The sequence below is a fragment of the Protomyctophum parallelum genome, assembly GCF_964188405.1.
Source record: "Protomyctophum parallelum genome assembly, chromosome: 18".
NCBI lineage: Eukaryota > Metazoa > Chordata > Actinopteri > Myctophiformes > Myctophidae > Protomyctophum > Protomyctophum parallelum.
Genome location: NC_139716.1, coordinates 27,086,738 through 27,227,858, shown reverse-complemented (window position 1 = coordinate 27,227,858; position 141,121 = coordinate 27,086,738). Strand labels below are relative to the sequence as shown.

Here is a 141,121-nt window from a genome sequence, read left to right as displayed (position 1 = left end):
CAAAAAAGGGAGTAAATAAGAACCCGGCAACTACCGCCCTATTTCTATTCTAAGCTCCATCTCGAAAGTGATGGAAAAAATAGTCTATGAACAGGTTGAAAAGTATCTTGCCTCTAATAAATTGCTGTACGAGTTCCAATCTGGTTTCAGAACATCCCACTCCACTGACACATGCCTCCTCTATTTGAGCGATCACATCAAACACTAGGTGGATGCTGGAAAATACTGCGGCATGGTCATGCTGGACCTCCAAAAGGCTTTTGACACTGTGAACCACTCCATACTGGTTAACAAGCTTAAAGCTATTGGTTTTGATAGCACATCAGTGAGCTGGATGCAATCCTACCTGGAGGGGAGAGAACAGATGGTGGAGGTGAACGGAACACTGTCCCCTCCCCTCCCAGTGAGCTGTGGCGTCCCACAAGGAAGCATACTAGGGCCTTTACTGTTCCTAATTTATGTTAACGACATGACTTCAGCTTGTGACTGCAACTTGTTCCTGTTCGCAGATGACTCAGCACTGCTGGTCTCGGACAGGAACAAACTGCAGGTTGAAAAGACCCTCAGCTCTGAACTCGGTAGAATCTGCACCTGGCTCGCTGATAACAAACTATCCTTACACCTGGGAAAAACTGAATCCATCCTCTTCGGATCAAATAGTAAACTCAGCAAGGCAGATGGCTTCTTGGTTAGAGTGGGTGACAATATTATCACACGAAAAGATGAAATTACCTACCTAGGTTCCATCCTGGAGGCCAATCTTTCCGGTGATAAAATGGCCACCAACGTAATCAAAAAAGTCAATCAAAGAACAAGATTCCTTTACAGGATCTCCTCACTGGTCAGCAAAAACACCTTGAAGACCTTAACAGGAGCCCTCGTACAAGGTTTCTTTGACTATGCATCCACCTCTTGGTACCACAGCACCTCAAAGGCCCTTAAAACAAGGCTCCAGACCTCCCAAAACAAACTGGTCAGGCTCCTACTTGGCCTCACCCCCCGAACCCACCTCACCCCTGCCCACTTTGACAGGCTGGGATGGCTTAGGGTCGACGACAGAGTACAGCATCTTGCAATGGGTCTGGTCCACAAGATTCGATACACCACCAAGATACCCATGTACCTGTCTAAATACCTTAATGTAAACGAAGTCCACACCCACAACACCAGAGGGAGTGCAACAAACCATGTACAACCCAGATTCGGCACAAACAAGGGACTAAATTCTTTTCGCTCCTATGCCACCAAAATGTGGAACGCCCTACCAACAGTCATTAAGACATGTGAATCCCTTGACTCCTTCAAAACCGCTCTCAAAGGGCACCTACGGATGGCTGCAATTCGAAACTGGCCTCTGTAAAATCTGAATCCCCCCCACCCCCACCCCCCCCCATTTTCCCTCACTGTATATTGTATCTTTTCCCTTTTTTGCTTCCCATATGATGAATTCCTGTTCTGTACTTTAGCTACATAGAAATGTCTATTTGTATTTATCTAAATGTCTGTATGTCTTTAAATGTTTTGATGAATTGAACAATGTGGACCCTGTTGTAAACAAGTGTAATGCTTAATTGGGTCGTCCACTCACAGTTGACAGTCTTTGTATTGAGTTTGTGCTTAAAATGTACTGTAAATTCTACAAACTGTTAATAAATATTTCAATCAATCAATCAAAGCCATAAAGCTGTCGCGACGAGTTTGCTTGCAGTTGTTGTTCTACCGCTAACAGCTAGGCTAACTGCAGAGAGGGGTGTCCGGGGGTGTGTCACGTGTGTGTGTGTGTGTGTGCGAGAGAGCCATATATTCTAAATTGTCAGAACAGAAGCACAGTATTATGAGGCTAATGCTACTGGAGATTAGTAGAGTATATTGTTTTATACACGGACAGCAGTGTGCACTAGACTTTTTTTTTCAGGGCAAGGCATTAGGCATATCATTACTAGAAATGTGCTGTACACAATACTACACATTGGAATAATTAAATTCAACTAGCACAATGGTTAACTGATTTGTATTTGCACATTTCTTGATATTGACATTACAACTGGACTGGATGTTATGGCACAATCTGCTCAAGAGGCACTATAATTGCAACCCACACTCATGTTGAATGCTATATTCAAAAGGTGGGTTATCATTTAGCATCATATGAGCTATACGAGGATGCCCCCCCAACTGGTCTTATGCATTTAAAACGGGTGTTTTACTGTTTTCCCACTCCCCACATGGAAAGGGACAAATATAGCCTATATAGCGGCAAATATAGCCTATATGCAGAATGTATGCTGCATCCATGTTCATACACTACAGTACACTACACTACATGTGCATATACAGTATATGCATTATGTATAGGAAATATATGTGACAGCTGTGGCATGTGGCAGCCACAGCTGTGGCATATGTGACATGTGGCATATAAAAATATGTTCATATTATTGGTTTAGAAAAGTACAATAAAGCAAATAAATTTGAAAATAGACAATCTACAAGCTCACATGTGTCTCATCGAGCTTGTAGATTGTCTATTTTCAAATGGCCGGAATGTATTTAAGTACAATACATACATAGGTACTTTCCACCACTGTTGAATAATAACCAGTCATTATTTAAACATGAATATCTCTGTATTCCGGGACGCCCCCGGCCGTGCCAAGAGGGGTCCCTGCCGGCCGAGCTACTCAGCAGTGGGGGAATAGGGGGGGGGGGGGGGGCAGACTTAACAGGTTCTTGAAGGTTCTGGTTATATGGAAACAGAATCAGAACTTGGTTCTGGAACTTCACAGGTTCCTGGTAGTTCTGGGATCTGGAAAGTTCTAGTTCTGTTTCTTGTTCCACCCCATAGTGGAAAAGAGGCCCAAGATTGTATATAAAGTAATAAAGGGGCGCTCGGGTGGCGCAGTGGTAAAGTGCCTGCCCACCACCGCAGAGTCTGGGGCTTTGAATCAACTGCGGTGCATCTGGCTTTGAGGGAAGCCAAGCTGGGAGGATGATATTTGTCACCGTACTCCGTACTGGGGCTGTACCTGTACCTGTACCTGTACCTGTACCTGTACCTGTACCTGGGGCTGTACCTGTACCTGTACCTGTACCTGTACCTGTACCTGTACCTGTACCTGTGAGCAGGGAGTGTTGGGTGGGAGGAGCCGGACGAAGGATACAGCAGTGACAATGTGTGTGGGGAGAAATGTATTGACTAAAACTATGTATTACTTTACTGCTAAAATTGGGGAGAACAGGGAGTAAAAGGCAAAAATATATAATATTACTCAAGTAATAAAGTGTAAACTAGTAAAAACCTAATAATTTTGGTGAGTAACCAATACCATAGACTAATAGGATATTATTATAATAGGATCATTATTTTTTTTGCATAGCATGCACCACAGTGCTATAGCAGTGAGTCATGCCAGGCGATTTGCTTTGCCCATCCAGACAAATATAAAGAACATAACAAAAAAAGTTACTTACCTGATGAAAGCTAATGAGATGACATAGTCAGAGTGGACAGCAATGAGCCAGTCACAATCTTTGTTGTGCGGGTAGGGATGGGGGTAGTTTGGAGAAAGAATTAACCCAGAAGATCCTGTCACATTCCCTCCACATGGAGCTTGAAAGTAGATGAAGTAATGAAGTAGATTTGAACAAAATTACATAATTATACATAATTTCCAGTAGTAATTATTGAGGGGAAAAACTGCAGTTTCCAGCCCATGTGGTTAAGCTAATGTGTCTTCTAATGTAATGATAGGGTAAGAGCAATTTTTTATAACAGCTTTTGAAAAGATAAGTAGCTAGTTATAAATACATATTTGACTACTTAATGTAGTTTTCTACAGCTTGAATCAATTTTCTTCCCACTGCCTGGTGTTGGGGAAATGGAAATATATTTTAAGATGAAAAGAAAATCCTCAATGCAATTCAAAAGCACTGACAAGATTAGGAATTTTAAACTATCTTCCCTAATAGAAAGTTATAATATTCATTACACATTAATAATAAAAAGCTTGCCAATCTCCCAAACTATTGTTTTTATCCACATCCATTAAACAGACTGGAACTCAACACCAATGATCCCATCAATAAGTAAGCTAATATAAGATAAACATGTATATAAAATAATGTACCATGCCCAGTGCTCAGTTCTTCTCTGGACAGAATTAATTACATTGATAATTGTTAAATTAATTAACTAACAGTTAAGCTGTGATGAAACAACATATTGGCTGACCTCAGCCCTTGATTAGCCACAGTGAGGATAACACTTGGCAACAGCTCAAGATGTGTCTCGACTCTCGAGTGCTTTCTGTTATCCTACATATATACCTGTATATCTTTTACGGGTTTGATAAGAAATACATTCTCTGATGTTATCATAAGTTATAGAAAGTACTCTCCGTCTCTCACATGTATCATTTATTTTACTCCTAATCCCTATACACTGCTCCTTCACTTGTTCATTTCTGCCCCCATGTACTTTCCCACATCTCCCTCTCCACCGCTCCCTCTCTCTTTCCATCTCCTCCCCCTCTCTCTCGTCATTATTCTTCTTTCTCCCTCTCCCTCTCACCGATGCAGCTTGGTGGACTGGGTTGCCAGTAGGAACTATTTTCCAAGTGGATGCAGGTGATTCTGCTCTCCCCCTGTAATTCGTATCCTGGATCACAGGAGAAGGTCACTGAATTGCCAGGCTCCCGCCCTTCTCCATTGCGACTGCCATTCATTGGCACACCTGGGTCGCTGCAGGCTGTCGCGAGCGAGCCTGAAGGATGGACATGCACACACACACACACACACACACACACACACACACACACACACACACACAGTCACTCACAGAAAGGTAGGCAAGCTTACAGTGTATGGTATAATATACACAACACCCACAGATGCAAGAGCCTACACACTAAAACACACATGGTGCACATACAAACGTACAAAAGGGATTAATACATACAATGCAGCAGACAGCTGTCAAGCTCTAACTCTTGCTCAAACACAGTTAGAGAAAACAGCATAGTGTTGACTGATCTCTGCAAGTGAATGCCTGTGATGCTCTCAAAGTTGTGCAGCAGCCCAATGAAACAAATTCAAATGAGTAGTACAAATCATATCAATTCCTAGGTCATCCCTGTGGGTGCAGGTTTAGACTAGTTGAATGGTATACTCGGCTAAACTGTCAGGTGAAAAGAAGTGGCTTGACTCCTCATGGATTGAAGGACGCATGAGGTCAGTCCGTTGCTCTCCCCAGGTTGGCAGAGGGAGTGTAGTGGCCGTATCGTCAAGGATTACATTAGACAATTAAAACTGGCTGAAAAAAATGGCTTAAAAAATCCTGTGATAAAATAATAGGTAAAATAGTTCTAGGCAATATTCAGTAATTTGTTCAGTACATGCGTTTACCAATCTCTCCAGTTCTTTAGTAAACAGAATACATTTTCAGGTTGTGAGTTAGACAGTTTTATTCAAACGGGAGAGAAGGATGATCATGCTGATCAACAACTGGAACACTGTGCTTATACACAGGAATCATATTAAATGTACTATTAATGTATAAAATGTACTACTATATACAGTAGTACTACTTCTATGTCCGTGTGAAGGTAGTAAGGTAGGAAAGTGAAGATTTGTATTTAGCAGGGCCCTCTTTTTCTAAATTGATTCACTGTGCTTTAAAGTGCACATGAATGAATGAATGGTATATTTCGATCTATTCAGTTTAGACAATTACAAAACATTGTTTTTTTTCTTTTTTTTAAACACGATCGAAAAGGAATAGGCAGAAGCTTAAAGCTTATGTATGCACATCCCACCAATAGTGGAGGGATGTAGCAGAATAATTATCTTGCTTCACTTAGGCTATATAAAAATATGTACCCCAAAAAAAAAAGGAAAAATCAATTGTAGCATAATGCAAACTAAACAATAAACTGATCTTTTCTCACCTTTGAACTGTAGGATGAGTATCAGAGATATCCCGTACAGCAGTTTGTGGAGGGCCATTTTCTCTCGGATTCACTTATCTGATCACATCAGCATCGTTAAATAGCTTATGATATGTCTTCAACTCCTCCCATAAAGTACGTGGCACCTGACATTTTTAACATGCCACTGGTTTCATCATTCCTTTTCTATAATATCATTGGCCTTTCTTCTTAGCCTATAATGACATGCCCAAAATTGGGATGTCAGGGTTAAAGTAGTTGGCTATATAGTTACCCAACTTACCCAGCAAGACTGGGAAGTTATCCACTGTATACTGGCAGGTGGCCGTCCTGAGACAGGCATTATATGTGGCATAATGCATGGTCCAAGTATATTCCATGTTTGGGATTTCAATAAATGGGTCTTATACAGTAAGTACAGTTTCAGTCCGAGGACAATTTCTGAGGACAACATGCCATAATGTGTTGTGAGCTTGTAGATCAGCTTTTCCCCAAAAATAAGTTTTAATAAGTGACTTATTTGAAAATGTGTAGCGCAATGGAATGGAATGGAGTAGACACTATGACACTCACACGTCCACGTCGTCCAGAGTCAATTAGTACTGTAGGCTATACATTTGTGTTCTGGAAATATCATTGATCAATGATCACTTGTTTTGCATGTCCGTGGCAAAAATAAAACATTAATGGAAATGTCCATCACATTCACAAGCTGGCATAGTGAATAGTGATGCCCCTGGGTGCAGAAAGCTATTATTCTTTCTGGAAAAGCATACTGTAAGCAAGCACTACTGTGTGTGTGTGTGTGTGTGTGTGTGTGTGTGTGTGTGTGTGTGTGTGTGTGTGTGTGTGTGTGTGTGTGTGTGTGTGTGTGTGTGTGTGTGTGTGTGTCCTAAACACATTAAAGTTCATAGACTTGTCTGGCAAACCTTTTACGTCACAGGTGCTCTAAACTAAAAATATATATACTTTTATCAATTACCTGCACCCGCCCATGAAGCCGTGAATTCACTGGGGTTTTTTGTTTGTTTGTTTCTTGTCAAATTCCTGAGCCAAAAATTAGCTCAAGTCATTTTTGGCGTGAACTACTTCTTTAAGACTCCCCAAATCTTTACCCCAACCGTAATTAATTGTATATTAATTGCCTAATCCATGGGTTTTCAACAGGTGGTCCGTGGACCACTGGTGGTCCGTGAAGGTATTGCATGTGGTCCCTGACCATGCATTTAGTAATGTAGGAAAGTGAAGATTTGTATTTTAATTAATTGTATTGACCACAAGTTGAGAAACAATGCAGTAAATGACGTGGTGATACAGTATATGATGACGTGTCGATGTTATCAGTTACTGGGAAGTCAGACGTCAAGCGTGTCCCTTTTGACATGCTATGATGCATCGCACACCCACATACAGGTACGCCTATATTTCTATTGAAGGCAATGACAAAAGAAATAATTACAACAATGTGATCAAAGGAATTCAAGATGTACTGTAGGTGTCAATGAAGCGTGAACACAGAATTGTTCTGCCTCACTCCCCATAGCCTCCGCATCCCTGTGCTGTGGCCTGTGGCAATAGAGCGTCGCAGTCCCGCCCCCTTTCAGAACGACGAGTGGCCCAGGAAATTATTCTCCATTCATTTTCTCTATAGGCTTTTCAAAAAGTATATATATAAAGATGGTTACGCCGCAGACACAAATCATGACAATTTTGGGGCCGATCAAATAATTAGTAAGAAGAAAAATAAAACAAATAGTGTTGTATACTGCCTTTATTTTCTTCTTTCAAATTATTTGATCGATTATTTGTTGTCATGATTTGTCACGATCCGAGTTGGCTTTGTCTGCGGCGTAACCGTCTTTATATAAATACTTTTCGAAAAGCCTAAGGAGAAAATGAATGGAGAATAATTTCCTGGGCCACTCATCGTTCCGAAAGGGGGCGGGACTGCGACGCTCTATAGACTGTAAAAAGAGCCACTAGAGTGCTCTAAAGCACATTCCCAGCCAGCACACACGTCTCCCTTTCCCAATCTCCGCACCTGGTCTGGCCTGCGTGCATGCAGCTTGGCAGATCTTCGCCAGTCTGACGTGCAGAATAGATCGCCCTTTCATGGGCCCATTTTCTACATCAATATTGATTGATTGATTGATTGATTGATTGATTGATTGATTGATTGATTGTATTTGATATGTATTTATTAACAGTTTGCAGAATTACAGTAAATTTCAAGCACAACGCAATACAAACTGTGAGTGGACGACCCAATAAAGCACTACACTTGTTTACAAGAGGGTCCACCTTCATTGTTCAATTCATCATAACATTTAGAGACGTACAAATATACACTTCTGTATAGCCAAAAAACAGGAAATCATCATAAAGGAGGTAAAAAGGGAAAAGATTCAGATTTTACGGGGGCCAGTTTCGAATTGCAGCCGTCCGTAGGTGCCCTTTCAGAGCAGTTTTGAAGGAGTCAATGGATTTGCATGTCTTAATGACTGTTGGTAGGGCGTTCCACATTTTGGTGGCATAGGAGCGAAATAAATTTTGTTATGGCTCACCTTCACATGCAAGCACTGCTTAGCCACTCCCCCCTCACTGACTACTCCATCCCCCTTTCTGAAACCAGCTCCTCGCCACTCGCCCTACACACTTGCCCTCGATATGCGCATTCACGCGAGGCTGCGCCATATTAAGTGTCGTCCGAAACCAAGCAGCCTTGAGTGGAAGTGGCTTATAAAGCCCTCAAGAGCGAGTCTGTGCCGATCTAGGGCCCAATCCCAATTGCCTCCCTCAAGCCCTGAGCCCTGGACCCTCATTGACTTTAGCGACGTCAGCTGTAAGTGCTTGAGGGTGAGAGGCTGCAAGGGTTCCAAATTGTTGTGAAAGAAATGGGACAGCACTTTGAAGATGAGTCCGCCATTCATGCCACTTTGCATCACTTTATAAAAACTGTCCTTATTCACAGCCAGTGCCTACCTACATGCTTGGCCTATTTATACATGTCTATCACGTCTATTTTAGTATTTAAGCTGATCGTTTTATTATTAGTTAAATAAATACACTTTCCTGTGTGATAGGGGTTGTAATATTCATAGATAATAATATTCATTATAAATTGCATTTCCATATTATTTTACTTTGCTCATTAGTGATTTCTCATCATGTTTCCCTTATAATTATTATTATAGCGACAGCACTACCAACTGTGCCACCGTGCCCCTATAATTATTATTGTTATTAAATATATAGCCTATCCTTCCATTCCGTCTCCCTTTGAGAACATTGAGAAAGCACTATTGTGTTTGTTGACATTCATGAACTGTGGGTAATTTCTTTGCCAAAGTCAGCATCGATGCTGACTTTGGCAAAGGGCACATCAAGGGGCGGGGCTGAGCCCTCACTGACTTACCGATTTCAAATGGGACATCCCTCAAGCCCTCACAGATTTCACATGAACACGCAGCTAAATCAGTGAGGGCTCATTGAGTCAGCAAGGGAGTGGATTGGGCCTATAGACTCGATTGCCTTGTGCAGCCCTGCTCTCTGTCCGCATGGAAACCGCAACCTACAAAAGTACCACCACAAATAAATGATAGATAAACTGCTCCTAAACAATCTTCATCTGATGCAGAATACACAACGCTCCAACTGATGTTCACAAGGGCTATATTTACCCTACCGTGAAAAACTATAAATGAAACCACACAAACAAAACACCTTTTAACACAATGATTTATAAACACCATGGATGTATATGACATGGATTTTGACAGTCATGCTGTATTTCCTTTTAAATGTCCATATTAATGAAATCCACATGTCACACAAACATACACGATGCAATGCAATTGCAATATAACTGTACAAACAAAATAACAGGTAACACAATTGCATGATGGTAACCATGGCAACGGATTGTGTCTGTTTATGCACAAGGAGGGCGAGTGTATTTTTTATACCCAGCACCCTAATCAAGGGAACTTGATTCAGCTGGAGGGGCACTTCCTGACGAGGGAACCTTCCGAGAGCACTTCAAGTCAAGGGACTGGTTTCAAAAAGGGCCCAGGCTCTACTCTGTACACCTGCTCTCCTTCACCAATTCTCTGCACCTGTCTTCCATCCTAAAATCAAGCACTGCCTCCACAAAAGCCCAGTCTGCCCTTCATTCCACGCCAGAGCTTCACCTGTCAAAACGTAGGCCTATGGTAATTAAAGGTATATTCAGTGATTTGACTTAATTCAAATATCACAATTTTTTTGTTTTGTTGTGATAATCCTCCCTACTATAGAGTGTGCTGGCCATATAAGGAGTTCCTCCCTGTCCCCAGTTAACCCCTGGGGTCAAAAAACCTTAGGTTTCGTTTTTGACTCTCTATCCTGATTGGACGAAAGGCTGGGTCCCACAGCCAAAAACGAAACCTAAGGTTTTTTGAGTGAAATCACTGAATATACCTTTAAGTACAGGCCAAGTCTCGTATTGTTAAACTCAGTTTCAGTGCTAGTTACATTTAGCTTTACACAGCTACACGTATTACCAAGCTGTTCAACTCTACACAGTTGCAGCTCCTGCCTTTGTTTTTGTTTTCCTGTGGTGGTTATTTTTCTCTGAAGAATGACTCTGCCTCTTCTTCTCCTCTCCAGTGTGTCAACCTGGAGAGCCCCCCCCCCCCCCCCCACCAACCCCATAATGTTCACTAAATACTTTGTGAATACATTTTCCCTCAGGCTTCACCTGAACAACGCCTCACTTCTTGCTGTGCACTTGGGTCACACTAAATATAACATAATTGAATCCCTTGTTTGTGCCAAATCTGGGTGGCACATGGTTTGTTGAGCTCCCTCTGGTGTTGTGGGTGTGGACTTCGTTGACATTAAGGAAGTATTTAAACAGGCACATGGGTATCTTGGTGGTGTATTGAATCTTGTGGACCAGACCCATTGCAAAATGCTGTACTCTGTTGTCAACCCTAAGCCATTCCAGCCTGTCAAAATGGGCAGGGGTCTGCAGCCTTGTTTTAAGGGCCTTTGAGGTGCAGCGGTACCAAGGTGCCAATTAGGTGCATGCATAGTCGAAGAAACCTTGTACTAGGGCTCCTGTTAGGGTCTTCAAGGTGTTTTTGTTGACCATTGAGGAGATCCTGCAGGAATCTTGCTCCTTCGTTGACTTTTTTGATTACGTTGGTAGACATTTTATCACCGGAAAGATTTGCCTCCAGGATGGAACCTAGGTAGGTAATTTCATCTTTTCGTGTGATAATACTGTCACCCACTCTGGGTGACATGATTGAAAATATTGATGAGACCACCTGGGCCTATTTCATTTTGCATACTGCCAATTAGCTTGAGGAATAAAATGAACCAATAGCCAACTAACAGGCCTATGTATAATGTATCTGCTTTGTAATTTTAGTGTCAAATATGTGAGTTCTTCCTGGGGTAATTTCCACAAACTTTAAGACAATACTAATAGTAAATTTAAGTTCTACATCAAACCAGTAAAAATCTGCCGGGGAGACTGGGTGTACTGAGCTGTTGTATTAAACTTATATACAGTGAAATATTGGCCCATATCCTACCACATACATTTTGAATATAGTAGCCTTCTTTTATTATAAATTTGTTCACTCTTTTGAAACTTCCCCAGAAAACACTGATATAATTTTGCGGCCTTCATGGCTTTTACAATTGTTTTTTTTAACATAATTATCATAAAGTAAAACCGCTGCTAAAACTTATAGGTTTTTCGGCACTGACGGTGATTGTGTACGTTTTTCACACTGTATCAAGACGGCATCAGATCAGATATGACGATGTTGTTCTTTCAGAACAAAAGAGGGCAACTGTTGTGATTTGTACTGTAGATTATGTACTGTACATCTAATGATCTCTGTGTACTGAACTCTCACTGATCCGCTGAAACAAATGAATGCCGTAACAGTAACACCCTTCTGTCATTCAACCGTCTGAGGCTCATTGTACTCTGAAGGTGGGTGGACTTTTTGCATGACTTGATTTTGTATCATGTACAGTCATACAGTATAATTCACAACTGGTTTGTCAGCATTTATCTCAAAGTAGCTTTCACAGAGATCCATGCGGCCTACAGGGGCGTCATGGTAAATGGTAAAAGTCATTCAACTTACATTTCAGCAGGGACACTATGGGTGCGTTCAGAAATGCGCACCGGGAGCGCACTCGCCTATTAGTTTGCATTGCACAGTGCGCTCAGTGCGCTATTAACGAACGGGCCCAATATCACTGCAGGGTACGTACAGGCTTTAGTTCCGACACTATTATTGGTCCGACAGTCATTAGACCGACAACCTATACCTCAAAGCCTAACCTAACCATAACCGCAAGCACGGGAGCAGCGCATGTCCTTGAGGGAGTTCCCGGGGGTCCCCAGCTATATGATATGCAGGAACCAAATGGACCCGTTGGGGTCCATTTGGTTCCATTTGTACACTCTCAGAGTTAAATTAACTTTGATTTTACAACAAGTCTTCTCTTATGGGGCATACATTTTCAACTGGGGGGTCCGCAGGCTAATGGGTATAATTTTGGGGGTCCTTGACGTGTAAAGGTTTGGGAAGCACTGAATTGAATGGCTATAGCTTTTGTACTTCTCCTCAACTCGTCTTTTACAGTGGCGGTGTGGCGCCTAGCTGTCATCAAGCCGTTTGGATATGCCACTGGTTTCAACATTGCAATAAGTCCACTGTCCACCATACTGTAGGTGCTGCCTTTCTGTCACTATCTATGACTCAACAATCTGAAGGTCATGGCACTCGAGAGACGATCACAAACAAGTCTCCACACCTGTATCATATTAGTCATAACAAACTAATCAAAGTCATATACCTCAAAGTAGCTTTCACAGAGAACCCTGGCCTAAATGGAAGGTTTTCTCATCTTTTCTTATCACACCTATAATAACCAGTGGTGTAAAGTAACTAAGTACATGAGAAACTACTGGGCTACAAGTGCTTTAGCAAAGTCGTATAACTGACAAGAATCCCTCCAAAGTTGAATATACAGTAGGCCTATGTGTCAAATGTGCCAGCATTTTACATATGCATAGCGGCGCGCGCACCACACACACACACACACACACACACACACACACACACATACTGTCCCTCAGAATTGTGGGTTGCCTGACGTAATGTATTGTCAGCGGCAACGTGCATGGCGTGTCACTTGCTTGAAGAACATAGTACAGTATGTGCAGTAAACATTAACCCGTCCCAGGTAGGGACTGGCATTGTGCTTTAAAATACAAAATGACTATACTTTTTCTGCACCGGTACCATATATGATTGATAGATTTTTTTATTTCATAGTATGTAATACAAAAACTATTACTTGAGGATAGAACCAGAAAAAGCACAAAGACTTGTTTACAGGGTCCTCCATTTTCAATTCATCATTCTGAACATTGATTTAATGACGTACAAATGTACACTTCTATGAAAAGAAAGGATGGTTAAAAAAGGGGGTGGTTAATGCATGTTCGCCAACCTTAATGCATGGTCGAACTAACGGGAGGTCGAACCACAGAGCAGCCCCCATCAAGCCTGACGGCCGTAGGTGCTCTTTGAGAGCGGCTTTGAAGGAGTCTAGGGATTCACATTTCTTAATGGCTGTTAGTAGGGTATTCCATTAATTTAATTAATTTAAACCCTTGTTGGAGCCAAATCTGGGTTGCACGTGGTTTGTTGAACTCCCTCTGGTGTTGTGATTGTGTACTTCGTTGACATTAAGGAAGTATTTTGACAGGTACATCAAATCAAATCAAATTTTATTTCTAGAGCACATTTACAAAGACCAGAAGGTCAACCGAAGTGCTGTACAGTGTACACGATCATGAAACAAGCATACAATCAACACAAACAGTATAGTAAAACAACATCAAAGCAACACAAATATTGGTATCTTAACTCCTATAGAGCGTCGCAGTCCCACCCCCTTTCATGACGACGCCAGGCCTAGGAAATTAATGCATTTTTCCCCATAGACATTTCTAAAAGTATTTATTTAAAGATCTTTAAGCGTCGTACGAAGCCAACTCGAGTCGTAACAAATCATGACAAGAAACACAATATTTTGGACCAAACAAATAATTGCAAAGAAGAAAAACAACAAAAAAAGTGTTGTAACCTGCTGTTTTTTTCTACTTTCTAATTCATTGTTTGGCCCAAGAAATTCAGTAAATAACCCTGTTCCACAAATACAATGATACAGATTATATTTCAGTAAATCATAACCCAGTTCCACCGAACAACACAATGATACAGAATGAATACACTGTGTTTTGAGGCAAATTTGTTGGTATTCTATGTGTGTGCATGTGTGCGTGGCATCTGTTTTTTTCTGCAACATTTTAGCACTATATAAATGGAAGTATTTGAAGATTGTGTAAAACGGTTTCTTAAATTCTTAACCACGTGTGCTCTATACTCCATACAACAAATGGCAAGCTCACATCGTGATGTGAGCTTTCTTTCTTCTGCTCTGAATCTCAGTTTTCTATCCTTTTCTCCTCGGCTCTTCTAGTTAAAGTTCACAATCCTCCCTTCTCTGCTGATGAACTTAAATCATCCTCAACATATTTATGATTGTACAATATCGCAGCATCACAACCTCTGAATATGTTACTGTGAGGGCTTTATAATGTAACGTAACCTTGATAATCTGAAAAGAGGTGAATAATGGCACCATTATGGCTACAAAGATAAACCTGATTATTTTGCTTAATATTAATATTATGATTATTGATAATGAGTCCTGGGAGCCTGATGGCCAGCCAGATGGTTTGTACAATGATAACATGGGAAAAAATCACTTCTTCTGGTCATTACACACCTGAAGAAGATCCCTATGGAGCAGCAGTTCCCAAACAATTTTGGCTGACGCACCCCCCGCCCCACATGGAAATAAAAAATGCATAAGCAAGAGACATATATTCCCTATATATCCACATTGGCATAATATGTTATAACATATTTAAAATAAAACCATAGCACCACCATTTCACCTTTTCATGTCGCGCACCCCCTAGAAGGCGCTCGCGCAACACACGCACGCACCACAGTTTGGGAACCAATAAAGTGATGTAGCTGGAGTGCAGGCTCTACTTTTCTCATTGATAGCCTTTTTTTATATATATATATATATATATATATATATATATATATATATATATATATATATATATATTGATAGTAGGTTTCAACAATGTAGTACAGTTTGAACATACCATTTTTTCTTTTTTCTCCTTCACCCCATCCCTCCCCCCACAGTTATCGTCATCATTAAACAATATAAAAAATAACAATAACAATTGAGTACAGACATACAAAAACAACCATGTATATTTGACATATAATATGAACAGTAGAAAACAAAAATAATAATTTAAGCACAGATAACAAAAACAATATAAATAACAAAAATAAAACAAAATAAATACAATTATGAGTTGGGTTATTCGAGTTCAAAAGAGTTACAAGTTATGTTGGAAAATATTGTGTTGAATCGGAACGTTGTCATACAGCACCCTCTATACACAGTTCTATCGTTATGAGGAAGCAAAAAACACACATAGTATTGATTCAATTAGTCTGTCGGAAGTAGTCTCAGATTCTCAAAGTAGGTAATGAATGGTTGCCAGCTAGAAAAGAACCTTGCTGTTGAACCTCTAATTGTAAACTTTATTTTTTCCAATTTTAAAAATCCCATAGTATCCTTAAGCCACATAGCTATTAGAAGGGGGAGTTGGGGATTTCCACCCCAACAATATTCTACGTCTTGCTATCAGTGAGGCAAATGCTACCATATTAGACGGTTTCTGGGTTAGAAGTTCAAAATCTGATGGTACCCCAAAAATAGCGATCTGGGGTGACGGCTCCAAACGAACTTCAAATATATCAGACAAGATCTCAAATATTTTAGTCCAATAATGTACCAACTTGGGGCAAGACCAGAACATGAGAGATAGGTGAGAGAGCACATCTATCACATTTATCATCAATTCCAGGATATATTGTAGCAAGTTTAGATTTGCAGTAATGAAGTCTATGAAAGACTTTGAATTGAATAAGGCCTAGTCTAGCACATGATGTTGATTTGTTGACTCGATCAATAGCCACATCCCACCATTCATCAAGAAATGTTTCACCCAACTCGGTCTCCCACCTATTCCTATTTTTGTCCATAGGGAGGATGTTTAATCTCATAAGAGATTGGTAAATCACTGAAATATGGCCCCTTTGCCCAGGATACAGTTTTAGGAGGTTGTCCCATGGTTTATTTGCTGGTTTCTCAGGGTAGGAGGGAAATTCATTTTTAACAAAGTCTCTAACTTGAAAGTATCGGAAATTGATAGCCTTTTTGGAATTGGCCCAACACTCATGTGTGTATATTTTTGCTTTTAAACCTTAATATGTAACCGTGAAGAGAAGAAAGCAAGCAAACGCATACTAGCTAGATCTTTCTGATTATTTATGTAGCCCTAAGCCATATGGTGTAGAGCAGGGTTCCCCAATTAATTTTCCTCAAGGGCCATATTTTGACTATAGGGTACCAGGCTGGGGGCCGAGTCCACACGCGCGAAAAATTGGGTTTTATTTTATTTTTTCATTAATTCATAGATGTAGAACAGTGGTTCTCAACCAGTGGTCCGGGGACCACCAGTGGTTCTTGAGGGGGTTCCAGGTGATCCCCAGCTAAATGATGGAGAGTTGGTAACCAAATGGACCCTCATAGATCTTTAACTCTTGAGGTTGTAAAATGTAATCGATTTTCAGGGCAAGACCCCATTTGAAAAGATATTACAGGACTTTGCGCCAAAAACCGCCAACCCGCCACTTTTGATGCGTATGCAAATAAAACAGCAAATTGTGCCTGATTTGCTGGGACCAGATTACATACATGACCATATTTCTTACATCATCATTGAGAGCTATAGTCATACATATACTATATATATAATTTGTAAGTTGATTAGTGGTATACTGTGGTTACTTTGCGCCAAAAACCGTCCCAGCCAACCCGCCACTTTTGATGCGTATGCAAATAAAACAGCAAATTTGTGCCTGATTTGCTGGGACCAGATTACATACAGTACATGACCATATTTCTTACACCATCATTGAGAGCTAGTCATACATATACACACCATGTACTCTGGTCAAAGCAAATCAGGCACAATTTGCTATTTTATTTGACAGATTATATATATAGTACTATAATGTATGACTAGCTCTCAATGATGACGTAAGAAATATGGTCATGTATGTAATCTGGTCCCAGCAAATCAGGCAAAAATTTGCTGTTTTATTTGCATAAGCATCAAAAGTGGCGGGTTGGCTGGGACGGTGCATACGGACCGGGCGAAAATATTACTTGCGTGCTCTGCTTGAGCAAGTAATAACAGACTGGCAGGTGGCAGCCAAGTAGCCTAGCATCCTACTAGCCTACATGTAGGCAGAAAGATGGTGCCCAAATAAGCCAAAATCCTCTTTCGTTTGAAATGTACCCATTCTGCAAACAGTCAATCAATCAATCAATCAATCAAACTTTTTCCACCACCGACTTTCCTTAATAGTGATATATTTTCTGCTGATACTCATATTGAGCTATAGCCAGGTTGTCCACATGATGGTGCCATTTGACCAGCTATTTTCAAAGTGAGTTTGAAACTATGACCAATGACAAAAAAGACTCTCATACCTATTGGTAGAAATACAACAATACTTTATGGTTTAAACTACCATGGTAGTCACATTATAATTAATAATTATATTTATTATAGTCATTATATTTATGTATTTATGTATTTATTTATAATTAATTATTAAGTAAGAAATCTCTCTCTCCATCCCTCCCTCTCTCCTTCTTTCTTTTTGATCGATTTAAATATGTATTAACAGTTTGCAGAATTACAGTACATTTCAAGCACAACTCAATACAAAGACTGTTAACTGTGAGTGGATGACCCAATAAAGCATTACACTTGTTTACAAGAGGGTCCACTTGTCAATTAATTACAACATTTAGAGACGTACAAATAAATAAATATGAAATAAATGCTTAAACACTAGGTGTAATGTTAGACCACAGAAGTGAACCTTTCAAGCCTGTTTTCTCAACTCGCTGTTTTCTGCAAGACATTACTCTATAAGCCATATCTCCAAAACTGGTGGGTCAAACTGAACAACCAATATGTCCATTTGAGTTATGATTCCCTGATTTCATATGACAAAAAAAATTAATAAAAAATCCAATGGCCTTTCCTTCTGTGCAATTGCAGAGATTCATATGAGACAGACAAAGTTTGCAAATGGATATTGGAATAAAAGTAAAACTTTAATAGTTTAGCTGCAAATCATTCAACATATCTTCATAAGATACAAAATTAAGATTGCATTTTTACTTTTTTATTGCAATTAGAATCTAAGCAACATACTTTTGACCCCCAGGGCTAGAGTGAACATTCCCTTTTATGTTAAAGCCACATTGTGCAATATTTAATAGACACATTGGATTTTCACAGTGCTTGTCTTTATGTTGAGTTTGAGACCGTTTTGAGCCTGTGGTAGGTTTTATGTTACATGGTGGACCACAATGGAAACAAGCTTTTGCTTTTTTTGTGTATAGTCCATGTTGATGTTTTCTAGATTCTTTTTTTTTAAACTGCCAATCCAATAAATCTTATCTATCTATCTATCTATCTATCTATCTATCTATCTATCTATCTATCTATCTATCTATCTATCTATCTATCTATCTATCTATCTATCTATCTATCTATCTATCTATCTATCTATCTATCTATCTATCTATCTATCTATCGCACAATGGGGCTTTAAACAACCAAATCCACACAATAAAATAAACAATGTAAAGAGAGGTTCCCCTATGGCCAACGTAACTTAACGCAACTTGGTGCCTTGAAAAGCCCTTATGCAAAACTAGCCACGCTGTAGAGCATCAGTGCGAGAGTAGCCATGGTTCATGACTCTCGTATTCATACGAGAGTCATGAAGAAACTTCACCCTGTTTTTTGCGCTCGCTGCATTTACAAGATTTCCGTATATATAAAAATTCAGATTTCAAATATAAAGTACTCACAATTTGTCCCACGGGTGTTAGTTAGTTGCAGCTCCAGCGATTAGAATTTCTGCATCCCACGTTGTTTAATAAAAAGCATTTTTATCCGAGGTGTTATTTTGCCATTGGCTTTCAACTACGCACCCCTATCGGTCGGGAGGAGGGTGGCACTCGGTGTGTTCGATATAGGTACGCTGACCGCCCTGCCAATACTGACTAATAGGCGAGTGCGCTCCCGGTGTGCAACTGTGGATTTCCCAAACGAACCCCGTTTGAAAAAAGTAGCCGGGGAGCTCGGACAAAAATGCTTTTTATTAAACAACACGGGACGCAGCAATTCTAATCGCTGGCGCTGCTACTAACTAACACCCGTGGGACACTTTGTGAGTACTTTATATTTGAAATCTGAATGTTTATATATACGGAAATCTTGTAAATGCAGCGAGCGCAAAAAACAGGGCAAAGTTTCTGCATGACTGTCATGATAATCATCATGGCAGTCATGTTCCAGGGCTAGTGCGAGAGTTAAGACATACGTGAAATACGTGAAATGGACGGTGTTCGGGCCGCCACAAAAGAGACTTAATGGGTTTAATGGGTGGTGGTGGGCGCGTGGTCCACCCCGGCCATAGGTGGTCATGGGTGGCCACGGTGGGTATGTGGTGGCTGGTCACGGGGATGGTTCAGGGTCATGGGTGGTCATGGGTGGCCACGGTGGGTATGTGGTGGCTGGCCCCGGGGAAGGTTCATGATCATGGGTGGTCATGGGTGGTTGTGTAGGACACTGGAAACTCACGTCGGTGTTCATGCCGTCGGACATGAACCTAACGAAGCCTGGCTGGTCAGAGGTGACGTGCATGCTGATCCAGTCCTGGTAGCGCGACACGCGGGCGTAGACTCCCGGGATGTTGGGCAGGGCGCAGCCCCGGCCGAAGCTCACCACCCCGGACTGGACCCAGCGGGCTGGCGTGCCGTTGCTCATCATGCGGCTCACCATCGGCCCGCCAGAGTCTCCCTGAGGAAATGAGAGATTCATGATATTGTTTATAATAAGTCCCCAGCAAAAAAACGTTGAGAACCCCTGTCCGAGAACACTAAACATCCTTTTTGTCATACCATCACTAAACACATGTACACCAAATACATGGCAACTTGAGGTCATATAATATTTCATCTAGAGCTGGGACTCGATTAAAAAAAATAATCTAATTAATCAGAGGCTTTGCGATTAATTAATCTAGATTAATCGCATTTTAATCGCATATCAATATTCAACCCGAGAACAGCGAGAAACCTTTTTTTTAAATGTTTTTTGGTATTTTACTGTCATTAATATACCTGTTGTGGAAATAATAATAAAAAGTACATCTCAGTGACATCACAAAGCTGTACTTACTTCATATTGTTACTGTCTTTTGTCAGACCTCCAGTTCTAGGCAACACAAAATGGGGTGACTTTTTATTATTTCCAGTTTTCAGTACTATAGAAAAGCACCCAGTGAGAAACGTTCCGCGGTGAAAAAAAAGGTGCGATTAATTTATCTGTAGTTAATCGCGATAAATTTTTCTGTAGTTAATTAATCTAAATTAATCGCAATTAGTCCCGGCCCTAATTTCATCATGACTTTTCAAAAAAAAAACAAAAAAAACATCATACGTACCCCCCACTTCTCTCACGCCTAAAGCATGGTAAACCCGGTTTCTAAACAGGCTATAGACATCTGCATGTTTTATAGTGAGTGTCTGCGTGTGTTGTGCACGCAAATGCGCGTGCATGTGTGTGCGCACGTGTCTTATGGGGCGTTATGATTAAATGAAACATCTTTGCAGATACAATGGGGTGCCACGTCCCCCCACTTCTAAAATAAAACACTGGATAGAAGGATATGATGGACAGAGAAAAAGTATGATCTGTCACCTGACAGGAGTCCTTTCCTCCTTCATTGAGGCCAGCACAAAGCATGTTGTTTGTGAGGTCATAGTAGCTGCATGTACACTGCTGGTTCCCCAAGACCGGCACATCGACTTCCTGAAGGTTCTGGGGAGAGGCCAGTGGAACTATAATGGAAGAGAGGAAAAGGGACTAATTTGTCTTAGGCCCGACTCACACCTTTCGATCTAGCATACAACATTGATGCATACACCCATGCTAGATGTATACAAAGGGTGTGATACATCTTGCCCCAATGCATTTCCAATGGAAGTCACATGGTTTGACACAACATTTGTGTTGTACGGCTTTCGGCTGTGTTTCGACTGCCCCTCATACAACACAAATGTTGTGTCAAACCATGTGACTCCCATTGGAAATGCATTGTGAGCTTGTGTGGCAGGATGGACGTGCAATGACACGGCCCATCTCCCATCCTTGTTGGTGGATGGATCAGAGTCACAGCCATCCTCCGCCCACTTATTAGTGGGCTGATTGGTAACGTTATAAAGGCAGTGCGGTTCCTTTGCTAGTCAGCTGGTTGTCTCTGCTGCTGGTTTGTGGCTGCCACACCTTGCTGGTTGAGCTGGTGTGTCCACACAGTTGGCGCCTAACTTGCTGGCCTGTCGTGCTACAGCGTGGGGTTGTGCATATTGGTGCAGGTATGTTTATCTTATTGTTTAACCGATATCTGGCATTTGATAGTTTGACCATGAACTTGACTATGACCGCTTGTCTCTTTAGCTTTGGGCTACGCTCTGCAGGCACTCACTCCTGTTGGAGTCTTGTGCTGGGTGTGTGGTGTAGCTTCACCACGCCACCCAGGTATGTGGTTTATCCTCCTCTGCAGTATTTAATTTGGTGTCTTTGACGCCACGGGAATGTAAACATTGGCTGTTGTTGTTGTTATTCCAGTGGTTTCCCTACCGGCTTCCGCTGCGTGAGGCACTACGTCGGTGCGCATTGTCCCTCATTAACGTGTTAGGTTCCATTGAGCTCTCACTGTTCTTGCCTCTGTGAATTGTAGTTTTAAGTGTTAGTTTAACATGGCCGTTTGTGCTTTTAGGGCCAGCACCACACCTGCTGCTTTGCTGGGGATTATTTATGGGGAATATCCACAAGCTTCCCTGTTCCACACAGTCCCTCCCCACTCCTTCCACAACGGCCCGGTCGGGAATCGACCACACAGCCACTGGCTGGATAGGCCACCAGGGGGTCGCCAGTATTGCTTGATTTATTATATTATTATTATTATTATTATTATTATTATTATTTCATACAACAAGCATACATCAATCAATCAAATAGAGGAGGCATGTATCAGTGGAGTGGGATGTTCTGAAGCCAGATTGGAACTTGTACATTCATTTATTTGTGGCTAGATACTTTTCAGCCTGTTCATAGACTATTTTTTCCATCACTTTCGAGATGGAGCTTAGAATAGAAATGGGGCGGTAGTCTAATTTACTCCCTTTCTTGTGCAAGGGGGTTACTTTGGCCAGTTTGAAATCTTGGGGGACCTGTCCCTGTTTGACGGAGAGGTTTACTATGTGGGTGATGATTGGAGCTATAGAGATGGCCGAGTCTCTGAGAAATTTGGAGGGAATATTGTCAAGGCCAGTGGCCTTGTGGGGTTGGAGGGCACTCAATTTCTTAAGTACCTCATCAGTTGTTACCATAACTAGTTTAAAATCGTCTTTACAAACACCTGGTTTCTGTAGAAGGTTTTAATGTGCACTACACCAAAGAGCCCAGAGTGGGAGGGCAGTTTGTTAACCAGCGTTGTTGCTATGTTTGTAAAGAAGATGTTCAAGTAGTTGGCCACATCAAGCTTGTCAGTGATGAGAGTGTCGTTCGATTTGATGTTTATGTTTGAAAACCTGGTTTTCATCAGGCATATAAGCCGACACCCTAGTATCACTACCGGGGAGTGATATGATTTTAATATATTCCACTATGAAGTGTGGAATGGAATACAAGCATTACATCTGAACCTCATTGTTGTCTTAATCCTACCTTTTATCCATTCTAAATATTATTGCTGAAATGTGTAATGAATGAATTGCTAATTAAACCATTTTTGTACCTTTGTAACCACGTTTCTGCCTGCCCTTTATCCATTGTATAACGAATCTGTGTTGGGGAGTCATTCAGTGCTCCGGATGTTCAGTATTATATTCTAGTAAATATCTCCTGGGGCGCAACTCCCCAGGTGGCGTAGTTGGCTATAGGTTAATTCAGACCATCCTGTCACACTTGCATCAGTCAATAAGTCTCATACAACAAGCATACATCAATCAATCAAATAGAGGAGGCATGTATCAGTGGAGTGGGATGTTCTGAAGCCAGATTGGAACTTGTACATTCATTTATTTGTGGCTAGATACTTTTCAGCCTGTTCATAGACTATTTTTTCCATCACTTTCGAGATGGAGCTTAGAATAGAAATGGGGCGTTAGTCTAATGTACTCCCTTTCTTGTGCAAGGGGGTTACTTTGGCCAGTTTGAAATCTTGGGGGACCTGTCCCTGTTTGACGGAGAGGTTTACTATGTGGGTGATGATTGGAGCTATAGAGATAGCCGAGTCTCTGAGAAATTTGGAGGGAATATTGTCAAGGCCAGTGGCCTTGTGGGGTTGGAGGGCACTCAATTTCTTAAGTACCTCATCAGTTGTTACCATAACTAGTTTAAAATCGTCTTTACAAACACCTGGTTTCTGTAGAAGGTTTTAATGTGCACTACACCAAAGAGCCCAGAGTGGGAGGGCAGTTTGTTAACCAGCGTTGTTGCTATGTTTGTAAAGAAGATGTTCAAGTAGTTGGCCACATCAAGCTTGTCAGTGATGAGAGTGTTGTTCGATTTGATGTTTATGTTTGAAAACCTGGTTTTCAGTTTCTGACCGCAGCCTAGTTGGTTGTTGAGTAGCTTCCAGAGCTCCCGAGGATTGTTTTCGTTTTCCTCAGCTTTATCATTGATAAAGTTTATTTTAGCTGATTTGGTGTTACGTGCCACGTAGGTATGGTTGTCTGTAGGGTCTGTATTCCTTCCCTGTCTCTCCTTCCCTCTCCCCTCTTTGCATTCTCTACAGGTCTGAAGTCCATAACCACCAGTGTGACTCCAGCTGCCCTCATTGGCCAGCCGTTGATTCCCTGGCTCCGCCTTCAACCAATCACATACACCTATGCCCTATAAAAGGGCTGTGTTGGGCTCATTGCAGGCTCTCTCCTCACCAGCAGCAGTTTGTTTGGTTAACAGATTGTTTGTTAAACAAGGAAACCTTGCTCTTATTGTTCTGCTACCAATGTCTAGTGCATATGCCCTGCCTTGGGATAGGTAAGATGGGGGCCTCTTTACATAGACCACATGTAGGCAGAATCTATGTTAAACCACACTAGGTAAGGGATGGTTGCCACTTTTGTATTTATCCTCATTGGACAGTGTAGCTAGGCAGTCAGGCTTTTGTTTTCATATCAGTCAGTTAGACAGCATTGTGTTCACCTTAGCTGCTTAGTTTATTATTTTGGCAACATCCGTGTCCCCTGGCAGTGGCATACTTTTGTTTTGAACATTCTGACATATTAGTAAACTTTGTAAATATTCACCTGCTTTAAAAACCACTAAAATACCATAATGTAATTTTGCCTCGAAACCTGTGTTGTCTCCATTTGTTTGCACCTTTTTATGCTTGGTATCCCATTATCATTTATGTTGTTACTCTAGCATCTAAACTTTGCCAATATAAGGTTTTCGTAACATTTGGTCATGGCAGTAACAATATTTCTTAGCTTGTTTCGTTGGGTTTTTATGTTGTATGCATATTATGCTTTGCTGGTTAAGACTCACCCGTTGCTCCCGAGTCCTGCCATGGAGCTGCCGGTTAAAACTCACCCATGACTTTCCTGTGAGGTTAGGATTAGGTTTCGGCTTTTGGGTAGGGTGTCTGTCGGACTAATGTGTTTGGGACTAATGCCTGTCGGACTGTTAGTGCATTGGACCAAACACATGCATGCACCCGCCTTATTACTCACCACCACTACCTTCCGTCCCCCAGCCAGTCACCCAGCTCATAGTTCCACTGTAGAAGGTGCTGTTCGTCGCCGCCAGACAGACCGGGCGGATGTACGGCGTGAAGGTGACGGGGTGGGAGAGCCTCAGCAGAGCCATGTCGTTGTCATTGGACATCTGGCCGTCGTACTGAGGATGGTTGATCTGCACCACCGTGCGGTTCACCTCATTGGGGTTCATCAATTCTTGGGACTGGCGGCCCAAGAAGATGATATAGTTGTTATTGGGATCAGGGCTGCAAGAGTGTGGAGGATGGGGTAACAATGAATTACCTGAGGTATGCACATACATAAAGTGAGTGGTAAATTGAGTGGTAAATTGAGTTTATAGGCGTAGATGCCACTATAGACGCCTTAACAGACGACGTCACACTGATAAGCAACAGCATGCGCGCGCATCACGGCAGCAGAAGAACACCACCTCTCATAAGATGCAATGGAAAAGTTCTAACTGCACTAACTGGATTTTTATTGTGATCTCTCGCCCTTGAAATATACAATCCCTGGTTTCTGTTGTGTTGAACAATAATAGCAATTCAAAACAGTTGTCCTCAAAACCACACCAACAGTCGCTGTCATAAGAACGGGAGGTGCGCTCATGATCACGGCAGCAGAGACTATTTGTGTCGCATCTGCATTTCTAGCATAAAGTATGTGGAAGTAGTAGGGTGCCAAAAAAAAGGGCGAATTTGAAAATCCAAGGGTAACAATAGTGTGCTCGCTGAGGCGAGCCCACAATAACTCATAAACTACAAAACATAAAAATAAAAATAAAGTTCCAGCATGTGTCTCCACAGTAAGCTGAATAATAAAAAGTGAGAATCGAGTTTCTAGGTGAAAGTGACTTTTGACGTGCCTATAGAGCTGCCATTGAGCCCAATGTTAAATGTCTCAAATTTGAAAGCACTATATTTCTAAAACTATGAAACATTTCAAAGATTCCTTTTCAGGCAAACATGTCCACCGTAAGATGAACCTAAGTAGGCTAGAATGGGGTTGCTAGGTGTAAGTATGTAGGACTAGTAGCATGCCAAAGTTTGTGCTATTGCCATAGAGAATGCATTGGGCGTTTAAGTTAAATAACTCATAAACTACAAAACATAAAAAAAAAAAAAAGTTCCAGCATGTGTCTCCACAGTAAGCTGAATAATAAAAAGTGTGAATCGAGATTCTAGGTTAAAGTGACTTTTGACGTGCCTATAGAGCTGCCATTGAGCCCAATGTTAAATGTCTCAAATTTGAAAGCACTATATTTCTAAAACTATGAAACATTTCAAAGATTCCTTTTCAGGCAAACATGTCCACCGTAAGATGAACCTAAGTAGGCTAGAATGGGGTTGCTAGGTGTAAGTATGTAGGACTAGTAGCATGCCAAAGTTTGTGCTATTGCCATAGAGAATGCATTGGGCGTTTAAGTTAAATAACTCATAAACTACAAAACATAAAAATAAAAAAAAGTTCCAGCATGTGTCTCCACAGTAAGCTGAATAATAAAAAGTGTGAATCGAGTTTCTAGGTGAAAGTGACTTTTGACGTGCCTATAGAGCTGCCATTGAGCCCAATGTTAAATGTCTCAAATTTGAAAGCACTATATATCTAAAACTATGAAACATTTCAAAGATTCCTTTTCAGGCAAACATGTCCACCGTAAGATGAACCTAAGTAGGCTAGAATGGGGTTGCTAGGTGTAAGTATGTAGGACTAGTAGCATGCCAAAGTTTGTGCTATTGCCATAGAGAATGCATTGGGCGTTTAAGTTAAACTAGAAAGCAGTTCCCTGCAGAAACTGCGTGGGCTCGCCAAAAGACGCAATGTATATAATGTACAGTAGAAAATGTATTAAAGCTGAAGGAATAGTTAAAAAAAGAATGTATAAAAATCTGTAAAAAGAATAAGCATAAATAACTGCATAAAGCGGAATAAAGTATGTGGAAGTAGTACGATGCCCAAAAAGTGGCAGAATAAAGTAAGTAAAGTATTACTGTCTACTAATGATTTGTAATATATGAATAATACTTTACAATGTATTATTGATGAATTAAGAAAAGGTAAAAAAGAAAAAGAAAAAAAGAGTCAATCCAATGGAGTATACATATAAAAGCATTCATGAGCTTAACAGAAATTGTATTGAATAGCATACTTTTACATGTGAAAAGAAGGTTCAAATAGCATATAGGCCTATCTTTAAAAGCATGCTAATGCTAACATGCTAACATGCCAATGCTAACATGCTAATGCTAAAATGCTAATGCTATCATGCTAACATGCTAATGCTAACATGCTAACATGTTAATGCTAACATGCTAATGCTAACATGCTAACATGCTAATGCTAACATGCTAACATGCTAATGTTAACATGCTAATGCTAACATGCTAATGCTAACATGCTAACATGCTAACATGCTAATGCTAACATGCTAACATGCTAATGCTATCATGCTAACATGCTAATGTTAACATGCTAATGCTATCATGCTAATGCTAACATGCTAATGCTAACATGCTAATGCTAACATGCTAACATGCTAATGCTAACATGCTAATGCTATCATGCTAATGCTAACATGCTAACATGCTAATGCTAACATGCTAACATGCTAATGCTAACATGCTAACATGCTAACATGCTAATGCTATCATGCTAACATGCTAATGCTAACATGCTAATGCTAACATGCTAATGCTAACATGCTAATGCTATCATGCTAACATGCTAATGCTAACATGCTAACATGCTAATGATAACATGCTAATGATAACATGCTAATGCTATCATGCTAACATGCTAATGCTAACATGCTAACATGCTAATGCTAACATGCTAACATGCTAATGCTAACATGCTAACATGCTAATGCTAATGCTAACATGCTAACATGCTAATGTTAACATGCTAATGCTAACATGCTAATGCTAACATGCTAACATGCTAATGCTAACATGCTAACATGCTAATGCTAACATGCTAACATGCTAATGCTAATGCTAACATGCTAATGTTAACATGCTAATGCTAACATGCTAATGCTAACATGCTAACATGCTAATGCTAACATGCTAATGCTAACATGCTAACATGCTAATGCTATCATGCTAACATGCTAACATGCTAATGTCAACATGCTAATGCTAACATGCTAACATGCTAATGCTATCATGCTAATGCTATCATGCTAATGCTAACATGCTAACATGCTAACATGCTAATGCTAACATGCTAATTTTTAAGTTTTCATTTTTTTCAATTTTTTCATTTTTTTTAATTTTTTTAATTTTTTTAATTTTTTTTAATTTTTTTTAAATTTTTTTTAATTTTTTTTCATTTTTTCATTTTTTTTTAAGTTTTTTTAATTTTTTAATTTATTTTTTATTTTTTTGAAAATACTTTTTTTATAAACGTGTGTGTGTGTGTGTGCGTGCGTGCGTGCGTGCGTGCACTTGCGAGAGCTGTGTAAAGGCCAGCCAATAGGAAGACAGGGTGTGTGTGTGCGTGCGTGCATGCGTGCGTGCGTGCTCTTGCGAGAGCTGTGTAAAGGCCATCCAATTGCACAAATAGCAGACCTACAAGCCCACAAGGTATCGCAGAGCAACTCATTGAGATCTTGTAACTTTAATTTCAGCCCTGTAATTAAGCTCTTATATGTCTCAGCTGTGGAAGTGTAAAAGACAAACAAGTGGCGCGCAACTTGAAGGTCTTGATCTTGAATGGTCTTGAATGGGGGGAAACTATGCCCGAACAAATTGCTCTATCGCAAAAAGTAAAAGTCGAATGCAAATAATTTCTTCGCTGTGAGTGGCCTGAGATATTGAGGTACACCATGTGCGATTGTGGTGTTGGTACGATCGAAAATGTGGTTATAAGAGCGAGTTAAGAATTGTCATCGCGATAATTTCCTCGTAAGATTTCTACAATGGATGTCAATGAGCAGCTTGACTGTATTTGTGTCACTTAAAAGGCCGTAGTTCACATTCTGTATGTCTCTGTGTTTTGGTGGTCACATTGTGTGAAAGAGGACATGTGTGGCTACAAAATGACCAAAGGACATGCGTGTAAAGTGAATATTTTGGCCGGGACGGCAATTTGTTTGGTAAATTTTCAAGGAAAGATTTTCTGTTTGTACACTCTAGTGAAAGAAGCCCTGCACTCTAACTTGGCACTAATTAGGCGAAACGGCCTGCGATTGAACTGCGATTTCGGAAAAACCGTTTAACGTATTCGAATACGGTTTGAACCACGAAAAAGTCCAGAGTCGTGTGAGCTTTCTAAAGTTTAAATCACGTTTCTACGACAAAGTATGCCAGAGTAATGAGGCTGCAAAAGTGAGGTTGATTTAGAGATAAATCCCATACATTGTCAATGGGAGGAAAAAACTATAAATAAAGTTAAATATTTTAAAAAGTATAAACTTTTTCAAAACAACTTTTTCACCAATGAAAGTTCAAAGATAGATGAACATTATAAAGTTTGAATGAAGTTTCAAAGTGAAAGTATGACGGAGTAATAAGAGCTCAAAAAAGTTAACTGTGAAAAATGGGACATTTCTTCCATCGACTCTCACTATAAAGAATGTAAAAAAAAGTTAAAAAGTTAAAAAGTATAAAAAGTATAAAACTTTGTAAAAATTCTAATTGGAGCAATAATAACTGCAAAGAGCTGAACAGTTTGAAGTTTGAACTAAATTTCTAGCATAAAGTATGTGGAAGTAGTAGGAAACCGAAAAAAAAAGGCGGAAATTGGAATAATAATAACTAGAAAGCAGTTCCTGTAGAAACTGCGTGGGCTCGCATAAAATGCTTTGTATAAAGTTATTGCCGTGTCAAGTTTGAAACTCGGGGACCGGAGTAATGGTGTTACCATTGGTGGTCTAAGTCCATAATCAAAATTTCTGGACTGTAACATATTGTAAAGAAAAGTAGAAAATGTATTAAAGCTGAAGTAAAAGTTAAAAAAGTATGAACATTTGTAAAAACTATAGTTTAAGCATAAATAACTGCATAAAGCGGAAATAAAGTATGTGGAAGTAGTATGATGCCCAAAAAGGGGCAGAATAAAGTAAGTAAAGTATTACTGTCTACTAATGATTTGTAATGTATGAATAATGCTTTACAATGTATTCTTGATGAATCAAGAAAAGGTAAAAAAGAAAAAAAATAGTCAATCCAATGGAGTATACATATAAAAGCATTCATGAGCTTAACAGAAATAGCATACTTTTACATGTAAAAAGAAGGTTCAAATAGCATATAGGCCTATCTTTAAAAGCATAAACACAATGATTATTGATAATGGTCTAAGATATTTCTTAAAAAAAATATTAAGATAAAAAATATTAAGTTCTTTATTATTATTTTTTTCCTTTTAAGTTTAAAAAAAAGTTAAAGTTAATTTTTTTTAATGTTTTTAATTTTTTTCAATTTTTTAATTTTTTAATCATGCTAATGCTAACATGCTAATGCTAACATGCTAACATGCTAATGCTAACATGCTAATGCTATCATGCTAACATGCTAATGTTAACATGCTAATGCTATCATGCTAACATGCTAATGCTAACATGCTAATGCTAACATGCTAATATGCTAACATGCTAATATGCTAACATGTTAATGCTAACATGCTAATGCTAACATGCTAATGCTAACATGCTAATGTTAACATGCTAACATGCTAATGCTAACATGCTAATGCTATCATGCTAACATGCTAATGCTAACATGCTAACATGCTAATGCTAACATGCTAACATGCTAACATGCTAATGTTAACATGCTAATGCTAACATGCTAATGCTAACATGCTAATGCTATCATGCTAACATGCTAACATGCTAACATGCTAATGTTAACATGCTAATGCTAACATGCTAATGCTATCATGCTAATGCTAACATGCTAATGCTAACATGCTAATGCTATCATGCTAACATGCTAACATGCTAATGCTAACATGCTAATGCTAACATGCTAATGCTATCATGCTAACATGCTAACATGCATGCTAACATGCTAATGTTAACATGCTAATGCTAACATGCTAATGCTATCATGCTAACATGCTAATGCTAACATGCTAACATGCTAATGCTAACATGCTAACATGCTAACATGCTAATGCTATCATGCTAACATGCTAATGCTAACATGCTAACATGCTAACATGCTAATGCTATCATGCTAACATGCTAATGCTAACATGCTAACATGCTAATGCTAACATGCTAACATGCTAACATGCTAACATGCTAATGTTAACATGCTAATGCTAACATGCTAATGCTAACATGCTAACATGCTAACATGCTAATGCTATCATGCTAACATGCTAATGCTAACATGCTAACATGCTAATGCTAACATGCTAACATGCTAACATGCTAACATGCTAACATGCTAATGTTAACATGCTAATGCTAACATGCTAATGCTAACATGCTAACATGCTAATGCTAACATGCTAATGCTATCATGCTAACATGCTAATGCTAACATGTTAACATGCTAATGCTAACATGCTAATGCTAACATGCTAACATGCTAATGCTATCATGCTAACATGCTAATGTTAACATGCTAATGCTAACATGCTAACATGCTAATGCTATCATGCTAACATGCTAATGCTATCATGCTAATGCTAACATGCTAACATGCTAATGCTAACATGCTAATTTTTATTTTTAAGTTTTCATTTTTTTAATTTTTTTCATTTTTTTTCATTTTTTTTATTTTTTGTAATTTTTTTAATTTTTTTTAAGTTTTTTTAATTTTTTTATTTTTTTTTATTTTTTTTAAGTTTTTTTAATTTTTTTAATTTTTTTTAATTTTTTTATTTTTTTTTAATTTTTTTGAAAATATTTTTTTATAAACGTGTGTGTGTGTGTGTGTGTGCGTGCGTGCGTGCGTGCGTGCGTGCACTTGCGAGAGCTGTGTAAAGGCCAGCCAATAGGAAGACAGGGTGTGTGTGTGCGTGCGTGCATGCGTGCGTGCGTGCTCTTGCAAGAGCTGTGTAAAGGCCATCCAATTGCACAAATAGCAGACCTACAAGCCCACAAGGTATCGCAGAGCAACTCATTGAGATCTTGTAACTTTAATTTCAGCCCTGTAATTAAGCTCTTATATGTCTCAGCTGTGGAAGTGTAAAAGACAAACAAGTGGCGCGCAACTTGATCTCTTATTTTACAATGGTTCTGAATGGGGGGAAACTATGCCCGAACAAATTGCTCTATCGCAAAAAGTAAAAGTCGAATGCAAATAATTCTTTCGCTGTGAGTGGCCTGAGATATTGAGGTACACCATGTGCGATTGTGGTGTTGGTACGATCGAAAATGTGGTTATAAGAGCGAGTTAAGAATTGTCATCGCAATAATTTCCTCGTAAGATTTCTACAATGGATGTCAATGAGCAGATTGACTGTATTTGTGTCACTTAAAAGGCCGTAGTTCACATTCTGTATGTCTCTGTGTTTTGGTGGTCACATTGTGTGAAAGAGGACATGTGTGGCTACAAAATGACCAAAGGACATGCGTGTAAAGTGAATATTTTGGCCGGGACGGCAATTTGTTTGGTAAATTTTCAAGGAAAGATTTTCTGTTCTACGCACTCTAGTGAAAAAAGCCCGCACTCTAAGTTGGCACTAATTAGGCGAAACGGCCTGCGATTGAACTGCGATTTCGGAAAAACCGTTTAACGTATTCGAATACGGTTTGAACCACGAAAAAGTCCAGAGTCGTGTGAGCTTTCTAAAGTTTAAATCACGTTTCTACGACAAAGTATGCCAGAGTAATGAGGCTGCAAAAGTGAGGTTGATTTAGAGATAAATCCCATACATTGTCAATGGGAGGAAAAAACTATAAATAAAGTTAAATATTTTAAAAAGTATAAACTTTTTCAAAACAACTTTTTCACCAATGAAAGTTCAAAGATAGATGAACATTATAAAGTTTGAATGAAGTTTCAAAGTGAAAGTATGACGGAGTAATAAGAGCTCAAAAAAGTTAACTGTGAAAAATGGGACCTTTCTTCCATCGACTCTCACTATAAAGAATGTAAAAAAAAGTTAAAAAGTTAAAAAGTATAAAAAGTATAAAACTTTGTAAAAATTCTAATTGGAGCATAAATAACTGCAAAGAGCTGAACAGTTTGAAGTTTGAACTAAATTTCTAGCATAAAGTATGTGGAAGTAGTTAGGTGCCAAAAAAACGGCGGAATAAAGAATAAGCGGAAGAATAATAAATATAGGCTGCCAATATCTAGTGTGTGCTCGCTGTGGCGAGCCCACAACTAGAAAGCAGTTCCTCTAGAAACTGCGTGGGCTCGCGTAAAATGCTTTGTATAAAGTTATTGCCGTGTCAAGTTTGAAACTCGGGGACCGGAGTAATGGTGTTACCATTGGTGGTCTAAGTCCATAATCAAAATTTCTGGACTGTAACATATTGTAAAGAAAAGTAGAAAATGTATTAAAGCTGAAGTAAAAGTTAAAAAAGTATGAACATTTGTAAAAACTATAGTTTAAGCATAAATAACTGCATAAAGCGGAAATAAAGTATGTGGAAGTAGTATGATGCCCAAAAAGGGGCAGAATAAAGTAAGTAAAGTATTACTGTCTACTAATGATTTGTAATGTATGAATAATGCTTTACAATGTATTCTTGATGAATCAAGAAAAGGTAAAAAAGAAAAAAAATAGTCAATCCAATGGAGTATACATATAAAAGCATTCATGAGCTTAACAGAAATAGCATACTTTTACATGTAAAAAGAAGGTTCAAATAGCATATAGGCCTATCTTTAAAAGCATAAACACAATGATTATTGATAATGGTCTAAGATATTTCTTAAAAAAAATATTAAGATAAAAAATATTAAGTTCTTTATTATTATTTTTTTCCTTTTAAGTTTAAAAAAAAGTTAAAGTTTTAATTTTTTAATGTTTTTCATTTTTTTTAATTTTTTAATTTTTTAATCATGCTAATGCTAACATGCTAATGCTAACATGCTAACATGCTAATGCTAACATGCTAACATGCTAATGCTATCATGCTAACATGCTAATGTTAACATGCTAATGCTATCATGCTAATGCTAACATGCTAATGCTAACATGCTAATGCTAACATGCTAATGCTAACATGCTAACATGCTAATGCTAACATGCTAATGCTATCATGCTAACATGCTAATGCTAACATGCTAATGCTAACATGCTAACATGCTAATGCTAACATGCTAACATGCTAACATGCTAATGCTATCATGCTAACATGTTAATGCTAACATGCTAATGCTAACATACTAACATGCTAATGCTAACATGCTAATGCTATCATGCTAACATGCTAATGCTAACATGCTAACATGCTAATGCTAACATGCTAATGCTAACATGCTAACATGCTAATGATAACATGCTAATGCTAACATGCTAACATGCTAATGCTAACATGCTAACATGCTAACATGCTAATGCTAACATGCTAACATGCTAATGCTAACATGCTAATGCTAACATGCTAACATGCTAATGCTATCATGCTAACATGCTAACATGCTAATGTCAACATGCTAATGCTATCATGCTAACATGCTAATGCTATCATGCTAATGCTAACATGCTAATGCTAACATGCTAATTTTTAAGTTTTCATGTTTTTCATTTTTTTCAATTTTTTTCAATTTTTCAATTTTTTTTAATTTTTTTTATTTTTTTTTAATTTTTTTAATTTTTTTAATTTTTTTTAATTTTTTTTAATTTTTTTTAATTTTTTTTAATTTTTTTAATTTTTTTTTATTTTTTTTATTTTTTTTATTTTTTTTAAAGTTTTTTTATTTTTTTTTAATTTTTTTGAAAATATTTTTTTATAAACGTGTGTGTGTGTGCGTGCGTGCGTGCGTGCGTGCGTGCGTGCGTGCGTGCACTTGCGAGAGCTGTGTAAAGGCCAGCCAATAGGAAGACAGGGTGTGTGTGTGCGTGCATGCGTGCGTGCGTGCTCTTGCGAGAGCTGTGTAAAGGCCATCCAATTGCACAAATAGCAGACCTACAAGCCCACAAGGTATCGCAGAGCAACTCATTGAGATCTTGTAACTTTAATTTCAGCCCTGTAATTAAGCTCTTATATGTCTCAGCTGTGGAAGTGTAAAAGACAAACAAGTGGCGCGCAACTTGAAGGTCTGCTATTTTACAATGATCCTGAATGGGGGGAAACAATGCCCGAACAAATTGCTCTATCGCAAAAAGTAAAAGTCGAATGCAAATAATTCTTTCGCTGTGAGTGGCCTGAGATATTGAGGTACACCATGTGCGATTGTGGTTTTGGTACGATCGAAAATGTGGTTATAAGAGCGAGTTAAGAATTGTCATCGCGATAATTTCCTCGTAAGATTTCTACAATGGATGTCAATGAGCAGCTTGACTGTATTTGTGTCACTTAAAAGGCCGTAGTTCACATTCTGTATGTCTCTGTGTTTTGGTGGTCACATTGTGTGAAAGAGGACATGTGTGGCTACAAAATGACCAAAGGACATGCGTGTAAAGTGAATATTTTGGCCGGGACGGCAATTTGTTTGGTAAATTTTCAAGGAAAGATTTTCTGTTTGTACACTCTAGTGAAAGAAGCCCTGCACTCTAAGTTGGCACTAATTAGGCGAAACGGCCTGCGATTGAACTGCGATTTCGGGAAAACCGTTTAACGTATTCGAATACGGTTTGAACCACGAAAAAGTCCAGAGTCGTGTGAGCTTTCTAAAGTTTAAATCACGTTTCTACGACAAAGTATGCCAGAGTAATGAAGCTGCAAAAGTGAGGTTGATTTAGAGATAAATCCCATACATTGTCAATGGGAGGAAAAAACTATAAATAAAGTTAAATATTTTAAAAAGTATAAACTTTTTCAAAACAACTTTTTCACCAATGAAAGTTCAAAGATAGATGAACATTATAAAGTTTGAATGAAGTTTCAAAGTGAAAGTATGACGGAGTAATAAGAGCTCAAAAAAGTTAACTGTGAAAAATGGGACCTTTCTTCCATCGACTCTCACTATAAAGAATGTAAAAAAAAGTTAAAAAGTTAAAAAGTATAAAAAGTATAAAACTTTGTAAAAATTCTAATTGGAGCATAAATAACTGCAAAGAGCTGAACAGTTTGAAGTTTGAACTAAATTTCTAGCATAAAGTATGTGGAAGTAGTTAGGTGCCAAAAAAACGGCGGAATAAAGAATAAGCGGAATAATAATAACTAGAAAGCAGTTCCTGTAGAAACTGCGTGGGCTCGCGTAAAATGCTTTGTATAAAGTTATTGCCGTGTCAAGTTTGAAACTCGGGGACCGGAGTAATGGTGTTACCATTGGTGTTCTAAATCTATAATCAAAATTTCGGGACTGTAGCATATTGTAAAGAAAAGTAGAAAATGCATTAAAGCTGAAGTAAAAGTTAAAAAAAGTATGAAAATGTGTAAAAACTATAGTTTAAGCAGAATAAAGTATGTGGAAGTTGTAGAAGTGTTTTTAAAGTTTTTCTTTAAATGTAAAAAAAAAAAAAAAATCTAAAAAATTGAAGTTTTTTCTTTTTAAGTAAAAAAGAAAAAAAAATATTTTTAAGTTTTCATTTTTTTCATTTTTTTCATTTTTTTCAATTTTTTTCATTTTTTTTCAATTTTTTCATTTTTTTTAATTTTTTTAATTTTTTTAATTTTTTTTAATTTTTTTTAATTTTTTTTATTTTTTTTATTTTTTTTAAGTTTTTTTATTTTTTTTAAAAATATTTTTTTATAAACGTGTGTGTGTGTGTGTGTGCGTGCGTGCGTGCGTGCGTGCACTTGCGAGAGCTGTGTAAAGGCCAGCCAATAGGAAGACAGGGTGTGTGTGTGCGTGCGTGCATGTGTAAAGCTGTGTAAAGGCCATCCAATTGCACAAATAGCAGACCTACAAGCCCACAAGGTATCGCAGAGCAACTCATTGAGATCTTGTAACTTTAATTTCAGCCCTGTAATTAAGCCCTTATATGTCTCAGCTGTGGAAGTGTAAAAGACAAACAAGTGGCGCGCAACTTGATCTCTTATTTTACAATGGTTCTGAATGGGGGGAAACTATGCCCGAACAAATTGCTCTATCGCAAAAAGTAAAAGTCGAATGCAAATAACTTTTTCGCTGTGAGTGGCCTGAGATATTGAGGTACACCATGTGCGATTGTGGTGTTGGTACGATCGAAAATGTGGTTATAAGAGCGAGTTAAGAATTGTCATCGCGATAATTTCCTCGTAAGGATTTTACAATTGAGGTCAATGAGCAGATTGACTGTATTTGTGTCACTTAAAAGGCCGTAGTTCACATTCTGTATGTCTCTGTGTTTTGGTGGTCACATTGTGTGAAAGAGGACATGTGTGGCTACAAAATGACCAAAGGACATGCGTGTAAAGTGAATATTTTGGCCGGGACGGCAATTTGTTTGGTAAATTTTCAAGGAAAGATTTTCTGTTCTACGCACTCTAGTGAAAAAAGCCCGCACTCTAAGTTGGCACTAATTAGGCGAAACGGCCTGCGATTGAACTGCGATTTCGGAAAAACCGTTTAACGTATTCGAATACGGTTTGAACCACGAAAAAGTCCAGAGTCGTGTGAGCTTTCTAAAGTTTAAATCACGTTTCTACGACAAAGTATGCCAGAGTAATGAGGCTGCAAAAGTGAGGTTGATTTAGAGATAAATCCCATACATTGTCAATGGGAGGAAAAAACTATAAATAAAGTTAAATATTTTAAAAAGTATAAACTTTTTCAAAACAACTTTTTCACCAATGAAAGTTCAAAGATAGATGAACATTATAAAGTTTGAATGAAGTTTCAAAGTGAAAGTATGACGGAGTAATAAGAGCTCAAAAAAGTTAACTGTGAAAAATGGGACATTTCTTCCATCGACTCTCACTATAAAGAATGTAAAAAAAAGTTAAAAAGTTAAAAAGTATAAAAAGTATAAAACTTTGTAAAAATTCTAATTGGAGCAATAATAACTGCAAAGAGCTGAACAGTTTGAAGTTTGAACTAAATTTCTAGCATAAAGTATGTGGAAGTAGTAGGAAACCGAAAAAAAAAGGCGGAAATTGGAATAATAATAACTAGAAAGCAGTTCCTCTAGAAACTGCGTGGGCTCGCGTAAAATGCTTTGTATAAAGTTATTGCCGTGTCAAGTTTGAAACTCGGGGACCGGAGTAATGGTGTTACCATTGGTGGTCTAAGTCCATAATCAAAATTTCTGGACTGTAACATATTGTAAAGAAAAGTAGAAAATGTATTAAAGCTGAAGTAAAAGTTAAAAAAGTATGAACATTTGTAAAAACTATAGTTTAAGCATAAATAACTGCATAAAGCGGAAATAAAGTATGTGGAAGTAGTATGATGCCCAAAAAGGGGCAGAATAAAGTAAGTAAAGTATTACTGTCTACTAATGATTTGTAATGTATGAATAATGCTTTACAATGTATTCTTGATGAATCAAGAAAAGGTAAAAAAGAAAAAAAATAGTCAATCCAATGGAGTATACATATAAAAGCATTCATGAGCTTAACAGAAATAGCATACTTTTACATGTAAAAAGAAGGTTCAAATAGCATATAGGCCTATCTTTAAAAGCATAAACACAATGATTATTGATAATGGTCTAAGATATTTCTTAAAAAAAATATTAAGATAAAAAATATTAAGTTCTTTATTATTATTTTTTTCCTTTTAAGTTTAAAAAAAAGTTAAAGTTTTAATTTTTTAATGTTTTTCATTTTTTTTAATTTTTTAATTTTTTAATCATGCTAATGCTAACATGCTAATGCTAACATGCTAACATGCTAATGCTAACATGCTAACATGCTAATGCTATCATGCTAACATGCTAATGTTAACATGCTAATGCTATCATGCTAATGCTAACATGCTAATGCTAACATGCTAATGCTAACATGCTAATGCTAACATGCTAACATGCTAATGCTAACATGCTAATGCTATCATGCTAACATGCTAATGCTAACATGCTAATGCTAACATGCTAACATGCTAATGCTAACATGCTAACATGCTAACATGCTAATGCTATCATGCTAACATGTTAATGCTAACATGCTAATGCTAACATACTAACATGCTAATGCTAACATGCTAATGCTATCATGCTAACATGCTAATGCTAACATGCTAACATGCTAATGCTAACATGCTAATGCTAACATGCTAACATGCTAATGATAACATGCTAATGCTAACATGCTAACATGCTAATGCTAACATGCTAACATGCTAACATGCTAATGCTAACATGCTAACATGCTAATGCTAACATGCTAATGCTAACATGCTAACATGCTAATGCTATCATGCTAACATGCTAACATGCTAATGTCAACATGCTAATGCTATCATGCTAACATGCTAATGCTATCATGCTAATGCTAACATGCTAATGCTAACATGCTAATTTTTAAGTTTTCATGTTTTTCATTTTTTTCAATTTTTTTCAATTTTTCAATTTTTTTTAATTTTTTTTATTTTTTTTTAATTTTTTTAATTTTTTTAATTTTTTTTAATTTTTTTTAATTTTTTTTAATTTTTTTTAATTTTTTTAATTTTTTTTTATTTTTTTTATTTTTTTTATTTTTTTTAAAGTTTTTTTATTTTTTTTTAATTTTTTTGAAAATATTTTTTTATAAACGTGTGTGTGTGTGCGTGCGTGCGTGCGTGCGTGCGTGCGTGCGTGCGTGCACTTGCGAGAGCTGTGTAAAGGCCAGCCAATAGGAAGACAGGGTGTGTGTGTGCGTGCATGCGTGCGTGCGTGCTCTTGCGAGAGCTGTGTAAAGGCCATCCAATTGCACAAATAGCAGACCTACAAGCCCACAAGGTATCGCAGAGCAACTCATTGAGATCTTGTAACTTTAATTTCAGCCCTGTAATTAAGCTCTTATATGTCTCAGCTGTGGAAGTGTAAAAGACAAACAAGTGGCGCGCAACTTGAAGGTCTGCTATTTTACAATGATCCTGAATGGGGGGAAACAATGCCCGAACAAATTGCTCTATCGCAAAAAGTAAAAGTCGAATGCAAATAATTCTTTCGCTGTGAGTGGCCTGAGATATTGAGGTACACCATGTGCGATTGTGGTTTTGGTACGATCGAAAATGTGGTTATAAGAGCGAGTTAAGAATTGTCATCGCGATAATTTCCTCGTAAGATTTCTACAATGGATGTCAATGAGCAGCTTGACTGTATTTGTGTCACTTAAAAGGCCGTAGTTCACATTCTGTATGTCTCTGTGTTTTGGTGGTCACATTGTGTGAAAGAGGACATGTGTGGCTACAAAATGACCAAAGGACATGCGTGTAAAGTGAATATTTTGGCCGGGACGGCAATTTGTTTGGTAAATTTTCAAGGAAAGATTTTCTGTTTGTACACTCTAGTGAAAGAAGCCCTGCACTCTAAGTTGGCACTAATTAGGCGAAACGGCCTGCGATTGAACTGCGATTTCGGGAAAACCGTTTAACGTATTCGAATACGGTTTGAACCACGAAAAAGTCCAGAGTCGTGTGAGCTTTCTAAAGTTTAAATCACGTTTCTACGACAAAGTATGCCAGAGTAATGAAGCTGCAAAAGTGAGGTTGATTTAGAGATAAATCCCATACATTGTCAATGGGAGGAAAAAACTATAAATAAAGTTAAATATTTTAAAAAGTATAAACTTTTTCAAAACAACTTTTTCACCAATGAAAGTTCAAAGATAGATGAACATTATAAAGTTTGAATGAAGTTTCAAAGTGAAAGTATGACGGAGTAATAAGAGCTCAAAAAAGTTAACTGTGAAAAATGGGACCTTTCTTCCATCGACTCTCACTATAAAGAATGTAAAAAAAAGTTAAAAAGTTAAAAAGTATAAAAAGTATAAAACTTTGTAAAAATTCTAATTGGAGCATAAATAACTGCAAAGAGCTGAACAGTTTGAAGTTTGAACTAAATTTCTAGCATAAAGTATGTGGAAGTAGTTAGGTGCCAAAAAAACGGCGGAATAAAGAATAAGCGGAATAATAATAACTAGAAAGCAGTTCCTGTAGAAACTGCGTGGGCTCGCGTAAAATGCTTTGTATAAAGTTATTGCCGTGTCAAGTTTGAAACTCGGGGACCGGAGTAATGGTGTTACCATTGGTGTTCTAAATCTATAATCAAAATTTCGGGACTGTAGCATATTGTAAAGAAAAGTAGAAAATGCATTAAAGCTGAAGTAAAAGTTAAAAAAAGTATGAAAATGTGTAAAAACTATAGTTTAAGCAGAATAAAGTATGTGGAAGTTGTAGAAGTGTTTTTAAAGTTTTTCTTTAAATGTAAAAAAAAAAAAAAAATCTAAAAAATTGAAGTTTTTTCTTTTTAAGTAAAAAAGAAAAAAAAATATTTTTAAGTTTTCATTTTTTTCATTTTTTTCATTTTTTTCAATTTTTTTCATTTTTTTTCAATTTTTTCATTTTTTTTAATTTTTTTAATTTTTTTAATTTTTTTTAATTTTTTTTAATTTTTTTTAATTTTTTTTATTTTTTTTATTTTTTTTAAGTTTTTTTATTTTTTTTAAAAATATTTTTTTATAAACGTGTGTGTGTGTGTGTGTGCGTGCGTGCGTGCGTGCGTGCACTTGCGAGAGCTGTGTAAAGGCCAGCCAATAGGAAGACAGGGTGTGTGTGTGCGTGCGTGCATGTGTAAAGCTGTGTAAAGGCCATCCAATTGCACAAATAGCAGACCTACAAGCCCACAAGGTATCGCAGAGCAACTCATTGAGATCTTGTAACTTTAATTTCAGCCCTGTAATTAAGCCCTTATATGTCTCAGCTGTGGAAGTGTAAAAGACAAACAAGTGGCGCGCAACTTGATCTCTTATTTTACAATGGTTCTGAATGGGGGGAAACTATGCCCGAACAAATTGCTCTATCGCAAAAAGTAAAAGTCGAATGCAAATAACTTTTTCGCTGTGAGTGGCCTGAGATATTGAGGTACACCATGTGCGATTGTGGTGTTGGTACGATCGAAAATGTGGTTATAAGAGCGAGTTAAGAATTGTCATCGCGATAATTTCCTCGTAAGGATTTTACAATTGAGGTCAATGAGCAGATTGACTGTATTTGTGTCACTTAAAAGGCCGTAGTTCACATTCTGTATGTCTCTGTGTTTTGGTGGTCACATTGTGTGAAAGAGGACATGTGTGGCTACAAAATGACCAAAGGACATGCGTGTAAAGTGAATATTTTGGCCGGGACGGCAATTTGTTTGGTAAATTTTCAAGGAAAGATTTTCTGTTCTACGCACTCTAGTGAAAAAAGCCCGCACTCTAAGTTGGCACTAATTAGGCGAAACGGCCTGCGATTGAACTGCGATTTCGGAAAAACCGTTTAACGTATTCGAATACGGTTTGAACCACGAAAAAGTCCAGAGTCGTGTGAGCTTTCTAAAGTTTAAATCACATTTCTACGACAAAGTATGCCAGAGTAATGAGGCTGCAAAAGTGAGGTTGATTTAGAGATAAATCCCATACATTGTCAATGGGAGGAAAAAACTATAAATAAAGTTAAATATTTTAAAAAGTATAAACTTTTTCAAAACAACTTTTTCACCAATTAAAGTTCAAAGATAGATGAACATTATAAAGTTTGAATGAAGTTTCAAAGTGAAAGTATGACGGAGTAATAAGAGCTCAAAAAAGTTAACTGTGAAAAATGGGACCTTTCTTCCATCGACTCTCACTATAAAGAATGTAAAAAAAAGTTAAAAAGTTAAAAAGTATAAAAAGTATAAAACTTTGTAAAAATTCTAATTGGAGCATAAATAACTGCAAAGAGCTGAACAGTTTGAAGTTTGAACTAAATTTCTAGTATAAAGTATGCGGAAGTAGTTAGGTACCAAAAAAAAGGGTGGAATAAAGAAACATAAGAAGCGGAATAAATATAGGCTGGCAATAGCTATTGTGTGCTCGCTGTGGCGAGCCCACAACTAGAAAGCAGTTCCTGTAGAAACTGCGTGGGCTCGCGTAAAATGCTTTGTATAAAGTTATTGCCGTGTCAAGTTTGAAACTCGGGGACCGGAGTAATGGTGTTACCATTGGTGTTCTAAATCTATAATAAAAATTTCGGGACTGTAGCATATTGTAAAGAAAAGTAGAAAATGCATTAAAGCTGAAGTAAAAGTTAAAAAAAGTATGAAAATGTGTAAAAACTATAGTTTAAGCAGAATAAAGTATGTGGAAGTTGTAGAAGTGTTTTTAAAGTTTTTCTTTAATGTAAAAAAAAAAAAAAAAATCTAAAAAATTGAAGTTTTTTCTTTTTAAGTAAAAAAGAAAAAAAAATATTTTTAAGTTTTCATTTTTTTCATTTTTTTCATTTTTTTCATTTTTTTCATTTTTTTTCATTTTTTTCATTTTTTTTTATTTTTTTTATTTTTTTTTCATTTTTTTAAGTTTTTTTAATTTTTTTATTTTTTTTAAGTTTTTTTAATTTTTTTATTTTTTTTTATTTTTTTTGAAAATATTTTTTTATAAACGTGTGTGTGTGTGTGTGTGTGCGTGCGTGCGTGCGTGCGTGCGTGCGTGCGTGCGTGCGTGCGTGCGTGCGTGCGTGCGTGTGTGCGTGCACTTGCGAGAGCTGTGTAAAGGCCAGCCAATAGGAAGACAGGGTGTGTGTGTGCGTGCGTGCATGTGTAAAGCTGTGTAAAGGCCATCCAATTGCACAAATAGCAGACCTACAAGCCCACAAGGTATCTCAGAGCAACTCATTGAGATCTTGTAACTTTAATTTCAGCCCTGTAATTAAGCCCTTATATGTCTCAGCTGTGGAAGTGTAAAAGACAAACAAGTGGCGCGCAACTTGATCTCTTATTTTACAATGGTTCTGAATGGGGGGAAACTATGCCCGAACAAATTGCTCTATCGCAAAAAGTAAAAGTCGAATGCAAATAATTTCTTCGCTGTGAGTGGCCTGAGATATTGAGGTACACCATGTGCGATTGTGGTGTTGGTACGATCGAAAATGTGGTTATAAGAGCGAGTTAAGAATTGTCATCGCGATAATTTCCTCGTAAGGATTTTACAATTGAGGTCAATGAGCAGATTGACTGTATTTGTGTCACTTAAAAGGCCGTAGTTCACATTCTGTATGTCTCTGTGTTTTGGTGGTCACATTGTGTGAAAGAGGACATGTGTGGCTACAAAATGACCAAAGGACATGCGTGTAAAGTGAATATCTTGGCCGGGACGGCAATTTGTTTGGTAAATTTTCAAGGAAAGATTTTCTGTTCTACGCACTCTAGTGAAAAAAGCCCGCACTCTAAGTTGGCACTAATTAGGCGAAACGGCCTGCGATTGAACTGCGATTTCGGAAAAACCGTTTAACGTATTCGAATACGGTTTGAACCACGAAAAAGTCCAGAGTCGTGTGAGCTTTCTAAAGTTTAAATCACGTTTCTACGACAAAGTATGCCAGAGTAATGAGGCTGCAAAAGTGAGGTTGATTTAGAGATAAATCCCATACATTGTCAATGGGAGGAAAAAACTATAAATAAAGTTAAATATTTTAAAAAGTATAAACTTTTTCAAAACAACTTTTTCACCAATTAAAGTTCAAAGATAGATGAACATTATAAAGTTTGAATGAAGTTTCAAAGTGAAAGTATGACGGAGTAATAAGAGCTCAAAAAAGTTAACTGTGAAAAATGGGACCTTTCTTCCATCGACTCTCACTATAAAGAATGTAAAAAAAAGTTAAAAAGTTAAAAAGTATAAAAAGTATAAAACTTTGTAAAAATTCTAATTGGAGCATAAATAACTGCAAAGAGCTGAACAGTTTGAAGTTTGAACTAAATTTCTAGCATAAAGTATGTGGAAGTAGTTAGGTGCCAAAAAAAACGGCGGAATAAAGAAACATAAGAATAACTAGAAAGCAGTTCCTGTAGAAACTGCGTGGGCTCGCGTAAAATGCTTTGTATAAAGTTATTGCCGTGTCAAGTTTGAAACTCGGGGACCGGAGTAATGGTGTTACCATTGGTGTTCTAAATCTATAATCAAAATTTCGGGACTGTAGCATATTGTAAAGAAAAGTAGAAAATGCATTAAAGCTGAAGTAAAAGTTAAAAAAAGTATGAAAATGTGTAAAAACTAGTTTAAGCAGAATAAAGTATGTGGAAGTTGTAGAAGTGTTTTTAAAGTTTTTCTTTAAATGTAAAAAAAAAATCTAAAAAATTGAAGTTTTTTCTTTTTAAGTAAAAAAGAATTTTTTTTTTTTTAAGTTTTCATTTTTTTCATTTTTTTCATTTTTTTTCAATTTTTTCATTTTTTTTATTTTTTTTATTTTTTTTTATTTTTTTTAATTTTTTTAATTTTTTTAATTTTTTTAATTTTTTTGAAAATATTTTTTGAAAATACTTTTTTGAAAATACTTTTGAAAATACTTTTTTGAAAATACTTTTTTGAAAATACTTTTTTGAAAATACTTTTTTGAAAATACTTTTTCATCTCTATCTGATCTATCTGTGTAAAGGCCATCCAATTGCACAAATAGCAGACCTACAAGCCCACAAGGTATCGCAGAGCAACTCATTGAGATCTTGTAACTTTAATTTCAGCCCTGTAATTAAGCCCTTATATGTCTCAGCTGTGGAAGTGTAAAAGACAAACAAGTGGCGCGCAACTTGATCTCTTATTTTACAATGGTTCTGAATGGGGGGAAACTATGCCCGAACAAATTGCTCTATCGCAAAAAGTAAAAGTCGAATGCAAATAATTCTTTCGCTGTGAGTGGCCTGAGATATTGAGGTACACCATGTGCGATTGTGGTGTTGGTACGATCGAAAATGTGGTTATAAGAGCGAGTTAAGAATTGTCATCGCGATAATTTCCTCGTAAGGATTTTACTATGGAGGTCAATGAGCAGATTGACTGTATTTGTGTCACTTAAAAGGCCGTAGTTCACATTCTGTATGTCTCTGTGTTTTGGTGGTCACATTGTGTGAAAGAGGACATGTGTGGCTACAAAATGACCAAAGAACATGCGTGTAAAGTGAATATTTTGGCCGGGACGGCAATTTGTTTGGTAAATTTTCAAGGAAAGATTTTCTGTTCTACGCACTCTAGTGAGAGAAGCCCGCACTCTAAGTTGGCACTAATTAGGCGAAACGGCCTGCGATTGAACTGCGATTTCGGAAAAACCGTTTAACGTATTCGAATACGGTTTGAACCACGAAAAAGTCCAGAGTCGTGTGAGCTTTCTAAAGTTTAAATCACGTTTCTACGACAAAGTATGCCAGAGTAATGAGGCTGCAAAAGTGAGGTTGATTTAGAGATAAATCCCATACATTGTCAATGGGAGGAAAAAACTATAAATAAAGTTAAATATTTTAAAAAGTATAAACTTTTTCAAAACAACTTTTTCACCAATGAAAGTTCAAAGATAGATGAACATTATAAAGTTTGAATGAAGTTTCAAAGTGAAAGTATGACGGAGTAATAAGAGCTCAAAAAAGTTAACTGTGAAAAATGGGACCTTTCTTCCATCGACTCTCACTATAAAGAATGTAAAAAAAAGTTAAAAAGTTACAAAGTATAAAAAGTATAAAACTTTGTAAAAATTCTAATTGGAGCATAAATAACTGCAAAGAGCTGAACAGTTTGAAGTTTGAACTAAATTTCTAGCATAAAGTATGTGGAAGTAGTTAGGTGCCAAAAAAACGGCGGAATAAAGAATAAGCGGAATAATAATAACTAGAAAGCAGTTCCTGTAGAAACTGCGTGGGCTCGCGTAAAATGCTTTGTATAAAGTTATTGCCGTGTCAAGTTTGAAACTCGGGGACCGGAGTAATGGTGTTACCATTGGTGTTCTAAATCTATAATCAAAATTTCGGGACTGTAGCATATTGTAAAGAAAAGTAGAAAATGCATTAAAGCTGAAGTAAAAGTTAAAAAAAGTATGAAAATGTGTAAAAACTATAGTTTAAGCAGAATAAAGTATGTGGAAGTTGTAGAAGTGTTTTTAAAGTTTTTCTTTAAATGTAAAAAAAAAAAAAAAAAACTAAAAAATTGAAGTTTTTTCTTTTTAAGTAAAAAAGATTTTTTTTTTTTTTAAGTTTTCATTTTTTTCATTTTTTTTCATTTTTTTCAATTTTTTTAATTTTTTTCAATTTTTTCATTTTTTTAATTTTTTTTCATTTTTTTTCATTTTTTTAATTTTTTTTAATTTTTTTTAATTTTTTTAATTTTTTCATTTTTTTTTAATTTTTTTAATTTTTTTGAAAATATTTTTTGAAAATACTTTTTTGAAAATACTTTTTTGAAAATACTTTTTTGAAAATACTTTTTTGAAAATACTTTTTTGAAAATACTTTTTTGAAAATACTTTTGAAAAGACTTTTTTGAAAATACTTTTTCATCTCTATCTGATCTATCTGTGTAAAGGCCATCCAATTGCACAAATAGCAGACCTACAAGCCCACAAGGTATCGCAGAGCAACTCATTGAGATCTTGTAACTTTAATTTCAGCCCTGTAATTAAGCCCTTATATGTCTCAGCTGTGGAAGTGTAAAAGACAAACAAGTGGCGCGCAACTTGATCTCTTATTTTACAATGGTTCTGAATGGGGGGAAACTATGCCCGAACAAATTGCTCTATCGCAAAAAGTAAAAGTCGAATGCAAATAATTCTTTCGCTGTGAGTGGCCTGAGATATTGAGGTACACCATGTGCGATTGTGGTGTTGGTACGATCGAAAATGTGGTTATAAGAGCGAGTTAAGAATTGTCATCGCAATAATTTCCTCGTAAGATTTCTACAATGGATGTCAATGAGCAGATTGACTGTATTTGTGTCACTTAAAAGGCCGTAGTTCACATTCTGTATGTCTCTGTGTTTTGGTGGTCACATTGTGTGAAAGAGGACATGTGTGGCTACAAAATGACCAAAGGACATGCGTGTAAAGTGAATATCTTGGCCGGGACGGCAATTTGTTTGGTAAATTTTCAAGGAAAGATTTTCTGTTCTACGCACTCTAGTGAAAAAAGCCCGCACTCTAAGTTGGCACTAATTAGGCGAAACGGCCTGCGATTGAACTGCGATTTCGGAAAAACCGTTTAACGTATTCGAATACGGTTTGAACCACGAAAAAGTCCAGAGTCGTGTGAGCTTTCTAAAGTTTAAATCACGTTTCTACGACAAAGTATGCCAGAGTAATGAGGCTGCAAAAGTGAGGTTGATTTAGAGATAAATCCCATACATTGTCAATGGGAGGAAAAAACTATAAATAAAGTTAAATATTTTAAAAAGTATAAACTTTTTCAAAACAACTTTTTCACCAATGAAAGTTCAAAGATAGATGAACATTATAAAGTTTGAATGAAGTTTCAAAGTGAAAGTATGACGGAGTAATAAGAGCTCAAAAAAGTTAACTGTGAAAAATGGGACCTTTCTTCCATCGACTCTCACTATAAAGAATGTAAAAAAAAGTTAAAAAGTTAAAAAGTATAAAAAGTATAAAACTTTGTAAAAATTCTAATTGGAGCATAAATAACTGCAAAGAGCTGAACAGTTTGAAGTTTGAACTAAATTTCTAGCATAAAGTATGTGGAAGTAGTTAGGTGCCAAAAAAAACGGCGGAATAAAGAAACATAAGAATAATAAATATAGGCTGCCAATATCTAGTGTGTGCTCGCTGTGGCGAGCCCACAAATAAATATAGGCTGCCAATATCTAGTGTGTGCTCGCTGTGGCGAGCCCACAAATATAGGCTGCCAATAACTAGTGTGTGCTCGCTGTGGCGAGCCCACAATAAATATAAACTGAGAGTAACTAGTGTGTGCTCGCTGTGGCGAGCCCACAATAACTCATAAACTACAAAACATAAAAATAAAAAAAAGTTCCAGCATGTGTCTCCACAGTAAGCTGAATAATAAAAAGTGTGAATCGAGTTTCTAGGTGAAAGTGACTTTTGACGTGCCTATAGAGCTGCCATTGAGCCCAATGTTAAATGTCTCAAATTTGAAAGCACTATATTTCTAAAACTATGAAACATTTCAAAGATACCTTTTCAGGCAAACATGTCCACCGTAAGATGAACCTAAGTAGGCTAGAATGGGGTTGCTAGGTGTAAGTATGTAGGAATAGTAGCATGCCAAAGTTTGTGCTATTGCCATAGAGAATGCATTGGGCGTTTAAGTTAAATAACTCATAAACTACAAAACATAAAAATAAAAAAAAGTTCCAGCATGTGTCTCCACAGTAAGCTGAATAATAAAAAGTGTGAATCAAGTTTCTAGGTGAAAGTGACTTTTGACGTGCCTATAGAGCTGCCATTGAGCCCAATGTTAAATGTCTCAAATTTGAAAGCACTATATTTCTAAAACTATGAAACATTTCAAAGATTCCTTTTCAGGCAAACATGTCCACCGTAAGATGAACCTAAGTAGGCTAGAATGGGGTTGCTAGGTGTAAGTATGTAGGACTAGTAGCATGCCAAAGTTTGTGCTATTGCCATAGAGAATGCATTGGGCGTTTAAGTTAAATAACTCATAAACTACAAAACATAAAAATAAAAAAAAGTTCCAGCATGTGTCTCCACAGTAAGCTGAATAATAAAAAGTTTGAGACATGAGACTTTTGAGGTCATCAGGCTGAGGCTGTGAGCTAAAAAAAAAAAAAAAAAATTCGGCGTGCTATAGTATGCCGTACGGTATGGGCTATAGCCCATGGTCAAAAATGATGAAAAACGAGGTTAATTTTTTTTTTCAAAAATTCAAAAAACGATGGGCTATAACCCATGTTTTTTTTTTTTTTTTTTTTTTCAAATCCTCAAAAATGATGAAAAACGGCGTGCTATAGTATGCCGTACGGTATGGGCTATAGCCCATGGTCAAAAATGATGAAAAACGAGGTAATTTTTTTTCCAAAAATTAAAAAAACGATGGGCTATAACCCATGTTTTTTTTTTTTTTTTTTTTTTTTAATTCTCAAAAATGATGAAAAACGGCGTGCTATAGTATGCCGTACGGTATGGGCTATAGCCCATGGTCAAAAATGATGAAAAACGAGGTTAAATTTTTTTTTAAAAATTCAAAAAACGATGGGCTATAACCCATGTTTTTTTTTTTTTCTTTTTTTTCAAATCCTCAAAAATGATGAAAAACGGCGTGCTATAGTATGCCGTACGGTATGGGCTATAGCCCATGGTCAAAAATGATGAAAAACGAGGTAATTTTTTTTTCTCCAAAAATTCAAAAAACGATGGGCTATAACCCATGTTTTTTCATTTTTTTTCATTTTTTTCAAATCCTCAAAAATGATGAAAAACGGCGTGCTATAGTATGCCGTACGGTATGGGCTATAGCCCATGGTCAAAAATGATGAAAAACGAGGTTAATTTTTTTTTTCAAAAATTCAAAAAACGATGGGCTATAACCCATGTTTTTTTTTTTTTTTTTTTTTTTCAAATCCTCAAAAATGATGAAAAACGGCGTGCTATAGTATGCCGTACGGTATGGGCTATAGCCCATGGTCAAAAATGATGAAAAACGAGGTAATTTTTTTTCCAAAAATTAAAAAAACGATGGGCTATAACCCATGTTTTTTTTTTTTTTTTTTTTTTTTAATTCTCAAAAATGATGAAAAACGGCGTGCTATAGTATGCCGTACGGTATGGGCTATAGCCCATGGTCAAAAATGATGAAAAACGAGGTTAAATTTTTTTTTTAAAAATTCAAAAAACGATGGGCTATAACCCATGTTTTTTTTTTTTTTTTTTTTTCAAATCCTCAAAAATGATGAAAAACGGCGTGCTATAGTATGCCGTACGGTATGGGCTATAGCCCATGGTCAAAAATGATGAAAAACGAGGTAATTTTTTTTTCTCCAAAAATTCAAAAAACGATGGGCTATAACCCATGTTTTTTCATTTTTTTTCATTTTTTTCAAATCCTCAAAAATGATGAAAAACGGCGTGCTATAGTATGCCGTACGATATGGGCTATAGCCCATAGTCAAAAATGATGAAAAACGAGGTTAAAAAAAAATTAAAAAAACGATGGGCTATAACCCATGTTTTTTTTTTTCCATTTTTTTCAAATCCTCAAAAATGATGAAAAACGGCGTGCTATAGTATGCCGTACGGTATGGGCTATAGCCCATGGTCAAAAATGATGAAAAACGAGGTAAATCTTCTTTTTTCAAAAATTCAAAAAACGATGGGCTATAACCCATGTTTTTTTTTTTTTTCATTTTTTTCAAATCCTCAAAAATGATGAAAAACGGCGTGCTATAGTATGCCGTACGGTATGGGCTATAGCCCATGGTCAAAAATGATGAAAAACGAGGTAAACTTTTTTTTTCAAAAATTCAAAAAACGATGGGCTATAACCCATGTTTTTTTTTTTTTTTTTTTTTCAAATCCTCAAAAATGATGAAAAACGGCGTGCTATAGTATGCCGTACGATATGGGCTATAGCCCATGGTCAAAAATGATGAAAAACGAGGTAAAAAAAAAAAAAAAAAAATCAAAGAACGATGGGCTATAACCCATGTTTTTTTTTTTTTTTCATTTTTTTCAAATCCTCAAAAATGATGAAAAACGGCGTGCTATAGTATGCCGTACGGTATGGGCTATAGCCCATGGTCAAAAATGATGAAAAACGAGGTTAAAAGGAGGCTGAGGCTGAGGCTGTGAGCCACTGCTAGAATAGCAGTAAATGAAGCTCAATAACTCTAGCATTAAACTTTAGGAAGAGTGGGATTTGAACATGAACTCTCTGTGCTGAATAACCCCTACTACACCATCACTCAGTAACATCTGCCTCTTTGTACTGTTGAAGCGATCTTTTGTATGTTAGCCTTCAGATAGTAAAGCCCCTGGGACTCCAAATCCATATTCAATACACACACTTTTGCTTCAACACTCAACAGCCTTGTGTGGAGCTGTGGACTAGTGCGCTTGGCTGTAAACCAAGAGGTTGTTGGTTCGAATCCACCTCGGGGACGATGGTGCTTTTAACATGATCCGAAGCAGTACTGTTTAAACATTCTAGCTCTGTTTAACTCAAAAGCACCAGGAGAAATCTCCTGAATGCCCCAAGGTGCCTTGGCCCAATGGTGTGGAGCGCTTGACCCGTTGCCTCTGCTACAGACAGTTGGCAGGTTCAAGTCCCATGTCATGACGTCAAGGTGCTGGGAAGGACCATCGGGAGACGGTGCTCTCTCCCCCTGTTTCCTGAGATGTAACGGTCGGGGGTTATGTTTGAAAGAACCCTGTCCACGTAAGGTTTTACAGATGAGAATTAGGTCAAACGTTTAAAAATAAAATAGCAATGCATTTTGGTACATCATCTGACAGGATAGTCTGTGTATTTGCATACTGGAGCCCGATTATAATCCTGGACAATGGCAATGTCATTTTCTTGACTTTTGACAATGAAAAAACTACACACTATAGTATATTTGTTTAATCATTTTCACCTTTTTTTTAATCGACATTTTCATGGTAAAAGGTTAGCTGGACAGGGTTCTTTCAGACATAAGCCCCAACCGTTACATCTCAGGAAACAGGGGGAGAGAGCACCGTCTCCCGATGGTCCTTCCCAGCATCTTGACGTCATGACATGGGACTTGAACCTGCCAACTGTCTGTAGCAGAGGCAACGGGTCAAGCGCTCCACACCATTGAGCCAAGGCACCTTGGGGCATTCAGGAGATTTCTCCTGGTGCTTTTGAGTTTTTATTTTTTATTCAAGCCTGCCTTGAAAAGTTCAAATTACTGCAGCATTGAGCTGTGGGAGGAACAGGCCTTGAACATGGAATGTCTGTACTGAAAGCCTGATGATTAGACCACTGCACCATCAGTCAGACACTCAGGCAAAGTCTCCTGGTAATTTTGAAGTGATCTTTTGTTCGTTAGCCTTCAGTTCGTAAAGTTTAAATAACACAGCATCATATTAATCAGATGTTTCTTAGCGCTGTTGAGGTCTTCTTTTGTATGATAGTGTAACAGCCGGGAATCGAACCCTGGTCTCCCACGTGGAAAGCCAACATCTTAACCACTACGACAATTAGAGTTTTGAGGTAGTCAGGCTGAGGCTGAGGCTGTGAGCCACTGCTAGAATAGCAGTAAATGAAGCTCAATAACTAGCATTAAACTTTAGGAAGAGTGGGATTTGAAAATGAACTCTCTGTGCGGAATAACCCCTACTACACCATCACTCAGTAACATCTGCCTCTTTGTACTGTTGAAGCGATCTTTTGTATGTTAGCCTTCAGATAGTAAAGTTGAAAGAATCAAGAGTTGAACATAGAATCACGTTCATCAGAGTGTAACACCCAGGAATCGAACACAGGTCACCTGCACTGAAGGCCAACATCTTAACCACTAAGCCAAAGCAACTGCCTATGGCTCAGGGGAGACATGAGACTTTTGAGGTCATCAGGCTGAGGCTGTGAGCTAAAAAAAAAATTCAAAAATTCAAAAAACGATGGGCTATAACCCATGTTTTTTTTTTTTTTTTTTTTTTTTCAAATCCTCAAAAATGATGAAAAACGGCGTGCTATAGTATGCCGTACGGTATGGGCTATAGCCCATGGTCAAAAATGATGAAAAACGAGGTTAATTTTTTTTTTTTAATTCAAAAAACGATGGGCTATAACCCATGTTTTTTTTTTTTTCATTTTTTTCAAATCCTCAAAAATGATGAAAAACGGCGTGCTATAGTATGCCGTACGGTATGGGCTATAGCCCATGGTCAAAAATGATGAAAAACGAGGTAATTTTTTTTTTCAAAAATTCAAAAAACGATGGGCTATAACCCATGTTTTTGTTTTTTTTTCATTTTTTTCAAATCCTCAAAAATGATGAAAAACGGCGTGCTATAGTATGCCGTACGGTATGGGCTATAGCCCATGGTCAAAAATGATGAAAAACGAGGTTAAAAAAAAAAATCAGAAATTCAAAAAATGATGGGCTATAACCCATGTTTTTTTTTTTTTTTTTTTTTTTTCAAATCCTCAAAAATGATGAAAAACGGCGTGCTATAGTATGCCGTACGGTATGGGCTATAGCCCATGGTCAAAAATGATGAAAAACGAGGTAAATTTTTTTTTTCAAAAATTCAAAAAACGATGGGCTATAACCCATGTTTTTTTGTTTTTTTTCATTTTTTTTAAATCCTCAAAAATGATGAAAAACGGCGTGCTATAGTATGCCGTACGGTATGGGCTATAGCCCATGGTCAAAAATGATGAAAAACAAGGTAAACTTTTTTTTTCAAAGATTCAAAAAACGATGGGCTATAACCCATGTTTTTTTTTTTTTTTCATTTTTTTCAAATCCTCAAAAATGATGAAAAACGGCGTGCTATAGTATGCCGTACGGTATGGGCTATAGCCCATGGTCAAAAATGATGAAAAACGAGGTTAAATTTTTTTTTCAAAGATTCAAAAAACGATGGGCTATAACCCATGTTTTTTTTTTTTTTTCATTTTTTTCAAATCCTCAAAAATGATGAAAAACGGCGTGCTATAGTATGCCGTACGGTATGGGCTATAGCCCATGGTCAAAAATGATGAAAAACAAAAACGAGGTTAAATTTTTTTTTCAAAAATTCAAAAAACGATGGGCTATAACCCATGTTTTTTTTTTTTTCATTTTTTTCAAATCCTCAAAAATGATGAAAAACGGCGTGCTATAGTATGCCGTACGATATGGGCTATAGCCCATAGTCAAAAATGATGAAAAACGAGGTTAAAAAAAAATTAAAAAAACGATGGGCTATAACCCATGTTTTTTTTTTTCCATTTTTTTCAAATCCTCAAAAATGATGAAAAACGGCGTGCTATAGTATGCCGTACGGTATGGGCTATAGCCCATGGTCAAAAATGATGAAAAACGAGGTAAATCTTCTTTTTTCAAAAATTCAAAAAACGATGGGCTATAACCCATGTTTTTTTTTTTTTTCATTTTTTTCAAATCCTCAAAAATGATGAAAAACGGCGTGCTATAGTATGCCGTACGGTATGGGCTATAGCCCATGGTCAAAAATGATGAAAAACGAGGTAAACTTTTTTTTTCAAAAATTCAAAAAACGATGGGCTATAACCCATGTTTTTTTTTTTTTTTCATTTTTTTCAAATCCTCAAAAATGATGAAAAACGGCGTGCTATAGTATGCCGTACGATATGGGCTATAGCCCATGGTCAAAAATGATGAAAAACGAGGTAAAAAAAAAAAAAAAAATTCAAAGAACGATGGGCTATAACCCATGTTTTTTTTTTTTTTTCATTTTTTTCAAATCCTCAAAAATGATGAAAAACGGCGTGCTATAGTATGCCGTACGGTATGGGCTATAGCCCATGGTCAAAAATGATGAAAAACGAGGTTAAAAGGAGGCTGAGGCTGAGGCTGTGAGCCACTGCTAGAATAGCAGTAAATGAAGCTCAATAACTCTAGCATTAAACTTTAGGAAGAGTGGGATTTGAACATGAACTCTCTGTGCTGAATAACCCCTACTACACCATCACTCAGTAACATCTGCCTCTTTGTACTGTTGAAGCGATCTTTTGTATGTTAGCCTTCAGATAGTAAAGCCCCTGGGACTCCAAATCCATATTCAATACACACACTTTTGCTTCAACACTCAACAGCCTTGTGTGGAGCTGTGGACTAGTGCGCTTGGCTGTAAACCAAGAGGTTGTTGGTTCGAATCCACCTCGGGGACGATGGTGCTTTTAACATGATCCGAAGCAGTACTGTTTAAACATTCTAGCTCTGTTTAACTCAAAAGCACCAGGAGAAATCTCCTGAATGCCCCAAGGTGCCTTGGCCCAATGGTGTGGAGCGCTTGACCCGTTGCCTCTGCTACAGACAGTTGGCAGGTTCAAGTCCCATGTCATGACGTCAAGGTGCTGGGAAGGACCATCGGGAGACGGTGCTCTCTCCCCCTGTTTCCTGAGATGTAACGGTCGGGGGTTATGTTTGAAAGAACCCTGTCCACGTAAGGTTTTACAGATGAGAATTAGGTCAAACGTTTAAAAATAAAATAGCAATGCATTTTGGTACATCATCTGACAGGATAGTCTGTGTATTTGCATACTGGAGCCCGATTATAATCCTGGACAATGGCAATGTCATTTTCTTGACTTTTGACAATGAAAAAACTACACACTATAGTATATTTGTTTAATCATTTTCACCTTTTTTTTAATCGACATTTTCATGGTAAAAGGTTAGCTGGACAGGGTTCTTTCAGACATAAGCCCCAACCGTTACATCTCAGGAAACAGGGGGAGAGAGCACCGTCTCCCGATGGTCCCCGATGGCACCTTGACGTCATGACATGGGACTTGAACCTGCCAACTGTCTGTAGCAGAGGCAACGGGTCAAGCGCTCCACACCATTGAGCCAAGGCACCTTGGGGCATTCAGGAGATTTCTCCTGGTGCTTTTGAGTTTTTATTTTTTATTCAAGCCTTGAAAAGTTCAAATTACTGCAGCATTGAGCTGTGGGAGGAACAGGCCTTGAACATGGAATGTCTGTACTGAAAGCCTGATGATTAGACCACTGCACCATCAGTCAGACACTCTCAGGCAAAGTCTCCTGGTAATTTTGAAGTGATCTTTTGTTCGTTAGCCTTCAGTTCGTAAAGTTTAAATAACACAGCATCATATTAATCAGATGTTTCTTAGCGCTGTTGAGGTCTTCTTTTGTATGATAGTGTAACAGCCGGGAATCGAACCCTGGTCTCCCACGTGGAAAGCCAACATCTTAACCACTACGACAATTAGAGTTTTGAGGTAGTCAGGCTGAGGCTGAGGCTGTGAGCCACTGCTAGAATAGCAGTAAATGAAGCTCAATAACTAGCATTAAACTTTAGGAAGAGTGGGATTTGAAAATGAACTCTCTGTGCGGAATAACCCCTACTACACCATCACTCAGTAACATCTGCCTCTTTGTACTGTTGAAGCGATCTTTTGTATGTTAGCCTTCAGATAGTAAAGTTGAAAGAATCAAGAGTTGAACATAGAATCACGTTCATCAGAGTGTAACACCCAGGAATCGAACACAGGTCACCTGCACTGAAGGCCAACATCTTAACCACTAAGCCAAAGCAACTGCCTATGGCTCAGGGGAGACATGAGACTTTTGAGGTCATCAGGCTGAGGCTGTGAGCTAAAAAAAAAAATCAAAAATTCAAAAAACGATGGGCTATAACCCATGTTTTTTTTTTTTTTTTGTTTTTTTTAATCCTCAAAAATGATGAAAAACGGCGTGCTATAGTATGCCGTACGGTATGGGCTATAGCCCATGGTCAAAAATGATGAAAAACGAGGTTAATTTTTTTTTTCAAAAATTCAAAAAACGATGGGCTATAACCCATGTTTTTTTTTTTTTTCATTTTTTTCAAATCCTCAAAAATGATGAAAAACGGCGTGCTATAGTATGCCGTACGGTATGGGCTATAGCCCATGGTCAAAAATGATGAAAAACGAGGTAATTTTTTTTTCTCCAAAAATTCAAAAAACGATGGGCTATAACCCATGTTTTTTTTGTTTTTTTTCATTTTTTTCAAATCCTCAAAAATGATGAAAAACGGCGTGCTATAGTATGCCGTACGATATGGGCTATAGCCCATAGTCAAAAATGATGAAAAACGAGGTTTAAAAAAAATTAAAAAAATTAAAAAAACGATGGGCTATAACCCATGTTTTTTTTTTTTTTTTCATTTTTTTCAAATCCTCAAAAATGATGAAAAACGGCGTGCTATAGTATGCCGTACGGTATGGGCTATAGCCCATGGTCAAAAATGATGAAAAACGAGGTAAATCTTCTTTTTTCAAAAATTCAAAAAACGATGGGCTATAACCCATGTTTTTTTTTTTTTTCATTTTTTTCAAATCCTCAAAAATGATGAAAAACGGCGTGCTATAGTATGCCGTACGGTATGGGCTATAGCCCATGGTCAAAAATGATGAAAAACGAGGTAAACTTTTTTTTTCAAAAATTCAAAAAACGATGGGCTATAACCCATGTTTTGTTTTTTTTTTCATTTTTTTCAAATCCTCAAAAATGATGAAAAACGGCGTGCTATAGTATGCCGTACGGTATGGGCTATAGCCCATGGTCAAAAATGATGAAAAACGAGGTTAAAAAAAAAAATCAAAAATTCAAAAAACGATGGGCTATAACCCATGTTTTTTTTTTTTTTCATTTTTTTCAAATCCTCAAAAATGATGAAAAACGTCGTGCTATAGTATGCCGTACGATATGGGCTATAGCCCATGGTAAAAAATGATGAAAAACGAGGTTAAAAAAAAAATCAAAAATTCAAAGAACGATGGGCTATAACCCATGTTTTTTTTTTTTTTTCATTTTTTTCAAATCCTCAAAAATGATGAAAAACGGCGTGCTATAGTATGCCGTACGGTATGGGCTATAGCCCATGGTCAAAAATGATGAAAAACGAGGTTAAAAGGAGGCTGAGGCTGAGGCTGTGAGCCACTGCTAGAATAGCAGTAAATGAAGCTCAATAACTCTAGCATTAAACTTTAGGAAGAGTGGGATTTGAACATGAACTCTCTGTGCTGAATAACCCCTACTACACCATCACTCAGTAACATCTGCCTCTTTGTACTGTTGAAGCGATCTTTTGTATGTTAGCCTTCAGATAGTAAAGCCCCTGGGACTCCGAATCCATATTCAATACACACACTTTTGCTTCAACACTCAACAGCCTTGTGTGGAGCTGTGGACTAGTGCGCTTGGCTGTAAACCAAGAGGTTGTTGGTTCGAATCCACCTCGGGGACGATGGTGCTTTTAACATGATCCGAAGCAGTACTGTTTAAACATTCTAGCTCTGTTTAACTCAAAAGCACCAGGAGAAATCTCCTGAATGCCCCAAGGTGCCTTGGCCCAATGGTGTGGAGCGCTTGACCCGTTGCCTCTGCTACAGACAGTTGGCAGGTTCAAGTCCCATGTCATGACGTCAAGGTGCTGGGAAGGACCATCGGGAGACGGTGCTCTCTCCCCCTGTTTCCTGAGATGTAACGGTCGGGGGTTATGTTTGAAAGAACCCTGTCCACGTAAGGTTTTACAGATGAGAATTAGGTCAAACGTTTAAAAATAAAATAGCAATGCATTTTGGTACATCATCTGACAGGATAGTCTGTGTATTTGCATACTGGAGCCCGATTATAATCCTGGACAATGGCAATGTCATTTTCTTGACTTTTGACAATGAAAAAACTACACACTATAGTATATTTGTTTAATCATTTTCACCTTTTTTTTAATCGACATTTTCATGGTAAAAGGTTAGCTGGACAGGGTTCTTTCAGACATAAGCCCCAACCGTTACATCTCAGGAAACAGGGGGAGAGAGCACCGTCTCCCGATGGTCCCCGATGGCACCTTGACGTCATGACATGGGACTTGAACCTGCCAACTGTCTGTAGCAGAGGCAACGGGTCAAGCGCTCCACACCATTGAGCCAAGGCACCTTGGGGCATTCAGGAGATTTCTCCTGGTGCTTTTGAGTTTTTATTTTTTATTCAAGCCTTGAAAAGTTCAAATTACTGCAGCATTGAGCTGTGGGAGGAACAGGCCTTGAACATGGAATGTCTGTACTGAAAGCCTGATGATTAGACCACTGCACCATCAGTCAGACACACTCAGGCAAAGTCTCCTGGTAATTTTGAAGTGATCTTTTGTTCGTTAGCCTTCAGTTCGTAAAGTTTAAATAACACAGCATCATATTAATCAGATGTTTCTTAGCGCTGTTGAGGTCTTCTTTTGTATGATAGTGTAACAGCCGGGAATCGAACCCTGGTCTCCCACGTGGAAAGCCAACATCTTAACCACTACGACAATTAGAGTTTTGAGGTAGTCAGGCTGAGGCTGAGGCTGTGAGCCACTGCTAGAATAGCAGTAAATGAAGCTCAATAACTAGCATTAAACTTTAGGAAGAGTGGGATTTGAAAATGAACTCTCTGTGCGGAATAACCCCTACTACACCATCACTCAGTAACATCTGCCTCTTTGTACTGTTGAAGCGATCTTTTGTATGTTAGCCTTCAGATAGTAAAGTTGAAAGAATCAAGAGTTGAACATAGAATCACGTTCATCAGAGTGTAACACCCAGGAATCGAACACAGGTCACCTGCACTGAAGGCCAACATCTTAACCACTAAGCCAAAGCAACTGCCTATGGCTCAGGGGAGACATGAGACTTTTGAGGTCATCAGGCTGAGGCTGTGAGCTAAAAAAAAAAATCAAAAATTCAAAAAACGATGGGCTATAACCCATGTTTTTTTTTTTTTTTTGTTTTTTTTAATCCTCAAAAATGATGAAAAACGGCGTGCTATAGTATGCCGTACGGTATGGGCTATAGCCCATGGTCAAAAATGATGAAAAACGAGGTTAATTTTTTTTTTCAAAAATTCAAAAAACGATGGGCTATAACCCATGTTTGTTTTTTTTTTCATTTTTTTCAAATCCTCAAAAATGATGAAAAACGGCGTGCTATAGTATGCCGTACGGTATGGGCTATAGCCCATGGTCAAAAATGATGAAAAACGAGGTAATTTTTTTTTCTCCAAAAATTCAAAAAACGATGGGCTATAACCCATGTTTTTTTGTTTTTTTTCATTTTTTTCAAATCCTCAAAAATGATGAAAAACGGCGTGCTATAGTATGCCGTACGATATGGGCTATAGCCCATAGTCAAAAATGATGAAAAACGAGGTTTAAAAAAAATTAAAAAAATTAAAAAAACGATGGGCTATAACCCATGTTTTTTTTTTTTTTTTCATTTTTTTCAAATCCTCAAAAATGATGAAAAACGGCGTGCTATAGTATGCCGTACGGTATGGGCTATAGCCCATGGTCAAAAATGATGAAAAACGAGGTAAATCTTCTTTTTTCAAAAATTCAAAAAACGATGGGCTATAACCCATGTTTTTTTTTTTTTTCATTTTTTTCAAATCCTCAAAAATGATGAAAAACGGCGTGCTATAGTATGCCGTACGGTATGGGCTATAGCCCATGGTCAAAAATGATGAAAAACGAGGTAAACTTTTTTTTTCAAAAATTCAAAAAACGATGGGCTATAACCCATGTTTTGTTTTTTTTTTCATTTTTTTCAAATCCTCAAAAATGATGAAAAACGGCGTGCTATAGTATGCCGTACGGTATGGGCTATAGCCCATGGTCAAAAATGATGAAAAACGAGGTTAAAAAAAAAATCAAAAATTCAAAGAACGATGGGCTATAACCCATGTTTTTTTTTTTTTTTCATTTTTTTCAAATCCTCAAAAATGATGAAAAACGGCGTGCTATAGTATGCCGTACGGTATGGGCTATAGCCCATGGTCAAAAATGATGAAAAACGAGGTTAAAAGGAGGCTGAGGCTGAGGCTGTGAGCCACTGCTAGAATAGCAGTAAATGAAGCTCAATAACTCTAGCATTAAACTTTAGGAAGAGTGGGATTTGAACATGAACTCTCTGTGCTGAATAACCCCTACTACACCATCACTCAGTAACATCTGCCTCTTTGTACTGTTGAAGCGAACTTTTGTATGTTAGCCTTCAGATAGTAAAGCCCCTGGGACTCCGAATCCATATTCAATACACACACTTTTGCTTCAACACTCAACAGCCTTGTGTGGAGCTGTGGACTAGTGCGCTTGGCTGTAAACCAAGAGGTTGTTGGTTCGAATCCACCTCGGGGACGATGGTGCTTTTAACATGATCCGAAGCAGTACTGTTTAAACATTCTAGCTCTGTTTAACTCAAAAGCACCAGGAGAAATCTCCTGAATGCCCCAAGGTGCCTTGGCCCAATGGTGTGGAGCGCTTGACCCGTTGCCTCTGCTACAGACAGTTGGCAGGTTCAAGTCCCATGTCATGACGTCAAGGTGCTGGGAAGGACCATCGGGAGACGGTGCTCTCTCCCCCTGTTTCCTGAGATGTAACGGTCGGGGGTTATGTTTGAAAGAACCCTGTCCACGTAAGGTTTTACAGATGAGAATTAGGTCAAACGTTTAAAAATAAAATAGCAATGCATTTTGGTACATCATCTGACAGGATAGTCTGTGTATTTGCATACTGGAGCCCGATTATAATCCTGGACAATGGCAATGTCATTTTCTTGACTTTTGACAATGAAAAAACTACACACTATAGTATATTTGTTTAATCATTTTCACCTTTTTTTTAATCGACATTTTCATGGTAAAAGGTTAGCTGGACAGGGTTCTTTCAGACATAAGCCCCAACCGTTACATCTCAGGAAACAGGGGGAGAGAGCACCGTCTCCCGATGGTCCTTCCCAGCACCTTGACGTCATGACATGGGACTTGAACCTGCCAACTGTCTGTAGCAGAGGCAACGGGTCAAGCGCTCCACACCATTGAGCCAAGGCACCTTGGGGCATTCAGGAGATTTCTCCTGGTGCTTTTGAGTTTTTATTTTTTATTCAAGCCTTGAAAAGTTCAAATTACTGCAGCATTGAGCTGTGGGAGGAACAGGCCTTGAACATGGAATGTCTGTACTGAAAGCCTGATGATTAGACCACTGCACCATCAGTCAGACACTCTCAGGCAAAGTCTCCTGGTAATTTTGAAGTGATCTTTTGTTCGTTAGCCTTCAGTTCGTAAAGTTTAAATAACACAGCATCATATTAATCAGATGTTTCTTAGCGTTGTTGAGGTCTTCTTTTGTATGATAGTGTAACAGCCGGGAATCGAACCCTGGTCTCCCACGTGGAAAGCCAACATCTTAACCACTACGACAATTAGAGTTTTGAGGTAGTCAGGCTGAGGCTGAGGCTGTGAGCCACTGCTAGAATAGCAGTAAATGAAGCTCAATAACTAGCATTAAACTTTAGGAAGAGTGGGATTTGAAAATGAACTCTCTGTGCGGAATAACCCCTACTACACCATCACTCAGTAACATCTGCCTCTTTGTACTGTTGAAGCGATCTTTTGTATGTTAGCCTTCAGATAGTAAAGTTGAAAGAATCAAGAGTTGAACATAGAATCACGTTCATCAGAGTGTAACACCCAGGAATCGAACACAGGTCACCTGCACTGAAGGCCAACATCTTAACCACTAAGCCAAAGCAACTGCCTATGGCTCAGGGGAGACATGAGACTTTTGAGGTCATCAGGCTGAGGCTGTGAGCTAAAAAAAAAAATCAAAAATTCAAAAAACGATGGGCTATAACCCATGTTTTTTTTTTTTTTCATTTTTTTCAAATCCTCAAAAATGATGAAAAACGGCGTGCTATAGTATGCCGTACGGTATGGGCTATAGCCCATGGTCAAAAATGATGAAAAACGAGGTTAATTTTTTTTTCAAAAATTCAAAAAACGATGGGCTATAACCCATGTTTTTTTTTGTTTTTTTTTTGTTTCAAATCCTCAAAAATGATGAAAAACGGCGTGCTATAGTATGCCGTACGGTATGGGCTATAGCCCATGGTCAAAAATGATGAAAAACGAGGTAATTTTTTTTTCTCCAAAAATTCAAAAAACGATGGGCTATAACCCATGTTTTTTTTTTTTTTTTTTTTTTTTTTTAATCCTCAAAAATGATGAAAAACGGCGTGCTATAGTATGCCGTACGGTATGGGCTATAGCCCATGGTCAAAAATGATGAAAAACGAGGTTAAAAAAAAATTCAAAAATTCAAAAAACGATGGGCTATAACCCATGTTTTTTTTTTTTTCATTTTTTTCAAATCCTCAAAAATGATGAAAAACGGCGTGCTATAGTATGCCGTACGGTATGGGCTATAGCCCATGGTCAAAAATGATGAAAAACGAGGTTAATTTTTTTTTCAAAAATTCAAAAAACGATGGGCTATAACCCATGTTTTTTTTTGTTTTTTTTTTGTTTCAAATCCTCAAAAATGATGAAAAACGGCGTGCTATAGTATGCCGTACGGTATGGGCTATAGCCCATGGTCAAAAATGATGAAAAACGAGGTAATTTTTTTTCTCCAAAAATTCAAAAAACGATGGGCTATAACCCATGTTTTTTTTTTTTTTTTTTTTTTTTTTTAATTCTCAAAAATGATGAAAAACGGCGTGCTATAGTATGCCGTACGGTATGGGCTATAGCCCATGGTCAAAAATTATGAAAAACGAGGTTAAAAAAAAAATTCAAAAATTCAAAAAACGATGGGCTATAACCCATGTTTTTTTTTTTTTTTCATTTTTTTCAAATCCTCAAAAATGATGAAAAACGGCGTGCTATAGTATGCCGTACGGTATGGGCTATAGCCCATGGTCAAAAATGATGAAAAACGAGGTTAATTTTTTTTTTCAAAAATTCAAAAAACGATGGGCTATAACCCATGTTTTTTTTTTTTTCATTTTTTTCAAATCCTCAAAAATGATGAAAAACGGCGTGCTATAGTATGCCGTACGATATGGGCTATAGCCCTTGGTCAAAAATGATGAAAAACGAGGTTAAAAAAAAAATCAAAAATTCAAAGAACGATGGGCTATAACCCATGTTTTTTTTTTTTTTTTTTTTTTTTCAAATCCTCAAAAATGATGAAAAACGGCGTGCTATAGTATGCCGTACGGTATGGGCTATAGCCCATGGTCAAAAATGATGAAAAACGAGGTTAAAAGGAGGCTGAGGCTGAGGCTGTGAGCCACTGCTAGAATAGCAGTAAATGAAGCTCAATAACTCTAGCATTAAACTTTAGGAAGAGTGGGATTTGAACATGAACTCTCTGTGCTGAATAACCCCTACTACACCATCACTCAGTAACATCTGCCTCTTTGTACTGTTGAAGCGATCTTTTGTATGTTAGCCTTCAGATAGTAAAGCCCCTGGGACTCCGAATCCATATTCAATACACACACTTTTGCTTCAACACTCAACAGCCTTGTGTGGAGCTGTGGACTAGTGCGCTTGGCTGTAAACCAAGAGGTTGTTGGTTCGAATCCACCTCGGGGACGATGGTGCTTTTAACATGATCCGAAGCAGTACTGTTTAAACATTCTAGCTCTGTTTAACTCAAAAGCACCAGGAGAAATCTCCTGAATGCCCCAAGGTGCCTTGGCCCAATGGTGTGGAGCGCTTGACCCGTTGCCTCTGCTACAGACAGTTGGCAGGTTCAAGTCCCATGTCATGACGTCAAGGTGCTGGGAAGGACCATCGGGAGACGGTGCTCTCTCCCCCTGTTTCCTGAGATGTAACGGTCGGGGGTTATGTTTGAAAGAACCCTGTCCACGTAAGGTTTTACAGATGAGAATTAGGTCAAACGTTTAAAAATAAAATAGCAATGCATTTTGGTACATCATCTGACAGGATAGTCTGTGTATTTGCATACTGGAGCCCGATTATAATCCTGGACAATGGCAATGTCATTTTCTTGACTTTTGACAATGAAAAAACTACACACTATAGTATATTTGTTTAATCATTTTCACCTTTTTTTTAATCGACATTTTCATGGTAAAAGGTTAGCTGGACAGGGTTCTTTCAGACATAAGCCCCAACCGTTACATCTCAGGAAACAGGGGGAGAGAGCACCGTCTCCCGATGGTCCTTCCCAGCACCTTGACGTCATGACATGGGACTTGAACCTGCCAACTGTCTGTAGCAGAGGCAACGGGTCAAGCGCTCCACACCATTGAGCCAAGGCACCTTGGGGCATTCAGGAGATTTCTCCTGGTGCTTTTGAGTTTTTATTTTTTATTCAAGCCTTGAAAAGTTCAAATTACTGCAGCATTGAGCTGTGGGAGGAACAGGCCTTGAACATGGAATGTCTGTACTGAAAGCCTGATGATTAGACCACTGCACCATCAGTCAGACACTCTCAGGCAAAGTCTCCTGGTAATTTTGAAGTGATCTTTTGTTCGTTAGCCTTCAGTTCGTAAAGTTTAAATAACACAGCAACATATTAATCAGATGTTTCTTAGCGCTGTTGAGGTCTTCTTTTGTATGATAGTGTAACAGCCGGGAATCGAACCCTGGTCTCCCACGTGGAAAGCCAACATCTTAACCACTACGACAATTAGAGTTTTGAGGTAGTCAGGCTGAGGCTGAGGCTGTGAGCCACTGCTAGAATAGCAGTAAATGAAGCTCAATAACTAGCATTAAACTTTAGGAAGAGTGGGATTTGAAAATGAACTCTCTGTGCGGAATAACCCCTACTACACCATCACTCAGTAACATCTGCCTCTTTGTACTGTTGAAGCGATCTTTTGTATGTTAGCCTTCAGATAGTAAAGTTGAAAGAATCAAGAGTTGAACATAGAATCACGTTCATCAGAGTGTAACACCCAGGAATCGAACACAGGTCACCTGCACTGAAGGCCAACATCTTAACCACTAAGCCAAAGCAACTGCCTATGGCTCAGGGGAGACATGAGACTTTTGAGGTCATCAGGCTGAGGCTGTGAGCTAAAAATAAAAATCAAAAATTCAAAAAACGATGGGCTATAACCCATGTTTTTATTTTTATTTTAATTTTTTTAATCCTCAAAAATGATGAAAAACGGCGTGCTATAGTATGCCGTACGGTATGGGCTATAGCCCATGGTCAAAAATGATGAAAAACGAGGTTAAAAAAAAATTCAAAAATTCAAAAAACGATGGGCTATAACCCATGTTTTTTTTTTTTTTCATTTTTTTCAAATCCTCAAAAATGATGAAAAACGGCGTGCTATAGTATGCCGTACGGTATGGGCTATAGCCCATGGTCAAAAATGATGAAAAACGAGGTTAATTTTTTTTTCAAAAATTCAAAAAACGATGGGCTATAACCCATGTTTTTTTTTTTTTTTTTTTTGTTTCAAATCCTCAAAAATGATGAAAAACGGCGTGCTATAGTATGCCGTACGGTATGGGCTATAGCCCATGGTCAAAAATGATGAAAAACGAGGTAAACTTTTTTTTTCAAAAATTCAAAAAACGATGGGCTATAACCCATGTTTTGTTTTTTTTTTCATTTTTTTCAAATCCTCAAAAATGATGAAAAACGGCGTGCTATAGTATGCCGTACGGTATGGGCTATAGCCCATGGTCAAAAATGATGAAAAACGAGGTTAAAAAAAAAATCAAAAATTCAAAAAACGATGGGCTATAACCCATGTTTTTTTTTTTTTTTCATTTTTTTCAAATCCTCAAAAATGATGAAAAACGGCGTGCTATAGTATGCCGTACGGTATGGGCTATAGCCCATGGTCAAAAATGATGAAAAACGAGGTTAAAAGGAGGCTGAGGCTGAGGCTGTGAGCCACTGCTAGAATAGCAGTAAATGAAGCTCAATAACTCTAGCATTAAACTTTAGGAAGAGTGGGATTTGAACATGAACTCTCTGTGCTGAATAACCCCTACTACACCATCACTCAGTAACATCTGCCTCTTTGTACTGTTGAAGCGATCTTTTGTATGTTAGCCTTCAGATAGTAAAGCCCCTGGGACTCCGAATCCATATTCAATACACACACTTTTGCTTCAACACTCAACAGCCTTGTGTGGAGCTGTGGACTAGTGCGCTTGGCTGTAAACCAAGAGGTTGTTGGTTCGAATCCACCTCGGGGACGATGGTGCTTTTAACATGATCCGAAGCAGTACTGTTTAAACATTCTAGCTCTGTTTAACTCAAAAGCACCAGGAGAAATCTCCTGAATGCCCCAAGGTGCCTTGGCCCAATGGTTTGGAGCGCTTGACCCGTTGCCTCTGCTACAGACAGTTGGCAGGTTCAAGTCCCATGTCATGACGTCAAGGTGCTGGGAAGGACCATCGGGAGACGGTGCTCTCTCCCCCTGTTTCCTGAGATGTAACGGTCGGGGGTTATGTTTGAAAGAACCCTGTCCACGTAAGGTTTTACAGATGAGAATTAGGTCAAACGTTTAAAAATAAAATAGCAATGCATTTTGGTACATCATCTGACAGGATAGTCTGTGTATTTGCATACTGGAGCCCGATTATAATCCTGGACAATGGCAATGTCATTTTCTTGACTTTTGACAATGAAAAAACTACACACTATAGTATATTTGTTTAATCATTTTCACCTTTATTTTAATCGACATTTTCATGGTAAAAGGTTAGCTGGACAGGGTTCTTTCAGACATAAGCCCCAACCGTTACATCTCAGGAAACAGGGGGAGAGAGCACCGTCTCCCGATGGTCCTTCCCAGCACCTTGACGTCATGACATGGGACTTGAACCTGCCAACTGTCTGTAGCAGAGGCAACGGGTCAAGCGCTCCACACCATTGAGCCAAGGCACCTTGGGGCATTCAGGAGATTTCTCCTGGTGCTTTTGAGTTTTTATTTTTTATTCAAGCCTTGAAAAGTTCAAATTACTGCAGCATTGAGCTGTGGGAGGAACAGGCCTTGAACATGGAATGTCTGTACTGAAAGCCTGATGATTAGACCACTGCACCATCAGTCAGACACTCTCAGGCAAAGTCTCCTGGTAATTTTGAAGTGATCTTTTGTTCGTTAGCCTTCAGTTCGTAAAGTTTAAATAACACAGCATCATATTAATCAGATATTTCTTAGCGCTGTTGAGGTCTTCTTTTGTATGATAGTGTAACAGCCGGGAATCGAACCCTGGTCTCCCACGTGGAAAGCCAACATCTTAACCACTACGACAATTAGAGTTTTGAGGTAGTCAGGCTGAGGCTGAGGCTGTGAGCCACTGCTAGAATAGCAGTAAATGAAGCTCAATAACTAGCATTAAACTTTAGGAAGAGTGGGATTTGAAAATGAACTCTCTGTGCGGAATAACCCCTACTACACCATCACTCAGTAACATCTGCCTCTTTGTACTGTTGAAGCGATCTTTTGTATGTTAGCCTTCAGATAGTAAAGTTGAAAGAATCAAGAGTTGAACATAGAATCACGTTCATCAGAGTGTAACACCCAGGAATCGAACACAGGTCACCTGCACTGAAGGCCAACATCTTAACCACTAAGCCAAAGCAACTGCCTATGGCTCAGGGGAGACATGAGACTTTTGAGGTCATCAGGCTGAGGCTGTGAGCTAAAAATAAAAATCAAAAATTCAAAAAACGATGGGCTATAACCCATGTTTTTATTTTTATTTTAATTTTTTTAATCCTCAAAAATGATGAAAAACGGCGTGCTATAGTATGCCGTACGGTATGGGCTATAGCCCATGGTCAAAAATGATGAAAAACGAGGTTAAAAAAAAATTCAAAAATTCAAAAAACGATGGGCTATAACCCATGTTTTTTTTTTTTTTCATTTTTTTCAAATCCTCAAAAATGATGAAAAACGGCGTGCTATAGTATGCCGTACGGTATGGGCTATAGCCCATGGTCAAAAATGATGAAAAACGAGGTTAATTTTTTTTTCAAAAATTCAAAAAACGATGGGCTATAACCCATGTTTTTTTTTGTTTTTTTTTTGTTTCAAATCCTCAAAAATGATGAAAAACGGCGTGCTATAGTATGCCGTACGGTATGGGCTATAGCCCATGGTCAAAAATGATGAAAAACGAGGTAAACTTTTTTTTTCAAAAATTCAAAAAACGATGGGCTATAACCCATGTTTTGTTTTTTTTTTCATTTTTTTCAAATCCTCAAAAATGATGAAAAACGGCGTGCTATAGTATGCCGTACGGTATGGGCTATAGCCCATGGTCAAAAATGATGAAAAACGAGGTTAAAAAAAAAATCAAAAATTCAAAGAACGATGGGCTATAACCCATGTTTTTTTTTTTTTTTCATTTTTTTCAAATCCTCAAAAATGATGAAAAACGGCGTGCTATAGTATGCCGTACGGTATGGGCTATAGCCCATGGTCAAAAATGATGAAAAACGAGGTTAAAAGGAGGCTGAGGCTGAGGCTGTGAGCCACTGCTAGAATAGCAGTAAATGAAGCTCAATAACTCTAGCATTAAACTTTAGGAAGAGTGGGATTTGAACATGAACTCTCTGTGCTGAATAACCCCTACTACACCATCACTCAGTAACATCTGCCTCTTTGTACTGTTGAAGCGATCTTTTGTATGTTAGCCTTCAGATAGTAAAGCCCCTGGGACTCCGAATCCATATTCAATACACACACTTTTGCTTCAACACTCAACAGCCTTGTGTGGAGCTGTGGACTAGTGCGCTTGGCTGTAAACCAAGAGGTTGTTGGTTCGAATCCACCTCGGGGACGATGGTGCTTTTAACATGATCCGAAGCAGTACTGTTTAAACATTCTAGCTCTGTTTAACTCAAAAGCACCAGGAGAAATCTCCTGAATGCCCCAAGGTGCCTTGGCCCAATGGTGTGGAGCGCTTGACCCGTTGCCTCTGCTACAGACAGTTGGCAGGTTCAAGTCCCATGTCATGACGTCAAGGTGCTGGGAAGGACCATCGGGAGACGGTGCTCTCTCCCCCTGTTTCCTGAGATGTAACGGTCGGGGGTTATGTTTGAAAGAACCCTGTCCACGTAAGGTTTTACAGATGAGAATTAGGTCAAACGTTTAAAAATAAAATAGCAATGCATTTTGGTACATCATCTGACAGGATAGTCTGTGTATTTGCATACTGGAGCCCGATTATAATCCTGGACAATGGCAATGTCATTTTCTTGACTTTTGACAATGAAAAAACTACACACTATAGTATATTTGTTTAATCATTTTCACCTTTTTTTTAATCGACATTTTCATGGTAAAAGGTTAGCTGGACAGGGTTCTTTCAGACATAAGCCCCAACCGTTACATCTCAGGAAACAGGGGGAGAGAGCACCGTCTCCCGATGGTCCTTCCCAGCACCTTGACGTCATGACATGGGACTTGAACCTGCCAACTGTCTGTAGCAGAGGCAACGGGTCAAGCGCTCCACACCATTGAGCCAAGGCACCTTGGGGCATTCAGGAGATTTCTCCTGGTGCTTTTGAGTTTTAATTTTTTATTCAAGCCTTGAAAAGTTCAAATTACTGCAGCATTGAGCTGTGGGAGGAACAGGCCTTGAACATGGAATGTCTGTACTGAAAGCCTGATGATTAGACCACTGCACCATCAGTCAGACACTCTCAGGCAAAGTCTCCTGGTAATTTTGAAGTGATCTTTTGTTCGTTAGCCTTCAGTTCGTAAAGTTTAAATAACACAGCAACATATTAATCAGATGTTTCTTAGCGCTGTTGAGGTCTTCTTTTGTATGATAGTGTAACAGCCGGGAATCGAACCCTGGTCTCCCACGTGGAAAGCCAACATCTTAACCACTACGACAATTAGAGTTTTGAGGTAGTCAGGCTGAGGCTGAGGCTGTGAGCCACTGCTAGAATAGCAGTAAATGAAGCTCAATAACTAGCATTAAACTTTAGGAAGAGTGGGATTTGAAAATGAACTCTCTGTGCGGAATAACCCCTACTACACCATCACTCAGTAACATCTGCCTCTTTGTACTGTTGAAGCGATCTTTTGTATGTTAGCCTTCAGATAGTAAAGTTGAAAGAATCAAGAGTTGAACATAGAATCACGTTCATCAGAGTGTAACACCCAGGAATCGAACACAGGTCACCTGCACTGAAGGCCAACATCTTAACCACTAAGCCAAAGCAACTGCCTATGCCTCAGGGGAGACATGAGACTTTTGAGGTCATCAGGCTGAGGCTGTGAGCTAAAAAAAAAAATCAAAAATTCAAAAAACGATGGGCTATAACCCATGTTTTTTTTTTTTTTCATTTTTTTCAAATCCTCAAAAATGATGAAAAACGGCGTGCTATAGTATGCCGTACGGTATGGGCTATAGCCCATGGTCAAAAATGATGAAAAACGAGGTTAATTTTTTTTTCAAAAATTCAAAAAACGATGGGCTATAACCCATGTTTTTTTTTTTTTTTTTTTTGTTTCAAATCCTCAAAAATGATGAAAAACGGCGTGCTATAGTATGCCGTACGGTATGGGCTATAGCCCATGGTCAAAAATGATGAAAAACGAGCTAATTTTTTTTTCTCCAAAAATTCAAAAAACGATGGGCTATAACCCATGTTTTTTTTTTTTTTTTTTTTTTTTTTTAATCCTCAAAAATGATGAAAAACGGCGTGCTATAGTATGCCGTACGGTATGGGCTATAGCCCATGGTCAAAAATGATGAAAAACGAGGTTAAAAAAAAATTCAAAAATTCAAAAAACGATGGGCTATAACCCATGTTTTTTTTTTTTTCATTTTTTTCAAATCCTCAAAAATGATGAAAAACGGCGTGCTATAGTATGCCGTACGGTATGGGCTATAGCCCATGGTCAAAAATGATGAAAAACGAGGTTAATTTTTTTTTCAAAAATTCAAAAAACGATGGGCTATAACCCATGTTTTTTTTTGTTTTTTTTTTGTTTCAAATCCTCAAAAATGATGAAAAACGGCGTGCTATAGTATGCCGTACGGTATGGGCTATAGCCCATGGTCAAAAATGATGAAAAACGAGGTAATTTTTTTTCTCCAAAAATTCAAAAAACGATGGGCTATAACCCATGTTTTTTTTATTTATTTATTTTTTTTTTTATTCTCAAAAATGATGAAAAACGGCGTGCTATAGTATGCCGTACGGTATGGGCTATAGCCCATGGTCAAAAATTATGAAAAACGAGGTTAAAAAAAAAATCAAAAATTCAAAAAACGATGGGCTATAACCCATGTTTTTTTTTTTTTTTCATTTTTTTCAAATCCTCAAAAATGATGAAAAACGGCGTGCTATAGTATGCCGTACGGTATGGGCTATAGCCCATGGTCAAAAATGATGAAAAACGAGGTTAATTTTTTTTTTCAAAAATTCAAAAAACGATGGGCTATAACCCATGTTTTTTTTTTTTCATTTTTTTCAAATCCTCAAAAATGATGAAAAACGGCGTGCTATAGTATGCCGTACGATATGGGCTATAGCCCTTGGTCAAAAATGATGAAAAACGAGGTTAAAAAAAAAATCAAAAATTCAAAGAACGATGGGCTATAACCCATGTTTTTTTTTTTTTTTCATTTTTTTCAAATCCTCAAAAATGATGAAAAACGGCGTGCTATAGTATGCCGTACGGTATGGGCTATAGCCCATGGTCAAAAATGATGAAAAACGAGGTTAAAAGGAGGCTGAGGCTGAGGCTGTGAGCCACTGCTAGAATAGCAGTAAATGAAGCTCAATAACTCTAGCATTAAACTTTAGGAAGAGTGGGATTTGAACATGAACTCTCTGTGCTGAATAACCCCTACTACACCATCACTCAGTAACATCTGCCTCTTTGTACTGTTGAAGCGATCTTTTGTATGTTAGCCTTCAGATAGTAAAGCCCCTGGGACTCCGAATCCATATTCAATACACACACTTTTGCTTCAACACTCAACAGCCTTGTGTGGAGCTGTGGACTAGTGCGCTTGGCTGTAAACCAAGAGGTTGTTGGTTCGAATCCACCTCGGGGACGATGGTGCTTTTAACATGATCCGAAGCAGTACTGTTTAAACATTCTAGCTCTGTTTAACTCAAAAGCACCAGGAGAAATCTCCTGAATGCCCCAAGGTGCCTTGGCCCAATGGTGTGGAGCGCTTGACCCGTTGCCTCTGCTACAGACAGTTGGCAGGTTCAAGTCCCATGTCATGACGTCAAGGTGCTGGGAAGGACCATCGGGAGACGGTGCTCTCTCCCCCTGTTTCCTGAGATGTAACGGTCGGGGGTTATGTTTGAAAGAACCCTGTCCACGTAAGGTTTTACAGATGAGAATTAGGTCAAACGTTTAAAAATAAAATAGCAATGCATTTTGGTACATCATCTGACAGGATAGTCTGTGTATTTGCATACTGGAGCCCGATTGTAATCCTGGACAATGGCAATGTCATTTTCTTGACTTTTGACAATGAAAAAACTACACACTATAGTATATTTGTTTAATCATTTTCACCTTTTTTTTAATCGACATTTTCATGGTAAAAGGTTAGCTGGACAGGGTTCTTTCAGACATAAGCCCCAACCGTTACATCTCAGGAAACAGGGGGAGAGAGCACCGTCTCCCGATGGTCCTTCCCAGCACCTTGACGTCATGACATGGGACTTGAACCTGCCAACTGTCTGTAGCAGAGGCAACGGGTCAAGCGCTCCACACCATTGAGCCAAGGCACCTTGGGGCATTCAGGAGATTTCTCCTGGTGCTTTTGAGTTTTTATTTTTTATTCAAGCCTTGAAAAGTTCAAATTACTGCAGCATTGAGCTGTGGGAGGAACAGGCCTTGAACATGGAATGTCTGTACTGAAAGCCTGATGATTAGACCACTGCACCATCAGTCAGACACTCTCAGGCAAAGTCTCCTGGTAATTTTGAAGTGATCTTTTGTTCGTTAGCCTTCAGTTCGTAAAGTTTAAATAACACAGCAACATATTAATCAGATGTTTCTTAGCGCTGTTGAGGTCTTCTTTTGTATGATAGTGTAACAGCCGGGAATCGAACCCTGGTCTCCCACGTGGAAAGCCAACATCTTAACCACTAAGACAATTAGAGTTTTGAGGTAGTCAGGCTGAGGCTGAGGCTGTGAGCCACTGCTAGAATAGCAGTAAATGAAGCTCAATAACTAGCATTAAACTTTAGGAAGAGTGGGATTTGAAAATGAACTCTCTGTGCGGAATAACCCCTACTACACCATCACTCAGTAACATCTGCCTCTTTGTACTGTTGAAGCGATCTTTTGTATGTTAGCCTTCAGATAGTAAAGTTGAAAGAATCAAGAGTTGAACATAGAATCACGTTCATCAGAGTGTAACACCCAGGAATCGAACACAGGTCACCTGCACTGAAGGCCAACATCTTAACCACTAAGCCAAAGCAACTGCCTATGGCTCAGGGGAGACATGAGACTTTTGAGGTCATCAGGCTGAGGCTGTGAGCTAAAAAAAAAAATCAAAAATTCAAAAAACGATGGGCTATAACCCATGTTTTTTTTTTTTTTTTTTTTAATCCTCAAAAATGATGAAAAACGGCGTGCTATAGTATGCCGTACGGTATGGGCTATAGCCCATGGTCAAAAATGATGAAAAACGAGGTTAATTTTTTTTTCAAAAATTCAAAAAACGATGGGCTATAACCCATGTTTTTTTTTGTTTTTTTTTTGTTTCAAATCCTCAAAAATGATGAAAAACGGCGTGCTATAGTATGCCGTACGGTATGGGCTATAGCCCATGGTCAAAAATGATGAAAAACGAGGTAATTTTTTTTTCTCCAAAAATTCAAAAAACGATGGGCTATAACCCATGTTTTTTTTTTTTTTTTTTTTTTTTTTTAATCCTCAAAAATGATGAAAAACGGCGTGCTATAGTATGCCGTACGGTATGGGCTATAGCCCATGGTCAAAAATGATGAAAAACGAGGTTAAAAAAAAATTCAAAAATTCAAAAAACGATGGGCTATAACCCATGTTTTTTTTTTTTTCATTTTTTTCAAATCCTCAAAAATGATGAAAAACGGCGTGCTATAGTATGCCGTACGGTATGGGCTATAGCCCATGGTCAAAAATGATGAAAAACGAGGTTAATTTTTTTTTTCAAAAATTCAAAAAACGATGGGCTATAACCCATGTTTTTTTTTTTTTCATTTTTTTCAAATCCTCAAAAATGATGAAAAACGGCGTGCTATAGTATGCCGTACGATATGGGCTATAGCCCTTGGTCAAAAATGATGAAAAACTAGGTTAAAAAAAAAATCAAAAATTCAAAGAACGATGGGCTATAACCCATGTTTTTTTTTTTTTTTCATTTTTTTCAAATCCTCAAAAATGATGAAAAACGGCGTGCTATAGTATGCCGTACGGTATGGGCTATAGCCCATGGTCAAAAATGATGAAAAACGAGGTTAAAAGGAGGCTGAGGCTGAGGCTGTGAGCCACTGCTAGAATAGCAGTAAATGAAGCTCAATAACTCTAGCATTAAACTTTAGGAAGAGTGGGATTTGAACATGAACTCTCTGTGCTGAATAACCCCTACTACACCATCACTCAGTAACATCTGCCTCTTTGTACTGTTGAAGCGATCTTTTGTATGTTAGCCTTCAGATAGTAAAGCCCCTGGGACTCCGAATCCATATTCAATACACACACTTTTGCTTCAACACTCAACAGCCTTGTGTGGAGCTGTGGACTAGTGCGCTTGGCTGTAAACCAAGAGGTTGTTGGTTCGAATCCACCTCGGGGACGATGGTGCTTTTAACATGATCCGAAGCAGTACTGTTTAAACATTCTAGCTCTGTTTAACTCAAAAGCACCAGGAGAAATCTCCTGAATGCCCCAAGGTGCCTTGGCCCAATGGTGTGGAGCGCTTGACCCGTTGCCTCTGCTACAGACAGTTGGCAGGTTCAAGTCCCATGTCATGACGTCAAGGTGCTGGGAAGGACCATCGGGAGACGGTGCTCTCTCCCCCTGTTTCCTGAGATGTAACGGTCGGGGGTTATGTTTGAAAGAACCCTGTCCACGTAAGGTTTTACAGATGAGAATTAGGTCAAACGTTTAAAAATAAAATAGCAATGCATTTTGGTACATCATCTGACAGGATAGTCTGTGTATTTGCATACTGGAGCCCGATTGTAATCCTGGACAATGGCAATGTCATTTTCTTGACTTTTGACAATGAAAAAACTACACACTATAGTATATTTGTTTAATCATTTTCACCTTTTTTTTAATCGACATTTTCATGGTAAAAGGTTAGCTGGACAGGGTTCTTTCAGACATAAGCCCCAACCGTTACATCTCAGGAAACAGGGGGAGAGAGCACCGTCTCCCGATGGTCCTTCCCAGCACCTTGACGTTATGACATGGGACTTGAACCTGCCAACTGTCTGTAGCAGAGGCAACGGGTCAAGCGCTCCACACCATTGAGCCAAGGCACCTTGGGGCATTCAGGAGATTTCTCCTGGTGCTTTTGAGTTTTTATTTTTTATTCAAGCCTTGAAAAGTTCAAATTACTGCAGCATTGAGCTGTGGGAGGAACAGGCCTTGAACATGGAATGTCTGTACTGAAAGCCTGATGATTAGACCACTGCACCATCAGTCAGACACTCTCAGGCAAAGTCTCCTGGTAATTTTGAAGTGATCTTTTGTTCGTTAGCCTTCAGTTCGTAAAGTTTAAATAACACAGCATCATATTAATCAGATGTTTCTTAGCGCTGTTGAGGTCTTCTTTTGTATGTTAGTGTAACAGCCGGGAATCGAACCCTGGTCTCCCACGTGGAAAGCCAACATCTTAACCACTACGACAATTAGAGTTTTGAGGTAGTCAGGCTGAGGCTGAGGCTGTGAGCCACTGCTAGAATAGCAGTAAATGAAGCTCAATAACTAGCATTAAACTTTAGGAAGAGTGGGATTTGAAAATGAACTCTCTGTGCGGAATAACCCCTACTACACCATCACTCAGTAACATCTGCCTCTTTGTACTGTTGAAGCGATCTTTTGTATGTTAGCCTTCAGATAGTAAAGTTGAAAGAATCAAGAGTTGAACATAGAATCACGTTCATCAGAGTGTAACACCCAGGAATCGAACACAGGTCACCTGCACTGAAGGCCAACATCTTAACCACTAAGCCAAAGCAACTGCCTATGGCTCAGGGGAGACATGAGACTTTTGAGGTCATCAGGCTGAGGCTGTGAGCTAAAAAAAAAAATCAAAAATTCAAAAAACGATGGGCTATAACCCATGTTTTTTTTGTTTTTTTTTTTAATCCTCAAAAATGATGAAAAACGGCGTGCTATAGTATGCCGTACGGTATGGGCTATAGCCCATGGTCAAAAATGATGAAAAACGAGGTTAAAAAAAAATTCAAAAATTCAAAAAACGATGGGCTATAACCCATGTTTTTTTTTTTTTTCATTTTTTTCAAATCCTCAAAAATGATGAAAAACGGCGTGCTATAGTATGCCGTACGGTATGGGCTATAGCCCATGGTCAAAAATGATGAAAAACGAGGTTAATTTTTTTTTTCAAAAATTCAAAAAACGATGGGCTATAACCCATGTTTTTTTTTTTTTTTTTTTTTTTCAAATCCTCAAAAATGATGAAAAACGGCGTGCTATAGTATGCCGTACGGTATGGGCTATAGCCCATGGTCAAAAATGATGAAAAACGAGGTAATTTTTTTTTCTCCAAAAATTCAAAAAACGATGGGCTATAACCCATGTTTTTTTTTTTTTTTTTTTTTTTTTTAATCCTCAAAAATGATGAAAAACGGCGTGCTATAGTATGCCGTACGGTATGGGCTATAGCCCATGGTCAAAAATGATGAAAAACAAGGTTAAATTTTTTTTTCAAAAATTCAAAAAACGATGGGCTATAACCCATGTTTTTTTTTTTTTTCTTTTTTTTCAAATCCTCAAAAATGATGAAAAACGGCGTGCTATAGTATGCCGTACGGTATGGGCTATAGCCCATGGTCAAAAATGATGAAAAACGAGGTAATTTTTTTTTCTCCAAAAATTCAAAAAACGATGGGCTATAACCCATGTTTTTTTGTTTTTTTTCATTTTTTTCAAATCCTCAAAAATGATGAAAAACGGCGTGCTATAGTATGCCGTACGGTATGGGCTATAGCCCATGGTCAAAAATGATGAAAAACGAGGTTAAAAGGAGGCTGAGGCTGAGGCTGTGAGCCACTGCTAGAATAGCAGTAAATGAAGCTCAATAACTCTAGCATTAAACTTTAGGAAGAGTGGGATTTGAACATGAACTCTCTGTGCTGAATAACCCCTACTACACCATCACTCAGTAACATCTGCCTCTTTGTACTGTTGAAGCGATCTTTTGTATGTTAGCCTTCAGATAGTAAAGCCCCTGGGACTCCGAATCCATATTCAATACACACACTTTTGCTTCAACACTCAACAGCCTTGTGTGGAGCTGTGGACTAGTGCGCTTGGCTGTAAACCAAGAGGTTGTTGGTTCGAATCCACCTCGGGGACGATGGTGCTTTTAACATGATCCGAAGCAGTACTGTTTAAACATTCTAGCTCTGTTTAACTCAAAAGCACCAGGAGAAATCTCCTGAATGCCCCAAGGTGCCTTGGCCCAATGGTGTGGAGCGCTTGACCCGTTGCCTCTGCTACAGACAGTTGGCAGGTTCAAGTCCCATGTCATGACGTCAAGGTGCTGGGAAGGACCATCGGGAGACGGTGCTCTCTCCCCCTGTTTCCTGAGATGTAACGGTCGGGGGTTATGTTTGAAAGAACCCTGTCCACGTAAGGTTTTACAGATGAGAATTAGGTCAAACGTTTAAAAATAAAATAGCAATGCATTTTGGTACATCATCTGACAGGATAGTCTGTGTATTTGCATACTGGAGCCCGATTATAATCCTGGACAATGGCAATGTCATTTTCTTGACTTTTGACAATGAAAAAACTACACACTATAGTATATTTGTTTAATCATTTTCACCTTTTTTTTAATCGACATTTTCATGGTAAAAGGTTAGCTGGACAGGGTTCTTTCAGACATAAGCCCCAACCGTTACATCTCAGGAAACAGGGGGAGAGAGCACCGTCTCCCGATGGTCCTTCCCAGCACCTTGACGTCATGACATGGGACTTGAACCTGCCAACTGTCTGTAGCAGAGGCAACGGGTCAAGCGCTCCACACCATTGAGCCAAGGCACCTTGGGGCATTCAGGAGATTTCTCCTGGTGCTTTTGAGTTTTTATTTTTTATTCAAGCCTTGAAAAGTTCAAATTACTGCAGCATTGAGCTGTGGGAGGAACAGGCCTTGAACATGGAATGTCTGTACTGAAAGCCTGATGATTAGACCACTGCACCATCAGTCAGACACTCTCAGGCAAAGTCTCCTGGTAATTTTGAAGTGATCTTTTGTTCGTTAGCCTTCAGTTCGTAAAGTTTAAATAACACAGCAACATATTAATCAGATGTTTCTTAGCGCTGTTGAGGTCTTCTTTTGTATGATAGTGTAACAGCCGGGAATCGAACCCTGGTCTCCCACGTGGAAAGCCAACATCTTAACCACTACGACAATTAGAGTTTTGAGGTAGTCAGGCTGAGGCTGAGGCTGTGAGCCACTGCTAGAATAGCAGTAAATGAAGCTCAATAACTAGCATTAAACTTTAGGAAGAGTGGGATTTGAAAATGAACTCTCTGTGCGGAATAACCCCTACTACACCATCACTCAGTAACATCTGCCTCTTTGTACTGTTGAAGCGATCTTTTGTATGTTAGCCTTCAGATAGTAAAGTTGAAAGAATCAAGAGTTGAACATAGAATCACGTTCATCAGAGTGTAACACCCAGGAATCGAACACAGGTCACCTGCACTGAAGGCCAACATCTTAACCACTAAGCCAAAGCAACTGCCTATGGCTCAGGGGAGACATGAGACTTTTGAGGTCATCAGGCTGAGGCTGTGAGCTAAAAAAAAAAATCAAAAATTCAAAAAACGATGGGCTATAACCCATGTTTTTTTTTTTTTCCATTTTTTTCAAATCCTCAAAAATGATGAAAAACGGCGTGCTATAGTATGCCGTACGGTATGGGCTATAGCCCATGGTCAAAAATGATGAAAAACGAGGTTAATTTTTTTTTCAAAAATTCAAAAAACGATGGGCTATAACCCATGTTTTTTTTTGTTTTTTTTTTGTTTCAAATCCTCAAAAATGATGAAAAACGGCGTGCTATAGTATGCCGTACGGTATGGGCTATAGCCCATGGTCAAAAATGATGAAAAACGAGGTAATTTTTTTTTCTCCAAAAATTCAAAAAACGATGGGCTATAACCCATGTTTTTTTTTTTTTTTTTTTTTTTTTTTAATCCTCAAAAATGATGAAAAACGGCGTGCTATAGTATGCCGTACGGTATGGGCTATAGCCCATGGTCAAAAATGATGAAAAACGAGGTTAAAAAAAAATTCAAAAATTCAAAAAACGATGGGCTATAACCCATGTTTTTTTTTTTTTCATTTTTTTCAAATCCTCAAAAATGATGAAAAACGGCGTGCTATAGTATGCCGTACGGTATGGGCTATAGCCCATGGTCAAAAATGATGAAAAACGAGGTTAATTTTTTTTTCAAAAATTCAAAAAACGATGGGCTATAACCCATGTTTTTTTTTGTTTTTTTTTTGTTTCAAATCCTCAAAAATGATGAAAAACGGCGTGCTATAGTATGCCGTACGGTATGGGCTATAGCCCATGGTCAAAAATGATGAAAAACGAGGTAATTTTTTTTCTCCAAAAATTCAAAAAACGATGGGCTATAACCCATGTTTTTTTTATTTTATTTTTATTTTTTTTATTCTCAAAAATGATGAAAAACGGCGTGCTATAGTATGCCGTACGGTATGGGCTATAGCCCATGGTCAAAAATTATGAAAAACGAGGTTAAAAAAAAAAATCAAAAATTCAAAAAACGATGGGCTATAACCCATGTTTTTTTTTTTTTTTTTTTTTTTTCAAATCCTCAAAAATGATGAAAAACGGCGTGCTATAGTATGCCGTAGGGTATGGGCTATAGCCCATGGTCAAAAATGATGAAAAACGAGGTTAATTTTTTTTTTCAAAAATTCAAAAAACGATGGGCTATAACCCATGTTTTTTTTTTTTTCATTTTTTTCAAATCCTCAAAAATGATGAAAAACGGCGTGCTATAGTATGCCGTACGATATGGGCTATAGCCCTTGGTCAAAAATGATGAAAAACGAGGTTAAAAAAAAAATCAAAAATTCAAAGAACGATGGGCTATAACCCATGTTTTTTTTTTTTTTTCATTTTTTTCAAATCCTCAAAAATGATGAAAAACGGCGTGCTATAGTATGCCGTACGGTATGGGCTATAGCCCATGGTCAAAAATGATGAAAAACGAGGTTAAAAGGAGGCTGAGGCTGAGGCTGTGAGCCACTGCTAGAATAGCAGTAAATGAAGCTCAATAACTCTAGCATTAAACTTTAGGAAGAGTGGGATTTGAACATGAACTCTCTGTGCTGAATAACCCCTACTACACCATCACTCAGTAACATCTGCCTCTTTGTACTGTTGAAGCGATCTTTTGTATGTTAGCCTTCAGATAGTAAAGCCCCTGGGACTCCGAATCCATATTCAATACACACACTTTTGCTTCAACACTCAACAGCCTTGTGTGGAGCTGTGGACTAGTGCGCTTGGCTGTAAACCAAGAGGTTGTTGGTTCGAATCCACCTCGGGGACGATGGTGCTTTTAACATGATCCGAAGCAGTACTGTTTAAACATTCTAGCTCTGTTTAACTCAAAAGCACCAGGAGAAATCTCCTGAATGCCCCAAGGTGCCTTGGCCCAATGGTGTGGAGCGCTTGACCCGTTGCCTCTGCTACAGACAGTTGGCAGGTTCAAGTCCCATGTCATGACGTCAAGGTGCTGGGAAGGACCATCGGGAGACGGTGCTCTCTCCCCCTGTTTCCTGAGATGTAACGGTCGGGGGTTATGTTTGAAAGAACCCTGTCCACGTAAGGTTTTACAGATGAGAATTAGGTCAAACGTTTAAAAATAAAATAGCAATGCATTTTGGTACATCATCTGACAGGATAGTCTGTGTATTTGCATACTGGAGCCCGATTGTAATCCTGGACAATGGCAATGTCATTTTCTTGACTTTTGACAATGAAAAAACTACACACTATAGTATATTTGTTTAATCATTTTCACCTTTTTTTTAATCGACATTTTCATGGTAAAAGGTTAGCTGGACAGGGTTCTTTCAGACATAAGCCCCAACCGTTACATCTCAGGAAACAGGGGGAGAGAGCACCGTCTCCCGATGGTCCTTCCCAGCACCTTGACGTTATGACATGGGACTTGAACCTGCCAACTGTCTGTAGCAGAGGCAACGGGTCAAGCGCTCCACACCATTGAGCCAAGGCACCTTGGGGCATTCAGGAGATTTCTCCTGGTGCTTTTGAGTTTTTATTTTTTATTCAAGCCTTGAAAAGTTCAAATTACTGCAGCATTGAGCTGTGGGAGGAACAGGCCTTGAACATGGAATGTCTGTACTGAAAGCCTGATGATTAGACCACTGCACCATCAGTCAGACACTCTCAGGCAAAGTCTCCTGGTAATTTTGAAGTGATCTTTTGTTCGTTAGCCTTCAGTTCGTAAAGTTTAAATAACACAGCATCATATTAATCAGATGTTTCTTAGCGCTGTTGAGGTCTTCTTTTGTATGTTAGTGTAACAGCCGGGAATCGAACCCTGGTCTCCCACGTGGAAAGCCAACATCTTAACCACTACGACAATTAGAGTTTTGAGGTAGTCAGGCTGAGGCTGAGGCTGTGAGCCACTGCTAGAATAGCAGTAAATGAAGCTCAATAACTAGCATTAAACTTTAGGAAGAGTGGGATTTGAAAATGAACTCTCTGTGCGGAATAACCCCTACTACACCATCACTCAGTAACATCTGCCTCTTTGTACTGTTGAAGCGATCTTTTGTATGTTAGCCTTCAGATAGTAAAGTTGAAAGAATCAAGAGTTGAACATAGAATCACGTTCATCAGAGTGTAACACCCAGGAATCGAACACAGGTCACCTGCACTGAAGGCCAACATCTTAACCACTAAGCCAAAGCAACTGCCTATGGCTCAGGGGAGACATGAGACTTTTGAGGTCATCAGGCTGAGGCTGTGAGCTAAAAAAAAAAATCAAAAATTCAAAAAACGATGGGCTATAACCCATGTTTTTTTTTTTTTTTTTTTTAATCCTCAAAAATGATGAAAAACGGCGTGCTATAGTATGCCGTACGGTATGGGCTATAGCCCATGGTCAAAAATGATGAAAAACGAGGTTAAAAAAAATTTCAAAAATTCAAAAAACGATGGGCTATAACCCATGTTTTGGTTTTTTTTCATTTTTTTCAAATCCTCAAAAATGATGAAAAACGGCGTGCTATAGTATGCCGTACGGTATGGGCTATAGCCCATGGTCAAAAATTATGAAAAACGAGGTTAATTTTTTTTTTCAAAAATTCAAAAAACGATGGGCTATAACCCATGTTTTTTTTTTTTTTTTTTTTTTTCAAATCCTCAAAAATGATGAAAAACGGCGTGCTATAGTATGCCGTACGGTATGGGCTATAGCCCATGGTCAAAAATGATGAAAAACGAGGTAATTTCTTTTTCTCCAAAAATTCAAAAAACGATGGGCTATAACCCATGTTTTTTTTTTTTTTTTTTTTTTTTTTTAATCCTCAAAAATGATGAAAAACGGCGTGCTATAGTATGCCGTACGGTATGGGCTATAGCCCATGGTCAAAAATGATGAAAAACGAGGTTAATTTTTTTTTTCAAAAATTCAAAAAACGATGGGCTATAACCCATGTTTTTTTTTTTTTTGTTTTTTTTCAAATCCTCAAAAATGATGAAAAACGGCGTGCTATAGTATGCCGTACGGTATGGGCTATAGCCCATGGTCAAAAATGATGAAAAACGAGGTAATTTTTTTTTCTCCAAAAATTCAAAAAACGATGGGCTATAACCCATGTTTTTTTGTTTTTTTTCATTTTTTTCAAATCCTCAAAAATGATGAAAAACGGCGTGCTATAGTATGCCGTACGATATGGGCTATAGCCCATAGTCAAAAATGATGAAAAACGAGGTTAAAAAAAAATTAAAAAAATTAAAAAAACGATGGGCTATAACCCATGTTTTGTTTTTTTTTCTTCATTTTTTTCAAATCCTCAAAAATGATGAAAAACGGCGTGCTATAGTATGCCGTACGGTATGGGCTATAGCCCATGGTCAAAAATGATGAAAAACGAGGTAAATCTTCTTTTTTCAAAAATTCAAAAAACGATGGGCTATAACCCATGTTTTTTTTTTTTTTCATTTTTTTCAAATCCTCAAAAATGATGAAAAACGGCGTGCTATAGTATGCCGTACGGTATGGGCTATAGCCCATGGTCAAAAATGATGAAAAACGAGGTAAACTTTTTTTTTCAAAAATTCAAAAAACGATGGGCTATAACCCATGTTTTTTTTTTTTTTTTTTTTTTTTTTTAATCCTCAAAAATGATGAAAAACGGCGTGCTATAGTATGCCGTACGGTATGGGCTATAGCCCATGGTCAAAAATGATGAAAAACGAGGTTAAAAAAAAATTCAAAAATTCAAAAAACGATGGGCTATAACCCATGTTTTTTTTGTTTTTTTTTTTGTTTCAAATCCTCAAAAATGATGAAAAACGGCGTGCTATAGTATGCCGTACGGTATGGGCTATAGCCCATGGTCAAAAATGATGAAAAACGAGGTAATTTTTTTTTCTCCAAAAATTCAAAAAACGATGGGCTATAACCCATGTTTTTTTTTTTTTTTTTTTTTTTTAATCCTCAAAAATGATGAAAAACGGCGTGCTATAGTATGCCGTACGGTATGGGCTATAGCCCATGGTCAAAAATGATGAAAAACGAGGTTAAATTTTTTTTTCAAAAATTCAAAAAACGATGGGCTATAACCCATGTTTTGTTTTTTTTTCTTTTTTTTCAAATCCTCAAAAATGATGAAAAACGGCGTGCTATAGTATGCCGTACGGTATGGGCTATAGCCCATGGTCAAAAATGATGAAAAACGAGGTAATTTTTTTTTCTCCAAAAATTCAAAAAACGATGGGCTATAACCCATGTTTTTTTGTTTTTTTTCATTTTTTTCAAATCCTCAAAAATGATGAAAAACGGCGTGCTATAGTATGCCGTACGATATGGGCTATAGCCCATAGTCAAAAATGATGAAAAACGAGGTTAAAAAAAAATTAAAAAAATTAAAAAAACGATGGGCTATAACCCATGTTTTGTTTTTTTTTCTTCATTTTTTTCAAATCCTCAAAAATGATGAAAAACGGCGTGCTATAGTATGCCGTACGGTATGGGCTATAGCCCATGGTCAAAAATGATGAAAAACGAGGTAAATCTTCTTTTTTCAAAAATTCAAAAAACGATGGGCTATAACCCATGTTTTTTTTTTTTTTCATTTTTTTCAAATCCTCAAAAATGATGAAAAACGGCGTGCTATAGTATGCCGTACGGTATGGGCTATAGCCCATGGTCAAAAATGATGAAAAACGAGGTAAACTTTTTTTTTCAAAAATTCAAAAAACGATGGGCTATAACCCATGTTTTTTTTTTTTTTTTTTTTTTTTTTTAATCCTCAAAAATGATGAAAAACGGCGTGCTATAGTATGCCGTACGGTATGGGCTATAGCCCATGGTCAAAAATGATGAAAAACGAGGTTAAAAAAAAATTCAAAAATTCAAAAAACGATGGGCTATAACCCATGTTTTTTTTTTTTTTCATTTTTTTCAAATCCTCAAAAATGATGAAAAACGGCGTGCTATAGTATGCCGTACGGTATGGGCTATAGCCCATGGTCAAAAATGATGAAAAACGAGGTTAATTTTTTTTTCCAAAAATTCAAAAAACGATGGGCTATAACCCATGTTTTTTTTTTTTTTTTTGTTTCAAATCCTCAAAAATGATGAAAAACGGCGTGCTATAGTATGCCGTACGGTATGGGCTATAGCCCATGGTCAAAAATGATGAAAAACGAGGTAATTTTTTTTTCTCCAAAAATTCAAAAAACGATGGGCTATAACCCATGTTTTTTTTTTTTTTTTTTTTTTTTTTTAATCCTCAAAAATGATGAAAAACGGCGTGCTATAGTATGCCGTACGGTATGGGCTATAGCCCATGGTCAAAAATGATGAAAAACGAGGTTAAATTTTTTTTTCAAAAATTCAAAAAACGATGGGCTATAACCCATGTTTTGTTTTTTTTTCTTTTTTTTCAAATCCTCAAAAATGATGAAAAACGGCGTGCTATAGTATGCCGTACGGTATGGGCTATAGCCCATGGTCAAAAATGATGAAAAACGAGGTAATTTTTTTCTCTCCAAAAATTCAAAAAACGATGGGCTATAACCCATGTTTTTTTGTTTTTTTTCATTTTTTTCAAATCCTCAAAAATGATGAAAAACGGCGTGCTATAGTATGCCGTACGATATGGGCTATAGCCCATAGTCAAAAATGATGAAAAACGAGGTTAAAAAAAAATTAAAAAAATTAAAAAAACGATGGGCTATAACCCATGTTTTGTTTTTTTTTCTTCATTTTTTTCAAATCCTCAAAAATGATGAAAAACGGCGTGCTATAGTATGCCGTACGGTATGGGCTATAGCCCATGGTCAAAAATGATGAAAAACGAGGTAAATCTTCTTTTTTCAAAAATTCAAAAAACGATGGGCTATAACCCATGTTTTTTTTTTTTTTCATTTTTTTCAAATCCTCAAAAATGATGAAAAACGGCGTGCTATAGTATGCCGTACGGTATGGGCTATAGCCCATGGTCAAAAATGATGAAAAACGAGGTAAACTTTTTTTTTCAAAAATTCAAAAAACGATGGGCTATAACCCATGTTTTTTTTTTTTTTTCATTTTTTTCAAATCCTCAAAAATGATGAAAAACGGCGTGCTATAGTATGCCGTACGGTATGGGCTATAGCCCATGGTCAAAAATGATGAAAAACGAGGTAAATCTTCTTTTTTCAAAAATTCAAAAAACGATGGGCTATAACCCATGTTTTTTTTTTTTTTTTTTTTTTTCAAATCCTCAAAAATGATGAAAAACGGCGTGCTATAGTATGCCGTACGGTATGGGCTATAGCCCATGGTCAAAAATGATGAAAAACGAGGTAAACTTTTTTTTTCAAAAATTCAAAAAACGATGGGCTATAACCCATGTTTTTTTTTTTTTTCTTTTTTTTCAAATCCTCAAAAATGATGAAAAACGGCGTGCTATAGTATGCCGTACGGTATGGGCTATAGCCCATGGTCAAAAATGATGAAAAACGAGGTAATTTTTTTTTCTCCAAAAATTCAAAAAACGATGGGCTATAACCCATGTTTTTTTGTTTTTTTTCATTTTTTTCAAATCCTCAAAAATGATGAAAAACGGCGTGCTATAGTATGCCGTACGATATGGGCTATAGCCCATAGTCAAAAATGATGAAAAACGAGGTTAAAAAAAAATTAAAAAAATTAAAAAAACGATGGGCTATAACCCATGTTTTGTTTTTTTTTCTTCATTTTTTTCAAATCCTCAAAAATGATGAAAAACGGCGTGCTATAGTATGCCGTACGGTATGGGCTATAGCCCATGGTCAAAAATGATGAAAAACGAGGTAAATCTTCTTTTTTCAAAAATTCAAAAAACGATGGGCTATAACCCATGTTTTGTTTTTTTTTCATTTTTTTCAAATCCTCAAAAATGATGAAAAACGGCGTGCTATAGTATGCCGTACGGTATGGGCTATAGCCCATGGTCAAAAATGATGAAAAACGAGGTAAACTTTTTTTTTCAAAAATTCAAAAAACGATGGGCTATAACCCATGTTTTTTTTTTTTTTTTCATTTTTTTCAAATCCTCAAAAATGATGAAAAACGGCGTGCTATAGTATGCCGTACGGTATGGGCTATAGCCCATGGTCAAAAATGATGAAAAACGAGGTAAATCTTCTTTTTTCAAAAATTCAAAAAACGATGGGCTATAACCCATGTTTTTTTTTTGTTTTTTTTTTTTCAAATCCTCAAAAATGATGAAAAACGGCGTGCTATAGTATGCCGTACGGTATGGGCTATAGCCCATGGTCAAAAATGATGAAAAACGAGGTAAACTTTTTTTTTCAAAAATTCAAAAAACGATGGGCTATAACCCTTTTTTTTTTTTTTTTTTTTTTTTTTTTTAATCCTCAAAAATGATGAAAAACGGCGTGCTATAGTATGCCGTACGGTATGGGCTATAGCCCATGGTCAAAAATGATGAAAAACGAGGTTAAAAAAAAATTCAAAAATTCAAAAAACGATGGGCTATAACCCATGTTTTTTTTTTTTTTCATTTTTTTCAAATCCTCAAAAATTATGAAAAACGGCGTGCTATAGTATGCCGTACGGTATGGGCTATAGCCCATGGTCAAAAATGATGAAAAACGAGGTTAATTTTTTTTTTCAAAAATTCAAAAAACGATGGGCTATAACCCATGTTTTTTTTTTTTTTTTTTTTTGTTTCAAATCCTCAAAAATGATGAAAAACGGCGTGCTATAGTATGCCGTACGGTATGGGCTATAGCCCATGGTCAAAAATGATGAAAAACGAGGTAATTTTTTTTTCTCCAAAAATTCAAAAAACGATGGGCTATAACCCATGTTTTTTTTTTTTTTTTTTTTTTTTTTAATCCTCAAAAATGATGAAAAACGGCGTGCTATAGTATGCCGTACGGTATGGGCTATAGCCCATGGTCAAAAATGATGAAAAACGAGGTTAATTTTTTTTTTCAAAAATTCAAAAAACGATGGGCTATAACCCATGTTTTTTTTTTTTTTCTTTTTTTTCAAATCCTCAAAAATGATGAAAAACGGCGTGCTATAGTATGCCGTACGGTATGGGCTATAGCCCATGGTCAAAAATGATGAAAAACGAGGTAATTTTTTTTTCTCCAAAAATTCAAAAAACGATGGGCTATAACCCATGTTTTTTTGTTTTTTTTCATTTTTTTCAAATCCTCAAAAATGATGAAAAACGGCGTGCTATAGTATGCCGTACGATATGGGCTATAGCCCATAGTCAAAAATGATGAAAAACGAGGTTAAAAAAAAATTAAAAAAATTAAAAAAACGATGGGCTATAACCCATGTTTTGTTTTTTTTTCTTCATTTTTTTCAAATCCTCAAAAATGATGAAAAACGGCGTGCTATAGTATGCCGTACGGTATGGGCTATAGCCCATGGTCAAAAATGATGAAAAACGAGGTAAATCTTCTTTTTTCAAAAATTCAAAAAACGATGGGCTATAACCCATGTTTTTTTTTTTTTTTCATTTTTTTCAAATCCTCAAAAATGATGAAAAACGGCGTGCTATAGTATGCCGTACGGTATGGGCTATAGCCCATGGTCAAAAATGATGAAAAACGAGGTAAACTTTTTTTTTCAAAAATTCAAAAAACGATGGGCTATAACCCATGTTTTTTTTTTTTTTTCATTTTTTTCAAATCCTCAAAAATGATGAAAAACGGCGTGCTATAGTATGCCGTACGGTATGGGCTATAGACCATGGTCAAAAATGATGAAAAACGAGGTTAAAAAAAAAATTCAAAAATTCAAAAAACGATGGGCTATAACCCATGTTTGTTTTTTTTTCATTTTTTTCAAATCCTCAAAAATGATGAAAAACGGCGTGCTATAGTATGCCGTACGATATGGGCTATAGCCCATGGTCAAAAATGATGAAAAACGAGGTTAAAAAAAAAATCAAAAATTCAAAGAACGATGGGCTATAACCCATGTTTTTTTTTTTTTTTCATTTTTTTCAAATCCTCAAAAATGATGAAAAACGGCGTGCTATAGTATGCCGTACGGTATGGGCTATAGCCCATGGTCAAAAATGATGAAAAACGAGGTTAAAAGGAGGCTGAGGCTGAGGCTGTGAGCCACTGCTAGAATAGCAGTAAATGAAGCTCAATAACTCTAGCATTAAACTTTAGGAAGAGTGGGATTTGAACATGAACTCTCTGTGCTGAATAACCCCTACTACACCATCACTCAGTAACATCTGCCTCTTTGTACTGTTGAAGCGATCTTTTGTATGTTAGCCTTCAGATAGTAAAGCCCCTGGGACTCCGAATCCATATTCAATACACACACTTTTGCTTCAACACTCAACAGCCTTGTGTGGAGCTGTGGACTAGTGCGCTTGGCTGTAAACCAAGAGGTTGTTGGTTCGAATCCACCTCGGGGACGATGGTGCTTTTAACATGATCCGAAGCAGTACTGTTTAAACATTCTAGCTCTGTTTAACTCAAAAGCACCAGGAGAAATCTCCTGAAAGCACCAGGAGAAATCTCCTGAATGCCCCAAGGTGCCTTGGCCCAATGGTGTGGAGCGCTTGACCCGTTGCCTCTGCTACAGACAGTTGGCAGGTTCAAGTCCCATGTCATGACGTCAAGGTGCTGGGAAGGACCATCGGGAGACGGTGCTCTCTCCCCCTGTTTCCTGAGATGTAACGGTCGGGGGTTATGTTTGAAAGAACCCTGTCCACGTAAGGTTTTACAGATGAGAATTAGGTCAAACGTTTAAAAATAAAATAGCAATGCATTTTGGTACATCATCTGACAGGATAGTCTGTGTATTTGCATACTGGAGCCCGATTATAATCCTGGACAATGGCAATGTCATTTTCTTGACTTTTGACAATGAAAAAACTACACACTATAGTATATTTGTTTAATCATTTTCACCTTTTTTTTAATCGACATTTTCATGGTAAAAGGTTAGCTGGACAGGGTTCTTTCAGACATAAGCCCCAACCGTTACATCTCAGGAAACAGGGGGAGAGAGCACCGTCTCCCGATGGTCCTTCCCAGCACCTTGACGTCATGACATGGGACTTGAACCTGCCAACTGTCTGCAGCAGAGGCAACGGGTCAAGCGCTCCACACCATTGAGCCAAGGCACCTTGGGGCATTCAGGAGATTTCTCCTGGTGCTTTTGAGTTTTTATTTTTTATTCAAGCCTTGAAAAGTTCAAATTACTGCAGCATTGAGCTGTGGGAGGAACAGGCCTTGAACATGGAATGTCTGTACTGAAAGCCTGATGATTAGACCACTGCACCATCAGTCAGACACTCTCAGGCAAAGTCTCCTGGTAATTTTGAAGTGATCTTTTGTTCGTTAGCCTTCAGTTCGTAAAGTTTAAATAACACAGCATCATATTAATCAGATGTTTCTTAGCGCTGTTGAGGTCTTCTTTTGTATGTTAGTGTAACAGCCGGGAATCGAACCCTGGTCTCCCACGTGGAAAGCCAACATCTTAACCACTACGACAATTAGAGTTTTGAGGTAGTCAGGCTGAGGCTGAGGCTGTGAGCCACTGCTAGAATAGCAGTAAATGAAGCTCAATAACTAGCATTAAACTTTAGGAAGAGTGGGATTTGAAAATGAACTCTCTGTGCGGAATAACCCCTACTACACCATCACTCAGTAACATCTGCCTCTTTGTACTGTTGAAGCGATCTTTTGTATGTTAGCCTTCAGATAGTAAAGTTGAAAGAATCAAGAGTTGAACATAGAATCACGTTCATCAGAGTGTAACACCCAGGAATCGAACACAGGTCACCTGCACTGAAGGCCAACATCTTAACCACTAAGCCAAAGCAACTGCCTATGGCTCAGGGGAGACATGAGACTTTTGAGGTCATCAGGCTGAGGCTGTGAGCTAAAAAAAAAAATCAAAAATTCAAAAAACGATGGGCTATAACCCATGTTTTTTTTGTTTTTTTTTTTTTTTTAATCCTCAAAAATGATGAAAAACGGCGTGCTATAGTATGCCGTACGGTATGGGCTATAGCCAATGGTCAAAAATGATGAAAAACGAGGTAATTTTTTTTTCTCCAAAAATTCAAAAAACGATGGGCTATAACCCATGTTTTTTTTTTTTTTTTTTTTTTTTTTTAATCCTCAAAAATGATGAAAAACGGCGTGCTATAGTATGCCGTACGGTATGGGCTATAGCCCATGGTCAAAAATGATGAAAAACGAGGTTAATTTTTTTTTTCAAAAATTCAAAAAACGATGGGCTATAACCCATGTTTTGTTTTTTTTTGTTTTTTTTCAAATCCTCAAAAATGATGAAAAACGGCGTGCTATAGTATGCCGTACGGTATGGGCTATAGCCCATGGTCAAAAATGATGAAAAACGAGGTAATTTTTTTTTCTCCAAAAATTCAAAAAACGATGGGCTATAACCCATGTTTTTTTGTTTTTTTTCATTTTTTTCAAATCCTCAAAAATGATGAAAAACGGCGTGCTATAGTATGCCGTACGATATGGGCTATAGTCCATAGTCAAAAATGATGAAAAACGAGGTTAAAAAAAAATTAAAAAAATTAAAAAAACGATGGGCTATAACCCATGTTTTGTTTTTTTTTCTTCATTTTTTTCAAATCCTCAAAAATGATGAAAAACGGCGTGCTATAGTATGCCGTACGGTATGGGCTATAGCCCATGGTCAAAAATGATGAAAAACGAGGTAAATCTTCTTTTTTCAAAAATTCAAAAAACGATGGGCTATAACCCATGTTTTTTTTTTTTTTCATTTTTTTCAAATCCTCAAAAATGATGAAAAACTGCGTGCTATAGTATGCCGTACGGTATGGGCTATAGCCCATGGTCAAAAATGATGAAAAACGAGGTAAACTTTTTTTTTCAAAAATTCAAAAAACGATGGGCTATAACCCATGTTTTTTTTTTTTTTTCATTTTTTTCAAATCCTCAAAAATGATGAAAAACGGCGTGCTATAGTATGCCGTACGGTATGGGCTATAGACCATGGTCAAAAATGATGAAAAACGAGGTTAAAAAAAAAAATCAAAAATTCAAAAAACGATGGGCTATAACCCATGTTTTGTTTTTTTTCATTTTTTCAAATCCTCAAAAATGATGAAAAACGGCGTGCTATAGTATGCCGTACGATATGGGCTATAGCCCATGGTCAAAATTAATGAAAAACGAGGTTAAAAAAAAAATAAAAAATTCAAAGAACGATGGGCTATAACCCATGTTTTTTTTTTTTTTTTCATTTTTTTCAAATCCTCAAAAATGATGAAAAACGGCGTGCTATAGTATGCCGTACGGTATGGGCTATAGCCCATGGTCAAAAATGATGAAAAACGAGGTTAAAAGGAGGCTGAGGCTGAGGCTGTGAGCCACTGCTAGAATAGCAGTAAATGAAGCTCAATAACTCTAGCATTAAACTTTAGGAAGAGTGGGATTTGAACATGAACTCTCTGTGCTGAATAACCCCTACTACACCATCACTCAGTAACATCTGCCTCTTTGTACTGTTGAAGCGATCTTTTGTATGTTAGCCTTCAGATAGTAAAGCCCCTGGGACTCCGAATCCATATTCAATACACACACTTTTGCTTCAACACTCAACAGCCTTGTGTGGAGCTGTGGACTAGTGCGCTTGGCTGTAAACCAAGAGGTTGTTGGTTCGAATCCACCTCGGGGACGATGGTGCTTTTAACATGATCCGAAGCAGTACTGTTTAAACATTCTAGCTCTGTTTAACTCAAAAGCACCAGGAGAAATCTCCTGAATGCCCCAAGGTGCCTTGGCCCAATGGTGTGGAGCGCTTGACCCGTTGCCTCTGCTACAGACAGTTGGCAGGTTCAAGTCCCATGTCATGACGTCAAGGTGCTGGGAAGGACCATCGGGAGACGGTGCTCTCTCCCCCTGTTTCCTGAGATGTAACGGTCGGGGGTTATGTTTGAAAGAACCCTGTCCACGTAAGGTTTTACAGATGAGAATTAGGTCAAACGTTTAAAAATAAAATAGCAATGCATTTTGGTACATCATCTGACAGGATAGTCTGTGTATTTGCATACTGGAGCCCGATTATAATCCTGGACAATGGCAATGTCATTTTCTTGACTTTTGACAATGAAAAAACTACACACTATAGTATATTTGTTTAATCATTTTCACCTTTTTTTTTAATCGACATTTTCATGGTAAAAGGTTAGCTGGACAGGGTTCTTTCAGACATAAGCCCCAACCTTTACATCTCAGGAAACAGGGGGAGAGAGCACCGTCTCCCGATGGTCCTTCCCAGCACCTTGACGTCATGACATGGGACTTGAACCTGCCAACTGTCTGCAGCAGAGGCAACGGGTCAAGCGCTCCACACCATTGAGCCAAGGCACCTTGGGGCATTCAGGAGATTTCTCCTGGTGCTTTTGAGTTTTTATTTTTTATTCAAGCCTTGAAAAGTTCAAATTACTGCAGCATTGAGCTGTGGGAGGAACAGGCCTTGAACATGGAATGTCTGTACTGAAAGCCTGATGATTAGACCACTGCACCATCAGTCAGACACTCTCAGGCAAAGTCTCCTGGTAATTTTGAAGTGATCTTTTGTTCGTTAGCCTTCAGTTCGTAAAGTTTAAATAACACAGCATCATATTAATCAGATGTTTCTTAGCGCTGTTGAGGTCTTCTTTTGTATGTTAGTGTAACAGCCGGGAATCGAACCCTGGTCTCCCACGTGGAAAGCCAACATCTTAACCACTACGACAATTAGAGTTTTGAGGTAGTCAGGCTGAGGCTGAGGCTGTGAGCCACTGCTAGAATAGCAGTAAATGAAGCTCAATAACTAGCATTAAACTTTAGGAAGAGTGGGATTTGAAAATGAACTCTCTGTGCGGAATAACCCCTACTACACCATCACTCAGTAACATCTGCCTCTTTGTACTGTTGAAGCGATCTTTTGTATGTTAGCCTTCAGATAGTAAAGTTGAAAGAATCAAGAGTTGAACATAGAATCACGTTCATCAGAGTGTAACACCCAGGAATCGAACACAGGTCACCTGCACTGAAGGCCAACATCTTAACCACTAAGCCAAAGCAACTGCCTATGGCTCAGGGGAGACATGAGACTTTTGAGGTCATCAGGCTGAGGCTGTGAGCTAAAAAAAAAAAATCAAAAATTCAAAAAACGATGGGCTATAACCCATGTTTTTTTTTTTTTTTTTTTTTTTTTAATCCTCAAAAATGATGAAAAACGGCGTGCTATAGTATGCCGTACGGTATGGGCTATAGCCCATGGTCAAAAATGATGAAAAACGAGGTAATTTTTTTTTCTCCAAAAATTCAAAAAACGATGGGCTATAACCCATGTTTTTTTTGTTTTTTTTTTCTTTTTTTTTAATCCTCAAAAATGATGAAAAACGGCGTGCTATAGTATGCCGTACGGTATGGGCTATAGCCCATGGTCAAAAATGATGAAAAACGAGGTTAATTTTTTTTTTCAAAATTCAAAAAACGATGGGCTATAACCCATGTTTTTTTTTTTTTTGGTTTTTTTCAAATCCTCAAAAATGATGAAAAACGGCGTGCTATAGTATGCCGTACGGTATGGGCTATAGCCCATGGTCAAAAATGATGAAAAACGAGGTTAATTTTTTTTTCCAAAAATTCAAAAAACGATGGGCTATAACCCATGTTTTTTTGTTTTTTTTCATTTTTTTCAAATCCTCAAAAATGATGAAAAACGGCGTGCTATAGTATGCCGTACGATATGGGCTATAGTCCATAGTCAAAAATGATGAAAAACGAGGTTAAATTTTTTTTTTAAAAATTTAAAAAACGATGGGCTATAACCCATGTTTTGTTTTTTTTTCTTCATTTTTTTCAAATCCTCAAAAATGATGAAAAACGGCGTGCTATAGTATGCCGTACGGTATGGGCTATAGCCCATGGTCAAAAATGATGAAAAACGAGGTAAATCTTCTTTTTCAAAAATTCAAAAAACGATGGGCTATAACCCATGTTTTTTTTTTTTTTCATTTTTTTCAAATCCTCAAAAATGATGAAAACGGCGTGCTATAGTATGCCGTACGGTATGGGCTATAGCCCATGGTCAAAAATGATGAAAAACGAGGTAAACTTTTTTTTTCAAAAATTCAAAAAACGATGGGCTATAACCCATGTTTTTTTTTTTTTTTCATTTTTTTCAAATCCTCAAAAATGATGAAAAACGGCGTGCTATAGTATGCCGTACGGTATGGGCTATAGACCATGGTCAAAAATGATGAAAAACGAGGTTAAATTTTTTTTTCAAAAATTCAAAAAACGATGGGCTATAACCCATGTTTTTTTTTTTTTCATTTTTTTCAAATCCTCAAAAATGATGAAAAACGGCGTGCTATAGTATGCCGTACGGTATGGGCTATAGCCCATGGTCAAAAATGATGAAAAACGAGGTTAAAAGGAGGCTGAGGCTGAGGCTGTGAGCCACTGCTAGAATAGCAGTAAATGAAGCTCAATAACTCTAGCATTAAACTTTAGGAAGAGTGGGATTTGAACATGAACTCTCTGTGCTGAATAACCCCTACTACACCATCACTCAGTAACATCTGCCTCTTTGTACTGTTGAAGCGATCTTTTGTATGTTAGCCTTCAGATAGTAAAGCCCCTGGGACTCCGAATCCATATTCAATACACACACTTTTGCTTCAACACTCAACAGCCTTGTGTGGAGCTGTGGACTAGTGCGCTTGGCTGTAAACCAAGAGGTTGTTGGTTCGAATCCACCTCGGGGACGATGGTGCTTTTAACATGATCCGAAGCAGTACTGTTTAAACATTCTAGCTCTGTTTAACTCAAAAGCACCAGGAGAAATCTCCTGAATGCCCCAAGGTGCCTTGGCCCAATGGTGTGGAGCGCTTGACCCGTTGCCTCTGCTACAGACAGTTGGCAGGTTCAAGTCCCATGTCATGACGTCAAGGTGCTGGGAAGGACCATCGGGAGACGGTGCTCTCTCCCCCTGTTTCCTGAGATGTAACGGTTGGGGGTTATGTTTGAAAGAACCCTGTCCACGTAAGGTTTTACAGATGAGAATTAGGTCAAACGTTTAAAAATAAAATAGCAATGCATTTTGGTACATCATCTGACAGGATAGTCTGTGTATTTGCATACTGGAGCCCGATTATAATCCTGGACAATGGCAATGTCATTTTCTTGACTTTTGACAATGAAAAAACTACACACTATAGTATATTTGTTTAATCATTTTCACCTTTTTTTTAATCGACATTTTCATGGTAAAAGGTTAGCTGGACAGGGTTCTTTCAGACATAAGCCCCAACCGTTACATCTCAGGAAACAGGGGGAGAGAGCACCGTCTCCCGATGGTCCTTCCCAGCACCTTGACGTCATGACATGGGACTTGAACCTGCCAACTGTCTGTAGCAGAGGCAACGGGTCAAGCGCTCCACACCATTGAGCCAAGGCACCTTGGGGCATTCAGGAGATTTCTCCTGGTGCTTTTGAGTTTTTATTTTTTATTCAAGCCTTGAAAAGTTCAAATTACTGCAGCATTGAGCTGTGGGAGGAACAGGCCTTGAACATGGAATGTCTGTACTGAAAGCCTGATGATTAGACCACTGCACCATCAGTCAGACACTCTCAGGCAAAGTCTCCTGGTAATTTTGAAGTGATCTTTTGTTCGTTAGCCTTCAGTTCGTAAAGTTTAAATAACACAGCATCATATTAATCAGATGTTTCTTAGCGCTGTTGAGGTCTTCTTTTGTATGTTAGTGTAACAGCCGGGAATCGAACCCTGGTCTCCCACGTGGAAAGCCAACATCTTAACCACTACGACAATTAGAGTTTTGAGGTAGTCAGGCTGAGGCTGAGGCTGTGAGCCACTGCTAGAATAGCAGTAAATGAAGCTCAATAACTAGCATTAAACTTTAGGAAGAGTGGGATTTGAAAATGAACTCTCTGTGCGGAATAACCCCTACTACACCATCACTCAGTAACATCTGCCTCTTTGTACTGTTGAAGCGATCTTTTGTATGTTAGCCTTCAGATAGTAAAGTTGAAAGAATCAAGAGTTGAACATAGAATCACGTTCATCAGAGTGTAACACCCAGGAATCGAACACAGGTCACCTGCACTGAAGGCCAACATCTTAACCACTAAGCCAAAACAACTGCCTATGGCTCAGGGGAGACATGAGACTTTTGAGGTCATCAGGCTGAGGCTGTGAGCTAAAAAAAAAATCAAAAATTCAAAAAACGATGGGCTATAACCCATGTTTTTTTTTTTTTTTTTTTTTTTTTTAATCCTCAAAAATGATGAAAAACGGCGTGCTATAGTATGCCGTACGGTATGGGCTATAGCCCATGGTCAAAAATGATGAAAAACGAGGTTAAAAAAAATTCAAAAATTCAAAAAACGATGGGCTATAACCCATGTTTTTTTTTTTTTTCATTTTTTTCAAATCCTCAAAAATGATGAAAAACGGCGTGCTATAGTATGCCGTACGGTATGGGCTATAGCCCATGGTCAAAAATGATGAAAAACGAGGTTAATTTTTTTTTTCAAAAATTCAAAAAACGATGGCTATAACCCATGTTTTTTTTTTTTTTTTTTTTTTTCAAATCCTCAAAAATGATGAAAAACGGCGTGCTATAGTATGCCGTACGGTATGGGCTATAGCCCATGGTCAAAAATGATGAAAAACGAGGTAATTTTTTTTTCTCCAAAAATTCAAAAAACGATGGGCTATAACCCATGTTTTTTTTTTTTTTTTTTTTTTTTTTTAATCCTCAAAAATGATGAAAAACGGCGTGCTATAGTATGCCGTACGATATGGGCTATAGCCCATGGTCAAAAATGATGAAAAACGAGGTTAAATTTTTTTTTCAAAAATTCAAAAAACGATGGGCTATAACCCATGTTTTGTTTTTTTTTGTTTTTTTTCAAATCCTCAAAAATGATGAAAAACGGCGTGCTATAGTATGCCGTACGGTATGGGCTATAGCCCATGGTCAAAAATGATGAAAAACGAGGTAATTTTTTTTTCTCCAAAAATTCAAAAAACGATGGGCTATAACCCATGTTTTTTTGTTTTTTTTCATTTTTTTCAAATCCTCAAAAATGATGAAAAACGGCGTGCTATAGTATGCCGTACGATATGGGCTATAGCCCATAGTCAAAAATGATGAAAAACGAGGTTAAAAAAAATTAAAAAAAATTAAAAAAACGATGGGCTATAACCCATGTTTTGTTTTTTTTTCTTCATTTTATTCAAATCCTCAAAAATGATGAAAAACGGCGTGCTATAGTATGCCGTACGGTATGGGCTATAGCCCATGGTCAAAAATGATGAAAAACGAGGTAAATCTTCTTTTTTCAAAAATTCAAAAAACGATGGGCTATAACCCATGTTTTTTTTTTTTTTCATTTTTTTCAAATCCTCAAAAATGATGAAAAACGGCGTGCTATAGTATGCCGTACGGTATGGGCTATAGCCCATATTCAAAAAAAATGAAAAACGAGGTAAACTTTTTTTTTCAAAAATTCAAAAAACGATGGGCTATAACCCATGTTTTTTTTTTTTTTTCATTTTTTTCAAATCCTCAAAAATGATGAAAAACGGCGTGCTATAGTATGCCGTACGGTATGGGCTATAGACCATGGTCAAAAATGATGAAAAACGAGGTTAAAAAAAAAATTCAAAAATTCAAAAAACGATGGGCTATAACCCATGTTTTTTTTTTTTTCATTTTTTTCAAATCCTCAAAAATGATGAAAAACGGCGTGCTATAGTATGCCGTACGATATGGGCTATAGCCCATGGTCAAAAATGATGAAAAACGAGGTTAAAAAAAAATTCAAAAATTCAAAGAACGATGGGCTATAACCCATGTTTTTTTTTTTTTTTCATTTTTTTCAAATCCTCAAAAATGATGAAAAACGGCGTGCTATAGTATGCCGTACGGTATGGGCTATAGCCCATGGTCAAAAATGATGAAAAACGAGGTTAAAAGGAGGCTGAGGCTGAGGCTGTGAGCCACTGCTAGAATAGCAGTAAATGAAGCTCAATAACTCTAGCATTAAACTTTAGGAAGAGTGGGATTTGAACATGAACTCTCTGTGCTGAATAACCCCTACTACACCATCACTCAGTAACATCTGCCTCTTTGTACTGTTGAAGCGATCTTTTGTATGTTAGCCTTCAGATAGTAAAGCCCCTGGGACTCCGAATCCATATTCAATACACACACTTTTGCTTCAACACTCAACAGCCTTGTGTGGAGCTGTGGACTAGTGCGCTTGGCTGTAAACCAAGAGGTTGTTGGTTCGAATCCACCTCGGGGACGATGGTGCTTTTAACATGATCCGAAGCAGTACTGTTTAAACATTCTAGCTCTGTTTAACTCAAAAGCACCAGGAGAAATCTCCTGAATGCCCCAAGGTGCCTTGGCCCAATGGTGTGGAGCGCTTGACCCGTTGCCTCTGCTACAGACAGTTGGCAGGTTCAAGTCCCATGTCATGACGTCAAGGTGCTGGGAAGGACCATCGGGAGACGGTGCTCTCTCCCCCTGTTTCCTGAGATGTAACGGTCGGGGGTTATGTTTGAAAGAACCCTGTCCACGTAAGGTTTTACAGATGAGAATTAGGTCAAACGTTTAAAAATAAAATAGCAATGCATTTTGGTACATCATCTGACAGGATAGTCTGTGTATTTGCATACTGGAGCCCGATTATAATCCTGGACAATGGCAATGTCATTTTCTTGACTTTTGACAATGAAAAAACTACACACTATAGTATATTTGTTTAATCATTTTCACCTTTTTTTTAATCGACATTTTCATGGTAAAAGGTTAGCTGGACAGGGTTCTTTCAGACATAAGCCCCAACCGTTACATCTCAGGAAACAGGGGGAGAGAGCACCGTCTCCCGATGGTCCTTCCCAGCACCTTGACGTCATGACATGGGACTTGAACCTGCCAACTGTCTGCAGCAGAGGCAACGGGTCAAGCGCTCCACACCATTGAGCCAAGGCACCTTGGGGCATTCAGGAGATTTCTCCTGGTGCTTTTGAGTTTTTATTTTTTATTCAAGCCTTGAAAAGTTCAAATTACTGCAGCATTGAGCTGTGGGAGGAACAGGCCTTGAACATGGAATGTCTGTACTGAAAGCCTGATGATTAGACCACTGCACCATCAGTCAGACACTCTCAGGCAAAGTCTCCTGGTAATTTTGAAGTGATCTTTTGTTCGTTAGCCTTCAGTTCGTAAAGTTTAAATAACACAGCATCATATTAATCAGATGTTTCTTAGCGCTGTTGAGGTCTTCTTTTGTATGTTAGTGTAACAGCCGGGAATCGAACCCTGGTCTCCCACGTGGAAAGCCAACATCTTAACCACTACGACAATTAGAGTTTTGAGGTAGTCAGGCTGAGGCTGAGGCTGTGAGCCACTGCTAGAATAGCAGTAAATGAAGCTCAATAACTAGCATTAAACTTTAGGAAGAGTGGGATTTGAAAATGAACTCTCTGTGCGGAATAACCCCTACTACACCATCACTCAGTAACATCTGCCTCTTTGTACTGTTGAAGCGATCTTTTGTATGTTAGCCTTCAGATAGTAAAGTTGAAAGAATCAAGAGTTGAACATAGAATCACGTTCATCAGAGTGTAACACCCAGGAATCGAACACAGGTCACCTGCACTGAAGGCCAACATCTTAACCACTAAGCCAAAGCAACTGCCTATGGCTCAGGGGAGACATGAGACTTTTGAGGTCATCAGGCTGAGGCTGTGAGCTAAAAAAAAATATCAAAAATTCAAAAAACGATGGGCTATAACCCATGTTTTTTTTTTTTTTTTTTTTTTTTAATCCTCAAAAATGATGAAAAACGGCGTGCTATAGTATGCCGTACGGTATGGGCTATAGCCCATGGTCAAAAATGATGAAAAACGAGGTAATTTTTTTTCTCCAAAAATTCAAAAAACGATGGGCTATAACCCATGTTTTTTTTTTTTTTTTTTTTTTTTTAATCCTCAAAAATGATGAAAAACGGTGTGCTATAGTATGCCGTACGGTATGGGCTATAGCCCATGGTCAAAAATGATGAAAAACGAGGTTAATTTTTTTTTTCAAAAATTCAAAAAACGATGGGCTATAACCCATGTTTTTTTTTTGTTTGTTTTTTTTCAAATCCTCAAAAATGATGAAAAACGGCGTGCTATAGTATGCCGTACGGTATGGGCTATAGCCCATGGTCAAAAATGATGAAAAACGAGGTAATTTTTTTTTCTCCAAAAATTCAAAAAACGATGGGCTATAACCCATGTTTTTTTGTTTTTTTTCATTTTTTTCAAATCCTCAAAAATGATGAAAAACGGCGTGCTATAGTATGCCGTACGATATGGGCTATAGTCCATAGTCAAAAATGATGAAAAACGAGGTTAAAAAAAAATTAAAAAAATTAAAAAAACGATGGGCTATAACCCATGTTTTGTTTTTTTTTCTTCATTTTTTTCAAATCCTCAAAAATGATGAAAAACGGCGTGCTATAGTATGCCGTACGGTATGGGCTATAGCCCATGGTCAAAAATGATGAAAAACGAGGTAAATCTTCTTTTTTCAAAAATTCAAAAAACGATGGGCTATAACCCATGTTTTTTTTTTTTTTTCATTTTTTTCAAATCCTCAAAAATGATGAAAAACGGCGTGCTATAGTATGCCGTACGGTATGGGCTATAGACCATGGTCAAAAATGATGAAAAACGAGGTTAAAAAAAAAATTCAAAAATTCAAAAAACGATGGGCTATAACCCATGTTTTTTTTTTTTTCATTTTTTTCAAATCCTCAAAAATGATGAAAAACGGCGTGCTATAGTATGCCGTACGATATGGGCTATAGCCCATGGTCAAAAATGATGAAAAACGAGGTTAAAAAAAAATAAAAAATTCAAAGAACGATGGGCTATAACCCATGTTTTTTTTTTTTTTTCATTTTTTTCAAATCCTCAAAAATGATGAAAAACGGCGTGCTATAGTATGCCGTACGGTATGGGCTATAGCCCATGGTCAAAAATGATGAAAAACGAGGTTAAAAGGAGGCTGAGGCTGAGGCTGTGAGCCACTGCTAGAATAGCAGTAAATGAAGCTCAATAACTCTAGCATTAAACTTTAGGAAGAGTGGGATTTGAACATGAACTCTCTGTGCTGAATAACCCCTACTACACCATCACTCAGTAACATCTGCCTCTTTGTACTGTTGAAGCGATCTTTTGTATGTTAGCCTTCAGATAGTAAAGCCCCTGGGACTCCGAATCCATATTCAATACACACACTTTTGCTTCAACACTCAACAGCCTTGTGTGGAGCTGTGGACTAGTGCGCTTGGCTGTAAACCAAGAGGTTGTTGGTTCGAATCCACCTCGGGGACGATGGTGCTTTTAACATGATCCGAAGCAGTACTGTTTAAACATTCTAGCTCTGTTTAACTCAAAAGCACCAGGAGAAATCTCCTGAATGCCCCAAGGTGCCTTGGCCCAATGGTGTGGAGCGCTTGACCCGTTGCCTCTGCTACAGACAGTTGGCAGGTTCAAGTCCCATGTCATGACGTCAAGGTGCTGGGAAGGACCATCGGGAGACGGTGCTCTCTCCCCCTGTTTCCTGAGATGTAACGGTCGGGGGTTATGTTTGAAAGAACCCTGTCCATGTAAGGTTTTACAGATGAGAATTAGGTCAAACGTTTAAAAATAAAATAGCAATGCATTTTGGTACATCATCTGACAGGATAGTCTGTGTATTTGCATACTGGAGCCCGATGATAATCCTGGACAATGGCAATGTCATTTTCTTGACTTTTGACAATGAAAAAACTACACACTATAGTATATTTGTTTAATCATTTTCACCTTTTTTTTAATCGACATTTTCATGGTAAAAGGTTAGCTGGACAGGGTTCTTTCAGACATAAGCCCCAACCGTTACATCTCAGGAAACAGGGGGAGAGAGCACCGTCTCCCGATGGTCCTTCCCAGCACCTTGACGTCATGACATGGGACTTGAACCTGCCAACTGTCTGTAGCAGAGGCAACGGGTCAAGCGCTCCACACCATTGAGCCAAGGCACCTTGGGGCATTCAGGAGATTTCTCCTGGTGCTTTTGAGTTTTTATTTTTTATTCAAGCCTTGAAAAGTTCAAATTACTGCAGCATTGAGCTGTGGGAGGAACAGGCCTTGAACATGGAATGTCTGTACTGAAAGCCTGATGATTAGACCACTGCACCATCAGTCAGACACTCTCAGGCAAAGTCTCCTGGTAATTTTGAAGTGATCTTTTGTTCGTTAGCCTTCAGTTCGTAAAGTTTAAATAACACAGCATCATATTAATCAGATGTTTCTTAGCGCTGTTGAGGTCTTCTTTTGTATGATAGTGTAACAGCCGGGAATCGAACCCTGGTCTCCCACGTGGAAAGCCAACATCTTAACCACTACGACAATTAGAGTTTTGAGGTAGTCAGGCTGAGGCTGAGGCTGTGAGCCACTGCTAGAATAGCAGTAAATGAAGCTCAATAACTAGCATTAAACTTTAGGAAGAGTGGGATTTGAAAATGAACTCTCTGTGCGGAATAACCCCTACTACACCATCACTCAGTAACATCTGCCTCTTTGTACTGTTGAAGCGATCTTTTGTATGTTAGCCTTCAGATAGTAAAGTTGAAAGAATCAAGAGTTGAACATAGAATCACGTTCATCAGAGTGTAACACCCAGGAATCGAACACAGGTCACCTGCACTGAAGGCCAACATCTTAACCACTAAGCCAAAGCAACTGCCTATGGCTCAGGGGAGACATGAGACTTTTGAGGTCATCAGGCTGAGGCTGTGAGCTAAAAAAAAAAATCAAAAATTAAAAAAACGATGGGCTATAACCCATGTTTCTTTTTTTTTTTTTTTTTTTTTAATCCTCAAAAATGATGAAAAACGGCGTGCTATAGTATGCCGTACGGTATGGGCTATAGCCCATGGTCAAAAATGATGAAAAACGAGGTAATTTTTTTTTCTCCAAAAATTCAAAAAACGATGGGCTATAACCCATGTTTTTTTTTTTTTTTTTTTTTTTTTTAATCCTCAAAAATGATGAAAAACGGCGTGCTATAGTATGCCGTACGGTATGGGCTATAGCCCATGGTCAAAAATGATGAAAAACGAGGTTAATTTTTTTTTTCAAAAATTCAAAAAACGATGGGCTATAACCCATGTTTTTTTTTTTTTTCTTTTTTTTCAAATCCTCAAAAATGATGAAAAACGGCGTGCTATAGTATGCCGTACGGTATGGGCTATAGCCCATGGTCAAAAATGATGAAAAACGAGGTAATTTTTTTTTCTCCAAAAATTCAAAAAACGATGGGCTATAACCCATGTTTTTTTGTTTTTTTTCATTTTTTTCAAATCCTCAAAAATGATGAAAAACGGCGTGCTATAGTATGCCGTACGATATGGGCTATAGTCCATAGTCAAAAATGATGAAAAACGAGGTTAAAAAAAAAATAAAAAAATTAAAAAAACGATGGGCTATAACCCATGTTTTGTTTTTTTTTCTTCATTTTTTTCAAATCCTCAAAAATGATGAAAAACGGCGTGCTATAGTATGCCGTACGGTATGGGCTATAGCCCATGGTCAAAAATGATGAAAAACGAGGTAAATCTTCTTTTTTCAAAAATTCAAAAAACGATGGGCTATAACCCATGTTTTTTTTTTTTTTCATTTTTTTCAAATCCTCAAAAATGATGAAAAACGGCGTGCTATAGTATGCCGTACGGTATGGGCTATAGCCCATGGTCAAAAATGATGAAAAACGAGGTAAACTTTTTTTTTCAAAAATTCAAAAAACGATGGGCTATAACCCATGTTTTTTTTTTTTTTTCATTTTTTTCAAATCCTCAAAAATGATGAAAAACGGCGTGCTATAGTATGCCGTACGGTATGGGCTATAGACCATGGTCAAAAATGATGAAAAACGAGGTTAAAAAAAAAATTCAAAATTTCAAAAAACGATGGGCTATAACCCATGTTTGTTTTTTTTTCATTTTTTTCAAATCCTCAAAAATGATGAAAAACGGCGTGCTATAGTATGCCGTACGATATGGGCTATAGCCCATGGTCAAAAATGATGAAAAACGAGGTTAAAAAAAAATAAAAAATTCAAAGAACGATGGGCTATAACCCATGTTTTTTTTTTTTTTTTCATTTTTTTCAAATCCTCAAAAATGATGAAAAACGGCGTGCTATAGTATGCCGTACGGTATGGGCTATAGCCCATGGTCAAAAATGATGAAAAACGAGGTTAAAAGGAGGCTGAGGCTGAGGCTGTGAGCCACTGCTAGAATAGCAGTAAATGAAGCTCAATAACTCTAGCATTAAACTTTAGGAAGAGTGGGATTTGAACATGAACTCTCTGTGCTGAATAACCCCTACTACACCATCACTCAGTAACATCTGCCTCTTTGTACTGTTGAAGCGATCTTTTGTATGTTAGCCTTCAGATAGTAAAGCCCCTGGGACTCCGAATCCATATTCAATACACACACTTTTGCTTCAACACTCAACAGCCTTGTGTGGAGCTGTGGACTAGTGCGCTTGGCTGTAAACCAAGAGGTTGTTGGTTCGAATCCACCTCGGGGACGATGGTGCTTTTAACATGATCCGAAGCAGTACTGTTTAAACATTCTAGCTCTGTTTAACTCAAAAGCACCAGGAGAAATCTCCTGAATGCCCCAAGGTGCCTTGGCCCAATGGTGTGGAGCGCTTGACCCGTTGCCTCTGCTACAGACAGTTGGCAGGTTCAAGTCCCATGTCATGACGTCAAGGTGCTGGGAAGGACCATCGGGAGACGGTGCTCTCTCCCCCTGTTTCCTGAGATGTAACGGTCGGGGGTTATGTTTGAAAGAACCCTGTCCACGTAAGGTTTTACAGATGAGAATTAGGTCAAACGTTTAAAAATAAAATAGCAATGCATTTTGGTACATCATCTGACAGGATAGTCTGTGTATTTGCATACTGGAGCCCGATTATAATCCTGGACAATGGCAATGTCATTTTCTTGACTTTTGACAATGAAAAAACTACACACTATAGTATATTTGTTTAATCATTTTCACCTTTTTTTTAATCGACATTTTCATGGTAAAAGGTTAGCTGGACAGGGTTCTTTCAGACATAAGCCCCAACCGTTACATCTCAGGAAACAGGGGGAGAGAGCACCGTCTCCCGATGGTCCTTCCCAGCACCTTGACGTCATGACATGGGACTTGAACCTGCCAACTGTCTGTAGCAGAGGCAACGGGTCAAGCGCTCCACACCATTGAGCCAAGGCACCTTGGGGCATTCAGGAGATTTCTCCTGGTGCTTTTGAGTTTTTATTTTTTATTCAAGCCTTGAAAAGTTCAAATTACTGCAGCATTGAGCTGTGGGAGGAACAGGCCTTGAACATGGAATGTCTGTACTGAAAGCCTGATGATTAGACCACTGCACCATCAGTCAGACACTCTCAGGCAAAGTCTCCTGGTAATTTTGAAGTGATCTTTTGTTCGTTAGCCTTCAGTTCGTAAAGTTTAAATAACACAGCATCATATTAATCAGATGTTTCTTAGCGCTGTTGAGGTCTTCTTTTGTATGATAGTGTAACAGCCGGGAATCGAACCCTGGTCTCCCACGTGGAAAGCCAACATCTTAACCACTACGACAATTAGAGTTTTGAGGTAGTCAGGCTGAGGCTGAGGCTGTGAGCCACTGCTAGAATAGCAGTAAATGAAGCTCAATAACTAGCATTAAACTTTAGGAAGAGTGGGATTTGAAAATGAACTCTCTGTGCGGAATAACCCCTACTACACCATCACTCAGTAACATCTGCCTCTTTGTACTGTTGAAGCGATCTTTTGTATGTTAGCCTTCAGATAGTAAAGTTGAAAGAATCAAGAGTTGAACATAGAATCACGTTCATCAGAGTGTAACACCCAGGAATCGAACACAGGTCACCTGCACTGAAGGCCAACATCTTAACCACTAAGCCAAAGCAACTGCCTATGGCTCAGGGGAGACATGAGACTTTTGAGGTCATCAGGCTGAGGCTGTGAGCTAAAAAAAAAAATCAAAAATTCAAAAAACGATGGGCTATAACCCATGTTTTTTTTTTTTTTTTTTTTTTTTTTTAATCCTCAAAAATGATGAAAAACGGCGTGCTATAGTATGCCGTACGGTATGGGCTATAGCCCATGGTCAAAAATGATGAAAAACGAGGTTAAAAAAAAAATTCAAAAATTCAAAAAACGATGGGCTATAACCCATGTTTTTTTTTTTTTTCTTTTTTTTCAAATCCTCAAAAATGATGAAAAACGGCGTGCTATAGTATGCCGTACGGTATGGGCTATAGCCCATGGTCAAAAATGATGAAAAACGAGGTTAATTTTTTTTTTCAAAAATTCAAAAAACGATGGGCTATAACCCATGTTTTTTTTTTGTTTCAAATCCTCAAAAATGATGAAAAACGGCGTGCTATAGTATGCCGTACGGTATGAGCTATAGCCCATGGTCAAAAATGATGAAAAACGAGGTAATTTTTTTTTTCTCCAAAAATTCAAAAAACGATGGGCTATAACCCATGTTTTTTTTTTTTTTTTATCCTCAAAAATGATGAAAAACGGCGTGCTATAGTATGCCGTACGGTATGGGCTATAGCCCATGGTCAAAAATGATGAAAAACGAGGTTAATTTTTTTTTTCAAAAATTCAAAAAACGATGGGCTATAACCCATGTTTTTTTTTTTTTTTCATTTTTTTCAAATCCTCAAAAATGATGAAAAACGGCGTGCTATAGTATGCCGTACGGTATGGGCTATAGCCCATGGTCAAAAATGATGAAAAACGAGGTTAAAAAAAAATTCAAAAATTCAAAAAACGATGGGCTATAACCCATGTTTTTTTTTTTTTTCATTTTTTTCAAATCCTCAAAAATGATGAAAAACGGCGTGCTATAGTATGCCGTACGGTATGGGCTATAGCCCATGGTCAAAAATGATGAAAAACGAGGTTAATTTTTTTTTTTCAAAAATTCAAAAAACGATGGGCTATAACCCATGTTTTTTTTTTTTTTCTTTTTTTTCAAATCCTCAAAAATGATGAAAAACGGCGTGCTATAGTATGCCGTACGGTATGGGCTATAGCCCATGGTCAAAAATGATGAAAAACGAGGTAATTTTTTTTTCTCCAAAAATTCAAAAAACGATGGGCTATAACCCATGTTTTTTTGTTTTTTTTCATTTTTTTCAAATCCTCAAAAATGATGAAAAACGGCGTGCTATAGTATGCCGTACGATATGGGCTATAGTCCATAGTCAAAAATGATGAAAAACGAGGTTAAAAAAAAATTAAAAAAATTAAAAAAACGATGGGCTATAACCCATGTTTTGTTTTTTTTTCTTCATTTTTTTCAAATCCTCAAAAATGATGAAAAACGGCGTGCTATAGTATGCCGTACGGTATGGGCTATAGCCCATGGTCAAAAATGATGAAAAACGAGGTAAATCTTCTTTTTTCAAAAATTCAAAAAACGATGGGCTATAACCCATGTTTTTTTTTTTTTTCATTTTTTTCAAATCCTCAAAAATGATGAAAAACGGCGTGCTATAGTATGCCGTACGGTATGGGCTATAGCCCATGGTCAAAAATGATGAAAAACGAGGTAAACTTTTTTTTTCAAAAATTCAAAAAACGATGGGCTATAACCCATGTTTTTTTTTTTTTTTTTTTTTTTTCAAATCCTCAAAAATGATGAAAAACGGCGTGCTATAGTATGCCGTACGGTATGGGCTATAGACCATGGTCAAAAATGATGAAAAACGAGGTTAAAAAAAAAATTCAAAAATTCAAAAAACGATGGGCTATAACCCATGTTTTTTTTTTTTTCATTTTTTTCAAATCCTCAAAAATGATGAAAAACGGCGTGCTATAGTATGCCGTACGATATGGGCTATAGCCCATGGTCAAAAATGATGAAAAACGAGGTTAAAAAAAAATAAAAAATGCAAAGAACGATGGGCTATAACCCATGTTTTTTTTTTTTTTTTCATTTTTTTCAAATCCTCAAAAATGATGAAAAACGGCGTGCTATAGTATGCCGTACGGTATGGGCTATAGCCCATGGTCAAAAATGATGAAAAACGAGGTTAAAAGGAGGCTGAGGCTGAGGCTGTGAGCCACTGCTAGAATAGCAGTAAATGAAGCTCAATAACTCTAGCATTAAACTTTAGGAAGAGTGGGATTTGAACATGAACTCTCTGTGCTGAATAACCCCTACTACACCATCACTCAGTAACATCTGCCTCTTTGTACTGTTGAAGCGATCTTTTGTATGTTAGCCTTCAGATAGTAAAGCCCCTGGGACTCCGAATCCATATTCAATACACACACTTTTGCTTCAACACTCAACAGCCTTGTGTGGAGCTGTGGACTAGTGCGCTTGGCTGTAAACCAAGAGGTTGTTGGTTCGAATCCACCTCGGGGACGATGGTGCTTTTAACATGATCCGAAGCAGTACTGTTTAAACATTCTAGCTCTGTTTAACTCAAAAGCACCAGGAGAAATCTCCTGAATGCCCCAAGGTGCCTTGGCCCAATGGTGTGGAGCGCTTGACCCGTTGCCTCTGCTACAGACAGTTGGCAGGTTCAAGTCCCATGTCATGACGTCAAGGTGCTGGGAAGGACCATCGGGAGACGGTGCTCTCTCCCCCTGTTTCCTGAGATGTAACGGTCGGGGGTTATGTTTGAAAGAACCCTGTCCACGTAAGGTTTTACAGATGAGAATTAGGTCAAACGTTTAAAAATAAAATAGCAATGCATTTTGGTACATCATCTGACAGGATAGTCTGTGTATTTGCATACTGGAGCCCGATGATAATCCTGGACAATGGCAATGTCATTTTCTTGACTTTTGACAATGAAAAAACTACACACTATAGTATATTTGTTTAATCATTTTCACCTTTTTTTTAATCGACATTTTCATGGTAAAAGGTTAGCTGGACAGGGTTCTTTCAGACATAAGCCCCAACCGTTACATCTCAGGAAACAGGGGGAGAGAGCACCGTCTCCCGATGGTCCTTCCCAGCACCTTGACGTCATGACATGGGACTTGAACCTGCCAACTGTCTGTAGCAGAGGCAACGGGTCAAGCGCTCCACACCATTGAGCCAAGGCACCTTGGGGCATTCAGGAGATTTCTCCTGGTGCTTTTGAGTTTTTATTTTTTATTCAAGCCTTGAAAAGTTCAAATTACTGCAGCATTGAGCTGTGGGAGGAACAGGCCTTGAACATGGAATGTCTGTACTGAAAGCCTGATGATTAGACCACTGCACCATCAGTCAGACACTCTCAGGCAAAGTCTCCTGGTAATTTTGAAGTGATCTTTTGTTCGTTAGCCTTCAGTTCGTAAAGTTTAAATAACACAGCATCATATTAATCAGATGTTTCTTAGCGCTGTTGAGGTCTTCTTTTGTATGATAGTGTAACAGCCGGGAATCGAACCCTGGTCTCCCACGTGGAAAGCCAACATCTTAACCACTACGACAATTAGAGTTTTGAGGTAGTCAGGCTGAGGCTGAGGCTGTGAGCCACTGCTAGAATAGCAGTAAATGAAGCTCAATAACTAGCATTAAACTTTAGGAAGAGTGGGATTTGAAAATGAACTCTCTGTGCGGAATAACCCCTACTACACCATCACTCAGTAACATCTGCCTCTTTGTACTGTTGAAGCGATCTTTTGTATGTTAGCCTTCAGATAGTAAAGTTGAAAGAATCAAGAGTTGAACATAGAATCACGTTCATCAGAGTGTAACACCCAGGAATCGAACACAGGTCACCTGCACTGAAGGCCAACATCTTAACCACTAAGCCAAAGCAACTGCCTATGGCTCAGGGGAGACATGAGACTTTTGAGGTCATCAGGCTGAGGCTGTGAGCTAAAAAAAAAAATCAAAAATTCAAAAAACGATGGGCTATAACCCATGTTTTTTTTTTTTTTTTCATTTTTTTCAAATCCTCAAAAATGATGAAAAACGGCGTGCTATAGTATGCCGTACGGTATGGGCTATAGCCCATGGTCAAAAATGATGAAAAACGAGGTTAAAAGGAGGCTGAGGCTGAGGCTGTGAGCCACTGCTAGAATAGCAGTAAATGAAGCTCAATAACTCTAGCATTAAACTTTAGGAAGAGTGGGATTTGAACATGAACTCTCTGTGCTGAATAACCCCTACTACACCATCACTCAGTAACATCTGCCTCTTTGTACTGTTGAAGCGATCTTTTGTATGTTAGCCTTCAGATAGTAAAGCCCCTGGGACTCCGAATCCATATTCAATACACACACTTTTGCTTCAACACTCAACAGCCTTGTGTGGAGCTGTGGACTAGTGCGCTTGGCTGTAAACCAAGAGGTTGTTGGTTCGAATCCACCTCGGGGACGATGGTGCTTTTAACATGATCCGAAGCAGTACTGTTTAAACATTCTAGCTCTGTTTAACTCAAAAGCACCAGGAGAAATCTCCTGAATGCCCCAAGGTGCCTTGGCCCAATGGTGTGGAGCGCTTGACCCGTTGCCTCTGCTACAGACAGTTGGCAGGTTCAAGTCCCATGTCATGACGTCAAGGTGCTGGGAAGGACCATCGGGAGACGGTGCTCTCTCCCCCTGTTTCCTGAGATGTAACGGTCGGGGGTTATGTTTGAAAGAACCCTGTCCACGTAAGGTTTTACAGATGAGAATTAGGTCAAACGTTTAAAAATAAAATAGCAATGCATTTTGGTACATCATCTGACAGGATAGTCTGTGTATTTGCATACTGGAGCCCGATGATAATCCTGGACAATGGCAATGTCATTTTCTTGACTTTTGACAATGAAAAAACTACACACTATAGTATATTTGTTTAATCATTTTCACCTTTTTTTTAATCGACATTTTCATGGTAAAAGGTTAGCTGGACAGGGTTCTTTCAGACATAAGCCCCAACCGTTACATCTCAGGAAACAGGGGGAGAGAGCACCGTCTCCCGATGGTCCTTCCCAGCACCTTGACGTCATGACATGGGACTTGAACCTGCCAACTGTCTGTAGCAGAGGCAACGGGTCAAGCGCTCCACACCATTGAGCCAAGGCACCTTGGGGCATTCAGGAGATTTCTCCTGGTGCTTTTGAGTTTTTATTTTTTATTCAAGCCTTGAAAAGTTCAAATTACTGCAGCATTGAGCTGTGGGAGGAACAGGCCTTGAACATGGAATGTCTGTACTGAAAGCCTGATGATTAGACCACTGCACCATCAGTCAGACACTCTCAGGCAAAGTCTCCTGGTAATTTTGAAGTGATCTTTTGTTCGTTAGCCTTCAGTTCGTAAAGTTTAAATAACACAGCATCATATTAATCAGATGTTTCTTAGCGCTGTTGAGGTCTTCTTTTGTATGATAGTGTAACAGCCGGGAATCGAACCCTGGTCTCCCACGTGGAAAGCCAACATCTTAACCACTACGACAATTAGAGTTTTGAGGTAGTCAGGCTGAGGCTGAGGCTGTGAGCCACTGCTAGAATAGCAGTAAATGAAGCTCAATAACTAGCATTAAACTTTAGGAAGAGTGGGATTTGAAAATGAACTCTCTGTGCGGAATAACCCCTACTACACCATCACTCAGTAACATCTGCCTCTTTGTACTGTTGAAGCGATCTTTTGTATGTTAGCCTTCAGATAGTAAAGTTGAAAGAATCAAGAGTTGAACATAGAATCACGTTCATCAGAGTGTAACACCCAGGAATCGAACACAGGTCACCTGCACTGAAGGCCAACATCTTAACCACTAAGCCAAAGCAACTGCCTATGGCTCAGGGGAGACATGAGACTTTTGAGGTCATCAGGCTGAGGCTGTGAGCTAAAAAAAAAAATCAAAAATTCAAAAAACGATGGGCTATAACCCATGTTTTTTTTTTTTTTTTTTTTTTTTTAATCCTCAAAAATGATGAAAAACGGCGTGCTATAGTATGCCGTACGGTATGGGCTATAGCCCATGGTCAAAAATGATGAAAAACGAGGTTAAAAAAAAAATTCAAAAATTCAAAAAACGATGGGCTATAACCCATGTTTTTTTTTTTTTTCTTTTTTTTCAAATCCTCAAAAATGATGAAAAACGGCGTGCTATAGTATGCCGTACGGTATGGGCTATAGCCCATGGTCAAAAATGATGAAAAACGAGGTAAATTTTTTTTTTTTTTAATTCAAAAAACGATGGGCTATAACCCATGTTTTTTTTTTGTTTCAAATCCTCAAAAATGATGAAAAACGGCGTGCTATAGTATGCCGTACGGTATGAGCTATAGCCCATGGTCAAAAATGATGAAAAACGAGGTAATTTTTTTTTTCTCCAAAAATTCAAAAAACGATGGGCTATAACCCATGTTTTTTTTTTTTTTTTTACTCAAAAATGATGAAAAACGGCGTGCTATAGTATGCCGTACGGTATGGGCTATAGCCCATGGTCAAAAATGATGAAAAACGAGGTTAATTTTTTTTTTCAAAAATTCAAAAAACGATGGGCTATAACCCATGTTTTTTTTTTTTTTTCATTTTTTTCAAATCCTCAAAAATGATGAAAAACGGCGTGCTATAGTATGCCGTACGGTATGGGCTATAGCCCATGGTCAAAAATGATGAAAAACGAGGTTAAAAAAAAATTCAAAAATTCAAAAAACGATGGGCTATAACCCATGTTTTTTTTTTTTTTCATTTTTTTCAAATCCTCAAAAATGATGAAAAACGGCGTGCTATAGTATGCCGTACGGTATGGGCTATAGCCCATGGTCAAAAATGATGAAAAACGAGGTTAATTTTTTTTTTCAAAAATTCAAAAAACGATGGGCTATAACCCATGTTTTTTTTTTGTTTCAAATCCTCAAAAATGATGAAAAACGGCGTGCTATAGTATGCCGTACGGTATGAGCTATAGCCCATGGTCAAAAATGATGAAAAACGAGGTAATTTTTTTTTTCTCCAAAAATTCAAAAAACGATGGGCTATAACCCATGTTTTTTTTTTTTTTTTATCCTCAAAAATGATGAAAAACGGCGTGCTATAGTATGCCGTACGGTATGGGCTATAGCCCATGGTCAAAAATGATGAAAAACGAGGTTAATTTTTTTTTTCAAAAATTCAAAAAACGATGGGCTATAACCCATGTTTTTTTTTTTTTTTCATTTTTTTCAAATCCTCAAAAATGATGAAAAACGGCGTGCTATAGTATGCCGTACGGTATGGGCTATAGCCCATGGTCAAAAATGATGAAAAACGAGGTTAAAAAAAAATTCAAAAATTCAAAAAACGATGGGCTATAACCCATGTTTTTTTTTTTTTTCATTTTTTTCAAATCCTCAAAAATGATGAAAAACGGCGTGCTATAGTATGCCGTACGGTATGGGCTATAGCCCATGGTCAAAAATGATGAAAAACGAGGTTAATTTTTTTTTTTCAAAAATTCAAAAAACGATGGGCTATAACCCATGTTTTTTTTTTTTTTCTTTTTTTTCAAATCCTCAAAAATGATGAAAAACGGCGTGCTATAGTATGCCGTACGGTATGGGCTATAGCCCATGGTCAAAAATGATGAAAAACGAGGTAATTTTTTTTTCTCCAAAAATTCAAAAAACGATGGGCTATAACCCATGTTTTTTTGTTTTTTTTCATTTTTTTCAAATCCTCAAAAATGATGAAAAACGGCGTGCTATAGTATGCCGTACGATATGGGCTATAGTCCATAGTCAAAAATGATGAAAAACGAGGTTAAAAAAAAATTAAAAAAATTAAAAAAACGATGGGCTATAACCCATGTTTTGTTTTTTTTTCTTCATTTTTTTCAAATCCTCAAAAATGATGAAAAACGGCGTGCTATAGTATGCCGTACGGTATGGGCTATAGCCCATGGTCAAAAATGATGAAAAACGAGGTAAATCTTCTTTTTTCAAAAATTCAAAAAACGATGGGCTATAACCCATGTTTTTTTTTTTTTTCATTTTTTTCAAATCCTCAAAAATGATGAAAAACGGCGTGCTATAGTATGCCGTACGGTATGGGCTATAGCCCATGGTCAAAAATGATGAAAAACGAGGTAAACTTTTTTTTTCAAAAATTCAAAAAACGATGGGCTATAACCCATGTTTTTTTTTTTTTTTTTTTTTTTTCAAATCCTCAAAAATGATGAAAAACGGCGTGCTATAGTATGCCGTACGGTATGGGCTATAGACCATGGTCAAAAATGATGAAAAACGAGGTTAAAAAAAAAATTCAAAAATTCAAAAAACGATGGGCTATAACCCATGTTTTTTTTTTTTTTCATTTTTTTCAAATCCTCAAAAATGATGAAAAACGGCGTGCTATAGTATGCCGTACGATATGGGCTATAGCCCATGGTCAAAAATGATGAAAAACGAGGTTAAAAAAAAATAAAAAATGCAAAGAACGATGGGCTATAACCCATGTTTTTTTTTTTTTTTTCATTTTTTTCAAATCCTCAAAAATGATGAAAAACGGCGTGCTATAGTATGCCGTACGGTATGGGCTATAGCCCATGGTCAAAAATGATGAAAAACGAGGTTAAAAGGAGGCTGAGGCTGAGGCTGTGAGCCACTGCTAGAATAGCAGTAAATGAAGCTCAATAACTCTAGCATTAAACTTTAGGAAGAGTGGGATTTGAACATGAACTCTCTGTGCTGAATAACCCCTACTACACCATCACTCAGTAACATCTGCCTCTTTGTACTGTTGAAGCGATCTTTTGTATGTTAGCCTTCAGATAGTAAAGCCCCTGGGACTCCGAATCCATATTCAATACACACACTTTTGCTTCAACACTCAACAGCCTTGTGTGGAGCTGTGGACTAGTGCGCTTGGCTGTAAACCAAGAGGTTGTTGGTTCGAATCCACCTCGGGGACGATGGTGCTTTTAACATGATCCGAAGCAGTACTGTTTAAACATTCTAGCTCTGTTTAACTCAAAAGCACCAGGAGAAATCTCCTGAATGCCCCAAGGTGCCTTGGCCCAATGGTGTGGAGCGCTTGACCCGTTGCCTCTGCTACAGACAGTTGGCAGGTTCAAGTCCCATGTCATGACGTCAAGGTGCTGGGAAGGACCATCGGGAGACGGTGCTCTCTCCCCCTGTTTCCTGAGATGTAACGGTCGGGGGTTATGTTTGAAAGAACCCTGTCCACGTAAGGTTTTACAGATGAGAATTAGGTCAAACGTTTAAAAATAAAATAGCAATGCATTTTGGTACATCATCTGACAGGATAGTCTGTGTATTTGCATACTGGAGCCCGATGATAATCCTGGACAATGGCAATGTCATTTTCTTGACTTTTGACAATGAAAAAACTACACACTATAGTATATTTGTTTAATCATTTTCACCTTTTTTTTAATCGACATTTTCATGGTAAAAGGTTAGCTGGACAGGGTTCTTTCAGACATAAGCCCCAACCGTTACATCTCAGGAAACAGGGGGAGAGAGCACCGTCTCCCGATGGTCCTTCCCAGCACCTTGACGTCATGACATGGGACTTGAACCTGCCAACTGTCTGTAGCAGAGGCAACGGGTCAAGCGCTCCACACCATTGAGCCAAGGCACCTTGGGGCATTCAGGAGATTTCTCCTGGTGCTTTTGAGTTTTTATTTTTTATTCAAGCCTTGAAAAGTTCAAATTACTGCAGCATTGAGCTGTGGGAGGAACAGGCCTTGAACATGGAATGTCTGTACTGAAAGCCTGATGATTAGACCACTGCACCATCAGTCAGACACTCTCAGGCAAAGTCTCCTGGTAATTTTGAAGTGATCTTTTGTTCGTTAGCCTTCAGTTCGTAAAGTTTAAATAACACAGCATCATATTAATCAGATGTTTCTTAGCGCTGTTGAGGTCTTCTTTTGTATGATAGTGTAACAGCCGGGAATCGAACCCTGGTCTCCCACGTGGAAAGCCAACATCTTAACCACTACGACAATTAGAGTTTTGAGGTAGTCAGGCTGAGGCTGAGGCTGTGAGCCACTGCTAGAATAGCAGTAAATGAAGCTCAATAACTAGCATTAAACTTTAGGAAGAGTGGGATTTGAAAATGAACTCTCTGTGCGGAATAACCCCTACTACACCATCACTCAGTAACATCTGCCTCTTTGTACTGTTGAAGCGATCTTTTGTATGTTAGCCTTCAGATAGTAAAGTTGAAAGAATCAAGAGTTGAACATAGAATCACGTTCATCAGAGTGTAACACCCAGGAATCGAACACAGGTCACCTGCACTGAAGGCCAACATCTTAACCACTAAGCCAAAGCAACTGCCTATGGCTCAGGGGAGACATGAGACTTTTGAGGTCATCAGGCTGAGGCTGTGAGCTAAAAAAAAAAATCAAAAATTCAAAAAACGATGGGCTATAACCCATGTTTTTTTTTTTTTTTTTTTTTTTTTAATCCTCAAAAATGATGAAAAACGGCGTGCTATAGTATGCCGTACGGTATGGGCTATAGCCCATGGTCAAAAATGATGAAAAACGAGGTTAAAAAAAAAATTCAAAAATTCAAAAAACGATGGGCTATAACCCATGTTTTTTTTTTTTTTCTTTTTTTTCAAATCCTCAAAAATGATGAAAAACGGCGTGCTATAGTATGCCGTACGGTATGGGCTATAGCCCATGGTCAAAAATGATGAAAAACGAGGTAAATTTTTTTTTTTTTTAATTCAAAAAACGATGGGCTATAACCCATGTTTTTTTTTTGTTTCAAATCCTCAAAAATGATGAAAAACGGCGTGCTATAGTATGCCGTACGGTATGAGCTATAGCCCATGGTCAAAAATGATGAAAAACGAGGTAATTTTTTTTTTCTCCAAAAATTCAAAAAACGATGGGCTATAACCCATGTTTTTTTTTTTTTTTTTTACTCAAAAATGATGAAAAACGGCGTGCTATAGTATGCCGTACGGTATGGGCTATAGCCCATGGTCAAAAATGATGAAAAACGAGGTTAATTTTTTTTTTCAAAAATTCAAAAAACGATGGGCTATAACCCATGTTTTTTTTTTTTTTTCATTTTTTTCAAATCCTCAAAAATGATGAAAAACGGCGTGCTATAGTATGCCGTACGGTATGGGCTATAGCCCATGGTCAAAAATGATGAAAAACGAGGTTAAAAAAAAATTCAAAAATTCAAAAAACGATGGGCTATAACCCATGTTTTTTTTTTTTTTCATTTTTTTCAAATCCTCAAAAATGATGAAAAACGGCGTGCTATAGTATGCCGTACGGTATGGGCTATAGCCCATGGTCAAAAATCATGAAAAACGAGGTTAATTTTTTTTTTCAAAAATTCAAAAAACGATGGGCTATAACCCATGTTTTTTTTTTTTTTTTTTTTTTTTTAAATCCTCAAAAATGATGAAAAACGGCGTGCTATAGTATGCCGTACGGTATGGGCTATAGCCCATGGTCAAAAATGATGAAAAACGAGGTAATTTTTTTTTCTCCAAAAATTCAAAAAACGATGGGCTATAACCCATGTTTTTTTTTTTTTTTTTTTTTTTTTTTAATCCTCAAAAATGATGAAAAACGGCGTGCTATAGTATGCCGTACGGTATGGGCTATAGCCCATGGTCAAAAATGATGAAAAACGAGGTTAAAAAAAAAATTCAAAAATTCAAAAAACGATGGGCTATAACCCATGTTTTTTTTTTTTTTTTCATTTTTTTCAAATCCTCAAAAATGATGAAAAACGGCGTGCTATAGTATGCCGTACGGTATGGGCTATAGCCCATGGTCAAAAATGATGAAAAACGAGGTAAACTTTTTTTTTCAAAAATTCAAAAAACGATGGGCTATAACCCATGTTTTTTTTTTTTTTTCATTTTTTTCAAATCCTCAAAAATGATGAAAAACGGCGTGCTATAGTATGCCGTACGGTATGGGCTATAGCCCATGGTCAAAAATGATGAAAAACGAGGTTAATTTTTTTTTTCAAAAATTCAAAAAACGATGGGCTATAACCCATGTTTTTTTTTTTTTCATTTTTTTCAAATCCTCAAAAATGATGAAAAACGGCGTGCTATAGTATGCCGTACGATATGGGCTATAGCCCATGGTCAAAAATGATGAAAAACGAGGTTAAAAAAAAAATCAAAAATTCAAAGAACGATGGGCTATAACCCATGTTTATTTATTTTTTTCATTTTTTTCAAATCCTCAAAAATGATGAAAAACGGCGTGCTATAGTATGCCGTACGGTATGGGCTATAGCCCATGGTCAAAAATGATGAAAAACGAGGTTAAAAGGAGGCTGAGGCTGAGGCTGTGAGCCACTGCTAGAATAGCAGTAAATGAAGCTCAATAACTCTAGCATTAAACTTTAGGAAGAGTGGGATTTGAACATGAACTCTCTGTGCTGAATAACCCCTACTACACCATCACTCAGTAACATCTGCCTCTTTGTACTGTTGAAGCGATCTTTTGTATGTTAGCCTTCAGATAGTAAAGCCCCTGGGACTCCGAATCCATATTCAATACACACACTTTTTCTTCAACACTCAACAGCCTTGTGTGGAGCTGTGGACTAGTGCGCTTGGCTGTAAACCAAGAGGTTGTTGGTTCGAATCCACCTCGGGGACGATGGTGCTTTTAACATGATCCGAAGCAGTACTGTTTAAACATTCTAGCTCTGTTTAACTCAAAAGCACCAGGAGAAATCTCCTGAATGCCCCAAGGTGCCTTGGCCCAATGGTGTGGAGCGCTTGACCCGTTGCCTCTGCTACAGACAGTTGGCAGGTTCAAGTCCCATGTCATGACGTCAAGGTGCTGGGAAGGACCATCGGGAGACGGTGCTCTCTCCCCCTGTTTCCTGAGATGTAGCCTCGATACCCAGGCTTTCATTTCGTCTGCGCGAAAGATGAAAGCCTGGAAAAAGCCGTGGGCTGAACCAGTCTAAAAGTGGGAGTCAACCCTTCCGGGTGGGCGTCGCTCTAAATGATGTGACGTAGCGCTGCACTAGGGGGGAGAGGAGGGGCCGGGGGTGACGGACAGATCGATGAGATCCAATCAGGGTGCGCGCATTTCTGAGGCGCGACCCGCCCCTCTAGACCAGAAATGTCTCTGCTTAGGTCAGGCTACCTGAGATGTAACGGTCGGGGGTTATGTTTGAAAGAACCCTGTCCACGTAAGGTTTTACAGATGAGAATTAGGTCAAACGTTTAAAAATAAAATAGCAATGCATTTTGGTACATCATCTGACAGGATAGTCTGTGTATTTGCATACTGGAGCCCGATTATAATCCTGGACAATGGCAATGTCATTTTCTTGACTTTTGACAATGAAAAAACTACACACTATAGTATATTTGTTTAATCATTTTCACCTTTTTTTTAATCGACATTTTCATGGGAAAAGGTTAGCTGGACAGGGTTCTTTCAGACATAAGCCCCAACCGTTTATCATCATTTTTGAGGATTTGAAAAAATGAAAAAATGACAAAAACGATAGGTTATAGCCCATGGTTTTTTGAATTTTTGAATTTTTTTTTAATCCTCGTTTTTCATCATTTTGGACAATGGGCTATAGCCCATATCGTACGGCATACTATAGCACGCCGTTTTTCATCATTTTTGAGGATTTGAAAAAAATGAAAAAATGAAAAAAACGATGGGTTATAGCCCATCGTTTTTTGAATTTTTGAATTTCTTTTTAATCCTCGTTTTTCATCATTTTGGACAATGGGCTATAGCCCATATCGTACGGCATACTATAGCACGCCGTTTTTCATCATTTTTGAGGATTTGAAAAAAATGAAAAAATAAAAAAAACGATGGGTTATAGCCCATAGTTTTTTGAATTTTTGATTCTTTTTTTAATCCTCGTTTTTCATCATTTTGGACAATGGGCTATAGCCCATATCGTACGGCATACTATAGCACGCCGTTTTTCATCATTTTTGAGGATTTGAAAAAAATGAAAAAATGAAAAAAACAATGGGTTATAGCCCATCGTTTTTTGAAATTTTGAAAAAAAAAAGAATCCTCGTTTTTCATCATTTTGGACAATGGGCTATAGCCCATATCGTACGGCATACTATAGCCCGCGGTTTTTCATCATTTTTGAGGATTTGAAAAAAATGAAAAAATGAAAAAAACGATGGGTTATAGCCCATCGTTTTTTGAATTTTTGATTTTTTTCTTTTAATCCTCGTTTTTCATCATTTTGGACCATGGGCTATAGCCCATATCGTACGGCATACTATAGCACGCCGTTTTTCATCATTTTTGAGGATTTGAAAAAAATGAAAAAATGAAAAAAACGATGGGTTATAGCCCATCGTTTTTTGAATTTTTGAAAAAAAAATTAATCCTCGTTTTTCATCATTTTGGACAATGGGCTATAGCCCATATCGTACGGCATACTATAGCACGCCGTTTTTCATCATTTTTGAGGATTTGAAAAAAATGAAAAAAACGATGGGTTATAGCCCATCGTTTTTTGAATTTTTGAAAAAATATTTAATCCTCGTTTTTCATCATTTTGGACCATGGGCTATAGCCCATATCGTACGGCATACTATAGCACACCGTTTTTCATCATTTTTGAGGATTTGAAAAAAATGAAAAAATGAAAAAAACGATGGGTTATAGCCCATCGTTTTTTGAATTTTTGAATTTTTTTTTATCCTCGTTTTTCATCATTTTGGACATTGGGCTATAGCCCATATCGTACGGCATACTATAGCACGCCGTTTTTCATCATTTTTGAGGATTTGAAAAAAATGAAAAAAATAAAAAAAAACGATGGGTTATAGCCCATCGTTTTTTGAATTTTTGAAAAAAAACGTATCCTCGTTTTTCATCATTTTGGACCATATCGTACGGCATACTATAGCACGCCGTTTTTCATCATTTTTGCCATTGAGCCCCATTGTAAATTTGAAAGCACTATATTTCTAAAACTATGAAACATTTCAAAGATTCCTTTTCAGGCAAACATGTCCACCGTAAGATGATCCTAAGTAGGCTAGAATGGGGTTGCTAGGTGTAAGTATGTAGGACTAGTAGCATGCCAAAGTTTGTGCTATTGCCATAGAGAATGCATTGGGCGTTTAAGTTAAATAACTCATAAACTACAAAACATAAAAATAAAAAAAAGTTCCAGCATGTGTCTCCACAGTAAGCTGAATAATAAAAAGTGTGAATCGAGTTTCTAGGTGAAAGTGACTTTTGACGTGCCTATAGAGCTGCCATTGAGCCCAATGTTAAATGTCTCAAATTTGAAATCACTATATTTCTAAAACTATGAAACATTTCAAAGATACCTTTTCAGGCAAACATGTCCACCGTAAGATGAACCTAAGTAGGCTAGAATGGGGTTGCTAGGTGTAAGTATGTAGGAATAGTAGCATGCCAAAGTTTGTGCTATTGCCATAGAGAATGCATTGGGCGTTTAAGTTAAATAACTCATAAACTACAAAACATAAAAATAAAAAAAAGTTCCAGCATGTGTCTCCACAGTAAGCTGAATAATAAAAAGTGTGAATCAAGTTTCTAGGTGAAAGTGACTTTTGACGTGCCTATAGAGCTGCCATTGAGCCCAATGTTAAATGTCTCAAATTTGAAAGCACTATATTTCTAAAACTATGAAACATTTCAAAGATTCCTTTTCAGGCAAACATGTCCACCGTAAGATGAACCTAAGTAGGCTAGAATGGGGTTGCTAGGTGTAAGTATGTAGGACTAGTAGCATGCCAAAGTTTGTGCTATTGCCATAGAGAATGCATTGGGCGTTTAAGTTAAATAACTCATAAACTACAAAACATAAAAATAAAAAAAAGTTCCAGCATGTGTCTCCACAGTAAGCTGAATAATAAAAAGTGTGAATCGAGTTTCTAGGTGAAAGTGACTTTTGACGTGCCTATAGAGCTGCCATTGAGCCCAATGTTAAATGTCTCAAATTTGAAAGCACTATATTTCTAAAACTATGAAACATTTCAAAGATTCCTTTTCGGGCAAACATGTCCACCGTAAGATGAACCTAAGTAGGCTAGAATGGGGTTGCTAGGTGTAAGTATGTAGGACTAGTAGCATGCCAAAGTTTGTGCTATTGCCATAGAGAATGCATTGTGTTGCGGAGGATGAGAGGAATGCTCTCATCCTCCGCAACACCCATTCTCATACACCGCCGCGAGGATATCGGCTATAGCCCATATTGTACGGCATACTATACTGTAGCACGCCGTTTTTCATCATTTTTGAGGATTTGGAAAAAATGAAAAAATGAAAAAAAACGATGGGTTATAGCCCATCGTCTTTTGATTTTTTTTTTATCCTCGTTTTTCATCATTTTGGACCATATCGTACGGCATACTATAGCACGCCGTTTTTCATCATTTTTGCCATTGAGCCCCATTGTAAATTTGAAAGCACTATATTTCTAAAACTATGAAACATTTCAAAGATTCCTTTTCAGGCAAACATGTCCACTGTAAGATTAACCTAAGTAGGCTAGAATGGGGTTGCTAGGTGTAAGTATGTAGGACTAGTAGCATGCCAAAGTTTGTGCTATTGCCATAGAGAATGCATTGGGCGTTTAAGTTAAATAACTCAGAAAAGCACTATTAAGACTTGTTTACGTAAGGGTCCTCCATTTTCAATTCATCAGAAACTGTGACAAGGCAGGAAGTAATTGATAGTTTCGGGAGAGAAAAGACTATAGGCCTAATGTATTTGTCCATGGTTGGGGAAACATCTGAGACCATCACTCACTGGACATTGTTGTATAAATCCAGAAGGTGGCAGTAGTGCAACACCAAGGATGCAAGGCAAGCTGCCCACAGAAGTCCAATGTTTTAGTTTGTGATGTGCGTCCCTGGCTGGTTATCATCCCACCTAGCTTCCACAAACTACTCCTGCTTTTAAAGTTTGCTTATTCCATTTTATTTCACTCTGATTCGGTTGTGTGTGTGTTATGTATTTAACTGGCATTTACTTGTTAGTACTTTGTGTAAACTGTAGGTTATTTTTTCCATATTTTAAGGACTGACTGGACCAAGTAATTATTTGAACACAACAGGCTTTATTAAATTATTCAAAAATCACATAATTAAGCAATGAGAACATTCAAATATTTGTAATCTAAACATCATAGAATATTTGTAATAAAGTGCAAACTTCCCACCACCTCACCTAAAACTTTACAGAATATCTTAACTCTGCATAGAAACACATCAAAGACATAAGTTAAAAGGGCAACTTGGCAGGTTTTTAAACCAGAATTCTATCGTTCATTAAACACACAAATCTTCCCTGTCCTGAAAAATCTCTGCTAGCCTACGTACTGTATTGATGTGTGCGTGCCATAACAACTTAGCTGGTGGACATTTTCCAGCATCTTATCTTGTAGACACAACAAACACGTTAGTACAGAATGCGTTGTAAAAAATTCCAAAGAAAGGATTCAGATTCAAATTCTGCCTAGGTTGGCCTTTAACACATTCAATGAGTTTTTTTTTTTTTAGCACAACAGAGTCACGTCGTATAAACTGCAAGTGAACTATATTAGGTTACTATACAGAAAATGCAGCGCAACCTATTTATATATATTAATGTCTTTTCCCAATATACATATAGTACATGTGCGGTGTGGTGCACATGTTTAAGTCTTTGGTTTGCAGTCTGCAACTACACGTATGCAATATAAATCAAACCTGTACCAGTGTACATCAGACTTCTTCCAAGATTGGTCCTTGGCTCGGGGGAACCCAAATAAATAATGGTCCTCGGTGAACATACTGCTGGTTTTCTATCACAGTGGTTCTCAGCCTTTTCAGGCATTGTGACTTGTGAGCATGGATATAGGCCTTTTTCTTTTGCTTCTTTCTTATATAATTTGGCATTGAGGTATGACATTTTCATTGGAAGTCCTTGAATTGTCAAGTCCATGTCACTTCACTGTCAGGTTGAGAACCACTGTTCTATCCTACCAGACTTTTTGCACCATATGATCATCATCAAGGTGCCCGTCATGTTGAAATCAAAACGTATAGGAAAACTACATGTATTATTAAAATGGCCATCAAATGGTGAAATTACAACAAATCTGGGGATTGTACATGAACATTGTAAACAAAACCCAGTTTAAACCCTCAGTAATTGTTTTCTTAATCAATTTCCCATGGCTAATGAGTAATGCTCATAGATGATGCGCATATCACGTGACGGCATTGTGTGCCCAAAAACAGCCAAGCTACGAGCTTGTAGGTAGTCTGTTTTGTGCGCGCGCTGCAAAGTATGAATTGGGCATACCGGTAACCTGTTTAAACTCTGTCGGGTGGAAACCTCATATGTCCACTTACTTTTCAGGATTCAAAAATAGCAAACGTAGCAGATCTACCGTACAAAGCTCCAAACGTGTCATTTCAAGCCACGTTTTGAGCTTGTAGATCTGCTACTTTTGTGGGACACTGTAGTATGATCAAGTAGGGTATTCATTTACAGGAAAAACACTACAAAAGTTAAAATGTGGAGATAAGAGGTTCCTGCCTGACAGCAATGATATATAATACAGCAACATGGGATTTCAGAAAAGAGGACTTTTGAAGTGGTTCAGATGCATTCAAGCATGCAGCAAAACTCAAGATTTACCTTGAAGCATTTCAGCCCCCTGGACAACAAAACAAAGTTCACCGCACCCTCGTCAACATTCTGCTCAAGCAAATATTGCCCAATACAAACAGCAGTACACATAGCAGTAAAGGCAGCACCATTATACACAGCAATATCGTACATTAAAGAGGTTCACACTAGATAGTGCCGTCTGTGCAAAATGTGTTTCGGCTCCCGAATATTAAATGTTCTATAAAAATACATGTTGGAGGTTTTGAGGCAAAAAGGGGGGGGGGGGGGGGGAAGTGTCAGTGGCCGTTTTAATTTGCTTTATATGCAACATTCCAGTTTTATAGGACAGGGCTGGGCAATATATTCATATTATATCGATATCATCTGGGATTTTTGTGTGATATGGCATAAGTGTTATGTCACTTGAATCGCATTCGTCAAATATGTCAAATTGTCAAAAACAGCTAAAATAGCCGTCCTACAGGCTCACATGTTTTTGAGCCTGTAGATTTGCTTTTTCGATATTTTTGGAAAAGAATAGTATAAAAGAATACTGACAAAATAATATGATCATTATCATAATATCGATAGAGATAGAGAATTGGTAAAAAATTATAATATTTGATTCTGTCTGTTTATTGCCCAGCCCTATTAACACGAATGATTATAGCGTCAGTATAATCAGCCAGAGAGTTGCAGAAAAGAATAAATGAAAAACGTGCCAAAAAAACAAATTAAGCTACGGTCTGGAAACCCTAGCTGGCATTATCACTTCATCCTCGTCGTCCTCCTCCTCCTCCTCTTCTCCTAACTCCTCCTCTTCCTCCTCCTCCTCCTCCTCACCCTCTGGGCTGTACACGTCGTCAGCAGACTCGCTCTGGTCCTGTCCTTCCTCCTCCTCCTCCTCCTCCTCTGCAAGGTTATTATAATTAACCAAAACTAATTAATACATATGACCAAAAGTGTAAAAAAAAACAAAAAACCTAACAATAAAACTAAAATAGAAATATTAAACATTATAATAATCAAATCTAGAAACAAATTAAAACTAACCAACTGATTAGTTTTAACCCATTAAGACCTACTGACCACATTCTGCGAAATGTCTTCTAAATCCTGAAAAACATGGAGCTCAAACGTTTTCATGTCAAGGACCCGCCGAATTTGTCCGCAGACCCCCCCATCTGAAAATGCTGTTCCAGCCATAGACATTAACAAATAATAGATGGGCCTGGGCCATGGTTCAGTGGTCCAGGCACCTTGGTTGGTAATCCAGTCTGGCAGTGTGCCGCGGGTTCAACTCCCGATCCAGACGGCCTTTACTGCATGTCTTCCCCCCCATCTCTCTCCCCATTTCCTGTCAGCCTACTGTCTGTCCCTTCATAAAAAATATAAAATAAAGGCGAAAGCCTTTATTTTTATTTTCTCCAACGGGAGGAGGAAGTCAAGCGAAGTGCTGCAGGCTGCGTCACTGCCACTCAAGCGACTACTGGCCAAGCACAGCACGTCTTTCCCAGGACTTCCGTTAATATTGCCAAAGCCAGTGCCGCTGGGAAACGTCCCCTTCCGTCCCCTACCCGATGCCTTGCAAGGAATCTCGGGAAAGCTTGCCTCCATGTTGCCTTCCCTCGAGATACAAACGCCCCAGAGCCGGAAGAGGCGTCTACCGACTACCTTTATATGTCTATGGTTCCAGGGACCCCCAGAAGCAAATATTTAAATTAAAAACGTCCGCTGTGAAAGAATATCAAAGATTTTTCAAAAATAGCAGATCTGCTCTACAAGCTTGTAGGTCTTCTATTAAAATAATGGCTGAGGTGGTAAAAACCTAAGATATAACCAACAGATATGTTTCAGGTCCAGGTTAAATGTCAAAGTGAACTAAAACTAAACTAAAATGAAAAATCCCAAACTATTATAACCTTGCTCCTCTGCCAGCTCCTCTTCGTCGTCGCTCCTCATGTCGTCCTCCTCCTCCTCTTCGCTGCTGTCATCCAGGTCATCATCATCGTCCTCCTCCTCCTCCTCCTCCTCGCCCTCTTCCTCGTTCTCCTCTTGCTCCTCTTCCTCTTCCAGCACTGGAAAATTACCTTTAAAAAATACAAATCACAAAAACAATAATAATAATTCAGACAATTAAAGTTTAAAAGTAATTGTTTAGTGCTTAGTAACGCATGAATGTTTTAGAAAGTATTAATTCATGATGAATTAAGTATTTATTAACTAATGCTTAAAAGTGTATTAATTTCAACCAGGGAAACTCCCCCCCCCCTGTCAGGTGTAAACGGGCGACTTGGACACTCATGCATGAAGGAAGCATTAGTTCAAGTCCGTTGCTCTCCCCAGGTTGGCGGAGGGTGTGTAGAACCCAGGATCACATTAGAGTGAATAATGGGTTACAAAATTGTGGGATAAAAATTAAGGGAAAAAAAAGTATTAATTTATTTAAATTGCTACCCAATCGTTTTGGCTAGAATCCACGTTGGGCAAGAACTACGCTGTAGACGGTATCATTTTTTGGGGGGTGGAAGTTGCAGGATTTTGGCGGAAGTACAGCTCAAGGAAATGACGTTGACGCTTTACAAATCAGTCTACATTCTCTGTGAATGAAACAAGAAAAAAATCTGACAGATTTTCCGGTCCGAACTTCCGCCGATACCTTCTCTGCCTTAGGTTGTGACCAGGCTTTTCTCTTCGCAGGTGAGTAAAGGCTCATACATAGTCTGGATTTTCGGTGGTTAGGTGACCACCGAACTACAACATGACGTCACGAGCCGTGGTGAATAGCAAACGACCGCCACCGCTCCAGCCCTTCTCTCTGTTTTTACTCACCACCGCCCAACGTTATTTCAGCTCCGGTGGTCAGCTCACCACCGGAGCGGTGGTCACCTCACCACCGAAAATCCAGACTATGAATAGGCCTTAAGGCTGGGACCGTGGCTGGCTAGAATCACGGGAAATGTTATGTGCAAAGGCTCATGGGAAAAGTAGTTCCTTCATTCTTAACATTATGTACACACACTTTTATTTCCTATTATTTGAATGAAAATTAATTTGTTTTATTGTTATGATTCACTAAGAGCCTGGCTGGTTTGACTCCAGGCTTTAAAAAAAAACCTCTTAATATAAGGATTCAAGGACCGTCTTTTATGAAAGGAAATAACAGTTAGTTGCAGCCTAACAGAATTGAAAAAGTATCCGTCTTCTTACACAATGAATCGATTGCAGTGATTATGGGAGAGTGGAGCTCTGCTTCCAGCACTTTCCTCATCTCCTCTTCCATCTGGACTCCCAGAACATCCGTCTCCGTGTTAATGTATTCAGGGTAAAACAGGGACTTTCGCAGCTGTCGGCGGCACCTAAGGATGGACACACACACACACACACACACACACACTTTATGAATGCCATGTTTTTTTTGCATTTTAACCATAAGCCTAAAGTACATCAACGTTTTTCGGCTTCAGGCACTAGAGGTGTGCATCGGCACTGCCCTCAGGATGCAATCTGATTGCGATTAGATTCCACGATGCATCACACTTTTCTATAAACATGCACAACAGCATATTTTTAATCAGTCAATACAAGCAGTCAGATATACTGAACAACATACTTTCTTATATGCAGTATAACAATTATATTATGAATAATTATATTTACAATACATACAAGGACACAAATATTTACAAGGTGCTGTACAGAATGCAATCAGCAAATCCCAGACAAATACCCACACACCCTTCAGGAGTACAAGTAACAGTGTCTTCGCCATATTTGGCGGCTACAGATTGGCACAGAATTTTGCAAGCCGTTTAGCTGCTTTTTTTGCATCCCAAGTTGTTGGAAGGAAGCCTCTTACAACCAAACTATGTGCATGTCCTAGGCCGCCGAAGATAAACACAAGTAGATTGCACCTGTAGCCTAGCTCTATGACGGTCTGGAGGAGCGGCTAGCAATGAGGTGCATGTGTGGAGGGAAACCAGAGGGAAAGTTGAGTTTGGTGGGAAGGATCTGTAACCTGGCTTTTACTGTAAAGGTAATAATGTCCTCATTGAGAGCAGTGTTCCTTAGAAATTAATGGGAAACAGAATGTTCAGCATGGGGCAGGCAAGCAAGTTTCCCCTGGAGTTTGAGTCCAGTCCAGAGTGGTTGTTGCCGATGTTGGAACATATCCAACAGGGTTCTGCCGGGCACCCTTAGGTGTCAACAGGCCGCTGTAGGTCACTGTTGCTCTAACAGAGGTGAGGTCAGTTATTATGTCCTAGCCAGCTCCCGAACATCCCCATCATCATTATTCAGCATGACACACACACACACACACACACACACACACACACACACACACACACACACACACACACACACAGCAAATTACTCCCGTTTTACTGGGATTATATTGCCATGAAGACAAATAAAAGTACTTACTGTTTTCCTGTTGTCTTGTATGCCTAAAAAGAATACATACAGACACGTGTGACTACATTGATTCCATGCAGTAATCGTCTATTTAAATGTAGATATTTAGCAGATGTTCTTCCCCAGAGAAAAGTATAAGGGTGAGGCAAATGCAGAGTAAGGTCAATAACACAAGTTACAAAACAAGGTACAAAAACCTTTTATAAAAGATTGCCAATCTTTAATAATTTCATTTGAACGAACCCGTAAAACACGAAATAACTGCACATGGCTGGCTGTTGGATAATGGAAAAACATGCATCTCTATCTTCAGTTGGTCAGGAAAGCAGAAGGGAGTTACAGCAGGGATGGGACAATATCAAAATTATCACGATTATTGTAGCAAAGATTATTGCGATCAACGATATTATTGTGATAATCGAAATATGCTTAAAGGGATAGTTCAGATGTTTTTAAACTTAAGCTATATGAAATACTTGCCATTAATAGTGGTTGCAACTATATTAAAGGTATATTCAGTGATTTCACTCAAAAAACCTTAGGTTTCGTTTTTGGCTGTGGGACCCAGCCTTTCGTCCAATCAGGATAGAGAGTCAAAAACGAATCCTAAGGTTTTTTGACCCCCAGGGGTTAACTGGGGACAGGGAGGAACTCCTTATATGGCCAGCACACTCTATAGTAGGGAGGATTATCACAACAAAACAAAAAAATAAGTGATATTTGAATTAAGTGAAATCACTGAATATACCTTTAATTGATTGCCCGAGTCCCAGTGTGCTCTGGTTTTGGTCAATATTAAAGTAGTTCTAGTCATTTTGTGGGGTGCACTGGGGCCACGCAGTAAAAGTAAATTAATTCACAACGTAATTTGTATTGTTGACCTATTTCAAAAATATTAGCACACCTTTCGTTCAACTTTGACCCCTCTATCACATTTTTTGGGCGTAGTGAAATATGGACAGAAAAAACATAGTTCCGTGTGATAGAGGGGTTCATTTTGTGGATCCATTTACTTTTACTGTGTGCCCCCCACAACATGACCGGAACTACTTAATATTTCACCAAAACCAGAGCAGAACTCCCACCACGGGACTCTGGCAATCAATTAATACAGTTGCAACCACTATATTATTGGCAAGTATTTCATACAGCTTAATAAGTTAAAAAAAAAACGGAACTATCCCTTTAAATCTCAAATTTCCGACATCCCTATTCTGGCTTAGAGTATATATGAATAGAGACGGCACCCGGAGGAAACCCTGAGGCGAAATGGACATAGTGGCCGAATTTGGTATTGCAGCTCGAGCCAGCGCTGGTCTGTTGACTATCGTTGCGCACGTTCATGTGTTTGGGGCCATGACACGTGAACGAATGTTTCATACGTGAACGCGCACAAACGGCACAATGATAGTCAACGGCAGCGCGTTCATGTGTTTGGGGCCAATCCATCCCAGAATGCACTCCTACACGGAAGGAGGAGTGAAATCGCCTCATGCGCTTTTGAGCAACTTAATGCAAGTGGATGGGAGGAGAACTCGGGTGTCTTCTCTATTCATATATACTCTTAAGTATTCTGGGGGGGGGGGGAGGGGGGGGGAGCCTGTAGATCGTCTATTTTGGGGGAATTGATTTGTGCAGTGTGGACAAAAAGAGCCTACTGTATGACAGTGTGTCCTAAATTAAAATCTTTACGAAGGTTTTTTTTAATCGTGATAAACGATCGTCCCATCCCTAGATGTCTGGCAAAAAGGGTTTGCATTTTATTGTCTCCACCAGGCCGAAGGCATGTGGGGAGAGTATGTTTTGCACTCCGTCCGTCCGTTTGTGTGTCCGTCCGTCCGTCCGTCCGTCCGTGTGTGTGTCCGTGACAGGCTAATCTCGCCCACCGTTAACCCGGTCGATGCCAAATTTTGCACACACACTCCCTGGATGCCAACGATGAACCTCTGCCCCAAACTTTCCACAACGGCCTGTTATAGCGCCACCAAGAGGCCGCTTTGTGCAAAAACTTCACCGTTAACCCGGTCGATGCCAAATTTTGCACACACACTCCCTGGATGCCAACGATGAACCTCTGCCCCAAACTTTCCACAACGGCCTGTTATAGCGCCACCAAGAGGCCGCTTTGTGCAAAACAAGTTTTTGCACAGTACACCTACAGATTTTGTCCAAACATCACGCAAATTGGTACACAGTCTCTCTAGAGCCATTCAACGAAACGGGTCTTTCAGATTTATCACACTCCATCCTGATTGGTTAAGATTGGCTTCCAAAGTTGCTCAGTTGAGTGCTCAGTTTCAAACAAAATGCTGCAAATCATGAACACATCGCGTGATTTCCGTGAAATTGTGCACCCACATTCCCACTAGGCCGAGGACGAAATGCCACATGAACAATTTCAACTCAGCCTCAAGGTGGCGCTATAACTGGCCGAAAAGTGTTTTTACCTCTAACTGCACGGATCTGTGGATAACCTGGTGGAGACCTGTGCCCGGAAGGGCACTTTTTCTAGTTATTATTGTTATTATAATTATTCTTTTGCTTGCCTCAATGAAGCGAAAGGGGTCGTTCTCGCTCATGAGGCCCTCGACGCCGACTCGGACCTCCTGGAGCCGCGCCTCGTCCTGGCAGATGCGAGAGATGTTCTTGAGGATGGCGGGCCCGTTGGCGTCGCAGTGGAGCTGCGTCCAGTGCTGCAGCCGGAGGATGAAGCCGTCCACTATGACCTGCATCTCTTCGCGCAGGCGGCTCGTGCACTCCTCCGAGTCCTCCATGAATTTCTACACAAATGAGGAGGAGGAGTTGCAGTAAAAGGCTGCTCCTTCAGGTAATGGATATGTAGGTGGGGGGGGGCATATGTTAGTCCGACATACCAATAGTCAGACACACGTGGCCGGTTAAGACTCACCCGTCACTCCGAAATGCATTACCAGTTAAGACAATATTGACTTAGTTACATGGCCGGTTAAGACTGATATGATGTTAAGGGATTTACATGGCCGGTTAGGACTGAACGCGACCAACGTCTCTGCGTTTCCAAATCGCAGCCAGTCGGCTGAGCTTCAGGCGAGCTTGCTGGCTCGATTGCATTCGAGTGATAAGTAACCTTTGATTTGAAAAGTACCAGTTTTGGACATAAGAGGTTTCCAATCGAAGAGACTAAAAAAACACATATATAAATGAGGTCTTCTTACTCTGTTCTGTCTCTCCTTCTCCTTCTGCTCCTGGAGCTTCCTCTCTGCCCAGGTGTACCTCCTCTCCACTTTGTTCAGCTGCCTAGTCAGCGACCCCTGCTGTTGATGAAAATAAGCAGAGGACACAAGAGAGAGATTAAATCAGTGGGGGGGGGGGGAACCCCCAAGGGTCCTTTAGACCACTTTAACCCTATTTTATACTTTTGGATATTTGAAAATAGCATATCAGCTCACAGCCCACAAGGTGCTTGTGATGTGACACATTGTGAGCTTTCACGTCTGCCATTTTTGAAGCATTTCTGAAAAATCTAGAATTTTATTTTTAGAATAATAATTTTGAAAAAGGTAAAAATACACAAATCATTCATGGTGGCCCCTGGCATAATGTCTTTCCAGATGTGGGTCCATGGCCAAATGCATATTAATAAGAAAAGAAAAAGGACTTTTAATAAAATGTGTTCCCTGAAAACAAATATTTATAGATGGGAGGTCTGTGGCCAAATACATATATAATTGTGGGTGGTCCTTGACATGAAAACGGCACCTCTGCTCTCATACAGCAACATACTGTATGTGCTTTCAGAAAACTGTTAGGATTTAGAAGACATTTGTAGAATCAGCCTCAGGTCTTAAAGGGTTAAGATAAATGCATTGGGCTTAACTAACCGGAAAACCATGTGACATCATGAGCATCTCTCCCCCTCTCTGTTACTAGTCATTCACACTCTTCCTCCCTCTCTCACACAGTCAATTGAATTACTAGTCATTCACACACTCACACACACACACACACACACACACACACACACACACACACACACACACACACACACACACACACACACACACACACACACACACACACACACACACACACACACACACACACACACACACACACACACACACACACACACACACATTCATGCAGATGCCAGAGGCATCAGTGGTCATTGTGTAAAAAACAAACAATGAAAACGTGGGTCACCTGATCAGAGAACAACAGAGCAGCAAGGCTAAATAACACAGTGTTCTCTCTTACGGTTTACCCATTTAGAGATACTTTTCATGCCCTTTGCTGTTGTGATTTCGGTCATTATAAATCACATGGGTGTCAAACGTTTTAATTTAACCCATTTAGACCTGAGTTAAAAACATTCGCTTTGAGCTTGTAGATCTGCTATTTTTCCATAGCTAAATTATAACATAATGTTTGAAACAGCAAAAGGGGTTCCCGCCCAAAATGGGTTTTAAAGAACCTGCAGTTTAGTAAGCATTAGGCCTGACCCCCAGTTCTGAGAGTGTAGTGTATGAAAGGAACTTTGTGTGTGTGTGTGTGTGTGTGTGTGTGTGTGTGTGTGTGTGTGTGTGCGCGTGAACCGTGGGTGTGTGTGTGACTGTGTGTGTGTGTGACGTGTGTGTGTGTGTGTGTGTGTGTGCAGACCTTGAGATCTTTCATGGTGTTCTTCAGGGTCTTTATGGTGTGTTCCTTGTGGCCTCCTTCGATGACACAGGCGTTGCACACCAGCATCTTCTCGTCCATGCAGTAGTAGCTGTGGCGACAAGTATAGCAAATTAGCTGACAGATTTACAAAGCCCGTCTTTGTATTTAGAATTTATTATCATCATCATTATGCCGGGGGGGACCGAGCTTCTGCGGCTCGGGCTCATTTGCTCTGGAACTCATTTGTACGTTTTTCCTAAGGCCTAGGTAATATTTTATTGCTCAACTATTATTATTATTTTTTTATCAGCTGACTACAAATGCTGTTTTCTTTATTTTTTTGTGTATGTTGTCTTTTGTTTTATTTTATTTTCATTTTTTTCTCTCTGATGTTTGCTGTTACATGTCTGTAAAGCACTTTTGTTTGGAAAAGCACAATATAAATACAATGTATTCATTCATTAGTATGCATTTCAATACAGACTGACTGACAGACAGACAGACAAGAGAGACAAGTTATCTACTGGTCTGTGTCAGTTTTCCACCAGGTACAACTATGGAACAGCTATACTGTGATCTCAATCATCTCATACTCTACTTCACAAAATCATTTTAGATATAAGCTTAGAATCAAATCTATCAATTCAATGTCTTCCACTCTTACACATACACACACACACACACACACACACACACACACACACAATATACAAAATAAATCTACAAATATGTACTTTTTCTACATTTATACTGTGTATCCATTGTTGTATTATTTATTTTCCCCAAATAACTGTTTGATTTGAATGATTTTTGTATATTTTTGGTTGTTAATCCATTTTGGGCAGGAACCCCTTTTGGTGTTTTAAACATTATGTTTTTTCTTGTGGCGCAAATCCTGACAGAAAACTGTCAGGATTTAGAAGACCTTTTATAAATTTCGACGTCAGGTCTAAATGGGTTAAATGAGGTGAGATTAACCTATAATACACTAAATCTCACCTGCACAACCCTATAATAATGTTATTGTTTCAAATGTGTCGTTTTTAAATGTGCAAAGAAAATAAAAATAAATAAAAAAAGACCTGTATATCTCGTCGTGCTCCTGGCACTTCCTCCTCCGGAAGTCGTCCGGGGCGATGGGGTCGGTCAGCACGTGCTCCCGGAACGCCGGCAGCTCCAGGTGCGGCTTGACGTGCTCCTGACACATGGACACCTCGCACTTCAGACACATCTTCACCGCCAGGGGGCGACACTCGGCGGCGGCAGGCGCAGACACGACGACGGACGCGCCCGCGGTCACCACGTCCCTACAATTTACAAATAAGGTCATTTTTAAGGAGGACAACCAAGGTACATCAAAGGCATATGGGAACAGTAATCTAGGATCATAGCTAAACCAAGAGCCGATCATCTGAGAGTATAATATATATTATTTTAAACAAATCACACCTGTTTGAACCGAGCGGTGCAGGCTGTGTGTGTGTGTGTTGCGTGTTGCAGTGGTCAATGGGTGTGTGTGTGTGTGTGTGTGTGTGTGTGTCGAATGCGACCCCAATTAACTGACTGCTCAGTGCTGTGAATGGCCCGGCTGCTCAACAGTGTGCGACCTGAATGCGACCGCAATCATCTGCAAGGGGTCAATGGGTCGCACTACAAACAGTCGTATTCTAAACGGACATAGGGACACACACAATACATTGCCCTTCATTGGAGCGGTGTGCACCGTTCAAAAGAAATAATACAAAAATGTTACGGTCATGAAGTGACATTGATAAATTCAAAATATTAGCAACGTGTTCCGAGGTACCCCTTGACCCCTTGAGGTACCACTTTTCTTTAATTATCCTTTTTTTTCACCAGTGTCAATTACCGGTATCTAATGTAATCCTGGGCTCTACACTTTAGAGGCAGTTTAGAGACCAGGATTACGGCATGGTTTTTGTGAGGGCACCTACCCTAGGGGACACGGGGAGAACATGCAAACTCCTACACAGAAAGATCCTTTCGCCAACCCCACCTAAGGCACAAACTTTGAGAAAGCCCTGCCTTAGGGCCGATTCATACTCCTATTTTAGAGCCGAATAAAAGTCGGTTCGGAGCCTACAATGTGACGTCATTTGAGTTTCGGGGGGGGGGGGTACCGTCTTCGGTGCTACTGAAAATTTCTGACGAGCCGAAATCATTTGGGCACTACAGCGCCGAAACAGGAGTATGAATCGGCCCTTACCCGTCGTCCGTGGAAGTGGAGGAGGAGGGTCCTCCCGGGGCCTCTTCCGGCGCCTCGACCATATGCGGCGCCTCGGCCGCGGCGGTACAGTAGTCACACAGCACTGCCGCTAACGCGTTCCTGAGAGGCTGCTGCTGCACCCAATGGGACGAGGAGGAAGACGAGGGTCCCGCCCCGTGGGCGGAGCTGGCGGCGGCGGCAGAGGAGGAGGAAGCGGCTGCTGCCGCCACGGCGGCGGCTGCCGCAGCCTTGCCTCTCTTGCGGTAATCCTCCGCGATGTTGGCCAGCTTTGAAAGGCATAGAGAACACAGGGTTAATCTCAACAACCTATTTTGTTGTATTTTTAATGTCATTTTGTTTTAGCTACATTGTTGTCTTCTGAAAAGGTATCACTACACCGGCAGCAGCACCAAATCATAGTTCCATGTGACAGAGGGGTCAAAGTTGAACTCTATAGAGCGTCGCAGGCTTTCCCCCTTTCTAAATACTAATTATTTGATCGGCCCAAAATATCGTGTTTGTTGTCATGATTTGTCACGATCCGAGTTGGCTTTGTCCGCGGCGTGACCGTCTTTAAATATACTTTTTGAAAAGCCTATGGAGAAAATGAACGGAGAATCATTTCCTGGGCCGCTCGTCGTTCTGAAAGGGGGCGGGACTGCGACGCTCTATATGGTAGGTCAACAATACAAATGACCCCCACCAAATGACCAGAACTACTTAATATTCACCAAAGCGAGACCTCCCACCACGGGACCCAGGCAATCAATTAAAATTTGCAACCACTATATAAATGCTAAAATGGTAAATGATAAAAGTATTTCCTACACCTTTAAGTCCAAAAATCAATTAACTGAGTAAATTCAATTGTGAAATTAATCAGATAAAAAATGTTAACTCAATTAATCCATGCTTGGATGACCCTCCCCATACGTACACCTCATAATCCCATCCACTCTGCACTATCTAGCCCTATCTGAATGGGGAAAAACACAAATTGGTTATTGCCATAAAACTCTGCAGTTTTCATAGGCAGCGGCGGCTCAAATCACATGGTGACAGGCGAGAGACACCTCCTGCCACACTTTTTGTTATATATAGAATGTAAACATACATGTATAAATGCATACGTACGTTAAATGTATACTGTACACTATATCCCCCTTCTTTCCATATTATATAACAATATACAGAAAAACATGGCATATTTTGGACATAGTTCGAATGGTGATTAATCATGATTAAATACTTTTTAAGCTGTGATTAATCTGATAAAAAAAATATATCGTTTGACAGCCCTACTAATAACCCTCTAACAATCAATATTTAATTTCAAGCTTTTTTCCCCCCACACCACGCCCATTTCCCCCCACCCAACACAACAGTGGTCACCAGGTTCTTAGTCAGGGTGGTGGTCCCTGGTTCATAATCAGTTGAAAGTCGCTGAGATAAATCAGTGTGGACGGTTCTCAAAATGTTTTGTGTCGAGGAAGGAGACCGCCAGGAATAGAAGAGCCGTTTCCTTCCTTCAACTTGCCTTGAAGTTCTTCTGGAGGCAGATGGTGTATCGGTGGCTCTCGCGGCACTCGGGGCAGCGGAAGCGGCCGCGCTCGGCCTGGCGCTTGAGGCGGCGCAGGCACGCCAGGCAGAAGTTGTGTCCGCAGGGCAGCAGGTGGGGGTCGCGGTACACGTCCAGGCACACGGGACAGGTTAGCTCCTCCTTCAGGACGCTGGACTGGTCGGGCAGCAGGCCGGAGGCGGCCATGATTGTTGGGCGGTAGGCAGGTAGGGGAGGGAGGGAAGGGAAGGGTGGTCGTTCAGACTGCATGGTGGTGGTGAGAAGAGGGAAGGGGGGGGGGGGGGGGGGGTTAGTACTTGTAGAAGTGGTGTAAAGCAGTGGTTTTCAACACTTTCCATATCAAGGTTCATTATTTATTTGAGCCACAGACCACCTGAGATTTAGCCTCTCAGACCCAAAACGTAGAAGGTTTTGTTCACAATTCCATGATGTATTGATGTTGGTACCATAGAAGAGATAACAGGCAAACGTTAAGTAAAATTAAGTAATGCATTATGTTTAACAATAATTTAACTCTTGAGAACGGGTCGTCCATTTGGTTTAATTTTAGATTTGCATACCAACTCTCCATCATTTAGCTGGGGACCACCTGAAACGCCCTCAAGGACCTGGTTGTGGACCACCAGGCTAACCACCCAGGTGTTTGGCGGTGCATGTTTGCCTGTGTGTGCGTGAGTGTGTGCGGTTGTATGAGTAGACAGTAGAGGATTAGAGGTATAGGTATTTTTGTTACGCTGTAATACTCACTGTTGTCTTTTAGCATCAGTGCAATTTGTAATGTATTTTTTGAAATGCAATGTACTATTTTGTAATGTAATATAATGTATTCTGTAATGTTTTAATTTATTTCTGGACTCTTGGAAGATTAGCCGAAAATCAAATCAAAGATAGCATTATCAATCAATCACACCTCACAGGGTATGATAGTCTTGGACTAGTCTTGGGGGCAGCGGTGGCCGAACGGTTTGCGGAGCGGTCTTGATATCGGAAGGTCGCTAGTTCGTATCCCCGGACCGGCACGTTAAAATTACCACCGCTGAAGTGCCCTTGGACAAGGCATTGAACCCCTACCATGAAATGTTCTATGAGAAGGGCCTGGCTGTAAACAAGTTATTGAGCTTAGTCCAGTTACCCTGGGTAAACATAGTAGCCTACCTACCTACCAAG

General features: G+C 38.5%; 2 protein-coding genes and 1 long non-coding RNA gene across 3 annotated transcripts; all 3 read right to left on the bottom strand.

Annotated features, from left to right (window-relative positions):
- Nucleotides 1-3,532: 3,532 nt before the first annotated feature.
- LOC310875879 lies at nucleotides 3,533-6,009 on the bottom strand. Its single transcript, XR_014570694.1, has 3 exons — nucleotides 5,946-6,009; nucleotides 4,571-4,762; nucleotides 3,533-3,610 (listed from the first exon to the last, which is right to left on the bottom strand). It is a non-coding gene; the product is annotated as an uncharacterized lncRNA (long non-coding RNA).
- A 13,725-nt stretch (nucleotides 6,010-19,734) lies between these two features.
- On the bottom strand, nucleotides 19,735-128,711 carry LOC310875606 (serine protease 33-like; the record flags this gene model as incomplete). The annotated part of the gene is made up of 5 exons (XM_083788897.1): nucleotides 19,735-20,079; nucleotides 20,983-21,122; nucleotides 25,023-25,331; nucleotides 127,938-128,006; nucleotides 128,567-128,711. The coding sequence occupies 5 exons, from the start codon at nucleotides 128,709-128,711 to the stop codon at nucleotides 19,735-19,737; spliced, it is 1,008 nt and encodes a 335-aa protein (XP_083645023.1).
- A 204-nt stretch (nucleotides 128,712-128,915) lies between these two features.
- On the bottom strand, nucleotides 128,916-140,140 carry LOC310875605 (E3 ubiquitin/ISG15 ligase TRIM25; the record flags this gene model as incomplete). The annotated part of the gene is made up of 9 exons (XM_083788896.1): nucleotides 128,916-129,184; nucleotides 130,305-130,453; nucleotides 131,520-131,542; nucleotides 133,985-134,290; nucleotides 134,705-134,803; nucleotides 136,149-136,257; nucleotides 137,231-137,455; nucleotides 138,376-138,662; nucleotides 139,913-140,140. 9 exons carry the CDS (start codon nucleotides 140,138-140,140, stop codon nucleotides 128,982-128,984), a joined length of 1,629 nt encoding a protein of 542 aa, XP_083645022.1. The 3' UTR covers nucleotides 128,916-128,981.
- Between the last annotated feature and the right edge of the window lie 981 nt (nucleotides 140,141-141,121).